The 129088-nt window shown below is 42.2% G+C and overlaps 2 protein-coding genes across 3 annotated transcripts; one reads left to right on the top strand and one right to left on the bottom strand.

Annotated features, from left to right (window-relative positions):
• Positions 1-10190: 10190 nt before the first annotated feature.
• Positions 10191-31142, top strand: slc39a5 (solute carrier family 39 member 5). The gene is made up of 11 exons (XM_008103997.3): positions 10191-10425; positions 13541-13954; positions 16325-16541; positions 17756-17930; positions 19549-19718; positions 21813-21971; positions 23109-23184; positions 25543-25797; positions 27219-27299; positions 28051-28241; positions 30060-31142. Exons 2-11 carry the CDS (start codon positions 13551-13553, stop codon positions 30210-30212), a joined length of 1881 nt encoding a protein of 626 aa, XP_008102204.2. The 5' UTR covers positions 10191-10425; positions 13541-13550; the 3' UTR covers positions 30213-31142.
• Positions 31143-32645: 1503 nt separating this feature from the next.
• ankrd52 (ankyrin repeat domain 52) lies at positions 32646-115741 on the bottom strand. Of its 2 annotated transcripts, XM_062970933.1 has the most exons (29): positions 115558-115741; positions 107408-107491; positions 98842-98920; positions 97205-97275; positions 86486-86686; positions 85889-85976; positions 82600-82742; positions 72741-72953; positions 72520-72598; positions 71730-71844; positions 71286-71368; positions 70928-71045; positions 69945-70013; positions 69154-69294; positions 68499-68576; positions 67814-67925; positions 66032-66103; positions 65535-65736; positions 65288-65375; positions 64381-64464; positions 63836-63953; positions 63172-63391; positions 62066-62153; positions 58022-58105; positions 55603-55748; positions 54739-54821; positions 53947-54029; positions 50243-50334; positions 32646-49137 (listed from the first exon to the last, which is right to left on the bottom strand). In XM_062970933.1, exons 1-29 carry the CDS (start codon positions 115582-115584, stop codon positions 48893-48895), a joined length of 3306 nt encoding a protein of 1101 aa, XP_062827003.1. In that variant the 5' UTR covers positions 115585-115741; the 3' UTR covers positions 32646-48892. The 2 variants fall into 2 exon arrangements, with proteins under 2 accessions (XP_062827003.1, XP_062827004.1); XM_062970934.1 differs by lacking the exon at positions 64381-64464.
• Between the last annotated feature and the right edge of the window lie 13347 nt (positions 115742-129088).

Genomic DNA, 129088 nt, shown 5'->3' with positions numbered 1-129088 from the left:
GAAGTAAAAGAAATACATTCTGGATAGGAAAGTTCTTGCAGCTAACTAACTTTCTAAATCTCCTATTTTAAGGAAGGCAAAAGGTAAAGATATCAGTAATGTGCATGCAGCTACATCTTTCCTGGAGAATGGCAAGATGCGTCCTCACAGGAGGAGACAAAAGGCAGAAGAGAAAGAAAATTGAGGCCAACCATATGGTCAAAGCCTAGGCCACATCGTAATAATATAATAATATATAATAATAACTTTATTTTTATACCCCGCCTCCATCTCCCCGCAGGGACTCGGGGCGGCTAACATGGGGCCAAGCCCAAATTCCACAATGAACAAAGTCAAAGTACATTCACAATAAAAACAGACATCATCAACATTTAACATTACACATATTAAACTAACATTTAACAACAATATAATAGTAAATAAAACCGCCAAATAAGAGCAATACAGCAAATTAAAATATAAGGCTGGGCAGTGGTCCAAAGAACATGCAGACGGCCAATTCTCTCACTCCAGAAGTAACTCCGGTTGCTCCTGACACACACACACACACACACACACACACACACACACAAAGTGGTAAAATGTACTGTAGTAAAAGGGGGAAAATTCGAGGTGGAATAAACGAGGATAAAGATTACGAGGTAAGGGCAGAAATAACAATGCATCAGGCCCGGTAATATCAGTACTGAGGAATTTATTCTTATTGAAAACACACTGGAAGAGCCAGGTTTTCAGATCTTTCTTAAAGGCTGCCAGGGTGCCTCCCTAATACCAATAGGGAGGAGGTTATCTCATACCTCAAAGAAATCACGTTGCTACATCAATCAAATCGGGGAGGAGATAGTAGCAAACAGGAAGAGAGGAGTAAAGACAGAAAGCCCCTTCTAGGAAGGCATGCATAGGAATAGAGAAAGGAATCCCTCATGCTAATCCTGTTTTCCTAGTCTAGCTACTCATTGGGGACTGGACACTTGTGGAGTCCGGAATGACACCCAACAAAAAGCCTCCAAAGAAGGAGCCTCTGGAGTTCCACTGCTGAACAGTTCTCACAGTGAGAAAGTTCTTCCTAATGTTCAAGTGGAATCTCCTTTCCTGTAGTTTGAAGCCATTGTTCTGTGTCCTAGTCCCCAGGGCAGCAGAAAACAAGCTTGCTCCCTCCTCCCTATGACATCCCCTCACATATTTATACATGGCCATCATGTTTCCTCTCAGCCTTCTCTTCTGTAGGCTAAACATGCCCAGCAATTTAAGCCGCTCCTCATAGGGCTTGTTCCCCAGACCCGTGATCATTTTAGTTGCCCTCCTCTGCACACATTCCAGTTTGTCAAAATCTCCCTTCACTTGCGGTGCCCAGGATTGGACACAGTGTGATTCCAGGTGTGATCTGACCAAGGCAGAATAGAGGGATGGCATGACTTCCCTGGATCTAGACAAGACATGGGCAAAGGCCCGGGAGCCGGATGCAGCCCTCGAGGCACTTACCTCAGGCTCTCTTCATTTACCCTGTCCTCTTGGCATAAGGACATGGTGGCCTGCAACAGCTGAGAACCATCTGGAGCTCTCTCAGCCACCATGTGTCTCACCCTCTTCCCAGCATAAGGATGGTGCAAGTGGCCCCATCCCTATACCTGGAGAGCAGCTCAAGGAAGGCAAGTGGTGGCTGGCAGCCCTCCGGAACACTCTCAGCTGCTGCCGGTCTCGCCTTCCTCCTGGCATAATGCCAAGAGGACAGCCCAAGGATCGTGAAGGAGGATTGGGGCAGTCGCTGTGTGTCCCTCCTTATGCTGTGAGGACAACCTGAGAATGACCGAGACCTTTCCCGGCCCCCTTCTGGCCCTGCCCTCTCCCGGGCCATTCCCCTCCCAGGCCCAGGCCCACCCAGAGAGTGAACAGACTCACTCCCTCCTAGCCAGGGACGCAATGTGGCCCTAAGGCAAAAAAGTGTGCCCATGCCTGATCTACACACTATACTCCTATTTATGCAGGCCAAAATCCCATTGGCTTTTTTAGCTGCCACATGACATTGTTGGCTCATGTTTAACTTGTTGTCCACGAGGACGCCAAGATCTTTTTCACATGTCCTGCTGTCGAGCTAGGTATTCCCCTTTCTCTTTCTGACTGTGCTGCTGTATTTTAAACAGCAACCTGGCACACAAAACAAAATAAGCAGGGGAAAGTATCACATCACTTTATCAATATACTAGGAAAAGTTTTATCTGTGTGCCAGGTTGCTCTTAGAGGGGGAAAAAGCATGAGAGTGGGGATACATGGGACCAGGCTGATTCATTATTTCATTAGTTGTTCCTTTGAGCTGTCACCCAGGCAGCTTCTTTGACATTCAGACTCCTCCCCAATGTTCAAGCGACAGAAAGCTTGCATTTGCCACTCCCAGGTCCATTGAGCAGGACTTGGGTAGAGCCCCATCGACCCTTGACCCTTCCAGGTGTTTAGACAGACAGGCACCTTCCGGCACCCAAAGAAGTCGGGACACCTGGAGTTCCCACCTACCAAAGAGACTGGGAAAAAGGCTAAGGTAACACTGTCTAATTTATATCCCTACAGATTGTGGATGCCATCTCATTCCTCCCAGAGTAAACAATAGAAAAAAAGACAGGCACATTTATGCAACCATACCATAATATGTTTGCATGTTTTCCACTGAAGAGGTACTTGTAAGCAGTGTCTTCCATTCTGCTCATAGTTCTTTGAGGAATTCTAGTAATTCTGCAAAGAAATTTTGTTCCGTTTACCTATAGTCTGTCTCAAAACTGTTCTTTCCTTGTGGAGCATGTAAATTTAGTCATACCAAAACAATAGTAGCATGAGTACCAATATTGGCTGTGTAAAAGAGACACAATTACATGGACATCATATTTGCACAATATTGAGTTCCCCAGAACAGATAGTGGCTTTTTGAGAAGCCCTCTATCCAGCCAGTGTTCACATAATAGACAGCCTCATCTATTATCTCATAGCGTCTTTTACATGTGCTGACTCCTGCAATGGAACTAGAGAGAGTCAATGCAGTGAGTAAGATTGTGTACTTTTCAACAGCAAAGATACTTATCATCAAATGCTGTTTCTCAGGTCATACTCCACGGGGCAACACTGCTAAACATGCTAGAATCCAGTTCGCCATTATATCTGTTCACATGTAAGTTTAGTTGAATTCAGACTTAGGGATTCAGTCGGAAATAAATGTTTGATGGAGTTGATCTTTCCCCAAATCAACATGCTCATCTTTTTTCTCTGCATGCGTGTATTTGGGTTTTAAACCAGGAAATATCTCCCACATTTCCTCCTAAATGTCTATGAGAAAGTTGTGCTAGAAAATAACTTGCTGCATGAATTTTCAGCTTTTGAGATGCAAAAAAGATGGTGTTGCATGACAAGCTGGGAGTTATACTGGTTTTGAATTTTCATAATTCTCAGATTTTCAGTCGCCATTGTACTTTTATAATCACTTTTGCAAAGGGAAAAATTAGTTGGTTATGGGCCCATATATTACCCCTGATAATATGTATCTTCCATGCTGATCTTGTTTAATATTCAAATCAAAGAAGTTGTGCCTGATTTTGCCATTTCACTATTCCTTCTGCACAACAACAGTATTCATGGGAGTTGTAGCTAATAAAGGGGTAAGTTGCTTTAAACCTATTCCTATGAACTCCTTGTCTTTCATGTCCGAGTCCTCCATCTTTGCAATTGTATGCACAAATACACATGCAATAGCTGAATTGCAAAAATAACATCACAGAGCAAATTACTGATTGATTATTGTGGGAAAGAGTGGTAGAAAAGTAGCATCTTTCCATATAGTTCCCTGGGTCAAAAATGTCTGCTAACTAATTGTGAGCTGGTATTGAATTGGGTTGCTATGAGTTTTCCGAGCTGTATGGCCATGCTACAGAAGCATTCTTCCCTGACATTTCACCCACATCTATGGCAGGCATCTTCAGACGTTGTGAGGTCTGTTGGAAACTAGGCAAGTGGGCTTTATATATCTGTGGAAAGTCCAGGGTGGGAGAAAGAACTCTTCTCTGTTGGAAGCAAATGTGAATGTTGTAGTTGGCCACCTTGATTATCATTGAATGGCCTTGGAACTTCAAAGCCTGGCTGTTTCCTGCCTGGAGGCATCCTTTGTTGAGAGGTATTAGCTGGCCCTGATAGTTTCTTCTCTACGTCAGGAGATAATGCTTTTGGAACATGGCCATACAGTTTGGAAAACTCATGGCAAGCCAGTGATTCTGGCCCTGAAAGCCTTCGACAGCACATTGGTATTGAATTTCTTACTTTCCCAGCTCTCAAATGTGGATGCCCCCAAATGTGTCAGCCACAAGGAAACAGTGATTAAGCTTTATTTTTTTCACACAATACTTTTAATTGTTTTTTCCTTTTCTGATTTGGTAGCTTCTCCCACCCTTCTTCTTTTGGCTTCTCCACCTGATCCTCGTGAATGGAAAAAGTTGGAGTGGTTAACCCATCGGTTTGATCCACTAGGATATTATAATATTATAATGTTCATAATATCTCAGAATTTTCCAGTTGAGCAATTTCATTTTTTCAGCTACAAGTTATTAAGTGTACGGTAATAAACAACTAAAATCATATCCATGCAGGTGCAGACTGGGTCTTGGTGACCAGCAGCTGAATGGGTGTACTATTTCATTTGAACACATTGCATTTGCAAGCTGATAAAACATTGCTTTTGCACTTCATAGATGCCTGAAGCAGGATTTAAGGGCTAAATCTAGGGACCCTTTCACTCTGCACAGCTATAGGACTATGATCCACTTTAACTGCCAAGGTTGTGCTCTATGGACTCCTTTGATTTGTAGTTTTGAAACAAGACACCAGAAGGGCTCCCTGGTTAAAGATTCTAATACTCCTTTTCTCCACTAATAATCCCGGGATTTTGTGGGATGATGTTATGAAGATTAAAGTGGAATCATAGTGCTATAGGCCATATAGTATGAAAGGGTCTTGGGTTTTTGGCACCTCAAAAGACTGTGGAGGGAAGGGAAGGGCAGGGAAGGGAAGGCAAGGAAAGAGAAGGAAAGACAACAGGGTCTTGGCCTTGGCTTCAGTCCTTATTCTTTATACAAAACAATGCCATGAGAGAGATACGTTCTTATAGTGGTTACATAACTTTGTCATGAGATCTGTGTCAAAAGCTGTAGCAATATTTTCTAAGTGACTTCAGAATCACTCGTGATGATTAGGTGGCATTCGCCAACCCACCAGCTGTTCAATATAGCACTTAAAAGACTAGCTTCCAACATTATTTTACCATTGGATTGTTTCAATTCAGCTCCATGAACTATTATACATTATTTTCCAGCAACTATTGCACTCCAGTATAAACCAGCTTCAGCCAATATGGGGTTGTATTAGGTTGGCTGCTTTATTTTGAGTACATTCACCTTTACATTTCTCTGGAATTAAATTGTTTGGAACAAGCACCCCCAAAATGAGATTTGCCAAACCAATTGTATCCCAAGAATCATGTGTCATGACTGGTCAGAGGCAGCAGCAATCTGATGTCAAAGTTATTTAGATTAATTCATTTCAAGAAACAACACAACAGTGAAATCTCATAAAAATTCAAATCTTTAAAACATAATTTTACACCTGAATGCTAATTTTGGAGTGGGGGGAAGTGTGCTTGACAATGCAAGATTGCATTTTGGCTTGAAGTTCCTCTTCATACTCATCCATACCTAAGACGCCTGCTCTTGGTTATTCTTTGACAATGTGGGGTTGTGATGTTTTGCCTCAGAAGTTGTGTAAAGCTATTTTCCACAGCATGGGAGCAATGATACTTCCAGTTAGTCACACTGTTGGAGAGGTACAAGTAAACAAGTAGTCATCTTGTAGAATATGTACATATACTACCACACACTTCTGGGGAACCAACTCACTTTTCTCCCTGTTTCCAAGTTCTTTTCATCCTTTCTTCTGGAACTGTGGGCTCATCAACAGGCACCAGATCTGGAGTTGGTCCAGAGCATTTCTGCTTCGGACCAGCCCCAGCTCAAAGCAGCAATTCAGTGGAGGTGTTTACACACTTCACTCTCAAACTACAGCAGTGGTGGAAGCAGAAATTAGTCCGTCCAGTGGGACCAAACCTAGTTTGACTTCACCGGACAGTCACTCTTATCTTTGCTTTGCAGGATGGTGGCACTGAACAATGTGGATAGCTCGACTGGTTCAAATCTGAACCAATCCAGCTGTCTATATGAATCCTGAAGTGTGGGGCTATTCCAGAGCTTCGGGAGACTCTAGATCACCCCAAATGGGGTCCCCTTAGCTTAATGTGGGGGTCCTGAAAAATTTGGCAACAGTAACACACAACTGCTGTGCAGTGTTTACAATGGACTCTATTGTAAACACTATCTTCTGCAAAGATGGAGTAAAATTGGGTTAACTGGTTTTACTCTGCATTAGAGGCTGGAAGTCCCTGAACGTTGGGAGCATGTCCAGGAGCAACTTCTGACCACATTTGGGGTTTGTGGTCCATGTAAATGTCTTAGGCATTCTCCTATTTGTTATTGTTATTTGCCATTAAGCTATTCCAACATAAGTAAAGGTAAAGGTAAAGGTTTCCCCTGACATTAAGTCCAGTCGTAACCAACTCTGGGGGTTGGTACTCATCTCCATTTCTAAGCATTGTCCATAGACACCTCCAAGGTCATGTGGCCAGCATGACTGCATGGAGCGCCGTTACCTTCCCGACAAAGCGGTATCTATTGATCTACTCACATTTGCATGTTTTTGAACTGCTAGGTTGGCAGGAGCTGGGGCTAACAGTGGGCACTCATTCCGCTCCTGGGATTTGAACCTGGGACCTTTTGGTCCGCAAGTTCAGCAGCTCAGCGCTTTAACACACTGTGCCACCAGGGGCACATAATAGCATAAGGTGGCATAATAAAGTTTTCCATGAGTCCCAACCATCAGTAGCTTGTAAACTGAGAGCCATGGCTCCCATCATTAAGTCACCTTGCCTGTAATATGGTCTTCTACCTCTGCTTCTGCTTTTCCCTTCATTGAGCACCATTATCTTTTTCTGCGTTCACCTTTAAAAGAATCACAACAAGGTGCTGCCTTAAGAGATATAGCTATGGAGATGTCGTTACATCTCCTGGTGTGACCTCCTCAAACTGACCTCTTAAGTAGTACAGCCCTCCTGCAACTTTGCCGCATCCATATTGCTAGAGGCAAGAGGGGTAAGCAAGGAGTTGTCCAGTTCTTTCCCAATAGCTAGATGCACCATAACAAACATCTGAGATGGAACACATCCTGCTATACAGAGAGTTGAATGCATCCCAATTCATTCTCTGCTCCTAAACAACATGGAAATTATTGTGATGTGATTGCTTAAAGGTAAAATTGGCAAGAGGACTTTTAGTTTCTTCTGTCATGGAAAAATTGGACCCAAATTGTAAATTATGGACCCTGTGTGCCCTTCCACCTTCCCCCATCACTTGGTGGGGACAGTACAAGGCACAATGGCACCCTGCCCCCATCAGATGGGTGAAAGGCAGCAACGCACATTGCTGCATTGCCATTTCTCCCATCAGATGGGTGAAAGGGTAAAAAAATCAAGTAGCTTTGTCAGAGCTACCCAAATACACCTTCCTCTTCATCATGGCAGAGGAAGCATCTTGAGATGTTTCCCCTCCACTTCAGGAGGAATTGGGGCAGAGCCAAGCCAGCGTTGTTCGATGGTGCTCAGCAACCCCAGTTCAAAAGAGAGAAAGGGGGCCATAAAATCCCAATGTGATGAGTTCATGATAGCTCCATTGAGACATACAGTAAGCCCATGTTGCTTTCGTCCTGTAGTAACCCTTCATGAATTACCTTGGAATGTTGCCCAACACTTCCTGGACTATGTCTTGTCGAAGGCTTTCATGGCCGGGATCACATGGTGGTTGTATGTTTTCCGGGCTGTATGGCTATGTTCCAGAAGTATTCTCTCCTGATGTTTCGCCCACATCTATGTCAGGCATCCTCACAAACTCTGAGGATGCCTGCCATAGATGTGGGCGAAATGTCAGGAGAGAATACTTCTGGAACATGGTCATACAGCCCGAAAAACATACAACAACACTTCCTGGACTCCAGGAAACAATCCCTCAAATTACCAAACCCCTTTCACAATGAACTGGGAGGCTAAACACACAATGGGTTTGCATCAGATCCCCTAGGTCCCTTTTTCTGTTTCACCTGATATGATCTGGGTTATCTTTGTGAATATTTCCTCAAGCCAGACCAATACTTGAAATACCCATTGAGATGGCAATCATCCTAAAGCATCCATTGGTTATCTGGACTAACACCATTGTATCCACTACAGCTAGGATATTATGCCCATTATCTAATGCCACACCACATTCCTTTTCAATCGTGCCCCTCTCAGGGGCAGATCAATAAATGGACATAACTTCAAAATAATATAACAACAACCACAGAGTGAATCCTAGTTGGACACTTGCTAGACCGGTGGTTCTCAACCTGTGGGCCCGCAGGTGTTTTGGCCTACAACTCCCAGAAATCCCACTCAGTTTACCAGTTGTTAGGATTTCTAGGAGTTGAAGGCCAAAACATCTGGAGACCCACAGGTTGAGAACCACTGTTCTAGACCAATCAGGAGCTAGCACAAGAATCTTGAATAGCTGTCAAATATAATAAATAAACTCTATATTCACAATTGCAGTATGTCAGTTTTTTAGAATGCTTTCTCTACTAACATCCTCTCTAACCATTCAGAATAAACCTCTGGTTTTTCCTGCGACTTATCGGTGTCTCTGCTGGCTTTATGGAAAGCATGATATGCCGGGCTGCAAATCTGTGGGTTCTTGCGGAAGCTGATTGGATCAGACTTCTGACCTCTCAACAGCCATAAAAGTGAATTGCAATGGTATGAGTTAGAATTACACCAGATAATTCATAATAATTCATAACCAGATAATTCATAAACAGAATGCCAGCCTATGTTTTAAATCTCAAATGCAAAAAATGGGCAGAGAAGCGAAAAAAAGAGATCAGTTTAAAGGATACAGTCATATACTAGATATATGGGAAAAAATAAAGCATCAAATCTGCAGTATACATATCTTGGCTGAATTAGGAGCACATGGATTTCCAACCACATGGATCATCAGTTAATTCCAAGATACCAGAATCTAATTTAAATGCACACAAGTATCCACAAGTTTTTTTTCTAATGCAAAAGCAATGCAGCACAAAACCCCGCTTTTGACATCTTACTGCAATCAAAAATTGACCTTTCATACATCCTGTTTGGCAGGAGAAAGAGATCCCTCAGTTTCTGAGTGGCTGAGTGAACCATTAACTTCCCCAAATAAAGCAACTTGACTTGCGAGATTGCCTATCAAGAACACATTGTACTACTGCCTCTCTAACACCTGGCATCTTTTCCCAAAAATTAGGAAATGTGACCAACTTCATGGAGGTTGGATCTACATTGTATAATTAATAAAGCGTTACCTACCATGGTTCAGTGCTATGAAATTCTGGGATTTGTAGTTTGGTGAGGAATCTCCACTCTTTGGCAGATTCCTCACTACAGCTGCCAGGATTCCATAGCACTTTAGTCATCTGCTGCCCTTTTACTAGAAGTCCTTTGATAAACTCATTTTACCTCAGTCCTCTCATCTATAGCCTGGGGGATAGAAATGCTAAAATCACATTGAAGGACCTTCTGTTTCCTTAGTTGGACCAGAAAGCACACCAATACAAGCAACATTTCCCAAGATGTATTATATCCCAGTTTGGGAATTATATTGGCTCCTGAATTGGAAAATGTGACAAGCATCACTTCAGTTTTGGGCACTAAAATATTTTAAAAATAAACTTTAAAATTAACAATTGCATACCCTTTAATGATAAAAACATTCCCAACTCAGTTTGGGACATTCAGTACCTGGGACACTCAAATGTGCTATGCAAATATATATGAAGACTTCATTGCATAATCCTTCCCCACGCTTGCCTCACACCAGGAACAAGCTGTTGCTTCCCACATACCTAGGTGGGAAGCAACATTTTTGGGAAATGTCTCAAAATCCTGTCCTATTCCCTGGTTTCCACCTGTTGTTTTGGGAGAGGAGGTGCCTGCGTAAGGCCCTCCTACGTTCCTGCCACACAATCCACCCACCACTGAAACTGCTCAAAAACCCCGGAGAGAGCAAAAACATTCTCCTCAAAAAGCCTGTAAACGGCACTTCTCTTCCATAATTAGAAATGACGGGACTGAGAACCTATTATTTTTAATTAGGGGTCAGCATGACTGGAAAACTGGGAATAAGCAGATGACCACAACCCTCACATTGCATTACCCAGAAATTCAGAAGGTTTGACCGCAGCAAGGCAGTTCCAGAGTTTTGTTTGGACAGCGTCACTGTAAGTGGGAATTGATTTTCTTTTAATATAATTTTAATATATGCTTTCTTTATTTCTTCATTTGCTTACTTTTCCAGCTGTCATCTCAGGCCCACTATAGTTCTGTTAATGAGAGCCCTAAGTAAAAAAAACTGAATTAAGAAAGGTCCTGGTTAAAACCAACAGCTCTTTCCCATTGAATCATGATTGTTTTTATCTGTACATCGCTTTTAATTTATGATGTGAATTATCTTAGGTGCCATATTGGTAATAAGACTAGGATATACATTAATTGGGAGCCTCTGGTGGCTGAGTGTGTTAAAGCGCTGAGCTGCTGAACTTGCAGACCAAAAGGTCCCAGGTTCGAATCTGGGGGAGCGGAGTGAGTGCCCACTGTTAGCTCCAGCTTCTGCCAACCTAGCAGTTCGAAAACATGCAAATGTGAGTAGATCAATAGGTACTGCTTTGGTGGGAAGGTAACAGTGTTCCATGCAGTCATGCCAGCCACATGACCTTGGAGGTGTCTACGGACAATGTCAGCTCTTTGGCTTAGAAATGGAGATGAGCACCAACCCCCAGAGTCGGACACGACTGGACTTAACGTCAGGGGAAACCTTTACCTATACATTAATTGAAGACATGGAATGTGAAACCAAAATAGCAGAGTCTTGTTAATACCTTGAAAACTGTATTGTATTGTATTATTTTTAGTCCTAGCCATATTGAGTTTCTTTTTAGAGAGATAAAGTGGAAGATAAATCAATGTAAAAAAGATTGTGGACTCTGTCCTGCTTCATCATTTGCCCAATAAAACATATTAGTTCTTTTTTTCCCCCTTCTCTTGCCCTTTTTCCTTTTATCCTACTGTGTATAAAACCCTCAATAAAAATTATTTTTTTAAAAAAACAACATATTAGTTCTTAAAGTGCCACAAGGCATTTGTTTTTGTGTCAGGAGGCATCCCACCTCTGCCTCTCAAACATTAACATGAGGACCTGGACTGAGGGGCCAAGTGAAAATTGCACACAAGTGATTTGTGTCTCAAATTGTTGGAAATTGTTAAGCATGATTCAAAATCACCTCCTTCCTTTAGATGCCTTTTTCTAAATTGTGGGGTTTGTAATGCACATCATGTGACGTGCACTTACACTCTAGGTCAGTGGTTCTCAACTTGTGGGTCCCCAGATGTTTTGGCCTTCAACTCCCAAAAGTCCTAACAGCTGGTAAACTGGATGGGATTTCTGACAGTTGTAGGCCAAAACACCTGGGGACTCACAGGTTGAGAACCACTAGTCTAGACCATAAAGATGATTGCAGTGGTTGATCAAGATCAAAACATAGTCTACAATGAGGGCCCTCTCCAACTGTCTTGATTTGGCATAGACAGTCCTGATCAATCCCGTGTCACTTCAGTGTTTCAGCTCAGACAAAGGTAAACTGCTGCAGCCTTTTCTTAGCTTATGTTTTTCTTTGCTGTTAGTAACTTTTGCCATCTTGATTACAATCTGATGTTGCTTGGTGACCTCTCTCCTGGGTTCTGTCTGTGAAATGTTGGAGAATATGCCATGGTAATTCTGAAAAAAATCACCTAAAGTGAACCCTAGGAAAAATGAAAAGAGCAGTCTACAACTTGTGGAGTGACACTCTCCTTGTTCTCCTACAGCAGGACATCTTAAACTTTTTCCACTCGCAACCCATTTTCGAATGAATTTTTTTAATGTGACCTCAGTATATATAGGTATATAAAATAGGTGTAAAAATCAAATACTTGCTGATAATAAATCATAAAGGAATTTATTTTAAAACAATTATTTGCTATACATATAATTTTACCATTTAATGAAAGCAAATTTGCATACTAATGGGATGCATATGCTTGCTTATTTTTACATTAAGGTCTAAATTTTGGCTGAATATTTGATGCTGCAGGATAAATAATAGTAATAATAATAACAATAACAACAACAGCAACAACAACAATAATAACAACAACAAACTTTATTTATATCCTGCCACCATCTCCCTGAAGGGACTCGGGGCGGCTTACAAAGGCACCATAAGGGGCGGCATACAATATAAATATAAAACAATATCATATAAAAATTATAACAACAACCAGGATATATTTTCATGCCATGCTGACATGTTTGGTTTGCTGCCTCAAGTGGCAAAGTATTCTTTGTTAACTCTCCTTTTTTCTCCAGGGTTCATGTAAATGTCAGCAGCCACTACGTAGCAAATTAGACAATTTGTTTGCAACCTCAAGATTTAGTTAAGGGACCCCAAATGGGGTTGCGACCCACAGTTTAAGAAGCTTTGTTTCTAGAGATGAAACAAAGTAGTGACATTTTCACATGATCTCTAGGCCCTGTCAAAATAAGACTTTATTTGTATATGCTCACACCCAGCACAAATTTACATTTCTCCAGAGGTTATAAGTAGGGATGGGGAATATCACTTCTTAGATCATTCCCGGAATCACCCAGCCATGTTGGTTGAAGGGATTACAACACATGTGTCAGGCTCAAGATCCATGGGCTGAATCCAGCCGACAATCTCAGTTTCAGTTACTCTCCAGATGCTGGATCACAACTCCTGTATTCTTCATCATTAGACTTGATGGGAGCTGTGATAAAGTAACTTCTAGAAGTATACAGTTTATTCTGTTTAGATGGGAGCATGGGGTTTAGGTACAAAGCTTGTGGATATAATACCTGACTTTTATCCTTTCTCCAACCTCAGAGCCACAAGTGCTGTTGGGTTGTAATTCCCATTATCATTACTCCACATGAAAGATAATTAAAGGTGGCGGAAGTTGTCACTCAGTGATATCTGGAGACTCAAATTTGGTAAAAACTAAATATCACCAACTACTATGTAAAATAAAAAAGGTGGTCTTCTGAATCCAGAGATTCTCTGTCCATGGATTCAAAGGCCTTTTGAAGGCAACCATAAGGTGGATGTGACCCCGATGAAATGAGTTTGACACCCCTGGATTAGGGAAACGGTCACCCCCAAAGCGTCTTTCTTAAACTCTTTTGGAAGGCACTTCTTTTGCTTTGAGAACCACAGTGTGGATGAGTGCTAATGCGTACAAGACAGTGTGGCTGACAGTCGACTTTTCTTTGCCTTTTAGTTCTCCATTAATGGACCAGAGGACGTCAAGTTTCCATTTGGCTGGATCCTGGGTGGTCCTGATCTACCTGCTGAGCGCCTGTCACTTTGCTTTAGCTGATCCTGCAGAACTGCTGGCTCATGGAGCTGCCTGGACTCTGCCTGAAGATGCCACTCAGGAGCAAGGCTACTACTTGCAGCAACTCTTTGGGCAGTATGGGGAGAACGGCACATTGTCCTTTGAGGGCCTGACACGCCTGCTGCTGAGCCTTGGGCTGGGGAAGGTCCAAGTGGTGGAGATCGAGCATGAGGAGCTAGGCCATGGCCATGTATCTCACCTGGACATCTTGGAGGTCCAAGAAAACAAGCACCTGCACTCGCACTCCGCACTGGACCACAGAACCAAGGGGCAAGCAGAGATGATTCATCCCACCAGGTAATAATTCTCATTTAATGGAGGAGAAAATGCTGCAAGAAGTACACGAGGTGTTATTTTGGTACCTTAGAGAGTTTCTCAAATTAAGTTAGTAGCAGAAGCTTATGTTCTGTATCAGAAACTAGAGCTGATGTGGCCTAACCAATGCAATTTTTTGAATCAGCACCCCAATTAACCAAACCGAATCTAAAGTTGACCAAAAACTGATTTGTAACCCTTTTGGTACTAATGTTGGAGAGTGGACCCTGGTAAAATGGTACCTGGACTAAAAAAAAGTTGTGAACTACTGGTCTAGTGGGAGCTAGTATTGCACACTTACATGGACTCTTTAAAGCAGAGGTACCCAAACTAAGGCCTGTTGGCCGGATCTGGACCCAACGTTGTTTACCCAGCGCGAGCTCTAAACATTAGACTACCGCTGCCACCAATCACACCCTGCTGCTGTTACCCTCTTCCAGCTCCTTAACTCTTTTTTTCATACCTTTCCATTCCTCTCTCTATCTCTCTCCAAAATGAAGGGAATCTTCTCCAACCTACTCTTACTTCTTATATCTCCTTTCCTCTCCTCTCCTCTTTCCCTCCAAAACAGGGGGATCCTGTCCGCCCCCATCTTGCCTCTTGAATCTCCTTTCCTTTCTTTATTTTCCTCTGTAATAAATGGAATCCTTTCCACTCCTTTCTTGCTTCCTCCAAAACAGAGGGAGTATGGAGGAGAGAAAGAAAGAAAAAGAAAAATTAAGTAAGTAAATAAGTAAGAAAGAAAGAAGATAAAAAACAGAGAGGGAAGGAGAAAAGGAAAAAAAGAAAGGTGGGTAGGGAAAAGAGAGGAAAGGAATCCATAAAGTGTGGTGTAGTGGTTTGAACTTTATACTGCAGCTCTGAACTCACACTCTCAGTCTCAGGTGAAGACAAAGGCAACTTTCCTTTGAATAAATCTGGACAAGAAAACTCTGTGACAGAGTTGCCTTAGTGTTGCTCTAAGCCTGAAACAACATGAAGGCATACAACAACAAACTATAATTCCCCCCAACAATCTGAGGGCAGTTCCAGACAGCACTTAAATGCAAGTCCAATCGGGTTTTTAAAAACCCGATTGGACTCGTATTGAAGTCTGCATACACCCCAGAAATTTCATGCTTTACCGGGACACAAAACAACCCCACCCCCCAAGAAAAGCCTTAAAAAGGGAAAAAATTACCAGGCCGCCATTCCCGCATCTTTGGAGCTCTCCTGTCACATCATTTCTATGCAACAGGAGAGCTCCAGAGAAGGGGGAATGAAAGCCGGGTAAGTTATTTTCCTTTTCAAAGCCTTTTTAAAGGGGTTTTTGGAAGGGTGTGGGGCTGTCTTGGGATTTTTGGGTTTCTTGGGTTCCAGGAGCCCAAGAAACCTGAGACAGATGTGTGGATGGGCACCTTAAGTTGCGCAATGTGATCCCTGGTCCCCATCCACACAGCGCCTGCAGCTGAAAAGACCTGGGTCTTTCCAGCTGACAAATTTCTTTGGCACAAAGCAGGGTTTTCCTGCTTTGTGCTGAAGGAATTCATGTTTACCAGAGGTATCGTTTGGACACCCCAGGGAAAAACGTGAGAGGGCATGCACTTAGGTGCTGTCTGGATGTGGCCTGAGGGACTGTTAAAAAAGTTTGAGGACCCCTGCTTAAGAGTAAATAGAAATAGAAAAGTTTTCATCTAGTGTTGCCACTCATGCATTCATGTCTTCCTTATTTTACTTGCATGCTACCAAGATGATATTTTTCCGGAAGATATACTATTGTTGCTTAATGTTGTCAAATTATTTAATGCGGAGTTTGGGAATATTTCTGCTTGTCGGTGCTGAGAACTTGGCAGTCATTTGGCTACTGGCTCAAAATACTTTAGTGTTTTTTCAAGTTGATGAAGCTAAATTACACAGCCCAACAAAAAAAATCTTTGTAGCTTGGTTTTTAGGCCTATTCCTGAGTTTTTTCAGGGTACTGATTCAGAAAATTGCATTTGATAAATCGCATAAGCTCTAGTTGCCATGGTTGTCTATAGACAAGCAGATGGCAACTGGTAGATGGCATATGTTCTGTATCTCTGTATTTCCCTGTAAGGGAAAACTAGTGCCATTTTTGGAATCAACAAGTCAAATATATCCAGAAACCGGACTAAAACTTGAGGCACTAAAATGTGTGTAAGCCAGAGTTTACATTTGAAGTGAGTTTCAAAAGTGAAATTGAAATCGATAAACTTTTATACTGGTATAACAAGTATTCTGCACTGCTGTCTTTGTTTAAAATATACTGGGAAGTAATGCCTCAGGGCTGTCACTCAAAACATAAGTGAATTATGTTCCTCTTTGCTGATGGTTCCTTTTTGCTTTCTGCAGGCCAGGAATCCCTCAGCTGGGCCATGCTACCCTGAATCCGCCTGTATCTCCTACACTTCATGGGAGAAAGGTCACCAAGCCAAGCTTCGGCAGAGCACCAGAGAAGACTGGGAAGAATGAAGACCTTTTCAAGCCCTCCCAAGGACCTTCTGGGCTCAATTTTTTAGAGGGCGTGATTGCGTTAGACCACTCTGTCTACAATCACCTGCATGAGGATGTAAGTGTGAGACAAGCAGGGAGTTGACTATTGCCTAGATTTATGATTGTTACTATACAGCAGGAATCAGACTTGATGAATTAAACAGGAATGAAGGTTGTCTATTTTCTATAACTTGGGAGAAGCTGGGGAGGGCTAGGGCTCAAGGCTGCTGGGGATATGTGTGTTCACCAATCCTAAAGGTGTGAGGACTAGATTCTTTTTAAAGAGTTCTTAGTACTGAAATTTGCCTTGCTGAGTTCATTGTAATAGAGCAGTGGTTCTCAATCTGTGGGTTCCCAGGTGTTTTGACCTACAACTCCCAGAAATCCCAGCCAGTTTACCAGCTGTTAGGATTTCTGGGAGTTGAAGGCCAAAACATCTGGGGACCCACAGGTTGAAAACTACTGTAATAGAGGACGTGGGACTGTGCTGCAATTCTTTTTTTTTTTTTTCGTGTCAGGAGCAACCGAAGTTGCTTCTGGAGTGAGAAAATTGGCCGTCTGCAAGGATGTTGCCCAGGGGACGCCCGGATGTTTTTTGATGTTTTACCATCCTTGTGGGAGGCTTCTCTCATGTCCCCGCATGGAGCTGGAGCTGATAGAGGGAGCTCATCCACGCTCTCCCCAGGTGGGATTCGAACCTGGCAGCTTTCAGGTCAGCAACCCAACCTTCATGTCACAAGGATTTTATCCCCTAGGCCACCGGAGGCTCCTATTCTGCAATTCTGAAGTGGTGAGACAGTAACTCTAATCAGATCTAGACAGCTTAGGGATTCTGGAAGCTGAAGTCCAAAAATGTTTGGAGGGGCTGCATAATTCCTGCCGTTGGTGTATTCAAACCTTATATTTCTGTATTCGTTTTGGTTTTAGGCATGCATGGTTTATGAAACAGAGTTATATTTGGGCTTGCTTACCTTTTAATGCCGCACTAACAGACTGAAGGAAGCATATCTCTGGACCTGTATACAGTTTCTTATTGCATTCCCCAACCCTACTGTTCATACTAAAAATTCTGAATTCCATTCTCCTACTAAACTAGTGACCCTTTTCCCCTTATTTAAAATTCTCCTTGCTACATAGTTTTAAATAGAAAAGCAACTTTGATCAAACCCTTGGATGGCCAATTTTTCTGGCACTCAATTAAGCATCGTTTAGAGGTCTGGCACAATTACTCCTTGTTGCAATAAACCCCTTCTGCGTTTTCTTGTTTCCTTTTTGTGTTTTGGTCTCCAGTGTCTCAATGTATCCCAGCTGCTGGTCAACTTTGGGCTGAACTCGGTCTCCAAGATCACGCCTGAACAGTTCACCCTGCTTTGCCCAGCTTTACTCTATCAGATTGACAGCCGTGTTTGCATCCAGCACTATGACGAAGTGGCCCTTGGCATGGCGGGGAATAATCTCTGGGCTGGTAACTCATGCTGCCTTTCTCAAAGTTTGACCCAGCAAAAGCCCCAAATCCCAGCACTGCAACCCCCCCCCCCAAAGCCCAGCCCCCAAATCAGCTCTGAATCCAATGCAGGGCTATGCACATTCCTTTATGTTGCAGGATGACCTTGTAAACATGGGATCTGTAGACTTTGGCACCCAAAGATTTAGTTTTAACTTTAGGGGAAAAGAAAAGAATAAAACTCTGAGTTAAACCATGGGAATCAGGAGGAAGTGCTGCCTGACACCTACTGTTGAAATAATGGGGGGTTTTCTATGCTGTGCAATCTTATTTATTTATTGTCCTATTGTCTACAGACCTTGCCCTACAACCCTGTTATCTTTGCTTGCCCTTCAGTTTCTAGCCCTTCTCCTCTTTCATTCACATTTCCTTCTCCTTATTAAAGAGTCCTACGTGCTTTGCAAACTCACATCTTGTACATATTGAAAAATACGTTAAACAACATGAGTACATTTATGTTTTCCCCTTAAAACAAGCAAAATGCTTTTTTTTTGCAAAGATACACAAATTGAGTACACAATGTGAATTTCTTCTGAATGAATTTTGAGACCAAATGTTCAAAGAAGACCAATTGCTAATAAGCTTTACAAAAATGTGTTGTGCCCCTGCTCTTTTAGTGAGAAGGGTTTACTGTAGGGATATTAAATATATAAAATTGTCTAATACAATGCAATCTTATGGCAGATAAAAGAACAATTATTGTAATTTAGATGATCTAGTGAGGTTAAAAACACTTTATTGTAATGGAACCCACCTGAAGATAGAAAAAGATACAATTAAAAAAGAGTTAAGCTATATTTGGTTTAGGTAAAGGTTTTTCCTGACATTAAGTCTAGTCGTGTCCGACTCTGGGGATTGGTGCTCATCTTCATTTCTAAGCCGAAGAGCCAGTGTTGTCTGTAGACACCTCCATGGTCATGAGGCCAGCATGGCTTCACAGAGCACTGTTACCTTCCCGCTGGAGCAATACCTATTGATCTACTCACATTTGCATGCTTTCAAACTGCTAGGTTGGCAGAAGCTGGGGCTAACAGTGGGAGCTCACCCCACTCCCCAGATTTGAACTGCTGACCTTTCAGTCAGCAAGTTCAGCAGTTAAGCGGTTTACAAGTGCCCAATAACTTGTCTCTGATGGGCTAGGCCAGCAACCATTATGGGGATTAGTTCAGACTGAAGGAATCAGGAAACCGTTTTCTTTGAAGAAAGAGGAAGAAAAGGACCAGATCTAAGAAAAATTAGACAATCCCTGATATTTTCCTTCTATCCACCCATTACCCGTATCCCAGGGATTTCTTGATATACAGAAATGCAGACTTGGAAGAGACCCCAAGGGCCATCTAGTTCAATCCCCTGCACGTTAGGAATAAAGATTAAAACACTTTTGGGGTGTGTATTGATGCCTTTATTTCCTTCCAGTCACTACATGTCAGAATCTATAGAAAGGAATGCTACTGACCATACAATGTGGAAATGGGAGGTGAGGAGGTGAATATTGGGATCCCATAGTACAATCCTACTGCATGTTTTAAAGCTCTCGTTCCTAACTCCCGCCTTGCTTCCACTCTCTCCTTTCCTACAGGCCTGGGCTGGGGATTTGTGGCCATCACCTTGACCAGCTTGCCCTCCGCACTGGCCATTGTCTTGGTCCCTCTGCTCAACCACAAGCTCTTCCGCTTCCTGCTGGCTTTTCTGGTGGCATTGGCTGTGGGGACCTTGTGTGGGGACGCACTGCTGCACCTGTGGCCACACGTATGTAACCAACGATCACTCCCTTCCCCATGTACATTTTAAAGTGTAACTCCATCCAAATAACACACACATGCACACACACGTGTGTACACACACGCACACACACACAGCTTTGAAAAGCATAGGAAAATGTTAATAACCCTATGGTGTTTGTTTTGCTGTATGTTCCCCCTGTTCAGAAGATTTTACCTCACTTTCTGTCTCTGTGATAATTGGATTTTGAAAAAATTGGCCTGTTGTGGAAACAAGGATTGGTGAAAAAGCTTAAGTGGAGACACCTTTCCCCCATAATAACTCTTTCAGGAGTGAATTTCCCTTCTGAGGGGTAGATTTCTCTCACTTCTTGTTGTCTCACTCCCATTCTTAACTGTCTTTTGTAAGTCAGATGTTTGTAATTTGGGTTTGTAATACTGCCTATATGTTCAGACAGGATCATAGAATCATAGAATCATAGAGTTGGAAGAGACCTCATGGGCCATCCAGTCCAATCCCCTGCCAAGAAGCAGGAAATCGCATTCAAAGCACCCCCGACAGATGGCCATCCAGCCTCTGCTTAAAAGCCTCCAAAGAAGGAGCCTCCACCACAGTCCGGGGCAGAGAGTTCCACTGCTGAACAGCTCTCACAGTCAGGAAGTTCTTTCAGATGTTCAGGTGGAATCTCCTTTCCTGTAGTTTGAAGCCATTGTTCCGTGTCCTAGTCTGCAGGGCAGCAGAAAACAAGCTTGCTCCCTCCTCCCTATGACTTCCCTTCACGTATTTGTACATGGCTGTCATGTTTCCTCTCAGCCTTCTCTTCTGCAGGCTAAACATGTCCAGCTCTTTTAGCCTCTCTTCATACGACTTGTTCTCCATACCCTTGATCATTTTAGTTGCCTTCCTCTGGACACATTCCAGCTTGTCAACATCTCCCTTCAACTACGGTGCCCAGAGGCTGATATTGCCTTTGAATTAACTTGACAACTTTTCTGTAGGCATTTGTAATAATACTCACAAAAGAAGTACATGTCATGTGAATATGCTTTCTAACCAGCATTCTTTTTAGACATTTGTTTTTAAAACCCAGTTGAAATGTGAACTGTTTGAAGCTTTGTATATGAAAACCACCTTTCAGGGCCTCTTATTAACAACTGAACAATGAACCTGCAATTGGAATTAGTAGAGCCGGTGCATACAATCCTTATTAATCCTCTTGAACAATAGTTCTCAACCTGTGTGTCACCAGGTGTTTTGGCCTACAACTCCCAGAAATCCCAGCCAGTTTACCAGCTGTTACGATTTCTGGGAGTTGAAGGCCTGAACATCTGGGCACCCACAGGTTAAGAACCACTGCTCTTGAGTCATGTAGAGGTTCCTCTATAGAGCTGTGAACTGCACATCAAAGATAGCTTTGATAAAGTTTAATATCAGGGGTGAACAGGTATCAAAGACTGTCTTTCAGTTTTCTCCAGTTCACCACATACCTACCAACATTTTACCGGTGGAACATAGAAGGCATAGGGATTAAGTAACCTCAGTGTTTGACCCTGATAGTTACAGTTATTAATGAGGAAACTCATACAAGCTAGGAGAGCTTCATCACTTAGCTTTTCCTTGAATCTACTGGGAAGGGTAAGATTTCCCCCTCTCTTCTCCCAATTGCCAAGTTTAACAACTTTTGTACTTTTAGATCAATTTGCATCAATTGAAGTAAATAGTAACTGTAGTCTTCACATCTACGGACCCTGATGAAAGTTTTGGCTTACAACACCCAGCATAGTAAATGGCGAGGGCTCATGGATCTTGTAACTCCTGTTGTAATGTTTAGATCTGAAGATAGCAGTCTTCTATTGACTATTATGCCTCTCAGCTTCTGGGTGACGCATTGGAGCAGTATCTACCCAAGCCACTGGGTACTCCTTGGTCTTCAGCCATACACAATGGCTCTTGTTTAGCAGATTGTGTTGCTGCCAAACCCCCCTACTCTGCATATATGTGGTAGGAACAGGAGGGAAACTTTGGTCTAATCTAACAGGCCTCTTCTTAAATTTGTCTTCATGTATCTATTTATTTTCTGAATTCTCCCTTTCTCTGCTCAAAGGAATTGTTTTCATTTAGGCACAGGCCAGAGCCCACGGACTCCTGTCACCGAAACACCAGCCGAGCACCACGGCCGAGGATGCTGTATTGAAGGGCCTGTGTGTGTTTGGGGGGATTTACTTCCTGTTCCTCATTGAAAATCTGATGGGGACGCTGAAGCGTCTTTGCGCAAAGGGGGTAAGGATTGCACGGTTTTGTTCACCCTCCTTCCCCCCAACTATCCAAATGTTCTGGGCTATTCATGGGGTGGCAAAGAGGTTGCAGCAAATTTATTTTTGCATCCAAGGCAGTCGTTCTTCTCAGTCCACTCCCCTATTCTCCAGATGGAGAATTCAATTACAAATGAGGGAAAGGCCATAGACAGACATGTGAACTAGTCTGTGTCTAGTGGTGGTTGTTGGCTTCCATGATAGCAAGGCAGTGAATACACTCTAGGAATTTATCTGAACATTGAATTTATCTGAACATTAAAGGAACTAACTAAGATAGTAGCCCCCAGTGGCACAGCGGATTAAACCCCTGAACTGGTGAACTTGCTAACTGAAAAGTCAGCGGTTCGAATCCAGGGAGCGGGGTGAGCTCCCACTATTAGTCCCAGCTTCTGCCAACCTAGCAGTTCGAAAATATGCAAATGTGAGTAGATCAGTAGGGACCGCTCTAGCAGGAAGGTAACGGTGCTCCATGCAGTCATGCAGGCCACATGACCTTGGAGGTGTCTACGGACAACGCTGGCTCTTCTGTTTAGAAATGGAGATGAGAACCAGCCCCCAGAATCAGACACAACTAGACTTAATGTCAGGGGAAAACCTTTACTTTACCTAAGATAGTAAGTCTATTTTCAGACTAGGGTTCAGCACCTTGATAGATTCTTTAAAGTTCAGGCTAAAATCCAAAGCAGATTTACTAAACCACCCGCCCATCTCACTGCTATCTGTGTCCACCCTTTTGGGAGTTCCTTCCAAACATTGAATCAGGAGCAAAGATTCGAAGTCACCTAATGTTGTGTGCAGTCACATTACAGTCCATATTGTGGAATGAACCACTCATTCTTCCAGCAGTCAGTAGTCATTACGTCATTGTGAACATCAAAATGTGTCTTGATAATGCCAGGTTTGTGCCGATTATTAAGCATAGCTGATAGAAAACCCCATCTCATTGAGACATCAGAGTCTGCTTCTGAGAATAGTGTGTTTTATGCAGTGGCTGTGGTTGCTGCAACCCTCAGGAGAGACAGGACACATCTACATTAAGGGCAGTATTCCCATTCCAATCTCAATGTTACACGGCTTACCAGTTTTGCTTTTATTTTTGCAGAAGGCCAGCAAAACCCCTGAGGAGGCTGCAGTTAAGATGGATGAGAGAAGTGCTGTCAGTTCAAGGACATCCCAAGGTGAATCAGTTATGGATTGCCTCTCCTTTAAATTATTTTTAATACCGAGTGGACTGGCTGGCTGCTCAAGATGGCAGATGTCTAGAGTTTAAGTGATGTGAGATCTTATTTAATATAACAGATTTGGAGCAAAATAATAAATAGCGATATTACAGCCAAACACCTCTCCTGATGCGAAGAAAAAAGGACTTGTGGATCAGCCAATTTCAGACTTTTACACACCAGAGAATGAGCTGAAAGCACCACTGGGCGAGACAAACTCCATGGGCGAAACAAATAAGACACTGCCTAAAATAAGGGTGCAAAGGAGGGAGAAACGAGCAACACCTGCTAGCAGAATCCCTAGTGAAGCTGTGTTAGTATTTGGTGAGAGATCTACAGAAATATTGGGCTTTAGCTGTTGAACTGATATATTCTAAACTTTCATCCCTCACTAAACATTTTCATGACACAGAGGATACTGCAAAAGCAGCCTTTCAGCAAGGAACATTGCACAAAGCCAGAATACAAAATGTGCAGCAGTCTCAAGAACTCCTTCTCAGTAGGGTTGAGGGGCTTCACAATTGGCAATGATGTTTGGATATGCATTTGAGGGGAATCCCAAATGATACAAAGCATAGTGATACACACTACAGAACTATTATTCATAGTTAGCTGGATCAAAAGCATCTGCCCGGACCTGGACTTTAAAAGCGAGTAAACCACTCTGTCATCTTAATCCTAAAATTTGTTTTTCAGCATAGAAACATGATTCTTAGATTCACCCACTATCTGAAGAAGCTCAAATCTTAACAAAGCTCTACAATATTCAAAATCGAACATAAACATCACAATACTTTCAAGGTCTATTTTGAGACTAAGAAAAAAACCCACAGTTTTATGTCTTTTACAGTAGTTGAGATAAAGCTTTTCCCCTGACGTTAAGTTTAGTCATGTCTGACTCTGAGGGTTGGTGCTCATCTCCATTTCTAAGCCGAAGAGCCGGCGTTGTCCGTAGACACCTCCTCCATTACCTTCCTGCTGGAGCAGTGCCTATTGATCTATTCATATTTGCATGTTTTCAAACTGTTAGGTTGGCAGAAGCTGGGGTTAACAGCGGGAGCTCACCCCGCTCCCCGGATTCAAACTGCCGACCTTTCAGCAGGTCAGCAGTTTCACCCGCTGTACCATTGGGGGCTCCTGTCTTTAACTTTTCCTAAAAGTGGAGTAAAATATACAGTATGTGGAGATTCCCTTTCAAGTTAATAATCACACGTGGAATATCTGTTATAGTTACAAGGACCAAATTACACATGCTGGATATTTGTGAAACCATGGACTTTTAAGTTCCCTGGAATTAGAGTATAAAGTGCAAATGCGTCTCTGGAGCAGAACAGTAACAATTAAAGGATCTACAGCTGGAATAGGATTAAACAGAGGAAAAATGAGAAGCTCAAGAAACAAGTGATACCAAAACTTTGAAGATGCAAATTGTCATTATTACAAGTGCATTCAGATTGATATGGACAATAGGCTTCATTTATTTTTGGAACCCTTTCCCTAGAGAGGATGAGATGTGCTGTATGTTGGTGACCCTCTTCTCTTTCTACTGTGAGCCCTTGGTACCTGCTGGGGTTTTGTTCCAGGACACACACGCACCCCATGGATACCAAAATCTGTGGATGAGAGAGTCCCATTATGTACAATGACATAGTGAAATGGTGTCTGATATTTAAGAGTTTGATTTTTAGATTGTTTTTTTAAAAATACGTTAAGCTGTAGATTAATAAATCGATGGATGCAGAATCTATGAATAGGGAGGGCCATCTATCATTCCGCCATAATTCATAAAATACAGATTAACCTTGAAAATCCACTCTTGTGTTCTTAGGGAACCACTAAAAGTTGAAACACACTTATGACTATTATTTCTCTGCTGCTACCGTGCTTGAGAAATTTAAATATATATGCTCCGATGTCTACTCTTCGAATAGCATTAGAGTATTTTAATGTTAGTTTTATAACTACATGCTTGTTCCTTTAGTTGTGGAGATCAGTCGTTGCCAACCTGATTGAGATCCAGGATACTTCCTTGATTCTGTCCTTTTTGGGTATCCATTATTTAACAATAATGGATATATATATGAAATTACAGTAAAAAAAATCTTATTCGCATCATGACCTTACTGCTGTTTTTGTTCTTGTTCATCACACACCTTTACTGGGAACATTTTTATGTTTGCCACCAATTTCAGGAATCAGGTTAATTTATATGCCACAGCTATACACCATCATATACCAATATGCTGGAGTGTGTGTGCTGGTGGTGAAGGGCACATTTTGAACAGATTTTCCCCCTTACTGGTCCCTGAACTCCAGGTGCTGAATCTCAGGGTCTGACTTCTGTGCCAGAAGGAGAAGCTGGGAATCTCTACAGCGAACCCCAAGACTGCTCCATCCAGATCCGCAGCTCAGAGGATTGTGAGACCAGCGCCGAGAGGCAAGACGAACAGCTCCATCCCCACGGCCATTCCCACGGCCCAGCAGATGCTCTCAATGCTGGAATAGCAGACATAGCTTGGATGGTTATTTTGGGAGATGGGATACACAATTTCACTGATGGATTGGCCATAGGTAAGTGATTTTGTACCAAGGTTGAGTTCAGTCTTGTGCTAGGGGATAAAAAATACACCCCAACAATACAGGTTTTCACAGAGAAATGGAATTGTTGTGCACACAATGGAACAATAGCTGAAGATAGGCTGTTATTTTGCAGACTTGAGACAGGTGTCATTTTCCCTGACAAATTCTCTCACTCACCTCTCACTTTTTCTTTCTGTGCTTTTTCCTCACAGTGATCTAGGCTCAAAGGGATCAAGGGCTTTTTTGAAGCAAAAAAAGGGGGGCTGCAACTGAGAACTGCATTTAATGTATAGCTCTTTGGAAACATTTTTTTTTTACTGATTGTTGTTTAGTTCATGATTTTTGTTTCTCCTTAAAATGCTATATCGAAAAGCAAGTTCTAAATGTTCTAGGAGAAAATTGACAAATTATCTAATATATCTAAGATATATTGAAATGGTGATGGATTTTGATATTATCCTACCTGTGTTTACAATAAAAAAATATTAGAAAAAAATCAAGGTAGATTACAGGAGCAGCAGGATTTTTTTCAAATTAATTCCTGCACCATGGAAAGCTACCAACCAGCTATCTGTATTCTTTGCTGGAACTAAGTTTGGTGAAAAGTGATTTAATATTGAACACAGGTTTGAACCAGGTCATCCTGCTCCGGGTTGGGAGTCCTCTGAGGGATGCTGGGAAATGTGGTCCAACAATATCTGGACCAACTGTACTCAATCTTACTGCTAGAAAACCATGATTTTTTTCGTGTCAGAAGCGACTTAAAACTGCAAGTCACTTCTGATGTGAGAAAATTGGCCGTCTTCAAGGATGTTGCCCAGGAGACACCTGGATGTTTTGATGTTTTTACCATCCTTGTGGGAGGGTTCTCTCATGTCCCCGCATGGAGCTGGAGCTGATAGAGGGAGCTCAACCTTCAAGTCATCACTCCTGCCAACACAAGGGTTTATTCCACGGCAGTAATGAGTAATAATTGTTCTACCCATTTTGATAAAGACTTGTCTCTCAATAAAATCTCTGTATTCTTAAACTCAAAATACACTTGTACCTTCACACGTCAGCCTTAGAAAATGTCAGTGACTAAATTAATGCAGCAGAATGGGCCAGTCTTTCCAAGTTCAATCTGAACCTGCATGGTCCAGCTATAACGCATCGGAAAGTTCAAGATTCCGAAATGTATGTTTATTGGCAGAGTTAGAACTAGGAAGCATCCCAAAGTAAAATCTTGAATTCAAGATTTCTTCATACAATATTGAAGCCCCTGTGCCACAGACGGATTGAAGAAGACAGAGTAGTGCTGATGACATGAAACAACTCAGCTAGCCAAAACCAATGTGTGTGTGTGGGGGGGGGGGGGGGGGATGTCACTTTCATGTTATTAGCCTTTGTAAAATAAACTTCTTATCCCTTAGGAGCTGCCTTCTCGGATGGAATCTCTAGTGGTTTAAGTACAACTGTGGCCGTATTCTGCCATGAACTGCCCCATGAGCTTGGTAGGTAAAAGGAAGAGATGCTTCAATCGGCACCTATGCTTTGGACCTCTTGAACTATTTTTTATACACATTTGCTTCTGCCTGTTATTTCTTCACATGGAGAGGGGGGTGTCTGCTCTTTGGATGTTGTTGGACTGTAGTCTCTATTAACCAGTCAGCATAGTCAGTGTGGAGGAATGCTAGGATTTGCAGTCCAGCAATATCTGGCAGGCTGCATGATTCCCACCCCTTTTGAAGACCAACGAGGAACCACCATAAAAATGTTGCCTCAGCAACCAACTCTTGCTGGGGAAATGGATTTATGTCTAGAGAATCCAAAGCACTGCTTGTTTTTGTGGGAAAGGGGCCTCTGGTGGCACAGTGTGCTAAAATGCTGAGCTGCTGAACTTGCGGACCAAAAGGTCCCAGGTTTAAATCCCGGGAGTGGAATGAGTGCCCACTGTTAGCCCCAGCTCCTGCCAACCTAGCAGTTTGAAAACATGCAAATGTGAGTAGATCAATAGGTACCACTCCAGTGGGAAGGTAACGGCGCTCCATGCAGTCATGCCAGCCACAAGACCTTGGAGGTGTCTATGGACAATGCCAGCTCTTCGGCTTAGAAATGGAGATGAGCACCAACCCCTAGAGTCAGAAATGACTGGACTTAACGTCAGGGGAAACCTTTACCTTAACCATTTTTTTGTGCTCACAAGTGGTTCTTCTTGCAAATCGTGGGCCATTGTAGCCTTAACTTTCCTCTTTTCCTCCCCAGGAGACTGTGCAGTGCTACTGCAGGCTGGCATGCCCCTCCGGCGAGTGCTGATCTTTAACCTGCTCTCTGCTTTCCTGGCTTACTGGGGCACAGTGCTGGGGACAGTAGTCAGCCGGAGCAGCTCTCAAGTCACTCCCTGGGTTTTTGCCATCACAGCTGGCATCTTTCTCTACGTGGCACTGGTGGACATGGTAAAGGCAGCTGCTTCTACTTCCTCTTAGCTGGCACCACACTTGAGGCTTTTACGGTTACCAAGTTTAAATATTCCTTATTGGTTTGTGACTTTTTTGTTCCTTATATGGGAGGGGGTTTAGTTAGTTTACTGATCCACATGTTTCCTATCCTAGAGATAAAAAAGCTATTTTCCTGCTTATTTTCCTTATGTTCTTGGCACAGCAGGCAGAGGCAGCTGAATGGAGGAAACTTTGACTTATGTAGTTTAGCGTCTGTCCTCCACTTCCCTTGAGGGAGATTTTTATCTTTCCAAGAGAGGGAATGTGCAACTTTCCGTAACAGTTATGTGATGAATAGTAGTTAGCACTTCTTGTTGTGGTGGTGTGCCTTTAAGTCATTTCCAACTATGTTGACCCTAACACTAACCTATCATGGGGTTTGCTTGACATGGTTTCTTCATGGGGTTTGTCATTGCTTCTGAGGCTAAGAGAATGGAACTTGCCCAAAGTCAACCAGTAAGTTTCCATGGACAAGCAGAGAGTCAAACTCTGGTCTCCCAGAGTCTTTGTCTAACAGGCAAATCACTACACCACACTGGCTCTTAAGTTGTAGTGAGCTGGCTCTACTTCTACACAAAATGAGACAACCTCTTCACATAATGTCTATTGGGAGGGGACAGAGAACAACAGCAAATTGGTGTTGTACAAATTGTGTGTGGCCATCCTGCACCCTCTGGGAAGCAAGCCCGACACCCTATCACCACCAGAGCTCTTCTGCATTTCAGTGGACTTCTCTGTATGGAATAGTGTTGGAGGATGAGAAGCATTGTCTTTTACCCCAGGGAAGCCAAGTGTCTTGAGCATTGCTCTGCTAAGCAGAGGTGAGGAAGAAGTGGAACTGTTGCTTCTGACACAACTGAGTGGCCTCCCTTTCCCTCAGGGCTGTGCCATTGGACCTGTAAATTTCAAAAGAGATGGCAGACTAACAGGATGTGTGCATATGTAGCATACTTCAAACAGCCCTGCTCAATTTTAAGTACTGTTTGGAGCATGCCTGAAAAAAAACACCTGAAACCAAAGACTGGGACAAATGTACACAAGGCCCGCTTGCATGTGTATGTTTGGGAGCCAAGCTTCCCTCTGACAGTGTACAGTGCTCCCTCGCTAATCCACAGTTCGGGTTCCGCGGATTTGCTGTATCGCGGATTTTTCCATCCGGCCCGCCCTCCCTTTGCAGGCACAAAAGGGCCCAGTTTGAGTCACGTGACCCGGCCCACGCTTCCTCCTCAGCCGCCTGCAGGCAGCGCCAGTAGGCCCTGCCTGCACCTCATCGCCCCAGGAACAACAAGGAAGACAGAACAGTATGTTTAAAGAGGAAATAAATTGAAATAAATATACTGCCGCTATATCGCAGTTTTCCACTTTTCACGGGCAGGCCTGGAACCTAACCCCCATGAAAAGTGAGGGGACACTGTAGTGAAAACTGTTGCCAGACTGGCGAGAGCTCCTATAGCTTTAATGGTTACATAGAAGAGAGGATTTTAGCAGCCCTTGCTTGTCACTCAGCCGTTTAACAAGAATGCATTTCAGCTGGTGAAATGCCCGCTTCTATGTGGTCTTTAAAACTGCAGGAGGCTGTTCTAGGTTCAATCTGGCAATTCTATGATCAAGCCTGTCAGGAACCCTCTTTCAGTTCAGTGACTCAGGTAGGCAAAGGTGAGATGACTTCTACAGTTGTCATTTCCTTAAGAACAAGGGCTCTATCTGTATTGTGTGACTGGCTTTTGTCAATGACTGCTGCCAAGGCGATAACAAGTTATGTTTGTTTTCCTCTAGCTGCCTGAAATGCTGCAGAGGAGTTCTCCCAAGGGCAGAAAGGGCTCCCTTGTGCATTTTCTTCTCCAGAACTTGGGCTTCCTCAGTGGAGGAGTCCTCATGCTCTGTATCGCTCTCTTTGAAGACCACATCAGCTTCCATGTGGATGGGTGATTCTACTCTTCAGTAAGAAAACCCACCCGGAAAACATGACAGATTGAGGTCATGCTCCATTATGGCAGTGACTGCTCCCTTCCTTACCTGGGCTCTAGGAAGACCTACAGAATTGTTCCACGTTCTTCTTCAAGGTAGCTGTGGACAAAACTCAATTATGAGAATCAGAAGATACAGCAATTCCTGTGAACCTCCAACTTTGTGTTTTTGGGCAGCATAAATGTCTCCACCACTCTGTTAGCTTCTGTAAGAGGATGCTAGTTGCCACTCCAGTTGTCAAAATCGAATTGCTAAAAACAACAAATGGTTTGCATTTTATAAAATGGGATGGAGCACCAGTCTACAGAAGACAGCTGATTCCGTATCTCCTCAGAATAGAATTAGGGATGGGGGTTATTTTAAGGAACTGTAGCAATCGTGACATGGCAGATTGCTTTTGGTACTAGTTGGAAAGTTTCCACAGCACTTCAGTTAAGAGGATTTTCCAACAGACAAAAATGATTCAAGATTGGTGCACAAAGGTGGAAAGCAAAGGGTGCAAATACGACCCCATATGTGGTTGACATATAGCCAGCTCATACAAGCTCTTGCCATTGGATGAAATTCAAGAGGTTTCAGGCAACCCAACATTTATTTCAAGTAGATGGCGAAGTTGACTCAGGTGAAGCTGCTGCAAGCTTTGATCCTGTTAAGACATACTGGGATAAGGATGTGCATGGCAGCGCATGAGAAATGGGTTTGCCTTCATAGAACATGGAAAAGGGAAGAATTACCCCAGGCACCAGGTCCCACTATAACCTCTCAAATGAAGGACTGCACAAGGGATTGCTCCTGACTTGCATGAAAGCAGCACACAATTCACCATTGCACCCTCTTACTGCTCATGGTGTTTCTAAAAAGTCCATGCATAATAAAAGCTTCTCCACTGACTGCCTGTCTGTACAGCTGCTTGGTTCTTGAACAGGGCAGGCATTGATTCATGCTATTTCTGCTTTGGAGATTTTTAAATAGTCTGGTTGGTAATCAGTCGGGACTGCTTTGTGTATTCCTGCATGGCACAAGCTTGGACAGGATGTCCCTTGTGATCTCTTCCAAATCTTAAAGTCTCTCCCTTCACCCTTGAAAACCGAGGCAACTTACCATATATAGCGTACAAATTGGCCTCATGTATAAATGGAGGGTAGGTTTGGGGCCAAATCTGCGGATTTTGATATGACCTGTGGATAAGTTGCCAGCCATTCTATGGAAAGGGGAAGCACGGATGCTTTTTGGAGGGGCCAACCTCCCTTGGCCGTTGCTGCCATTTTCCCCCTCCCAGGCATTCAAAAAGGCCAGAAGCAATGCTAAATCAGAGAGAGGAAAGGGGTTAGATGTTTCTTTTAGGTTTTCCTAGGACAGGATAAGCCACTCTACTCAAAGAAAGGGATGACTCCTGTTTGACTCAGTCCATTCACATTTCTCCATGGATAAGCTGGCCCGGGTTTTTTAGTTGATTTTTTGACTAAAATTTCTACATTTATATACTTGAGTATATGGGGTAGTTTTGAACAGGGATCGCGTGTTGAATGAGCAAAGGCAGAGGTACAGTGCGATACTGAACTGCCCCCAAGAATATAGAGGGAAGCTTTTTAAAATTGGATTGCTGTGAGTTTTCCGGGCTGTATGGCCATGTTCTAGAAACATTCTCTTCTGATGTTTCGCCCACATCTATGGCAGGCATTGTCTGAGGTTTTGAGGTATATTGGAAACTAGGTCAGTGAGGTTTATGTATCTGTAGAATGTTCAGGGTGGGAGAAATAACTCTTGTCTGTCGGAGGCAAGTATGAATGTTGCAATTAATCACCTTGATTAGCATTGAAATGCCTTGCAGCTTCAAAGCCTGGCTGATTCTGTCTTTAATTGCTCATCCTTCCCAGTTTGAAAAAGGAAAACACACACACAAACACTCATCCTTCAGCTGCATTACAGTATCTGCCTTATGGTTTGACTTGTACAGACCAAAAACAGTTGAGGAAAAAACATTTGTAGTGCATCTGTGGTTGTTCACATGAAGTTAGTGGAGAAGGTATACATTGCACTTGGGGTTAGACTGAGCAGCAGAATAAAGGCAGGACCTTATTGCTATCCACAATAGAAGCAACACAATGTCTGCATCTCCGTTGCCTGGAAGAACTCAGTAAAGTCCAAAACATGAATAACTCCAGCTCAATCAAGAAAGTTTGTTTCACAGCAGCTAAACTCACAGCAGATGGAATGGAGGAAGAGTTGGGTTCTCTTATCAAAACAACACAATATTAAAATAGTTAATTGTGCTTTAAGTACTCGGTCACATTTGAGGGCTAGGATTAAAAGTTAAATCGGTCTACTATTTTCCCAGGCACTTTGTCACTTCCATGCCACATTTGGAGAAAGAAGAAACAAGGCAGAAGCATGTAGAAGCAACAGCATTTTAATAAACATAATTGATTCAAAGCCACAATATGAATAACAGGACCTGGTCGCAGCATACATTGTAGAAAATAGATCAAGTCTGAATGTTTTTTTTTAATTTAGCTTTTAAGTTCCTGTTTGATCCCTCCCCTCCCTTCCCAAACTCCCAAAAGGTGATGCAGAAATTCTGAAAATGCATATATAACATCTGAGACAAAAAAGGTAACAATTCACTGGGTTCACATAAAGAGGCTTGTACAAGGTGGCTTCCACACTATGCAGGAGTGGGGTGCAGCGTGTGGAAAAGAGGAATGGATGGCTTGTGACACTTGTCTGTTTTCTTTATTATTCTCCGATATAGATTATACCGATTTTTATTTCATGGAACAACCAGGCGGGGAGAAGAGTTGGTGGTATATTTGATGCAACTGCATTTCTTTCCAAAACCAGAACATAGGTTTGGCGGTTTCTAACAGTGAGACAAGTGCTTCATTTTGTCAAGAAACCCCCAACAGAAGAGGAAGAGGGATGAGGGAGATTGCCAACAAAGGCACCTGTACTTCAAGCCTCTAGGCTGCATGGTGGGACGTAGAAAAGAGTTACACTCTGATTGCACATTTGAACACTAAAGAGGGACTCTCTACAGCATTGGGGTTAGAACTGGAATCTGGGGGGTTTCAACTGGCCTTGGAAGCTCCCTCCCCACAACCAACCCCCCAAAATACCCCCCGTGAGCATTCTGGGATTTGAGTCTTTTGTGCTTTAAACCAGTGTTTGAAGGAAGATCTTTAAGTCTGTGAGCAGGAACACAGGCATGTGAGCTGATCTGAACGTGCATTTCAAATTTCTTCTAAACATTGGTCCAAGATTTCCAACACTAACAAGACAATGGCTCTCCACAGTGACCATGGGTCAACAATAGGCATGGGGTGGTGGGGTGTAAAGGGAGTGCTTAGTAGGTAGTGCTTCCATTTTTACTCCCATGCCCATCCTCACACAGGGCACCACTGCACAAACAACACTCCCTTCTCCACCCACTCTTTCAACTTGCCCAAATTATATATTCTATATAACAAAGGCATCTCGTTTTTGTTTCTAAAAAATCCTGCTTAGCCAAACCACCCCAATTAAGGCCGCTGCCTCAAAGGAGGACAACATGACTGCATGCTGCTTTTGATCAGCAGGTTGTAGGTTTAGTGCTCTGAAGAAGTAAATACAACTACTCTTCTTTCCCCACCCCACCTTAATTACACAAAAAAGACCAAACACAAAGCAGATCTGTTAAGTACGAGGCGTTGATCTAAGAACTAGTGTACATTCCTCCTACCAGATTTATGCTGACTAGATTGTATCACTGGACAAAGAGGAAACCAACTCATATAGAGCAAAAAGCATGCTTCCAGTGCAGACATCCTACTCAAGTAGGAGTTTCTTGTATGGACTATGTGCTTGCCCTTATTTTTTTCAGATGAAGAGCAAGAGAGGGTTCAATAGTGCCCTGATCCACTCCATTTTTATTGCAAGAGGTAGGTATGAAGACCTGCTCTCCCTTCATCCCTGCCCCCAAAGGAACTTTTGAAGGGATCAAAGTATACATTTAGAGACACCCACCATTTCCTGGAGAGGCATCGAAATCCTTTCAGTCCTACAAAGCTCTTCTGCACTGGACAGGGACAGAGAGATTCCAAAAAATATACTTAGATTTGTATTTTAATGGACCAACAGGCAAAAACATAGGGTGAGCTCACAGGTAAATCCATCACAGAGGTTGCTTGTAGGAACTGGCCATTCAGCAAAAATAATTCTGACACAAGTGGAGAAAGAGCAGGTCTCTTTCACCTCCTGGAACTCTCCTGGAGGTCAGTTGAGACATTATACTTGTCATGGGGGTAGATACAACTAAATAATGCAACCAAGGCATAGTGGTAGTAGAGAAACTGGCAGAAGACAGACCACAGTGTCTGTCAACCCCTATGATAAGTATAATAGGTCAGTTTATGAAATATCTGGAGGAGAGATATGCAACCTCCTGATTTGCCTAGAATAGCAGTAGAGATTTCATATACAAGGGATAGGGAAAAGAGTATTTTCTTTAAAAAAAAAACACTACCATAGTGATTTTATGCACCTCTGTCCTTAAAACTCCTTGCAACTAATACATGTGAAAACTGTACATCTCAGCACATGCGTGTGCACACACACACACACACACACACAGAGTAAAGTGCTTGCACGTGGGGAAGGCAATGAAAGAGAGACAATGAGGTGTATGGAAAATATCATTCCTCCTCCCCAAGCCCACGCCTTTATATGGGTGACACCATAAATGCTGGTCTTCAGTATTTGGGATCTCTGTGGCTATGACCCAGGATGAGAAAAAATAGTAAGGGCAGGGAATGAAAGCAAAGGCAACGACAGAATATCAAAGTCCACTGCCAATTCTACTGTATTGCTGATTGAGTGTTCATTAAGCAGTGCTGCATCCCTGGGAAAGTCAGGGCACACAGGTGCCAGGTGAATGCCACCATAAAAGAGAAAAGGTGGGGAAGGCAGTTACTAAAGCTTTCTAAAGTGGTGTGCATCTCTACTTCTCAGCTACCTAAAGGGCACATATAGAAGCAAAAGACAACGCTCTACGATTTTGATCTTTAAAACATAACTGGCCATGATACAAACTACAACAAATACTGAGTGCTGATGAAGAATTAAACCTCGACTATGTGACTAAAACAGAATGCCACTCTGATATAATACCAGCAAACATTCACTTCTCTGAATACCCCTCAGACCAAAAAGGGTTTGACCTGAATGACAAGCAGTACCATTCTACTACACAAACATCATGTGGCTACGCTTTACTGATCCTCTCTTATTTTAAGTGGAAATAGGTCAGGTTTGTGATCTATTGTGATTCTGTGATTTGCTGGGATTCTCTTTCTCTTCAAGACTGACAGTAAAAGGATCAGCAACCAATGTTTTTTACTGCTTTTTTGTCCCAGACTAAAATGAAAGAACCATGAAATATTCAACAGCCAAGGAAAAAAAGATCAAGAGTATTTGTATGTACAGTAGAGTCTCACTTATCCAACATAAACGGGCCGGCAGAACGTTGGATAAGCAAATATGTTGGATAATAAGGAGGGATTAAGGAAAAGCCTATTAAACATCAAATTAGGTTATGATTTTACAAATTACACCAAAACATCATGTTATACAACAAATTTGACAGAAAAAGTAGTTCAATACGCAGTAGTGTTATGTAGTAATTACTATATTTACGAATTTAGCCCCAAAATATCATGATGTATTGAAAACATTGACTACAAAAATGCGTTGGATAATCCAGAATGTTGGATAAGTGAGTGTTGGATAAGTGAGACTCTACTATACTTAGTTTCCTTTGCTTTGGTGCCTAAAGCTTTCCAGCCACAACATTACAGCAAGTACAGACAAGGTCTTCATATTAAAACCGCTCCAGCAGGTGCAATCTCAAATATACCACCATGGAGGGATTCTGGAAGGCCACGCTCCAAAGGGACTTTCAAACTCTTAAAGATAGTTTTTGAATTATATTTTTGCATTATTTCTACCATGGCAGAAATAACATCATCCTTTATGTATGCTAATTATGAATAATCACAAGTAATTCCATCTGTCCATGTACTCCATGTAAAGGTAGACTGCAAGTTACGGTCAAGAACTTGACACCTGAGAAACTTTAGGAAACAAAGTGGAAATGACCTACAGAAAAAGGGTCTTCAACTCAGTCCTGATTTAGGAAACAAGATAGAAACTATCAACAGAAAAAAAGGGCTTCAACTAAGTCCTGGTGTGCCAGAGAGAATGGCTGAGAAGACGAAGCCAGAAAGAACTGTTACCATCTTATGCTGACTGAATAAGTGAACAATGAACAATGAAAGTGAATAATGAACACTAAAAGCGCTGCCGGTGCTTCTCTCATGCGAACAACACAAACACAATTAGAGTGCCCCTTGAGTGACACACATCATTTGTATGTCCAAGTGCAAAGTAACCAGAGTGTGAGTATGTTTATGAACAATCCAAGCAAAGAGAAGAAAACAACATAACTGGCAGGGAGGACAAAGACAGTAAGAAACAACTTGGGAATAACCAGCAGTTCCAAGAATGAACCCTCCGCTACGGGTAAAGTTAGTCCTCACACAATTCTGAACACATTTCTTCCAAATCCTTCGATATACAGCAAAAAATGCTAGAAAAGAAGAAAAATAAAAGCAAGCAAGCCACACTCCCTTGAACAAATAAAACAGAACAAAACTCCCAATAGTGCAAGGTATGTAACAGACTAAAAACTTTCAACGTAACCATGGGTCTCTCTCACCCTTTCCTACCCTACCCCTTTATTGCTGCTCCCAAGTAAGAAATGTGTTTGGAGCACAGGTAGTTTTTGAAGTGCCTGCAAGGTCAGAGCCAACGAGTATTGCTATAAGACAAGAACACACCCAGCAAAACAGCAGGATGGCCACTATTGGAGGCATGCTGTAATGAACAGAATACAAGGAAACAAAAGCAATCCCTGCTGTTCTTCAAAAGAATTACCACCATACCCTCCAAGCCAACAACATTCATGACTTCAAGCTGCAGCCACAGCATGGCCAGGCAATTGGAAAAACACAACATGCAACAAGAACATTAACAATCATTTTGAAACATTCTGACAGCTCCACCTCAAGAAACCTAAGAAGCAAATGCAGTTTACGAAAGGGGTTTCATATTATTAGGACATTACATATAATAAACACTGAAGTCAGATTGTCAAAATGGCGCCCCAATGTCGATTTCAAAGCAAACTACTTACTAGAACTGACAAGATTGAAAGGGTTTTCTTAGTCTGCCAAGGTACAATAGTACTTTAGCTATCTTGGTGTAACTTTCTCTTTGAGCAATATACAGTGAAAAATCTTGCTTATTCTGTCACCTTGCTTTTCTCCCCTTTTAAAAGGTATTTGAAAATTTTGTAACTCACATTTAAGGCAATCAGCACTCATGACCTTGAGCAGTTGTTTATCTCCATTTCTTATGCCATCTCTACTCCCCATGCTGGAGCCGGAGCTTAGGCCTGAAATTCAAGAGGATATGGACCAAATCTTCCTCTATCCTGTACACTTTTCTTTAGGAACTAATGAAGAGTTTCCAAACCACACAGCCTGCTTTTCTAACTTCTTCCATTGGATCACCAGGACAAACACACATCAAATAAATAATATTCTTGTAGATGGGATACACCTCCACAGATGGAAATATGTCTTTTTGCTTCTAGTTTTCATGTTTCTCTACTAAGTTAGCAACTTGAGTTCTTAGTTTTACTGTCACGTTCTTATGCTAGCTGACATTAGGGAAAAGTCCCGCATTTGTGCTTAATTTTTTTTTTTTTGGGGGGGGGGGGGGATATTGTGCCAATTATTCAAAGCAGGAGAAACAACTGATACCTTGATAATAGAGCTACACTACACAATTATCCTCAAGATAGTACTCAACTACAAGGGCCAAGAGGAAACCAAGTGCAGACTACAGAAGCTCCAACCCAGAAGAACACTGGATCAAGAAATTACCAAAAAATTGAACTTTTTGTCCAGATTTATCAAAAATTTGGTATTTTTCCCATACTTCACAACAGGTCTATTGTTGTGATTAGTGAGCAATCAGGTTGTGAAAGAATCTCACAATGGTTTCTCTCAACACCTCAGAGGTGCTCTCAAGGACTGGACTACACAGCTCTCACTTCAAATGGTGAAAAGACCATTTGAGAAGGAAGACCATTAAGAAGGTCTTATCTTGCACCTCCCTTAGGATCTTATCTTGTCAGTTACCTACATATGTGTCCTCATTCAAGTGGAAACAATAAACAACAAATTGTTTGGGGCCTGGGATCAAATTGCTTTGAAACTGAGATCATAATCTAGACCAGTGATTCCCAAAGTGGGTGCTACCGCCCCCTGGTGGGCACTGCAGCAATCCAGGGGAGCGGTGATGGCCACAGGTGCATTTGCCATATGCATTAATACATATATCTTTCTGTTTAATTGCTATTAAAATTTTAAAAAAATATCCAGTGGGTGCTGAGTAATATTTTTTCTGGAAAGGGGGTGGTAAGCCAAATAAGTTTGTGAACCACTGATCTAGGACTCAGTTCTACTGTCAGCCCCACAGAGCCATCATGTCCACTAACCAGTCAATAGTTGATGTAATAAGCCTACTCTGGTTGGAATCAAACAACAGGATTCTAGTCTCTGAAGGATCATGCCTATGTTTTAAGACACCTACAAATATTAACAGTGCAAAACAGAAACCATTCACACTGAGGTGATAAAGTGAAGCGACAAGGTTCTGAAATTGGAAAAAAATATCCAGATTTTTATCACTTTGCTGAGTACTATTTCTAGGTAAAAGGAGGAGAGCAGTTAATGAACAGAAAAGATTCCACCACTATACTTGTCACATCCTCCAGTAATGGAAGATACTGGTTTTTTTGGTTTGAAAGAAGGATAAAGACCCCCCCCCCCCCCCAAAAAAAAAGGAAACACCACTAAGTGGCACCTAACTATACTTAGTGCAATTTTAAAAATCTGAGACTATGCAGCACACCCATCAAATTACTGCAGGGTGGGTTTGAAAGAACCAAACTAGCTAAGTAAGAAATAACAGATGGTTGGAACATAGCCACGGAGCCCTATTTACACAATGACACCCCCCCCCCCAAAAAAAAAAAGATGTGAAGTTCAGAGTTTGCAAGGCAAGAAGGTAACAGAGTTCCTCAGGTAATGAGTAAAGGAAATAGAATGATTTTAAAAAGGAGGTCTCCAAAATATCAGAAACCAACATGATTAGATTCTTAGCACAATGCAAAGCACACAGCATACTCTTTCTACTGCCGGTGTGTGTGTGTGTCTGGAACCTCGGGTTTCCTTGGGATTTCAGAAGGAAAATCCATATGCTGTAGATATTCCAAATTTTAATGTTATTTAAATCCACATGCAAAACAACTGTGCACCAATTCTACTTACAATGGTCCCCAAGGAGAAATAACAGCCAAGTATTTCTATCTACAATAAAGGCAGGTAAGACAAAAGGGTGGTGCCAAGAGCCACATTGGTCAACATTTTTGAACTGGCACTAGTGAGAAAGGAAAGCTAAAACAAGCGGGGAAAGCTTTGACGACCACAGTGAGTTTTCTAAATGCTGGGGTAGTATGTATGGGTTCTGGGGACAGAAAGGAGGGTGGTTTAGAACAGAAGAGACCAGATATTTAGCTGTATCTCTCCATTACACCTGAGATGCAACACACTGAAATAATTATGTTGATTGCAATCATACATACTTTATAAGGCTTTACATCTAAGGATAGTTCACTTTAGGAAGGTTGTGTAAGTTAGTCACCTTCTGTGCAAGACAGAGAACTTTATGTATACCAATATGTGTGTATATGAGGGGGAAGCACCCTAATTCCCAACCCTATCTTGGGGGCTGGAGCAAACATTTTTAAAGCTTCAGGAGAAGGGAAGGAGAAAGGCTCATTTCTTTTGACCCAGAGCCTGTGAGAAGGGACGATGCACATCTCTTTTGAGAAGCAAGACAGGTTATGCTGAGTGAATACTGGATAATACACTTCTTTTCTAATACAGATGCATCTACCACCTATCCTTAGGAAAGGGCCAACACCCAATTTTATAATAAGACTTTATTTGTATTCCGTCCTATCTCTCCAGGGGGACTCAGGATGGATAATTTTTAACCCTTTTTATTCCATTTGTTTTATCACCCCACATGATGTTTTTTGGACATAATGCATGATATATATCTAAAGCTTCTGGAATGTTTAACATTGTTTGTTTTTTTAAAAAGAACAAGCTTTCAACACAAGATCCATGTTTTATCTTAAGCCTGTGAAATGACACTTTAGAGATCTGAAGTAAGGGGAAACCAATGGATAGTAACAATGGACAAAGTTGTTGAACAGAGAAGAGGGGGAGATAAAGAAAAGCAAGTTGGAGAAATACTAACATAACTCCTATAAACACATTTCATCTGTAAACTAGATAAAAGTTGAAAAGCCATAGATGCCAGCACAACCTGGGATCAACAGCAACTCATCAAACATATCACAGGAAGCTTTTAGCTACAATTGTCAAGAAAGCTCAAGTTCAACATGCAAATACAGAAATATGAGCAGCTAATTTGGAAAGTATCTTCAAGTGGACCTGTAGAAAATGCCTTTCAAAATACTAACAGCTGGAAACTAACACACTGGTTGTCATAATGCCCAATTTTCTCTTCATTTTTTTCTGCTTCTCTTTCATTTTCATACAGGCTGAGGTTTTTGGGCTCTTATAATTTTGAAAACTAGCTCCACTCAAGGATGCCGGTAAATTATATTTGTCCCTGCTAGCAACAAAAAAGTTTTTTGGTTGCATTTTTTCAAAAAATGCACCCAAACCACTGCAATGTTCCAAAAGACCTCAGGTAGTGTCTCAAATACACAAGCATGCTGCTCACTCAACAGACCAAAGGGAAATTGTTTGCACTTGCCACCTGAGGTTGAGTACAAGGCTATGTGTGTTCAGTGCTACCACAAACAGAAACATGATTTTGGTCACTTGACAACATTTGCAACTCCCCCCACCCCACCCCCCCACTTCAGAGCATGCAAGATTCATTCTTTCATTTTCCCATCTCAACATCCACTTCCAATTTGCTTAAGAGTTCTCCCAACTGGCCAGACAACTTATAAGTGCAAAATTTAGGAATTAAGGCAATGCCCAGAGAATGAGAGCCGAAATGTCCTTCCTGACGTAACTTAAAATCTTGCTCTCAAAGCTGCCAAATCTGCTTTTTGGAGGGCACCTCCTTACATCTACTCTCCTCCCTTGGCACACTGGCTCTGTGTAAATCCATGGGAAAGGACTGATTTAATGTATTTAATGTTAAAATACTTCAAGAACATGATAGCTTGGCAGGCTACAAATACAGATGCATTTGTGTTGTGTGTACAAAACACACATGCATATCTCATGAGAGTAGGTTTCCTCATCCCCATGATTAAGCTGACCCAGTGTGGACATAGTAGGCTGTGACCTGGGCCAAATAGATAGCTACGCATGCCAGTCCACGACCCACACCAAAAAAGCAAGGTCACGGACCACTTCTAGAGCTCAGGTCAATTAACTTTCTCCCGAGGTAGTCTGTTCTGCCAACAGAACACTAAAATAAGGGGGAATGATCTGCAGGTCTATCCAATATGCAATTACTCACTTCAAGATCAAATGACATTAAACACTCAGAACTATCAGAAGTTACCACAGAAGAGATCTGAACTGAACTATACCACCTCTTGACATTTTGCAAAAATGTTTGGACTTCACAAGTCCTTGGCGCAAAGGATATCCTTCTTCTTTCCAGTGATCACTAAAAAGGTCTTTGTTCTGATCAATGTATTGGGGGGGGGGGGGGGGGAAGAGACCCACTTCCCAATGTTTTGAGAAGGCAAGGTAGGCACAAGCTGGCATAGTCAACCCACCCTGCACCATTCTTTAAAGAAAACAAAGCAGGACTTTTGGAACGAGCCAAATTGAACCAGCTGAAATTGCATACTATTTCTTTTGTTTAGAAAAAAGTTTACTTCATTCCACTGTGCACTCAAGGCTCAGCTAGTTTCAAAGTCTTTCATGCAATTTTGCTTCATTATATTCAAGTTGACAAATTCATAAGACGAGGTTGGACTTAAAAATAAGGCTATTTTCTTCTCTTTTTAAATCCCTTTTGTTTTTGCACTGAAAGTGAATTTGAAAGATGTGCATTGCACACAGATAAACACACACACTCTCTCTCTCACACACACACACACACACACGAAAACTGACACACAGAAGAATAGTTATTATACCTGACTGGTGATGAGGTCTGTCCTATCTTATTCCGAAGAAATGTTTATGTGCATAATATACATAGGTGCAGCATTTACACATAAGATACTGTAGGAAAGACACCAAGAACTTGCTACAGATGCCTTAAAATAGTCCTTAAAAGATTCAACCCCCCTCCCACCCACCCTGGTTTATTTTCTACCTAATGTTACTTTGAGGACTTTTCATTGACTCAATATTAATTATTCAAGTGAAGCACAAACCCCTTAATTCTCTATGAGCAGCAATGTCCTCATTTCTTCAGATGGGAAATTTCAACATATCTCTAACCTTTTTCCATGGACATGGAAGTAAATGGCGCTGAAGACAAATTTGCTTCGACAATGCTCCATGTTCATTGTTGAATCCCTCAGACGAATTCAACCCAGAAAAGAGACTTTAGTTAAATCCAAGGTTTTCACAACTCCAGAGAGATTTCTCCCCTCCTGTTTTTGGGAGCCTGAATTGGACTGTGAAGGAAATCTGTATTGGGGACCAACAGATTGCCCCTTCTTTTCCTTGAATTTGTGATTCCTTTGGCACGAAGGGGGGAGAATATCTGATCCAATTTGAATTACACAAAATGTCAGTATGGAAGTATTTTATTTGGGGGGAAAGGGGTCAGGGAGAGACAAAGGAAGAAACTATGGAAATACATTTTCCAGTATTTATTAGATGTAACGGGAGGGTGTTTGTTTCTGTTAAAAGCTGAACAGAACCACACACACACCAAGGCTTTCAATTGCTCTGGAGTATCTCAAACCAGATGGGGATTCAATAGTCCTACCCTCACGAGGAATTGTTTCACATCAGTTTGTCTGCCAAGAATGCCTTGGCTCATTGGCCACAGAACAACTGCACATGTCAAGGTTTACGTCCTTAAATTTACTCTTGGCTCATGCTAGGAGTCAGCCAGGTTTGTTGGGCCTACCTTTTGTCGGGCACAAACTGAGGGCTGGCTCCAAGAGGAACCCAGCCCTTCTTTAAAACTGGGCAATGCAGGAGACGCTTGACAAGGATAGCCAATGCTGCCTTGTATACCATCTTGGCACCCACTAAAAGACCTTTTCCTCAAAAAGCCTTGATAAAGATTAACCTATGATGCCACAGAACCCAGCTTGAAAACAACTGCCCTGAACAAACAACACGGCTATAATGGACAGCATGCAGGTATTCTGGAGGCTAATTTACATTGCGCTTTTCTAGGTATGTAATACCTCATTCATCTCTTACCTCAGAGCTATGTGTGTAAAGCAGGGGAGAGGGAGATATTTCATGATTTCCCACTCCTTGGGGGCAAAGGAAGTTTTAAAATGATAGCAATCGTAATAGTAATACAACAAAAGATTTTTTCCTTAATCTCCAGCAACTTTGGGAACAAAAAACAAAACAAAACAAAAAGTAAGAAAAGAGAGAACAGCATCATCTTAACAGGACTGGTTATTTCAAATTTGCTGAAGTGCCCATTCAGTTATATAAGATCAATTTATCGCTTCCCAGTACTTGCCCTCTACAAGGACATTTACATTCAGTGTTTGTCAATAGTTATATGGCTCAGCTGGGCTCCCGGTGGGAGGCCCATTTATCTAACAATGGCAGTGCAAATACACTTGTCAAGCTGAAATGTATTTGTGCTGTTTTTAAAAACACAACTTCCCTTTGTTCATTAATTCTCTAAAGACATGAAGTTAATTAAAAGAATTCCCCCTCCCACCCACTAAAAACAAACAAAACAAAAAGAGGGAGGGGGGGAACCAAAACAAAATTTCTCCTGATCCCATTTCCCCTTGCTGGCCTTTCTCCTATGGGTTGCTATAAAAAGGGGGAACTAGACCCTCATGCTTTTAAACAAAAGTGCTTATTTTACTTGTAAAACAAGTGCTTTGGAGAAAGATGGTTGGAGAGAAACTTCCTTATTTGGTTAAGGAGGGAAGCTCAATGATTGCTTTTAACACAGATTGTTTAGGGGAGAGGACAGAAACATCTGAATGTGTCTGCTGAGGTCCAGAGAAAGATGTTCAAAATCTATGCCATTCTAAGGAGGGTGGCAATAGGGACAAACCAAAAGCAAGATATCTGCAAAGGAAAACAACATTCCACTTCCCCAACCCTGCAAAAAGAAAAAAAAAAAGGAAATACTGCACATCTTTCATCAAATTGCGCTTGCACAATACTGGGCAGAATGGCAGGGGAAGAGAAGAGAGAAGACAGGAAGTAAAAAAGGAAGTTTGCCTCCAGCCCTCTTTTACAATGCACTAGGGAAATCAACTCTCATCTTAGCACAATAATGCAAGTTATTACCACCAGACACTTTGATTATTACTTAAATTGTCAAGCTGTGCTGTCAAAATGTACATGTTAACAACAATAAAAGAGAACAAGACTGGCAACTACAACACAACTAACCACATTTCTTCACCACCCACCTACCACCGGCTCTTTATTTATTTAGTTTTTTTTAAAAAAAAAATAATAATTCAGGTATGCGCTGCTGGAATTTTTTCCACTCTATTTTCTTCTTCATCATCATTATTTCAAAAAAGAAAAGGGAAAAATAAGGGAAAAACTAAAGCATAAAAATATTAATGCATGATGCTACAGAGCTAAGAACACTGAAGCCCTTAAAGAGATCACATTGATTGTCATATATTGAATTTTATGTTTATACATGAGAAAAGGAACATATTACTAGCAAGAATGCATTTAAGAAATGATCAAGTGTTAGATTATTATTTTTCTTCAGTTAATAAAAAGTAAAACATGCATTATAACCCGCTACAATCCTAATAAAAGAAAAGGAAATGCAAGCACAACCCATGTCTTTAAGGGCTAGGAAATTCCCTTGTTTTGAAATGATCTTGGAAAACCTATCTCTATTTCAACACCCCCACCCCATTCCCCCAATGCCTTTGCGCTTTTAAAGCCATATCAGCTGTTCAAAAATTATGCTACTGAGGAAGCTTGATCTCCTTAGCTCTACACCTTTGTAACACTCCACAACCAACAACAGTGGATCTCCAACACAGAAAGCTGCTATAAATGAGGTGCACAAATCTCCATTGAAAACATAGGAGCACAAATGTTTCCACTCTGAGGTATAGCCATACCTCTGCTATGCTTTTTCAACAGAAATACACATGCCACTGGGTAACAAAAATGGTTTCTGTTGTTTGGTACAGGTGAGAGTGCAAAGTCAACAGCAACATCCAAGGAATGACACAAAGGACCTGAAGATTTCTCAGTTGATCCAAATCGTAGCACAACAATTAGCACAGAGTCTCGCCTTCTTTTGCCACTTTCTTCTAAATATCTCAGTCCCAAAGACTTTCCATAGAGGTTTTGGCCCTTAGAAAAGGATTAAATTGTAGCCCTTAAAGGGGAATTGGGGGGACAAAAAGATAAGATGTGGCTTCTGACTCAGTTCCCAACAATCTACCCTCCCTCCCCCTTTTGTGTGGCAGGGCAAGAGGAATGCGCTTAGAAGGCAAAACTAAAATTAGGCAATTTGTTAAGTTTCAAATTGCTAGTACCTTTTTAAAAACAATGTAAACAAGGTTTTAAATTATTTTCAGCTCTCTCACTAAAGAGTGCCCCCAAAAAGGACCTTTCTGTATTAAAATGTGGGTAATGGTGAGGAGAGGGGATGTTTAATTCAAGTTTTGTTCATTTCTATTTCAACGTGAGGTATTTAATGTAGAAAGGTTAATACTTTCTTTCAAGGTAGAAAACTTGAAGCAACTGAGGGCAGAGAAAACTAACCTGATCATAGTGCAGCAAGGAAACTCATGGCCAACTTGAAATAGGCTGTTGCTGTGCTTTTTGGCAAGTGCGTTAAACCTTGGTATGCACATGTCTAGCAGTCGCGAAGGGAAAAGATATCTCGAGATCCCTTGGGCATCAAAGAAAGAAAAACAGCTAAACTAGTAGCACCCTAGTCTTTGTGGAAGGCTTAGTTGAAGGAAATGGCTGGGCTTGTTAGAAGACTAGAACTTGCTACCTTAAGGCCCCCAGTTTTTGCAATCCAATATACAGCAAAACCAACAAAACGTTCAGCTAATGCTTAAACAGCTGATTCAGAACGATATGCAAGGGTCTGTGGGGAAGACAGAGTCCATTTGGTTGGGAGTAAACAAAAGGAAAATAAAATGAAGATAGGAAAACTTTATTTAAAATCCACTGTTAGCCAAAGGTCAAGATTACAGCTTCAATATTTGGCTCTAGGAGTTTGGCTTTGGTAAATTAAACAGTGCCAAAAGGAATGGAAACCTCATTTTACATTTGTCATTTGTGCATCTGGATTAAGCTCCTTTAAAAATAAGGCCCACTCCACCAGCCACACACCCAAAAGCTCAATAGTCTCTTATTTTCTGAGAAAAAAGCTAGGCAATGCCCATGGCTATGGAAATAGCAGTTGTGTTCACCCCACTTTACAAAACCAGTGTGAAACTAGGGGAAGGGAGGAACTGGCTTTCTATGTAAGTTTTTGGTTAAAGAAACTGTAATTCATAAATATATATATATTTACATTTTAAAGTGTAGAAATGCACCATGAAGCAGGATGGTTCCAAGCATAAAGCTGGCTCATATTTTCTCCTTTAACAGTCTTACTGATTCCATAAGGGGAGGTGGCTGAGGAATATAAAAACTAGTTGTTTCAAATAGTTACTTAGCCCTAACAGCTTACTGGTCTAGGCATCCAACATCCAGAAATAATTCATTTTGCAAATCCCCTACACTTTGCCAACTACTGGTCCAAGAACCAGCACAATACTGCAGAACTGGGAAAGAGAAAGGAAAAGATTGCTGGATCAAAAATGCTTGCCCTGGCAGCCCTCAACCAACTGCTACATCCCAATCTTTGGCTTTGAATGTACTTCTGATATGATTTTTTAAAATAAGATTCTACGCATAATACAATTTACAGTACAAAAAGGAAAAAAAACAGTGCATACACTTAAATGTGTAATAAATATAAATTTTAAAATAAAAACAAATACACTAACCCAATTCATAGATGTATCTACATACATAAAACAGACAAGCCCAAATGAAACCTGCTAGATTGCATTCTAGTGGGACAAATTATAAATACAAATGGAGGATTGTTAAGGTTCTGAAGTGCATTTTTTCCTTGCAAAAAAGTTCTTTTTTGCTGTTTTTAAAGGATAAATGCATTTTCTTTATAAATAATTTCTTTTCTTTTTTAAAAAGCAACACTGATCTGTCTAAAGTGGAAACACTGCACAACACAGAGAAGGAAAGGAGCCACAAAGGAAATTCTCTTTGGAGATCCAATAGTGTGTAATTCCCCCCCCCCCCCCCCCCGCCCCGCAAAAAACACAAAAATCAGCCTCCAAAAAGAGAAAATCCCTAAAGTGCCTGATATGGTGGTGGGGATAATTCTGGCAGCGCATACATAAATTATCAGACAGGACCGCAGTCAGTCAGGCAACAGCACCCATTTTGCATACAAGGGAATACGAGCTGCCTAAGGTATCCTAGTGTCCCAGGTACAGTAGTTCTCAATTCAAGTGTTTTCACTGGAATCAAAAAGGGCAAGCACAACAAACGAACAACACACAAACAAAATTACTAGAAAGGAAGGAGCAGTTATAGTGGCACTTTGCCAGGAGCTGCTGCCTTTCTTTGCGGCCCCTTGTTTACCAAAACTCTAATGCCAAATGAAAATAAGGAGAAAATCAGGCTTCTGTTCCCATCTAGACCTCATGGCCAACAGAAAAACTGTTCTCAGTGTAAGGCATGGAGAAATGTATTGCAGAGTGACCGGGGACCAGAATGATGCCTGGGATGGGTCACTTTTGAGAGGTTCCAAATTTCAATTTCAGGCTCCATCCAATTAAAAATTGAGCTCTGTAATACAGCAAATGCTAAGCAAAATGAGTTTAGGTTTGTCTTCTGTTCAGTTCTTAAATGCATCACAGCCAAAGGATTTGGGATTTCAAAAGCTGGCCATTTTCAAGTTAATCAAGCCACAGGCTCATAACCAATAGATAAAATGGCTGGATGAAGGACAGAGGAAAGCAGAAATCAAGTGGATTGTTTCCCAGAAAATTTTAAAGCCAAGATTAATAAAGCAGAAACAACTATCAATTAAATTTTTGAGTCACACAGTTGACTCTTAATTTCAGCGCAATGGTTGAAGCAGTCTTGATGGGAAGCAGAAGCTGAGATCCTCCACCCACATTCCTTTGGATAGCCTATCCCAGTCTTGTTCTCCTTTAAAGTGTCCTATATTTATAGAATTCCTAAATAAATAGAAGATATTAGATCACCCATCATGGTTTCTTTAAGCTACTCAGAGTAACAGCCATCTAAGCCGATGGCATTGTGCCTATCCTTGGTGTAGGGGCAGCTGTTGCCGTTGGGCAGGGCACTGCAGGCTGCTGTCTTGGCAGCAATGCCGCAGTTCTTGAGGAGGTTGAAGCTGAAAGGGCTGATGGCGTCTTTAGGTGGAAAAGGCTTCATGGTGGAAAGGATAAGTGCCAGGCAGTCGGCAACATCTTTGTTGGGGGCGCAAGCCAAGGCTGGGGTATGGCCTGTAAAAACAAACAAACAAACAGTCAGACAAACTCAATCCTAATCCCACACATGGTTAAGCTTCTATCCCCAAGAGAAGTACTCCAAGAGCTGGACCAAGTATTGAGCACACCTTTAAAAACACTTTAACTGTACCATGACTAGAGATTCATGTTTTTCCCCCCGTCCCAATACAAACCAGCAGGAAATAATTAGTCAATGGGCAGTCTGAGTTTCCTAATATCATCCCTGTACCCATCTTCCTTGTTCCCATCTCTTCATCGAACGTTGTGTTTGTGGCATATAGACTAAGAAGACTGTAAGAAAGACTTAAACCTTTCCTTTTCTCAAAATAAGGTTGTGAATTAAAAGCAAATAGTAGATTCTATTACTAACACTACTGACTTGGTCATAAGGACAAGATAGTCTACACCCTTTCTTCTTGGGAGGTGAATTTACTGCCCAGGTACCTGCACATGAGTATCACCTCCTCTCACATACTGAAGGAAAGCATCATCCATAGTTTATCTTTACAGTCCCTGCTCCATCACCCACTTTCGAAATAGATCAGAAGTGTGGAGAGATTCTTTTGGTCTTCAGAAACAATAAATGCAGGCATGAAAGCCAGCAGATGTCATGCCCCATCCACCTGTAAGCAACAGTGCCTCCTTATTCACTTAGATTCTTCACATAATTAGAGTCACATGGACAGGAGAAGCCCTTTGGTCCTGTCTTCTCAATCAGTTTCCTGTCCTTTCTGCCAGAAATGGAGAATTATGGGATTTTCCAAATCTTATTAGATTGCAACCACCTTCAGCCAGTGTTATTCATGGTGGCAGATGATAAGGAGTTGCTAACCAACATTTGTTCCCCATTCCTGTTTCTGCTTGCTGGGGCTGAAGGTATGCAGTCAGAAGTTTCCAGAGACCTATCCTGAGCTGAAGTGTAGGATGAGCAAAGCATCACTAATACTACTCCAAAAATTGCTGCCATGTGAACCTTTCATTATTTTTTGATCAAAGGACTTAGATCCATCCCATTGAATACCTCTTTCCTGCCAGCCAGGAAAATATGGCATTGTACCTGACCCTATTCCAGAAGTCTCCTGGCATGAAAAATACACACCTTCTTCATCAACAGCAAGCACAGTGGCACCTCTGCTCAGCAGAGCTTGAACGACAGAGGCCAGTCCATTTCGAGCTGCAATATGGAGCGGCCTGTGTATTGCAGGAAGAGAAAAGGAGGTTACTGGACAAACCTTGGAAGAGGGAACAGAACCTATCTATTGATAGCAGTAATAGATCATAAGACTCATATTCCAAGAGAGGAAGATCACACAGCCATTTAATCTATGAGTCGAAAAAGACTGAGTCTTTCCTCCAATGAATATTGTAAAATTTGGAAAGGATACTTAGCTTCCTTTCCACAAGAATTTTTCACTTTGTCTTTTCAAAAGAAAATGGCAAATATTTTTAAATTTTTAAGAGAATGAATTAGCTAAAGGCTGCTGTACAAGAAGAGCTAGAAGAGCTGATTCTATAAGACAATTTTTTTTATAAGCCCCCCATCCTTATAAATGTACTGTCACTGGTATTGACTTTGTTGTAGCAAATGTTTTTGGCTGTAATATACAGCTCTAGTGACCAAGGGCATTTCCTCAAGATCTAGTTGAAATATGAGACACAATAGAAGAAACCCTGGCAAGCTTCACAATAATTCAACAACCTTAAACTTTGAGGACATAAAACATGTGCTTTGCATGCAAAATGTACTATGTTAAATGCCCAGTTTTTTTTAAATAACCTAAGAAAGATCTTCATTTGTGACTTCAAAGGTCTGAAAAAAGTCATAACTGTTGATACTAGGATGGATTAGACTGCAAAAAGCAATTTCCAACGAAAAGCTAGATAGGAAAGGAAGATTAAATATGGACAGGTTGCTTACCTGTAACCATGTTTATTCGAGTGTACTCTGTGAATTCACTCCACAGTAGTGGAGATGACTGAACCTGCGCAGGCTCCAACGGAAACTCTTCCAAGCTAAAAGTTTGAATTTTGGCGGTAACCCCGCCCCTCACCCCGCAGGGCATATAAGGCAGCCCTGGGCGCTCACTCCCCAGTTCCTGCGCCGCAAAGGCGACGAGAAAGGGAAAGGTTTACCAGAGGGGAAGGAAGGGCGGGTTTGTGTGAATTCACAGGGTACACTCGAAGAAACATGGTTACAGATAAGCAACCTGTCCTTTTCCTTCGTGTACCAAGCTTAGGTACAGGATGGTGGGACAGAGAAAACCCGACAAATGAGTTTAGTGCCCAAATCCAATACAGTAGAGTCTCACTTATCCAAGCTAAACGGGCCAGCAGAACCTTGGATAAGTGAATATGTTGGATAATAAGGAGGGATTAAGGAAAAGCCTATTAAACATCAAATTAGGTTATGATTTTACAAATTAAGCACCAAAACATCATGTTATACAACAAATTTGACAGAAAAAGCAGTTCAATACGCATCGAACGGAAGATCCTCTATGACCTGTCTGGAAGAGGATGAAAGTCCCAAGGATCTTAGTCACGAGTGGCGTTGAATGGCGACTGCGTGGGCGATCATCTTGCTGGCAGTATCGCCGGTGTGTTTGGCCATTTGGATTTGGGTGTGAGCCAGAAAATCGGCCTCCTGCTGCAGCATCATGAGGACCAAGCGGTCTTCATCGGAAAGCTTTGCGAAGAAAGGCTGGGCCTTTTCCCAAAGTATCTGTTGGTAGGCCCCCATGCACGCTCCATAGTTAGCCATTCTGCAGAGGAGAAGGGCCCCGGAGTAAAGCTTTCAACCCACTGCATTGAATCTTTTTCCCTCTCTGTCATTCGGTGTGTTCGACTGGCGACTGGAGGATTGGGCCGCTTTGACCATCACCGAGTTCGGGTCCGGGTGGTGTTTGAGCCATTCGAGGGCGTCATCATCCGTACGATACCATGCCTTGATCCTCTTTGAGGTTGGCGGTATCGAAGAGGTGGTCTTCCAGGATGCCTGGATAACATCCAGCAGGTATGGAAGGAAAGACAACAAGGTGGCTGGAGGGGCCTCTGCTTGGACCTTTTTGAAAACAGGGTCTATCACTGCCTTAGAAGTTTGCTTGATCTCGAGGTCCAGGGTGTCTGCCATTCTAACCATCTGATCAGAGAAAGCCCGAACATTGTCCGTTGGAGAGGGCGGGTTGACATCGCAAGCATCATGGGGAGGCAAGAGATCTAAGCCTAAGGACAAGACTGAGGCCGAGAGTACTGACTCTGGGTGGTCATTTTCCTGCTTATCGTCTTCAGTACCTTGAGGGGACCGAGGAGGAGAGAAAACCATAGTCTCTGGAGGTGGCGGAGTCTCAATAGCAGCAACGGTAGATGGTCGAAGGTCCTTAGAGGCCGAGGCCTGGGCAGCTTGAGCCAATCAAGTAGTCTGTCTTCCTTGCTCTGGGGTAGGCACCAGAGGAAACAACTATTGACGAGCCTGGAGGTGCTGCGGAGGGCCCTCCGGCACAGATACCCTGACCACCATTTGAGTCAAGTGGTGGGGTGTGTCCTGGATTTCACCTTCAGACAACTGCTGAGGTGGAGACTGGGAAGCCGATCGAACTGGTTGCGCCGGTTGGATGGGAGACGACCTTCTCGATGAGGTGGCCGAGGAGGAAGGAACATCTCTCTTTGAAGCGGCCGAAGAAGAGTGTTCAGTCATGCGCTTCTTTGCGGAGGGCTGTTTGGAAGGAGCCCCCATGGGTCTTCCCAGTGTAGGCAGGATCGGGCAAGCAGACGCCGAGTCTGACTGTGCACATCATGACTCCTCACCAAGGTTGAAGGCGGCAAGGCCACGTGGGACCGTGCCGACATCACCGATACCAGAGAACTTGAGGTCGAGGAAGGGCCAACCTTGCCTGACCAAGTCAATACTGTAGCGGTAGTCACCGTAGAGGCCAGTTTCGAGGGCTTAGTGGCCTTCGAAGCCCTGGAAGTCTTCAAAGAGACAGAGGGTGCCTTTTGAGGAGCTGAGGCCGACGTCGACGCAGAGGCTGAAGTAGCAGGTTCAGGCGCGAGCGTCTTCTGGTAAAGAAGCACCTTAACTCTGTCCACCCTGTTCTTTCTGGCTTGAGCCGTGAAGGCTAAGCAGTGGCAGCAGGAGCCGACAACGTGGCCCTCGCCAAGACAAAGGAGGCACTTGGTGTGGCCATCGGAGTCTGGAATCTTAGCTGCACACTCGGTGCAGTGCTTGAAGCGTGTGGTAGACATCAGAGAACAAAGAGTCCGAAGTGAGCTTTGCGGTGGAATAAAAGCAACTGGGGAGCAAGCGCCCAGGGCTGCTTTATATGCCCTGCAGGGAGAGGGGCAGGGTTACCGCCAAAATTCAAACTTTTAGCTTGGAAGAGTTTCTGTTGGAGCCTGCGCAGGCACAGTCATCTCCACTAGTGTGCATTCACAGAGTACACGAAGGAAAAATATTATGTCTGTGAGACATTTCATTTAAACAGATTCTGCTTATCTGAAACATCGTCCCATAGAATCTAATTTTAACGCCTTGAAGCACAAGGGATGTCATTTCTTCCACAATTTCAGGGCTCCCAAACGTTCCTTTGTTTTTGAAATTCTCAACTGGTAGCCCTACTCCTAGTTAGTCAAAATGTACTTGATTTCTAAAAGTAGGAGATATGCTTTTCAAAAAGTGTTGCATGATAAGAGATTTCACCTTGAATTATTTCTTGACATGTACAATGCTGTTTTATAGACATAAATCTGAAGAAAGTGAGAAGTGTAGAATCAAAACTCATTTCCACCAGCTGCACAAATACTCACATCTGCAGAGCACTGTTAGTTGCATTGATAAGGCCAAGGTCTTGGGTTTCCCCCAGAATCAACAAGGCACACTTTTCATGACCCTGGACAGAAAAGATTAAATTATTAAAAGGTAAGTTTTATTTTGAAAACAGGTGCTTTTATTAAGTTGCACTCATCCCACTCACACATTAGTTTTCTCCAAGTAGGGTTGGGCATATTGGGCAACTAGGGTTGTGATGATGAATTATAGCAAGAGAAAACTGGGAAATAGAGGAGGGAACTGACCATGAGAGCGAGGAACACATATCTTTTCCTTGAAAATAGCGCGGCTACACAAGAACATACGTTTGACAAGGAATGCTTCTGTTTCAAATTGTATTACATTGTCTCCCTGTGGTTGAAACAGAGATTACATTTTCCTGAGCAGGAGCATTTCAAAAAACTTTTACTTGAATGGAACAACCAGAGATATATCAGCTGACATTAACACCTTTGCATTCTTCTGTATCTTACACACTTTCATATAGTTAAATTTATGAAGCTTGCTGTCTAGGCTTTTAACAAATTCTTCTCTACCTAGCTTTTTTCATTTGCCATAAAGTGAGAGCAGTGCATGTTTAACCCTTGTGTTAAGGGGGGGAGGGGGGGAACAGCTATGAACTGATTCAGTCCTCTGCAAAACTAAGGAAAGACAGAAAATCTCAAAGCAAATAAAAAATAGCAGGACAGGAAAGGCTCATAAACCTAAAAGGTAAACCAAAAGGAAGTCAGTGGAAGCATCTCCTGCATGTCCACCCATGGGCACGATACCTTACTGCAGGCCAGGTGAAGAGCTGTGTTCTTGTTGACATCCAGCACAGTTAGGTCAGCTTTTGCTCTATACAGCAGAAACTCTGAAAATGAGTGGAGAAGCAAAGTAAGGGGCAATAAAATCCTATAAGTACTTTATTTATCTTTAATCATTAAATCCTGCCTTTTGTTATTGGAGGAAGTTGAGGAAATAATAAAATAGACACTTGGAAACTGTCCACAATAACAGAAAAGAGAAAACACCCCCTCTCTGTGCGCATGCCCACACACACGCATACATGAGAAATAGGATCCAAATACATTCTTTTAAAATAACATAATTTTTCCTTTTATTAAAAGACCAAAAGCAAATTAATGAAAATTTTAGAATTCTAACACCATAGCAGAATAGGTCCTACTTAGACTGGCAGGGTAATGTAAGTGTTTTAGATACTTTCTTTATATTTTCATTAAGTGACTTTCTTCCAAGAACACAAGATGCCACTACCTTCTAATAAGTCTTTTTTGCCTATTTCTTTAAATCAAAAACACATTCACATGGGAAGAAACTTAGCCAGAAGATGGAATAATGGGAATTTCTTTTACAATGTCTTTAGCCTTCTCTATCAAAGAGTGGTGGTGCCTCACTAGACGAGTTCTATAGTACTATAGTAAAAGTGGTGTCAAACTGCATTACTTCTAGAGTTTAGATGCATCCCAAGGCTTCGGTTTGGCCCCTTGGAAATGCCTGCATTATGAATCTTATATTTCCCTGGCCTTTGAACTGTGCAACATCTTTCAAGACTGTTGTTCTACAGGCCAGACCTCAGGAAAGAATAGTATAGATGAGGAACAAGGAGGGAAGGCAGAAGATTCAGTACACACCAACTGCTGCTGTCTGACCATTCTCAGCAGCCATCATAAGAGCAGTCCTTCCCAGTTGGTCAGTTGCATCTACCTCAGCCTGGTGGCGCAAAAGCAGTTGTAAACCATGGATGTTGTCTGCAAAGGCAGCAGCGTGAAGGGGGGTCCTGGAATGACAAAAACAAGAAACTAAAACAGACCTGCCTTGTCCCTAATTTAATCAGCCACAATGGTTGCAAATGACAATCTTTAGGGATTACTGCCACTGTTTCAAAAGTGAAAGTGCAGGAGATCCTGCTATCTTTCCTCAAGGAAATCCCATCAAAGAGATGTCAAAATTTCTCATTTTCAAATTGCAACTCAGTGTCAGTGAGAAGGCTTAATTCCACACTCCCCTAAAATAATAAATCTATTACCATCTTGGTCTGTAAACTGTTGAGGCTTCTGAAGCCTCTGAGGATGAATGTTTTGGGTAGATCAGTTGTATGGGAAAACAGGTAGTGATTCTCATGGGAATCGGCCAGGGATTGACTCTGTAAGGAATGTGGAGAAGACAGGAGGGTTACAGAAAACCCAGCATTTACAGATCAGAAGGGATAGTGCAAAACAGAGACAAATCCAGTGTTCCCAGAGAAAGATAAACAAAGGTAACCCAGGTGTGAGAAAGGGTGATGTCATGGACAAGAGAGTATTCTAAAGGAATTGGAGACAATGTTCGGTGCGGAGATCAACATTGGATTTTCATGTGTCAAGTTGCCTGTCTTGGGAGCTCCAAGTTAAGAGTCCTGTTCTTGGGTCTGTATCTTGTTTTCCTGTTTAAGTTCCATGCCTCCTGTTTGGATGACAAATCGTGTTTCAAGTTTCAAGCCTTTGGATTATGATCATGTTCATGCTTTCAAGCTTTTGGATATAATTCTAGTTTAAGTGCAACAACCCTAGAATTACAGTTTTCTTGCTTTTGCCTTAAGTGATTTTTGGAATTCCTATTCAGAGTTGGTCATTGCTTTTTGTTAAGCTTCTGGAAATCTAGCACATTGATGTATTTTGAAACTGTTTTTATATCACATACTCTTTTCTTAATAAACTTACTATTTTTTTCATCTGTGTGGTGTTTGGGTGAAAAAGGGATCAAGTAGGCGGTTGGGCTACAACATAAACTGTCGCTGCAGAAACCCCATGAGCATGTTTAGTGAAGGTTCTGGGCCATTTTGTCTATCCCCCTCTCATGCAGGAAAAGCACAAAGTACACTTAATGGATGGCCATCCAGTCTCTGTTTAAAAACCTCCAAAGGAGGAGCCTCCATCAGAGTCCGAGGCAAAGAGTTCCACTGATGAACAGTTTTTATGGCCAAGAAGTTCTTCCTAGTGTTCAGGTGGAATTTCCTGTAATTTGAACCCATTGCTCCGAGCCCTAGTTTCTCTGTTAAATAAGCCTCCTTCATCAAATGGCAAACCTTTGATGGGAAAGACTGGAGGAATGTAGCCATGGATGTCTGCATAGTGATCACAACCCCCAAATTCTTTGTGCTACAATCAGCTAAATCTCAAACTGAATTTATCTGCTGGGCAGCAAGAGAAAAAGCCTCGATCTACAGGGATCCAGCGAGCCATTTATTTTATTTACCAAGTTTCAGGGAATGGTGGTGCCATTTTTTTCTCAAGGTCCCATGCAAGTTTCGTAAGCACCAAAGGTGGTGAAAGTCGTAAGACTTTCACCACTGACTAGCGAATATCCCGACTGAAACCGGGCAGAGTCAAGCAACCATCAAAATCACAGTCTGGTATTAATCCAAAAACAACAGAAAAGCCAGTAAGCAGAGACACAACTACCGAAGCCTATTCATAATCCAAAATCCAAGTTCAGAACAACAGACCAAAAGTCAGTAAGAAATTAGAGTTAAGTTCAGAACAACTGATATCATGCTGCTGCAGTGGTGGATGATAATAAACTAAGGATTTCAACAGGAAGCAATGGCATGAGGCACCAAGAATGGATTGAATCACCACCCAAAACTTATGCATTGCTCTAAAAAGTTCCAAGCAATGCAATGCACTGGTGCTGGTAACCCATTTGTGTGAGTCATAAGACACTAAAGAAAACTCACTGATACAACTATTTTCAGTTAAGCACTTTAACCCCTTTCTATAGCACCAATATATCTTGTGCTAGTTAATCCCACAGTTTAACTATAAACACTCTGCTTAAGCAACTTTTGCTTGTCCTGAATCCACCATTCCCCTTTCCAAGATGAGCTCAGGTTGTACCATTAGCATTCAAGTTCTATTCTCTATCCTGCTAAGCAAGTGCCCATATCACTTCTTGAGGGGAATCTTCCAATTAAGCAATGGCCTAGGCAGTGACAGCTGATGGGTGCCTGGAGGGATGATAAGAGCTCCCACGCCCATCAAAGGCAATCAAGAGGACAGCATCCTCACTCACCTTCCTTTGGCATCTCTGCTATTAACAATCTTGGCACCCAATGCTTCCACAAGCATTTCAGCAGTGCCATCCTGGTTGTTAATTCTGTAGAAGGAAGAAAGTGTGGGAAGCAACTGAGTTATCCTGGTTTTATTTCACTTGCAGTGTATCGAAAAGAGAGGAAAATAGTGAGTGAAACAAATCATATAAACAGTATGCATGGCTCAGTGTCAGAGTACAAAGTAATCTACATGCAGAAGTCTCAAGGTTAAGTCACTAGGTTTATACGGCTCTCCTCCAAATGCAAACTCTATCTCCCCCGCATCCCCACATCCCCAGGCATCAAAAATGTGGAAGGCCTTCCCACAAATAAATACTAGTCAGAACAGTTATAAAAGTCTGGAATTGTCTCAAGATAAGGCAGATTCAAAAAGCGAACCTTAGAAATCCATGGTGCAAGGTTCACTTCGGGAAAAAAAACACGAGAGTGGCTTCTCAAACAGGCAGGGGGAAATCTCTCTTTCAAGATCCCAACCACTGCCACCATTAAATGTGGGACACCCTGCCCAAAGCCCCTTTACATTTAGGCTAAGGGAATCTTTTTCTTAATATCCCACACCTTTGCCACACCTTTTTAATATGGGATCTCTCAAATCCCACTATGACAGGGGGCAATCCTTCTTTCAGGATCCCAGCCACTGCCAGCTATAAAACTTAAGTCTGTGTGTGTGCATGTATGAGAGGATGTGACACTGAGGGGAAGTATATGAGACAAATCTTCCACTGACTCTAAGTAGAGCAATTCACCACTCAGGAATACTGTCTTTATTAAAAACAAAAAATTATTTATTTATGGTTTCTCTAGTCCAAAAAGCATAACTTGTTGCAAAGGTTTACTTCTTCAGTTTTATTTGTACATAATATAGACAATATCTTTCATTCTTTGACATTAACAACTTGACTGAAACTTTGTCTCAGCAGTATTCCTTTTCCTCAGCTCTTTCTCACTGGAAACCTAAACCTAACTGGCTTCAAACATCTTCTTGCTAGCTCACCGGCTAGAGAACTACAATAACTGACTTTCAGACTTCTTTCTAGCTCACCGGCCAGAGAACTTCACTAACTGAACCCCAGACACACACAAGTCTTTCCTCTAGCTTGCCTCACTAGAAACATGAACATAACTGAACTCTTTTTAAAACATTCCCTCCTTTTTCATCCAGCTAGCTCCGCCCCTTTCGTGCTAGCTTCGAAATGGTTACATTTCTATAGAAGCAGCTACGTTACCATGGTGACTTACATCCAATCAGCAGTAGCTAACTCCTACCCACCTTTATCACTGAATCAACATTAAATAACATAGACAAAAATCACCAATAAAATAAGGCTTTCCGTTACACATGGTATTGAAAGATAATAATAAAATAATAAACTTTATTTATACCCCGCCACCATCTCCCCAACAGGGACTCGGGACGGCTTACATGGGGCCATGCCCAGAACAATACAATATAAACAAAATATAATAGAACAACAAATCATAGCACATAAAACAACACAATAAAAGAAAATATACACTACATTAAAGAAGATCAAAAGAACAATAAAACCAAGGGCGGGCCACATGAACACTAGGTTAAAACTCAGGGTGAGAAAGGAGGTAGGAGTAAAAACCATAGAGGACAGGGTCATAAAGTGGCGGTGCAATCTGGAGGACAAATATTGAAAGAGAGCAGCAAAAGAGATTTATGTAGTGATTACTCTCCAAAGGCACAACGGAAGAGCCATGTTTTCAGGTCTTTCTTAAAGGCTGCTAATGTGGGGGCTTGCCTAATCTCACCGGGCAGTGAGTTCCACAATCGGGGGGCCACAGCAGAGAAGGCAAACTTCAAAAATATATACTCAAACAAATGAACAATATAGTTTGGGTGATTTCTCCTACTAGCCATTGACTTCCCTTTCCCTGGAAGTTCTTTTAATCTAAACTTGGAAACTCCTATGTAAGAGCTATTTTTAAGGGCAAGCTTAGGCCAGAAGAGAAAAGGACTTCAAATAGTATACTGATGTCAAATTCCATTCTTGATCATTCAAACGCAGGCTAGCAATACATTCAGAGACAATAAAATTGCTTCTTCCTTTGGGGGAGGAGGGGTTACACTTCCCCTGAAGACACAGGCTTGCAGTTTGGGGGTTCTTCTGAACTCTAAAACCTGTGCGCCAACTGCGCCCGTTCCTTGAGAAGCCAGATCTGTCCATGGTGGTCCAAGTCTGGCTTATTTAAGCGCTCCAAAGAGCTGCAGCCATGTTGCTCACTGGGACTGGTTACAGGAAGCAGACAATCCCACTGTTGCAGCAACTCCACTGCCTACCAGTCAGTTTCCGGGCACATTCCAAAGTGCTGGTTATGACCTTTAAAGCCCTATATGGCTCAGGTCCAGGCTATTTGGCTGACTTCACCTGCTTGTACAAACCTGCACGGGCCCTGAGATCTTCAGGAGAGGCCCTTCTCGGTTCCACCTCCATCTCAAGCACAGTTGGTGGGACCGAGGGGCTGCTGCCCCTTGACTCTGGAACTCTCTGCCCTGGGAAGCCAGAATGGCCCCTCCCTGATGTCCTTCCAGCAGCAGACTAAAACCTTTTTATTCGGACAGGCTTTTAAAGATGAAGGTTTTAAGATCAATTCAGGGAGTGCTGTGGTTTTTAACTTTGAATTTGTTTTAATGGATTTTAACTGTGAATTTTAAAATACTGTTTATATTTAATCCTGTTTTAATGTTCTTATATTTATAAATTTTGAATGGTTATGTTGATGCTTTTATATTAAGCCTCTTTGAGTCCCCTTTGGGAGAGATAAAGTGGGGTATAAATAACAACAACAAAATGTTTATCCCCTATCATAATCAAGGGTATCACTTTGGTATCCTGGCCCCAACTCAGGCAGTACTACCAAGACATATAAATTAGGTCTCTAGAGTAGCCTGTTATTCATTTCTGCTGTTTATACTATGCAGGCTTTTGAAAAACGATCCCCCATCACTGCCCATGCTGCCTAATATTGCAACTTTATACCAGATTGACCTGTGATTTCTGGGAACTGTAGTTAAAGGACTGTGGATCTCTATTTTTTGGCCTTTTTCAGTCTTTGGAATTGCAAAAGCTGTGCACTAAAGTATCCTCTTCTGATGTCTGTTTGAGTTTGTACTTAATGCTCTAAAAGGGCATTTCCTACTATTTTCTCTTTCATCACCTTTCAACACTCAGGAATTTTCCTAGCAATACCTCAGTCCTTTTCCATTTTCACATCCCTGCTTAAACTTTGGGAATTTCTGCAGTAGTGCCCTAGCTCTCTGAAATTTCCATACTTTTTATTACTGCCTTAGGGAATCTTGTCCTGTTTTCTAGCTTTAAAAAATATCTTGATGAGCTATTGTAAGTCACTTTTTCCCCTAGTAAATATCCATTTGGAATCCCAACTTAAGTCTGGCCTTTGCAACTTCTGTGACATCAAAACTCCTGTCAAATTTTGAAAAAAAAATCACATGATGTCTCAATGTATAATGGCAGACCATTGTTTTGATTCTAGGAATTTCCTTACTGGAAATACTGACTTCAAATGCAATACTGTAAATTGGAAAACAAAAACACATTGTCAAATTTTGAGATGTCTACCACAACATCCTTATGAGGCTTATCTCAATTTTTGCTTATTGTGTAGAATTTTGAGTTGAGAAGCAGCACTGCAACTTGGATGACAACTAAAAACAGTCAAATTCTGAGGCATCCTATAGCTTCATCACACTAGACTTTGGATCCACTTTAAATCCACTTTAGGGTGGGGTCTTTAAACAGCTCAGTCAGACAGGTCCTGGGCCTTACCAAACTACAAACCCCAGAATTCTGCAGGAGAAAGAAATCGGATTTAACGTGGATAAATGCTCAAGTGAGATAAGGCCACAACATAATGTCCCAGTAAATTACATCTCCCACAGATATTCAGACATTCAGTGTTGCTACTACAGATTTGTACACATACACACCATAAAACAATGATTATGAGGGACTTACACTGCACAGTGCAATGGAGTAAAAGGGTTTCCTTCTAGGTATGCAAATGGATTGTGTTCAAGTAACAATTCAAGACAATCTTCATGCCCTAAAAAAGGAGGGAAAAGGGAAGGAGACATTATAGAATCCCCATGAAAATTGTATAATCACAATCAAGAGATCCTTTCACACAATCAGGTTTTTCAAATCCTTCAGGTTTAAGAACATTAAAAACACCGAGAACCAATGGTAAACAACTGCAATCTATGCCAATACATCCTACTCTTTGATTACTGGAGGATGTGCTCCAAAAGCTCCTGTCTACCTAGGAACAATCTCCCATAGTATGCTTTTAGCTCATTTTCTTGTGGGTAGGCCCAGACCAATGCGCTATAGATGAGGAAGAAATAAAAACCCTCAAAAGAAACAACAGCACATCAACCTAATCAGGACTGGTGTCTTTGGGGAAGCACACACCCTACATCAACTCTTATGATTTCTAAAACACTAATAAAACTATAGTCTAATATTATGGAATATACAGAACTCTATTTATATATTTGCCTTCTGTATTCTCATGGGCTGAAATGTGAGAATAGAAACTAAATCTAAATCTAGAGGGAGTTTCTGTTCTTATCTACCTTCCAATCTTAAAATGTTTTCACCTTTTAAGTTGTGCTTACAGGAGCTCTGCTGAGTTCCTCAGATAGTTATCATGTGATCCTTAGTGAGAAAATCAGTAATAGCTTTTATTGAAAAAACACATGTTCACCACAACAGACCTCTCTTTCAATATGAAGCAATAGGAAATAGCTGAGTTTAAATGAAGCTAAACAAGAACTGCAAAATAAGAGCCTAAGTATTGGGACAGTTTTAGAACACCTCTTCAAAGTGCTAGAAATCAGGGACAAATGAATCAATCTGAAAAAGCTTTCTTAAGGATAAAAAAATTGAAAACTGCTGTCCTACATGGCAAGTATATGTTTCCCATGCTGTAGGTGCCATCTCCTATTATAGCAAGGTTGTACTATTAGTTCCCTTATTGAACAAACATCTATTTAGACTGGCCCTCTTCTGCCACAGGAAAAAACACAATGGGACTTGTGCATAAATGACCAAATCCTTACCACTGTAAGAAGCCCAGTGCATTGGTGAATAGCCACTATAGTCCACCACAGAGTCCAGAGGGTCAGTAGAGAGCGCTGCCTGCAGCAAGGTCCTCAGGATTTCAGAATGCCCACACACCGAGGCAAAATGGATCGGGGTCCGGCCCTTGAAATCCCGACACAATACAAAGGCATCATGGTCCAGCAGTGCTGCAAGGCAGTCTTCACAGCCAGTCACAGCCTATGACCAAAGACCAGGAAGAAACAGTGGGAGAACGTATTAAACTCAAGCTTTGCAAAGTAACACACCAAGCCCAGCACAACAACAGGGATATTCACTTTTAGTAACACCTAAAGGTCCACAAAAGAGGTTCTAGCAATAATTCTCAATTCAAGCATACAGAAAAGATAGAAACAGTGGCTGTCAAATAAATCACACTTTCCAATATTAATTGGAGGGAGATGAGAAGATTCATATTTACCAATAACCCATATAAGCACATTAACAATAACTGGAATATATACTGATTGACCAACTGCATGCTCAGACTGACTGAAAATTTGGAATCCTTTAAGTACCTGATTTTTCTCTTGACAAACATAACTAAAAGACTACTTAGGACATATCTGACCACATTTGGATATATACCTGCCACATGTAAACATAGTGCATTCTCCCACTCACCCCCCGGTGCAGTGCAGTCCTGCCTCTCTTGTCTGCTGCATCTACTGTGGATCCCTTCTCCAGTAAGAGGTGGACACAGTCTACATGGCCATTTGTGATTGCCAACATCAACGGGGTCCTGCAAGGAAAGCAAAGACAGCTCAGGCAACATACAACTAACAAAAGTATCATTAAACCCACCCATTCCAATTTTAGAGAGCTTAAGAAGGATAAGAGGAAGAGATAGCATCCTGATGATTAAATAAGAAGAAAGAAGACTAGGATTCAATCTGGATTTATGCAGTGTTCTAGAAATAAAATAGTTGTTTTATGACCAGGATAGGAGTGGGTATTCAAGTAAGAATGAGGTAACAGGCCTAGCTCTAAGCACTGTCTAGAATACCTCTTATAACTCAAAGAAATATAGAAATATAGATCTTTAGCTGCCATCTTCACCCATAGGAGAGAAAGGAAAAGAATGGTGCATAGTTAATATGTGTCACGGTTTCGTATAAAGCAGAGATATGAATCATGCAGCAATCCAGATGTTCTGGACTGCAACTCACAGCATTCCTAACCACTGGCTATGCTGTCTAGGTCTGATGGAACTCCAGTTCAACAGTATCTTCATGGTAGACCGACACCCAAACCTGATATGTAGAAGAACAAGTCTCGCTCAGAATCATAGAATCACAGAGTCTTCTACGGATCTACATCACAGATTAGCTTTTCCCAGCCCAATGTTCCCAGCATCTGAATCCAAACTATAAGGCCAAACTAGACCAGAACCACCAAATCAACTGCTGAAACGTAAGTAAATGTTTGCGAAAACCAACTGATTCAATGGGTCATCTCTATATGGAACAAACAACAATACTGTTACCTCTCCCATCATTGTGCTGGCTTGAGATGATGGGAGTTGCAATCCTATGAATGTGGAGAGCATCATGTTATGGAAGGCTGTTACAACGGGTAAGGAAGGGTATGCACTCTTTTTTTTAAAGGAAGATGTACTAAATAGGCAAAATCCCACAAAGCATACAAATATGCAGATTAGGCAGGTGTGCATATTACTGACCCCCCCCCCCCAAAAAAAAACATACTTTACTGTTTTTGTTAGGTTCAGAGGGTGGGACAAAGAGCTATAATTCCCATCTACCCACAAGCTGAAAATCTGCTCAGTCACTGCTTTCTAAAACTTCAGGAAAAACTATGCACACTATCTCAAAACTCTATGTTTCTAATCATATGGATGAGGAAATGTGATCCTACTTTAAAGTTGAAGGAAAAATCTCAGGAAATTGACTTCTGGACTTCAGGTGGGGTTTTGGTATGTGTGACCTTTTATGACTTCATGGGACATACTCAGTTCTGGTTGTAATTATTGATATTGTAATGAGGGATCTCTCCTCAAAAGACTTCCAGCCCCAAACGAGCCAAATGGTTGGCTGATATCAGCCAATAGAAACTCACTGTCCATGGAGGTCCATGACATCGGTGATATCGACTCTCTCCCCACTGTCAATGAGAAGATGTAGGGAATCAGTGTTCCCATAGGCAGCTGAAACAAATTGAAGAAGAGAGAACAAAGGGGGTAGAGAAGAGTTTAGGCACAGGATTTCTATCTAGTAGTTTCTCAAATAGCCATTTAAATCCTCGACATTTATTTTCAAGAGAAGGAAAGCAAGCATCCCAAAAAGAAAACACCTCTCTCTCTCACCTGCAGCATGTAGGGGTGTCCACTTCTTCTTTTTCTCCTTCACCAGAGCAGAAGCACCATGGCTGGTAAGTACCTCCACACACTCTGTGGAGCCCCTCTCCGTGGCAAGATACAAAGCCGTTCGCCCTTTGTGGTCCCGCACATCCAGGTTCACCAAGGTTTCGGCAAGTGTCTTCAGGGCTTCACAGTGACCGTTATAGGCCTGGAAGAAACATCAACATTTAGTTCACTTTGCCTGTCTTGCCTTCTTTGGGCTCCAGTCCTAAACATGCTTACTCAAATGAGAAGCCTGCCATTTCAATTAACCTGCTCCTTATTATGGTGACCTAAAATGAAGATAACTTAATCTAAAAAGTAAAACAGGAGACTGTAATCTAAAATGAACAACAGAAAATTCCACAAATTGTCTTTGCCTTACATTCTTGAATATCCCCTAATCAAACATAAACACAACACTGCAAAGAAAATATATCCAGATTTATGACAGATATACTTACAGCTAAGTGCAAAGGGCTGACTGGAATGGTGCTTTCCACATCGTCCAGGCAGTTAAAAGACATTTCCAGGAGCTGTAATTAAGAGAAACAACCACAGAAATGCTTCAGCAATCCTAAGTTTCGGACTATTCACCAGCAAGAAATCTATATAGATTTTCTGTGTTTGAAAACAGTGTTTGCCAAATTACAAACGCATTATTAAAAGACCAAGATCAGGATAGTTCATAAGTCTGGAAGATTACCTTAGCATTTATCTCTATCATAACCTTGTGTTCACATGTAATACTAAATTCTTGACTGCTAGTGCATTTTTCCATTATATCTCAATGACTCCTCAGAAATGTATTACTTTGTCATCTCTCTAAAGGCATCTTTAAGCCCAAAGGAATTGCAGGAAGTGATTTCCCCCGTAAGCAATGAAACAGACAGCTTTTACATACTAGATTAATCTCCATGCAGCTCTTAAGATCATTGTTACAGCTGTATGTTCTCCACAACAAGGCATGTGTTAATTTCTTGCTCCCCCATTTGTTGCCCCTCTATTTGAATGTGTACATTGCTTCCCAATTTGTTATTATCTTTACTTTTACTTGGTAGCTTGTTTTAAACACAGCTGTATGACACCAAGAAGGATTTCTGCATTTAAAATGCTCAGAATACTGGAGAAGAGAATTAATTAATTTTAGCATGTTTTTAAAGTCCATTACAGCCATTAAAATGTTATGCAAATCCAAAAGTAAACACTGCACTCTTCTCCCATGCTGCTCAATGAGCAGATATGACTTTTCCTCAAAGCAGGCAAGGGAAGAAGAAATCATTCTGGCTTTTGGGGAAAATGCCTGTGGAACCCATAACATTTGTTATTGCCAAAATTTTGAGTTTAAAAAAATTACATTTTTCCTCAAAACACCCCAAAAACAGTGGGATGAGAGTAGATGGAACCTAACAGACCCACAAAATCAGCCACAGGGGAGGGAAGCATGGAGCTTATGTCCACACTTTCCTTGCCTATGATTCACCAATCAAATATCTAGTAAATTGTGGAAATTTTTCAGGATCTTCAGATCTTTTCATCAGGAAAGATTCTAGAAAAAAAGGGTTAGCGGAGAGAGGATGAGAGCAAAAAGGATGGCTTGATGCTAAAGGGCTGGTGTCTGCATGGTCACAGTCTATACCATCTTAACATCCTGACATCAAATCAAGCTTCTGATTTTTTCCCCTCCTTTCCTGACCACAAGTTTGTTTTTGTAACATATTCTTTGATAAAGAGATCTGGAGGTATCAAAAGCATGCCTGAGATTTTGTCTCTTATTAAAAGTAATTGCTTGACTATGCATTCAGGGGGGGATACTGAGAAATCAGAAGATGTTTGATAGAATCTGACAGCTGTCCAAGGTTTCTATTATGTTTGCTGGTCCTCAATGTTTGGTCCAGTTCTCCCTTCACCAGACACTGAAGTCTTTTTTGTATCACAGCCTAAATGAATTTACCTGGAAGATGATTTAAGAAAGCGGATTTTCTATAATCAGACTTCTAAGGACTTGTTTAGCCATTAACTTTCGGGTAATCGCACTGCAACTTGAGCATACCATGTCTTATCAGGACATTTCTTAGTGACATGCTAGGAGCACAAGGTAAAAAGTATGTTTTACTAAGCTGAAGAAGAAAAGAAATACAGGTTTAAGTTGGAGTTTCATCCTTTCAAAGACCTGCAGATTCTTTCACTGCTCAGTCTCACTTCCAAACCATGACCTAGTGATTCTGCATTCAGTTCAAGCTTACCAACTCAAGGTTCTGTCTGTTGCCATAGGCAGCTGCGTAATGGACAGCGGTGTATCCCTGCTTGTCCCGGAGAGATGGGTCAGCACCATTATCCAACAAGAACTCTAAACAACTGGAAGGATAGGATTGCATTAGGGCAGAATTCAATGTATGCAAGAAACCTAAATTAGTCTGTACAAATTCAGTCTTGTTATAAAAATGACCCACAAACATTAATTAGTGGATAAAGAAAGAAACCCTGGTGCAGCCACTATTCCATCACAAAACATATCCCCCTGACAGAGTAGGAACAGCTGTACTCCAAGGTTGACTCAAAATAAAACATTATTTTCTACCCAAAGTTGAGACTATATCTGCGAGAGAGAAATTGTTGTTTTACCCCTGCACCAACCACGTAAATCAGTGAAGGGATGGCACACATAAGAGGTAGATATTTAATTCCCCACTCCATGTCTGGACAAAAGGTGGGCCAAATGGTTGAAGACAATCCTTGAACAGCGGGTGCTATTCAAACACAAACACACACCAGACAGAAAAACATTCTTAAAGCAGATTCAACTTTAAAGGTACTAAAAACTAATTCTGTTATGATAAGTCTAACCTTGATAAAAAGAACAGTGTGTGTATGTGAAACAGCTGAGCCCCTGAAGAGAGAGGCCAGGGAGGATTGAGATGAGCTACTCACAAGATTGCCTCCTTCAGTCGTGACTCCTTCAGTGGCTCCTCATCAGTGTCATGGCTGTTTCCTGAATGAGTCTCAGCTCTGAAAAAGCAGAAACCATAAATCAGTTTTGCCAGGATGCAGTAGAAGAAAGGTTAAAGGCATAGAATATATCAAAATGCATAACTTCCAAAGAAGTCTTATACTAGGAAACCAAATACAATTCTATAGCCATTAAGATCGTTTTCTTAACTTAAACATGTATCACAATGCAAGTTAAACATCCACTTTTATTTTAGGGGGAAGGTTTCTAGTCCTCAGAAACAAGAGGAAAGTGAAATCAAAGGAACCTCAAACTGAATGTAATGTTCAGATCTGTTATATAATTTTAAAGCATTACTTTAGCTTGATTTGTGATTTCTAAACTTATGTTAGTAGTGCTATTACTTCAGACAATCTCAGAATACAACATATATTGTTAAGTAAGAACATGTAAATCAATTGCATCTCAATGAGAATATTAGTGCTGAACTGATTCTCTGTCCTCAAATTTAAATGACAGAAACTCAGTGAGATAGAGTGGAAATGAAAATGAGAGTGAAATCTGTAGTACTTCTGGAGAGAAAACAAGCCCTTGACTGCTGCCATGCCAGGCAAATCCTGGAGACCTTTCTCCTACCTCCTGTAAGTATCTGAAGCAGCAGCATAATGTAAGGGGGTGCAGCCTTTACAGTCAGCTTCATTAATACTGGCTCCGGCAGTGACTAGTGTCACCGTACACTGATAGCTGCCATTTGCAGCTGCGTAGTGCAAAGGAGTCCTGGTGGGAAAAAGAAGAAAAGGAGTCATGAGGGATTGCTGCTCACTGAACAGAACTCCACAAAAAGAGATGACAGTCCCAAATTACAAACTGATCTAACCAAAATAGTCAAAGCAGGGTTAAAGAAAGGAAGTCATCCAACGAAAGACAATTTCGGAATGTCAGTATGCAAAGCGATCTTGCAGTACCTTGTAGACTGAGAAAATGAAGTTGGTAGCATACATTTTCATAGTTTACAAAAGCTTATGCTACCAACTTCATTAATTCACTTAGTCTCGGTGCCATAATATCCTTTTGCCAGACTAACAGGCCTTTGCCTCTGAAGCGTGCTAGACTGAAGGAATCAAACTCAGAATAATATTTGTTGTTTATAAAGCAATGTAACAAAAAGTACATTTAGTTCTTATGCAGTTTAGCAACAAGGAAAAGAACACTGTATAAGCAATTTCCTTCTTAATTGCATAGCTCCAGAAGGAACAGCACATGTGTTTAATGGGGCAAAAACATATACTTAACTTTATAAACACACTCTTGAATCACAATCCTAATGTGAACACAGAATAAGACCTTCAGATCTGGATAATATGAATTACTAATTACAATTGCCTTCCATGCTCATAGAAAAAGAAAGTACAGCATTCCAAACTTACCTTCCAAACTTATCTCTCCTCCTCAAGTCAGCTCCACTGCTCAACAGCAAGTTAAGACATTCAACATTCCTACAGAAAAAAACAAAGGAAGCAGAGAATGCACTTGAACAATGCCAATGAAGAAGCAATGACCAACCAAGAACACCAGATCTGTTTGAAAGCCAATGCTGTTTTTGATTGACTGATATAATCAAAACAAAACAGCTGTTAAGAAAGCCAGCAGTATCTGTGAGACAAACTGAGAAAAATAGGTGTACACTTGCACAGATATTTCTGATGCATCTGAGGAAGTGGACTAGAGTCCACAAACATTTGTGGTTGAAATTTATTTTTGCCAGTTGATCTCAAAGGTACTACTGGATTTTTACTATGGCCCCTTCTACACTGCCATGTAATCCAGATTATCAAAGCAGAATCCACATTATCTGATTTTAACTGGATTATATGAGTCTACACTGCCATATAATCCAGTTCAAAGCAGATAATCTGGATTTTATACGGCCGTGTAGGAGGGGCCTATCTCTTTTTATTCTAGACTAAAAAAATAGACTAACAAGGCTGTTTCCTTGAATACTCAAAACAACACTACTTTTGTACTCCAAGAAACAGATACATTCTTAATCAGTATGGATCAGCTCTAAATTGAGCCAACAGAGAGGTAGCAGTTTGATTGTTGGATTAAGACATTGAGAGACAAGGATTCGATTCCCTGCTTAGCCACAGAAATCCACTGGGTGACCTTGGGCAAGTCACATCCTCTCAACCTCAGAGGAAGGCAAGGGGAAACCCACTCTAAACAAATTCTGCCAAATCCTTGTAATAGGATTGCTTTAGGATTGGCATATCAGAACTGATCTGCAAACACGCAACAATGACTGAAGAGAAACGCCTAACCTCTAACCTTTACTTCTTTACTTACCTAAAGGGAGCAGTTCAGTCCTGAGCAATACCTTGTAAAATAACATTCTGGACTTATTACTCACCCTCCGGAAGCAGCAGCATGGAGGCAGGTCCTCCCGAGGTTATCTGGCGTATTGATATCAAAGCCTGCAGACAGCACATGCTCATTGCTGAGTGAGGAGACAATGCTGTACAACTGACCTATGAATCAGGAGACAACAAAATGAGGGAGTAGTCAGAGCCCTGCCCACAGATCCCATGAGAAATCGGATTCTTGTAGCACAATTTGACTTCCTGAGAATCTCATTAAACTCTTAAGCAAAGATAACTGCTCTGGATGAAGGAATTCAGGAACATGAAAGTGCTGGTTTATTATGAGCCCCACACATGAAACAACTGATTTGACCAGGAGAGGCAAATTACAGTATACCCCCGACTTACCTGAGGAAAGTAGCTTACGACAACAGTCTGAGAATCCAAAGAGAACAGCTAAGTGCAAGGGGAACATGTCATGGATCCCACGCCTGCAAGGACAGAGGAACAGAATCATTGTAATGTTTTCCCCAAAAACATAGAACACACCAAAATACTAAACATGGCCAGGAACAAGGAGAGAACAGATTTCCTAACCCAGCTAGCTCAATAGCTCCCATTTACACCACTTCATGCTAACTGTAACAGTTCCAACCAACTATAAGCCCAAACAGTTTATCTTCATTATGTAATCAAGGTCAGTGTCCATTCCATTAAAAAAACCTGAAAGCTTAATGCTTCTACTCTTCATGCCAAATGTAGTGTCAAAAGATAGTGGAAGATTGCCTTAAAACAGGCAATCTTTATCATCTTACCTATCAAAAGATGCCACCAAAAGAGAAATGTCCTCACCTTGCAGTATCAGCACCATTCGTCATCAAAGTACTAATTAGCAGCTCGTGGCCGTATCTAGCAGCAACATGGAGGGGGGTATTGCCATATTTGTCAGCGCAGTCAATCTCACTGCCTATTTAAAAAAGCACAACTCAGTTTTTACTTGGCTTACCATTTACTTCAGGCTGACCAGAAGCAACAGGAAACTGTGGCTCAGAAGGAAGGAGTATAGCAAGTACTAAGCTATGAATTATTTTCAGTCCTTCTGGCTCTGTTAATAATTTCTTTAGTAACTTCTTTTATTTTTGTGCTTAGCCTTTAGAAAATGAGCTGCATACACCAGGCCAACTGATACTTCTGACTTTAAGTAATAAGACAATGAAACAAAATTCAGAAATCCAAAGAGTTAAATTTGTTCTTTATTGAATCATCTGTTTTGTCCAATTTTTTTAAAAAAAATATTCACAAAAATTGAGATTTGTCTTCAACTGGAAAAAAGAAGACTTCATGAGAATAACATAAAAGATTTAATAATAATAATAATAATAATAATAATAATAATAATAATAATAATAATAAAAACTTTATTTATACCCCGCCACCATCGGGGCGGCTTACATGGGGCAGAGGCCCAAACAACATAAGGACAAAATGTAAGCCACATAATACAACATACATAACAGGTACAAACATTAAAATATGTGTATCGGAATTATTTAAATGTTAAAGAATCACTGCAAGAAAAGAGCAAAGGAACAATATAAAGCACTGAATTTGAACAAAGGTTAGAGAACATCTGACTACTTACCATTTTGTATGAGAATCTGGGAGCGTGTAAACCGTCCATGAATGGCAGCCATGTGCAAAGGACTCTTCCCTTCTTTGCTCTGCAAACATTAAAACAAGTTAGCAAACGGTTCTATCCTGCTTCCTAGAATAAAAAACTGCCTTTAATCCTATGAAAGTAGTAGGAGTAGTCTTCATTTCCCACACACTCCAGCCAAAGCCTGGGTGAATCCAACTTAATACCTGGAAGTTCACGTCCGCTCCGTTATTGACGAGAAGTTCCAGGCACAGGGCTCCGTTGGTGGAGACGGCAGCAAAGTGCAGGGGGGTGAAGCCCTTCTCATTGGGCTGATTGACATTGGCGCCATAGTTGACCAGTTCATTGGCCACAGCATCCTGGCCCATGTAACAGGCAATGTGAAGTGCAGTGTTGCCAAAGGAATTTGGTTCATCGATCTAAGAACAAGCAAATGAAGATAGCATTTGAATGCACTGTATTTAATGCTGCACAGAGGGCTTGGTGAGAATAGGCAGCAGCAACTCCTAGGGCTTGCACTGCCTGTGGCCACAGACATTTTAACTACTGCTCTCTGAAAACTCAACTTCAATTTATATTCAAGTCTCTCCTCTCTCTAATAAATGCTCACATTTACCTATTTTATTTAGCAAATTCTTACAAGGCGGCCAACCTTCACTTATCCAACATTCTGTATTATCCAACGCAGTCTGCCTCCCATCCAAATCCACAGCTGTTTCTCTAGGCAGCAAGGACTGAAATTTTTACAGATTTAACTTCTGAAAATGTTGTTACTGTAAGTTCATTTTATGCAATTCTATCTTTATTTGTAGTCAATTTTTTTTAGTCAATGTTTTTGTAGTCAATGTTTTCAATACATTGCGATGTTTTGGTGCTGAATTTGTAAATACAGTAATTACTACATAATGTTATCATGTATTGAACTGCTTTTTCTGTTGATTTGTTGCAAAACATGATATTTTGGTGCTTAATTTGTAAAATCATAATGTAATTTGACATTTAATAGGCTTTTCCTTAATCCCTCCTTATTATCCAAACATTTCTGCCGGCCTGTTTATGTTGGATACGCGAGACTCTACTATATATACGAAATAACAAATACTAAAACAACAGCAGCTAACACAAAGCCAAACTTAAAGCAATGTGATTCAATTAAAAATATAGAAACACACAGTTTTATATCATTAGGTTTGGTAAAATCTGCAAGGAAAGGAAGGCCTCCAATACAACAAAATTCAGAAACAACAAACAAGTCTTTAAAAGGTCGGGGAACCTGTGCTCCTTACAATGTTCCTTGTCTACCAATATCCCTCAACATTGGTTATGTTGACTGCTGTGGGTTATGGGAGTTGGGGGATAGAAAAAGTGAGAGGAAAGGCATGCATTTTCTGGTTCAATTTGTGTTGTTTCCTACTGCTCCCTTGTGTCTCTTTCTCTCTTAGTTGTATCTTCAAGTGCTAGCATTTAGATGTAGAAATTGTTGGGGTACAGACCTATCTTTAAAAAAGATCAAAAAGCTTAAAAGAATTCATGCATGAACAGATTAAGGGCCTGAGAGCGGTGTTGAGTATACCACCCCTCTAACTCCATAGAGAGATTTGCAAGTCAAGGCTGGAAACATGTTAATGGCATGCAGCTGTGTGATCAAGAGGGTAGGGGATAGAAATGGAGGGACCGTAGGGAAGCTGGAAAAGGAAGAAAGGAATGGAGAAGTCTGTACACCTTTGCTGTGACAAGGATGTAATAAAAGAACTTTTGTAACTAGTGACAAACCTGATTACATTGTTGATGGACTATTTAACTGAGTTTTGCTGAACCATATAGCAAAAGGAGATGCTGTCAACATGGAAGTCACAACTTTTGCCACTCTTCTCTCAACAGAAGAGGAGTACCCTGTAACAGGGTCCATTTGCAATGTGACCATCAAAGCCACCAGGAAAGCCAAAGGGGCATGATGCCAGCAACCTTCTCTTATTGTTGATTCACAGGACCTGGTATAAGTGTCAAGACCCAGGCTGCAGAGCACCAATAACCATACACAGAGGCCAGAATCTATCTAATATCTTTATTGAAGTAGTATAAAAAGTTAATAAAAACAAGTGTAGAAAATAGTCCAGAAGCAGACCTTTCAGGAAAGGTCAAAATTAGTCCAAAGAAACAATGTCCAATATGAAATATTAAGGTCCAAAGTTGTAATCCAATAACCGAAACACCCACTTTGCCAAGCAAAGTGAGGGGAGATGACAAGGTCCTTTAGTCCATGGAACTTAAGCAAGGCTGGGAAGTAAACTTGATTCTTGGAACAATAGGCTTAATTCAAGGCAACAAGAAACGAGGAGCAAGAACAGGATCCGTGGTAAATTCGTGGCGAGGTCCGGAAAGCAAGGCAATGTCCGTGGAGCAAGGCAAGGTCCTGGGAAGCAAAGCAAGGCTGGAAACGGGAACGAGGGCTTGGAAGCGGGAGTAGCGTAGTCCACACACAACATACTCCCGAAGCTGACGAATTGACTCCGCAAGATTCCTACGTGGGCAAAACACCTAAATAGGGTCTCGTTTTCCCGCCAAAGAACAATTCTCTGGGGAACCAGAACCGAAAGCCATCCTCTGTGTCCAGATGCATGACTCCCTAAAGTTTCCCATGGGAAGCAGGCTTAATCAGCTGAATGCCTGGCAGCTATCCTAGCGCTCCTGCGAGAAGCCTCCTGAGCGCCTTTCTCTTGTTTATAATAATCGCGGCGAGAAAATGGGGGAGATTTTGGCTCAAGGCTTGTTTGGCAGACTTCTGGAAGGCAAGTCTCCTGCAGGTGCAAGGGCTCCAACTCTGGCTGAAAAAGCTCCAATTCTGGCTGAAACGGTGGGAAACCGAAGTTTTCCTCTTCATCTGTCACAACAGTGTTAGGAACGGGACTACAAGGCCCATGAGTCATCACACTATCCCCCTCCTCAAGGCCCCCCTCAAAAATGGGCTCCCTCCCCGAGGTGCGGGGCCGCGGCTTGGCGGGGTAGGCCTGGTGGAAGCGGTGGGCTAAATCGGAGGCATGGACTGTGGAAGCGTCTTCCCAAGAGCGTTCTTCGGGGCCAAAACCTACCCAGTCAATGAGATACTGTAGGCGGCGGCGATGAAAGCGAGAATCCAAAATGTCCTGAACCTCGAATTCCTCCTCCCCATCCACCAAAACAGGAGTGGGGGCCGGCCGGTCTGCATCAGGGAGCACACCATCCGCCGGAAGGAGCAGGGAGCGATGAAACACTGGATGAATGCGCATAGAGCGCGGAAGTTGAAGTTTGAAAGTCACGGGGCTAAGTTGCGCCACCACTGGATAGGGACCAATGAAACGGGCATCTAGCTTCCGGCAAGGGCGGTGGGAGGGCAAAAAGCGAGTGGACAGAAGAACCCGGTCTCCTACCTTGATTTCGGCGCCCGGCTGGCGCCCGGTTTGTCCTCCTTGGCTTGGTCTAGTTGCTGGAGCAAAAGTTGTTGCACCGCTGTGAGTTCTTGCAGCCAGTCCTCTGCTGCGGGAACTTCTGAGGTTTCAATGACAGAAGGAAAGAAACGTGGATGGAAGCCGTAGTTTGCAAAGAACGGGGTTTCTTTAGTTGAAGCCTGGACACCATTGTTGTAGGCAAACTCCGACAGTGGTAACAGGGAAGCCCAATTGTCCTGCTGATAGTTTACATAACAGCGAAGGTATTGTTCCAAAGTGGCATTGGTGCGCTCAGTTTGCCCATCCGTTTGGGGATGGTGAGCCGAAGATAAACGAGAGTCTATGCCCAATAGTTTTTGTAGTGCTTTCCAGAAACGAGAGGTGAATTGAGTCCCACGGTCTGTGACCAAACTCTTGGGCAAACCATGTAGTCTAAAAACATGCTGAAGGAATAAATCTGCAGTCTCTTTGGCCGTGGGGAGGCCATCGCAGGGAATGAAATGGGCTAACTTGGTAAAAAGGTCCACCACCACTAGGATCGTGGTGAATCCAAGGGAAGGTGGTAGGTCAGTGATAAAATCCGCAGAAATTATTTCCCATGGACGAGATGGAGTAGGAAGGGGATGCAGTAGCCCTGAGGGCTTTTCCCTTCTTGTCTTGGAGCGCTGGCATACCGGGCAGGTACTGACATATTTTTCCACATCCTTGCGGATCTTGGGCCACCAGAAATCTCTTAGGATCAAATGCATGGTTTTAAATAATCCGAAATGCCCTGCTGGCTTGCAGTCATGACATAGACGAAGTGCCTTTTCCCTGCTCGGTCCTGGAGGGATGTAGACATGATTTCTATAGCAAAGCAACCCATCCTTAAGCGAGAAAGGAAAATGTAGTCCTTGGCGAAGTTGATCTTGAGCCCAGGCATCCGCCTGTTGACTGGCCCTGATTTCCTGAGCACAAAGGGGCCCTGGAGTAGAGGACGTAGATTCAATTGGAGTGGTTTTGGTGTTCCCCACTGTGAGCGTGGCAAAGTTCTCGGGCTGCAGCAATTGGGATTCAAAGGTCTCTCTGCGCCCTGCAGCATATTCTGGTTTCCGTGATAGAGCATCTGCTTGCTTGGTCTGAGCTGGGGTTACATAATGGATCTGGAAGTCAAAACGCTCAAAGAATAAAGCCCAGCGCTGCTGCCTCTGATTTAACTTGCGGGCAGTTCTTAGATGTTCTAGATTCCGATGATCAGTATGGACTTCAATGGGAAATTTGGCCCCTTCTAACCAATGTCTCCAAGTTTCAAAGGCTGCCTTCATGGCCAAGAGTTCTTTTTCCCAAACATCACTGGGGAAGCGGCTGGGGATTGAGAGGGTCTGATGAACCCCTTGCGGAGGTTTGACTCTATGAACTCCCTGAGAGCTTCTTGCTCTGGTTCAGTCAGGGAGTAGAGGTGTCCTCGCGGGATCGGGGCCCCCTCCACCAAGTCAATGGCACAATCATAAGGCCTATGCGGGGGCAGTTTCTCGGCTTCCTTCTCATTGAAAACATCCCAAAAGTCTGAGTATTTCTTGGGCAAGGTGATGATGGATTCAGCGTCTGTGGCATGGCAGACCTTGGCTACAAGACAATGGTTTTGGCAATATTTAGAAGCAAACTGCAATTCTCTGTTGGTCCAAGAGATGCTGGGGTCGTGGAGTGTCAGCCATGGAATCCCTAGAATCACAGGAAAATGAGGAACCTCGGTAACAAAGAAGGAAATCTCTTCCATATGTTCCCTTATCCACATTCTGGTGGGTTCAGACCATTGGCTTACTGGACCTGTCTTTAGGGGACGGCCATCTATGGCTTGCACCACCCGGGCGTTCTTGAAATCGTGATATTGTAATCCCAGAGAGTCGGCATACTCTCTATCAATGAAATTGTTTGTTGCTCCTGAGTCTATCATGGCGTGGATCATGACGGGTCCTTTTTTCGCTGACCACAAAGTGACCACTAGGAGAAATAGGACCCCGGTTGGCGGCTCTTGAGTGGGGTTTCTGACCGGGTTGGCGAGCCTTTCTACGCCCGGTCGTTGGCTTCCCCCGCCGGCTTTGCGCCAGCCGCCTCGGCCGACTCCGACTCCATGGAGGACGCCGCCGCCAAACGAGCGGCGGGCTTTCTTTTGGCTGGGCACTCTCTGGCAAAGTGGCCCCCGTCTCCGCAGTACCAGCAGAGGTTTAAACGTTGGCGGCGGGCCTTCTCGGCAACGTCTAACCTGGGGCGCACATTGCCCAATTGCACTGGCACCTCCCCGCTTTCTCTGGGGTATGGGGCTGGTGGCGGGGGTCTCCACACTGGACGTGGTTGGACGCCGGCGGGAGCGGGAGGTTTTGCCCCAGCTCTCCCACTCTGGCCTCGGAGCCATTGTTTTCTGTTGGCAAGCATGACTTCGGCTCGTAAACATTGGTCAATAAGTCTTTCAAGAGAGTTCGGAGGATCCACCTTGGAGATTTCTTCCAACATCTCGATATTGAGTCCCTCCCGAAACTGTCCTCTGAGGGCTATGTCGTTCCAACCGGTGTTTTGAGCCAGCACTCGGAACTCGGCTATGTACTGGGACAAGGGCCTGTCCCCTTGGGAAAGGCGCCGGAGTTTGTGGCCGGCCGCCTCTAAATTGTCCTCGATTCCCCAAGTCGCCTTAAGGTGATTTAGGAAGTTTTGCGCGGAACTTAGGTGTGGGGAGGCTTCATCGAACAGCGCAGTGGCCCAGTTGGCCGCGGGGCCGTCCAGGAGACTGTAAATCCACGCCACCTTGATGTCTTCCTTGGGAAACTCGGCATCACGGGCTTCTAGGTATGCCTGGCATTGACGACGGAAAACGTGAACCTTGGAAGCTTCTCCAGAAAACTTGGTTGGCAATGCCAGGGCAGGGAGACGGATTCCGCGTTCCTTCAAGCCCCGTATTTCTCCCTCCTGCTCATGGATCATATCACGGATTCTGTCCACTTCATCCTTGGCGATGGTGTAGCTGAGTGGCTGGTCTCCCGGCCCGGCTCCGGTAGACATTCTGGCCTAGGTTGATTGGTGCTTAAGGGGGCGGAGTCAAACTGTCAAGACCCAGGCTGCAGAGCACCAATAACCATACACAGAGGCCAGAATCTATCTAATATCTTTATTGAAGGAGTATATAAAGTTAATAAAAACAAGTGTAGAAAATAGTCCAGAAGTAGACCTTTCAGGAAAGGTCAAAATTAGTCCAAAGAAACAATGTCCAATATGAAATATTAAGGTCCAAAGTTGTAATCCAATAACCGAAACACCCACTTTGCCAAGCAAAGTGAGGGGAGATGACAAGGTCCTTTAGTCCATGGAACTTAAGCAAGGCTGGGAAGTAAACTTGATTCTTGGAACAATAGGCTTAATTCAAGGCAACAAGAAACGAGGAGCAAGAACAGGATCCGTGGTAAATTCGTGGCGAGGTCCGGAAAGCAAGGCAATGTCCGTGGAGCAAGGCAAGGTCCTGGGAAGCAAAGCAAGGCTGGAAACGGGAACGAGGGCTTGGAAGCGGGAGTAGCGTAGTCCACACACAACCTACTCCCGAAGCTGACGAATTGACTCCGCAAGATTCCTACGTGGGCAAAACACCTAAATAGGGTCTCGTTTTCCCGCCAAAGAACAATTCTCTGGGGAACCAGAACCGAAAGCCATCCTCTGTGTCCAGATGCATGACTCCCTAAAGTTTCCCATGGGAAGCAGGCTTAATCAGCTGAATGCCTGGCAGCTATCCTAGCGCTCCTGCGAGAAGCCTCCTGAGCGCCTTTCTCTTGTTTATAATAATCGCGGCGAGAAAATGGGGGAGATTTTGGCTCAAGGCTTGTTTGGCAGACTTCTGGAAGGCAAGTCTCCTGCAGGTGCAAGGGCTCCAACTCTGGCTGAAAAAGCTCCAATTCTGGCTGAAACGGTGGGAAACCGAAGTTTTCCTCTTCATCTGTCACAACAGTGTTAGGAACGGGACTACAAGGCCCATGAGTCATCACAACAAGAGACATACTGCTTAAATGGTGGTGTTCCATTTTTGGCTATTACAGCCAACAGCTGGAAGATCTATCCTCCTCTATAGATCTGCTGCATCCTCTTTTTGAATCCTCCTAAGAGTATTCAACTCCATGCATATGAGAACCAGACTGGTTCAACATGCTACTGAAGGCCACAATAAATTGCAGTCCTTATTTTGGATATCTGGGATTTGTCTGGTCTGCATATTGAGAACAGTAGTGAGAATAGTCGACACATAGCTATTCAAAAGTAAGAGCAACTGAGTTCAATGACACAGACTCGAAGAACTGCAGTCTCAGCTCCCCAAGGCAGCAAAATAGTACCTGTCACACTGGTCCTCAGTACATCTACCAGATGATATCAAAGTAGCCTTCAATGGCTATGCTGTTCATGATTTTTCCTCAGTTTTCATTTTAAGACTGAGCATATGTATATAATAAGCATATACATGTGTGCTTACATACATACATTCATACACACATAACACTTGGAGGGTACATTTAACACTTTCTGCCTCCATTTGGAAACAGATACCTTCTAGTCTACAGGATTTCCTTCTGAACAGACACGTGTAACAGGGATCAAATGGTTTTCAGGTACAATACCCAGGATTCTTCATCACATAATTTGTGATGGGTGGGAGATTTAGCCCAATAGTATCTATAAACCCATACATTTCCCAATCCCATTGCACAGGTTTTCACTATAACAGTTCCTTGCTTAGAGCTGGCATTTCTTCCAGAGGATAGCAAGTATTTATAAACTGTACCTAAGATAATATATATCACTAGTTTCTAGTGTAAGTCAATCATTACCTTTTTGGTGAAACAGAACACTGCATTGTGTCCATACATATCTGGTGCATTATTTTGACTCCTCTCGCATGCAATCCAATAATTTTATCCACAAATAATTCAAAAAAACTGAAGGAGAGGGATCATAATTAATGTGATGACTCATGGGCCTTGTAGTCCTGTTCCTAGTACTATTGTGGCAGACGAAGAGGAAAACATGGGATTTTCGCCGGTTCAGCAAGAGCCGGAGCCTCTTCACCTGCAGGATGTTGATGTTTGTCCACAAGAATTCAGCCAAACAGGCCTTGGGCAGAACTCCCCCCTGTTTTCCAGGAGGGAAAATTATTCTAAAGATAGGGGAGCCAGGGAGGCTAATCGCAGAAGCCTGAGAATCGCTGCCAAACAAATGGCTGATTAGGTCTGCTTCCCTTGGGAAATTCTAAGGAGTCATGCATCTGGACAGAGTTGGGTTTCGCTTCTCGTTCTCTAGGGAAAGAGTTCTGTTGGCGGGAAAACGAGACCCAATATAGGTGTTTAGCGCGAGGGATACTTTGCGGAGTCAATTGAGGAGAGAGATCGTGTGTGGACTTCGTAATCCCAGTTCCTTGCTTCCCGGATCAAGCTTCAAGCCTAGCCTTGTCTTACGTTTTACCACGGACTCTGTTTCATGCTTCATGTTCGTCTTGCCTTCAGTCAAGGATCTAGTCGAGAATCAAGTTATTTTCCAGCCTTGTTGTCAAGCTTCATTGGACTTTAAAGACTCTGTTGTTTCCCCACACTATTGCTTGGCAAGGTGTGTGTTTCGGTCAAGTGGATTAAAACTTTGAACTCTAATATCTTATATTGGACAATACATTTCTGGACTATAATTGACCTTATCTGAAAGGTCTGCTTCTGAACTATATTCTTCACTTGTTTTTATTGATTTTATATATTTCTTTAATAAAGATATTAGATAGAGACTGGCCTCTGTGTAAGGTTATTGGTGCTTTGCAGCCAGGATCCTGACAATTAATGTGTAAACAGAGCTGAACCCCAGGAAAGTAAGTGTGTGCCCTAGGAGACAGGGATGTCTATGTTCTGAAAATCAAGGTGCCTAAATATTCAAAGGGGAAGGAAACTACCATATCTCATAAAAAAGGTTCTTGCTCAGATCAAGACCTTTTTCAGTCACTTCAGGTAGTGATTCTCTCAACAAAAACATTTCTGATTTCTGCTGCCGAATATTTTTTGATATGACAGCACCTATCAGATGATCACTCTACATCCTGACCACGTTACAAGCCAGTTAATATTTGTATGAAGTTACTTCCAACATTGATTTTTAAAAATACGCAGCTCATAGTGTGAGGTGTTCATAATCAACTGGAAGGGAGGAGACTGTTATTGTATGCCTTCTAGTCATTTCAAACTTATGGTGACCCTAAGGTGAATTATCACATGGATTTATTGATATGATTAATTCAGAGAGGTTTGCCTTACCCTTCCTTTAAGCGTGAGAATATAACTTGCCCAATGGGTTTCCATGGCGGAGGGAAAAATGAAACCCTGGTCTCCAGAGTTCATAGTGTAACATTTGGACCACAATATCATGCTAGCTCTTGGGGAAGAGTTACACATATCTATTTATTTATGAAGGTATACAAGACGAAATTGTTCCCATGTTTTGTTCTAATCTCACAATAAACCTGAACGCCTTGAAATTATCCCTGTAGGTGCTTTCAGATATGTGTCTGAAGATGGGATGCTCAAAAAGAAGGGGGATGCAACAAAGAAGAGTCCAGCTGTGCCACAATACCCACTTGGCCAATCGCAAGACTTGCCTCAACTCCAAGCCTCAGCAGGTGCTTCACCACTTCAATCTGGCCACTGGCTGCTGCAGTGTGCAGCAGGGTGTAACCCTTCTTGTCTTTGCAAGTGACATCAGCACCTCGAGCCACAAGCAGCTTCAAGACTTCTAAATGCCCTGAGAGGAGACAATGCATAAAAACACCAAAATGTAAATTTGTAAAAAAAACACACACTACAATTTCCCAAACAGCTCTGCAATCAGTTTCCATTGCTATGGCAGATGGGGTTTCTCCCAGTTTACATATTAGAAAGCCACCTCCAAAAAATTGCCCAAGCCACAATCTCTAAACACCACCCTTGCATTGTTAATCCTTACATGGGGATCCCTGCAACATTTTGCTACATTTATTTGCAAGGATCATGTTAAGATCCTATCTTAAGGCTTCCTTTTTCTCTGTGCTGCATGATGTGGGGGTGGGCCAGGGAATCAGATAGATATTTAAATTTTAACTCCCTAGTGCTCTTAGAGCTAGAGTAAACATAAGTAATTTAACTTTGGTTAGGAGAAAGTGGTTCATTTTCCCCAGAGCTTTTCTTTTGAGTAACTTCTTTCTATCTTCTTTTAAATGTTGCATCAACAACAGTATAAAATATTCCAAAGATCTGCTTAGACTTAATTGTAGCAATGTTTCTACCAATGCTATTACATAGTTGAGTCTGTGGGAAGAGGGTGGAATTCATGCTATAGAAAGGAGTCAGCATGTTATCTAGCAACTCACTATCACTCTTAACCATGTCAAAAAGATCAAGCATTTCTTTGTGTATCTGGGATGCGACCCTAAATTGTTTTAGCGTTTTGTGCAGCAGTCTTAATTTGTCTGCTTCTTCTTTTTGTCTTCTTCTGTAGCATATCAGTGAGAAAATAGGAAGAATTTAATTCCACTTTTAAACTAACTAGAATTCCCTTCATATCATACATAACTGAGAACTCTCTGGTTTATTGAGAAATGTAAGTGCATGCTTCCTATCTCCTCCATGATTCCTGAGCAGGAAGAAGAGCAAGAAAGCAAAAAATGCAAGGGTCTTAAATGTAACGTTAAACCACAGCTCAGCATTACAATCTAAAACCAGAACATTAGTTCCACCTTGGACTGAAAAAATAAACCCCCAATGACCAAGCAGATGACCACCCAAACTAGTAAAAGTTTATTATGTCTGATCCAAAGGGCTAACTATTATAAGACACCATTAATTGCTTCACTGCTGTGACATCATCAGTTCTGACTACCTAGAAAAATATACTTGTAAATACAATCTAATATGCTAAGGAAGTTCTGACAGTAAATAAGTTGGTACAACAGTATGGGTACCCATTTTACCATGGCTTTGTACCTTAGAAATATGCATGTTCTGCTCAAACCCCATGAGCCACTAGGTTCCACATACAAAGAGTAAGTTTCACATAACATTTTCTGAGTGTCTGCATTACAAATTATGTGATTTAGCCCCAGTAAGTGATTAAGTTTATTAGTATCTGTATTATAACATATATCTGTGCTTCAGATTACACTGCTTTCATCTTTTCTAAAAACTAAGAAGAAGCTGTCATTGAAGGAGGAGAGTTATTAAAATAATGGAAGGCTAAAGTAAATCAAGTGAATGGCTGAGAAGACGAACATAAGTCAAAACTTGGGAGAATGTACGTATTTGCACCAGATAGTATTTAATCTGAGACCCCTTTAAATTGTCAGGTTATTGTCTAATGAAACCATATTTCCAGCATCAAAGGTAGGAGTAAAAATCAGCAACAAAGCATATCTGGGAAGTTCAGTGTCACTATACCAAAAGGTACAACTTTCTAGATGAATCTAAATTCAATGTGGGAAATGCATTAGATTTGTAGGGAATTCTTCCACACATCATGAACACGTATTTGGCAAAAGAGGGATGTATGTGTGGTTTCCGGTCACATGCAAGCTTGGCAGATGTAATAAACCACACATCAGATCATTGACTTATTTGCTCCCAATCTTGCATTATGCAGGTGGTCGAGCACTTCATCAGTCTTGGTATGGAATATGTTTTGACCTTCGAATGGCTAATATTCAAGCTTAGACCTAGTGTCAGAGGATACAGTGATGGAGCAAAACCACATATGTTTGTGAAGAATAATGGAGGCAGACATTGTCTTTGAAGAGCAGTCAGCCACATCCCTAGCTGTGTGGATTTGTGTTATAGCCAGCTAATGTGTGTCTGCTTGGAGAATGTTGGCAACGTGTCTATGTTTTTGAGGTAAGTGTTGAAACAATGGTGTACTTTCCCTCAGATAAGTTGCTGATAGGCAGCTGTGCAAACTTGATTGCTAACATGCATCGCAAAAGCAGAAGAAGACTACAATCTTCTACCATTCAGTCTGATTTTTTCCCCTTTTTCTGGCAAATGGAGTAGAGTGAGATGATTTGCCACTTTCTGGCTGAGAAGCCTCAACAACGACAGAATTGGGAGCAGGGTGGTGAAATAGAAAAGCTGCATGTTCTTCTTGAATCTTGATGTGTAGAACTTAAAAAATACTGTCGAGGACAAACAAGAGGCCCCTGAGAGGGAAGAACACCTTGCATAGATGCTGAAGAATTCGCATTTCCTCCTTTTTTTGTTATTTTTTTTCTTTTTGCAATGGCCAAAAAGACAAAGTAAGAAATACAAAAAGAAATAGGTTTAAAGGGAAAGAAAAGAAACCCTGAGAACATTCCTAGAAGCGCTAATGTGGTGGACAAAAGGAACTGAAGAGATGTGGGGCAGGTGTACTGCAACATGTTCACTGAGGTTGGGGGGGGGGGGATGAGGCTGGTGCCACATTTTTTAACTCAAGAATGTTCCATAGATGTCACTGTGTAGGAGCCAAAACCCTTTTGTGTGATTTCACAGAAACCAGGAAGAAGAATTACACATTAAATGTTCCAATGCAGAAAGTCAGCCATTGCCAATTTCATCCATTTCTTTGCCTTATCCTGTGTTCTGCTCCTTTGCCTCCCTAGCTTTGCAGCACATTTAAATCCTGGCCAACTTGCCAAATGAGAAAGGGGCCAATGACAGGAGCAGGAAAAGACAAGTAGAATGAGTCTCTGCTGCTCTGCTGCTCATTGTCTATGCACTAGGGATATTCTGTCTCCCTGTTCATTCTCTTATGCACAATACTATAACAGGACAAAGATATTCCCTGCTCTTTGCTGTGTATGTGCCTAGAATATTCTATTCCTTTGCACAACATAAACAAATACGGACGCCAGCTAGGAGGATCATAAGAACAAAAAAAAGACCTACCAAGGAAGGCTGCCCAATGTATTGGTTGTCTCTCCTTCTTGTCACATGTATTCAGATTGGCCCCTTTATTTAAGAGGAGGTTAACCATCTAGAAAAAAGGGTGAGAACAAAGAGTCACAAAAGTTAAAAATCAAATGTTATATCAAGTCAAAATACAAGCTTATTTATTTGGTGCTCTCAGACCTCTCAAGTGTTGTAGAACTGGCTGTTCTACTTTTCTGGAATATAGCAACTCATGTCATACAGCATACTGGGCATACATGGGCAGATAGAGAGCCATCTTTAACTCCCTTTGACCCTGAACCCTTGGCCAGGGGCAGGAGGGGGACAGAACAGCAGCTTGTGTGGGTGAAGTGCAGTGAAAGAAAGAAAGAAAGAAAGAAAGAAAGAAAGAAAGAAAGAAAGAAAGAAAGAAAGAAAGAAAGAAAGAAAGACAGGATTAAGAATTGTCTTTTCCCTGATGCTTTCGCTGTCCAAATATTCCCCCACTACAAGCTGCTTTTCCCCTTAAGGAAAACAGCTGTCCTTTTACTATTCAGTAATGATAGACAGTGGCACAATGCACAGAGACCCCTGAAAGAGAACATCACAACTCACCTCGATGTGCCCACTGTGTACAGCATGGTGCAGTGCTGTGCGGCCAGTGCGGTCTGCCACATTAACGCTACTAAGCAGGGAGATGATGGCCTCAGCACACTTGGTGGCTCTGTTGGCAGCAGCAACGTGTAGTGGTGTTTGCCAATACTTGTCACGAGCGTTGACATCTGCCGAGTGCTTTAGGAGGAGGTTAAGTGCCTTCTGCCAGGGACAGAAGAGACACAGCTGAGCAGGACAAGGGATCTTTGTAGGGACAATGACACAATAAGGAGCAAGACAACAGTGTAATGCTGGGGGACAACAGAAGTGAGATTCTGAAAGATCCTCGTGGCCTGCAGAATTTGGAGAGAAATGCCAAGTGCCCAGCTACACAGATGTGGACTGAGTGAACCTTTGCAAGATAGAAGATACTAAAACATGCAGCAACCTAGCAACTATGAACAAATACATTGGAAAACTTACTGATAATCTAAACAATGATAAGAAATTTCAAACCCAGGAACTTGAATATGACTTTCTCCATATCCCAACCCGGCCCTCCGTGATTCCAAAGACTGTTACATCTCCATCCTGTGCCACTACTGTTTCAGGATTTCCAAATTTTGTATGGAGTTTCCCCAAATGTTGATATGCTTCTCTTAAAGCTTATTAATCACCATTAAGCACTTTAACATAAAAAAGGAAATCTATAGAGAAGGAAAAGTAATAGAGAGAGGAAATGAAGGAATCTTGGAGAAATTTCCAATACAAAGCGGGATTAGACAAGGTTGTCCGCTTTCACCATTACTATTTGTGCTAGGCATAGAAGTCTTAGTAGACAGAATCAGGAACAGCACAAAAATTGAAGGAAATGAGATAGGTAGAGAACATATTGAAACCAATCTCTTTACAGATGATACAATAATGATATTAACAAACCCTGTATCAGGGATGAGGGAATTGAAAATAATTCTAAAAGACTATGAAATTATCTATGGATTGAGAATTAACATAAAGAAATCTGAAATCATTACAGGAAAAAAAGGAATAGAATGACAGGAATAGTTATGGGCACAAATAAATTATATAGAGTGATGGAATCGCGGCGCCGAATAAAACAAAAAAACCTCAAAATTTGACAACACAACCCATCATCCACACCTCTAGGTTGATTCAACAAAACATCACATCAAGAACCTCCACGGGGCCTTAAAAACCCAGCCGTGAACCTGGTCGGAGCTGCGGGCCTCGTGGGAGGGAGGCCGGAAGGCCCCATGGTGGTCGGAGGAGGGGCCTCCATGCGGCGGGGCCTGTGACACCCGTCGAAGAGGAGGGCCGCGGGGTAAGAGTTGTCAGGCCGCAGCGGGGCCTGAGAAGGCGTGGAACAACACCACCCCCCCCCCCCCGAAGAGCCACTGCAGCCTCCTCCATGCGCCACAGGTCAAAGGGAGCCTCCCCCCCTGAAGAGCCACCTCAGCCTCCCGCCAGCCGGAGGGAGGCCGTGAGGCCCCAAGGTTCCCCCCCCCCCATGTTGAGGCCTGCAGAGGCAAAGGGGGGGCGTTCCAGAAAGACCCTCCCCCCCCCCGCGAAGACCACCGCAGCCTCCTCCGTGCCCCGCAGGCCTCAGGGCATCCCCTGCCACCAGAGAAGCAGTGCCCGAACCTTCCCCCCCGAAGAGCCACCTCCGACTCCCGCCAGGCCGGGGGGAGGCTGCAAGGCCGCAATGTTTATTTTGTTTTAACTATTTTCTTTTTGAGATAGCGGCCTGAAGGGGTGGCCTCAAGGCCGGGAAGCGCCGCGGCCCCAAGGAGGGAGGCCGCGGGGCCGCAATGGTGTTTTTTTTGTTTTGTTTTTGTTTTTTTGAGATGGAGGCCTGCGGAGGCAGGAGTGGCCGCAAGCAGCGCATCCTCATCGCGTCATCAGGGTAGGCCGAGGGAGGCCGCAGCAGCACCAGGAAGCCTGAAGGCTGGAGGAAGGCCGTGGAGGCCGCAACGGAAGGGCCTGGCTGAGGTCTACGTAGCCAGGGACACGGGAGGCCGCGAGATGAAAAAAGGCCAAGAACCAGGTAAGGACCCCCATTGAAAAAAAGGGGGGGTCCTGAAGGCCTTGAAGAGCCAGCGAGGGCCCAGGCCTGCCACATGGGCCAGGCCTGGAGAGTGAAACGGCGGCTGGAAGCCGTGAAGGCCTAAGCAGGGCCACCCGGGAGCAGGGCCTTGGCTCCTTGCAACCCCCACCTTCCCCTTTTTCCCTCTTCAGAGAAGGGCGCAACCTTCCCAGCCTCAGCTACCTGGGCCTCTGTCTCTCTTCCAGGGATTGGAAAGAGGGGCTGCCTACCTGTAGTCTCAGGCAACAAATATAATACCTAAAATTACTGCCGTGTAATAATACAGAACAATATAATCTCTAAAATCAGGACATTAAATAAGTATGGGTTGCTTACCTGTAACCATGTTTCTTCGAGTGGTAGTCTGTGAAATTCGTACATATGGGTTTCCCAATGCGCCTGCGCAGATTCCGGAACATTCTAGAAGCTTTGAAGCGTTAGAAATGGAGGAGGCCCCGCCCATTCTCCCCATATACTATATAAGCCCAAGGCGGGGGCTCCGCCTCAGTTCCCAGCCGCGAGACAGCAGCTGAGACACCGAGGCATGACATCAGCGGGGAGGACGGGCGGGGCTGTACGAATTTCACAGACTACCACTCGAAGAAACATGGTTACAGGTAAGCAACCCATACTTCTTCGTCGTGGAGTCTGTGAAATGCGTACATATGGGTGACTAGCAAGCTACTAACCTTGGAGGCGGGTCATGCCACGCAGGAAAACAAAACGGCTCTGCCGAAGGCGGCGTCCCTCTTCGCTTGGATGTCCAACTTGTAATGAGATACGAAGGTGGACGGTGCAGCCCAGTTGGCTGCCTTGCAGATGTCATCTAATGGAACACCTCTTAGGAAGGCTTGAGACGTTGATAGGGCCCTGGTGGAGTGAGCCACTAGGTGCAGTGGAGGTTCCTTCCCTGCCATCTGGTAGGTGAGGCGAATCATCGACGTTATCCAGGATGCCAGCCGCTGGGAGGATACCGGGAGCCCCATAGCATCCTTCCGGTACTTAACAAAAAGCCTTGGCGACTTCCTATGTGGGGCCGTCCTGTGGATGTAATACAGCAAGGCCCTCCTGACATCCAAAGAGTGTAGAGCTGCCTCCAGTGGAGAAGAAGGATTAGGAAAAAAGGAGGGCAGAACGATGTCCTGAGTCATGTGGAAGTGGGAGACCACTTTGGGGAGGAATGTAACATCTGTCCGAAGAACTACTTTGTCGTCGTGGAAGCGGATATACGGAGGGTCGGACCGCAGGGCCGTAATCTCACTGGCTCGCCTAGCAGAAGTTATTGCCACAAGAAATGCGGTCTTCCAGGAAAGATGGGATAAATCGTTCGACGCCATCGGCTCGAATGGAGGTTTTGACAGTTGCGAAAGGACCAGCTCCAGACTCCAAGCTGGCGCAGGGAGCGAGGAAGGCGGGTGTAGGTTCTAATAGCCTTTAAGAAACAGCTGGAGCAGCGGGTCCTGAAATAAGGAGGGTTGTCCGGCTTTCCTTCGGAACCAGGACAATGCCGCTACGTAGCACTTAATTGAAGACAGGGACATACCCTTGGATGACAGGTGAACTAAAAAGTCCAAAACAACAGAAACAGGGGCCGTAAGAGGATTAACATTCAAGGTGTCAACGTAGCTTTTGAAGCGAGCCCACTTATAGGTGTAAGCCCTCTTAGTCGAAACCTTTTGGGCCGCGAGGATTATTTGCCGGACGGCGTCGGACAGATGTGCTGTGGCCTGATCCTCCACGCTGTCAGGCGAAGAGTTGCAACGTCCGGGTGTCGGACGAGTCCATCCTGTGTCGTGAGCAGGTCCAGGGAGCACCGGAGGCGAACGTAGTCGTCCCTTGATGCGTTCAGTAGGGTTGCGAACCACGGCTGCCGGGGCCACCAGGGTGCTATAAGGATGCAATCCGCATTGTCCGCTACGATCTTGGCTATTACTCGAGAGAGTAGTGGAAGAGGCGGAAACGCGTAGAGTAGGCCTGGCACCCAGGAGAAAAGAAAGGTGTCTCCCAGGCAGCCTGGGGATGCGAGAGGGCGCAGACGTGCGCAGTATTGAGGACACTGGTTGTTGGTGGGCGAGGCGAAAAGGTCCAGCCGAGGAGTTCCCCAACGGCGTGTTAGGAACCGAAACTCTCTGCTGTGGAGACGCCATTCGTGGTTGGTAGCAGTGTCCCTGCTTAGGGCATCTGCTAGTGTGTTTTCCTCTCCCGGTAAGTATACTGCGATCAGATGAATGTGTCTTGCGATGCACCATTCCCATATTCGAGATACGATCAGCAGAAGAGTTCGCGAGCGGGTCCCCCCTTGTTTGTTGATATAAAATTGTACCGCCGTGTTGTCCGTGACCACTTGGATGACACGGCCCTTGATCAGGTGGGCGAAGGACCTGAGGGCTTTCTCCACTGCGAGTAGTTCCAACGCATTGATGTGATGAGCTTGTTCCTTCAGAGACCAGTGATTGTGGATTGTCAACCCTTGGATGTGCGCGCCCCATCCTAGGAGGGAGGCATCCGTGGTCAGCGATAAGGATGGACGAGGTTGGCTGAACGGCAGGCCAGATTGAACATTGCACCTCCTTGTCCACCAGGAGAGGGACTCTAGGACGGACTGCGGAAGATGAAGGATGACATTTTGACGGTCCCGGTGCGGGTTGAAGACGCGGATGAACCAGTTTTGAAGGGGCCTTAGTCGGAGGCGAGCGAACCCGGTGACAGCCGTGGTCGAGGCCATATGGCCCAAGACTGACTGGATAGACCACGCAGACGCCCGGCCAGAGGCCCGTAGTTCGTTGATCATAGACCTGAGGTTTCTGAACCTTTCCTCTGGCAGATAAGCCCTCTGAGTCCTGGTGTCTAGGACGGCTCCGATAAAAGTGATCTGTTGGGTAGGGGAGAGTTGGGATTTCTCCCGATTGATAAGAAGCCCAAGGTTCTGCAGAAGAGATAGGGTATACTGAATGTTGGACTGCAGCTGGCAATAAGAGTCAGCAGTCAGAAGCCAGTCGTCAATGTACGGAAATACCACTATGTGTCGCTGGCGGAGGTGAGCTGCCACCACCGCCATGCACTTCGTGAAGACACGTGGTGCTGTTGACAGGCCAAATGGTAGAACATTAAATGAAAAACAACGATCCCCAACTGCAAAACTAAGAAACCTTCGGTGGTCGCTCCTGATGGAGATGTGAAAGTACGCATCTCGGAGGTCCACCGTGGCCAACCACGCCCCTTTCCTGAGGAATGCCAAAATGGAAGGAAGGGTGACCATACGAAACTTTTTCGGCCTGATAAACTCGTTGACCCTACGGAGGTCGAGGATTGGGCGGAGTCCGCCCCCTCGTTTGGAAACTAGAAAGTAACGAGAAAAGAAACAAAACTGGGTTTGGTGATGTGGTACTGGCGAGATCGCACCTTTTTCGAGTAAGGAAGAGACCTCCTCGCACAAAGCGTTAGAGGGGGGCGTGGTGCAAATATGCCCAATCGGGGGGTAAGAACAAAATTCTATGGCATATCCTTCCTCTATAATGGTAAGGACCCAGGCATCGGTCGTGATTTGACGCCAGCTCTCAAGGAAAGGTAAGAGTCTGTTTAGGTACGTAGGGCCACTGGGGTCTGAATGGGCCAAACTAATGGGGCAACAAGTGGCCAACTGGGCCTTGAAACCAACTGGGGAAGGGGAAACGGGCGGGGATTGAGCAGGGCTAAAAGCGACGTTTCTTGTTGTCAGAGGATTTCGGTCCCCGGTACTGACCCCTAAGGGGCAGGGGTGGCTTCCGATTCCCAACTGAGGGGGGTTGCTGTCGTTGCTTACCTCGGAACGAGAAAGGACTATAGCGTCTACGCTGGTATTGTGAGTTAAAGCCCCAGCGGTGATGCTGCTGAAAAGAGTAGGGCTGGTAGGGTTGACCATATTTGCTGACAGTTTGTTTCATCTTATGAGAATGCTCGAGCTGGGAGTCAGTGTCTGGGTTAAACAACCCCGCCTCATCCATGGGGAGGTCTTCTATTAATGCCCGGGCCGAGGGTGACAACATAGAAGCTCGCAGCCAGGCATGCCTTCGGAGGGCAACAGCTCCAGCCAACAGCTTGCCAGAGGCATCAGCGGTATTCTTTGCCAAGTCCTTTTGTAATGATGTGAGTAGGAGCGCCTCTTGCTGGAAGGCCTTGGCGAGGGCTTGTTCGGCCAGGGGAAGAGAATCCAAGTAAGTGCCAAGCTTGGTCCACAGAAAGTTTTGGTAGACGCTCATGTATACCCCGTAATGGGCCATACGGGCGAAGAGACACGCCGATGAATAAAATTTTCTTGCCATGGTATCCAATTTCTTGCCCTCTCTATCAGAGGGGGTAGATTGGGCCTTCTGTGCTGGCCTGGGTTGAGCATCTGTCACTACCGAGTTAGCTTTGGGGAGTTTCGCTAGCCAGGAGGCAGTGGATAAGTCAATTTTATATAAATTCTCTGCCTTTTTAGGGGTAGCAGGGACAATTGATGGTGCCACCCCCACTGATTTGATGACTTGTAACAGATAAGGCAGGGTAGGGAGTGTTGTGGTCACCGGGGGTCGCTGTTCCGAGGAGGAGAAGCAGGGATCCTCCACCACATCGGTAGGCTTGGGAGTGGGAAGGTTAAGTGCTCTGGATAGACGAATGAGAAGGGCAGAGAAGTTTCTAAACTCCTCTGCCTGGACGGGGTCCGGATCCATATCTCCCGAAGTTGAAGCTGGTAGTGCTTCATCTCTGGCCTCAGGAGCGTCCTTATCGGTCTCCAGATTTGGTAAAATGAGAGGCGTTTGATGCTGGGCCTCATTCCCCTGTCGGCCTGATGTTGATGGCATCGGTGTCTGGGGTGGAGGAGGGGGGTCCGCGGGGGAGGCGGAAGCCCTGAATGGGGCCGAGATCGTGGCGGTCGCGGAGGGAGGCGCCTCCGAAAGTGGCCTCGGTACCGAGGGAGGCATTTCGCCCCGGTTCCAAGGATATCCGCATTGCTGGTAATAAGCCTCGAACCCTGGAAAGGGAGGAGGAGGCGGATAGGCGAAATAGGGAGGATCAGGGAATCTGTAATAAGGCCCCGGGGAACGGGAACGAGAATAAAAGGACGCCCTCGAGGGGCTCCTACCACGCGAGTCCCAGGAGTCTCGGGATGGAGAGCGTCCTCGATACCGAGGGGCCCTACTGCTGCTGCGGGAGGGCCGTCCCTCTCGGCTGCTTCTTGGGCCCGGATCCGGCCGAGATGGATGGGCCTGCATGGCTCTCGGAGAGTAGGGCAGCTTGTTCTCTGGAGGCTCCGACGCAGCCGCGTCCGCCATCTTGTCTTTCTCCCCTTGGGTCTCGGCGGGAGATAGGAGGGGAGGAGCCTCGTCAGCAGCGGGCGGAGTTAGGGAGGCTCGGTTCCCCAACTCTGTTTCGTCGGGCCCGCTGTATACCGGAGGGCTCAAGGGCCTTTGGCCAGAGAGTTGCCTCAACTTTTTGGGCTTTTTATGCCCTTCCTTCGGTTTCGCCCCTTTCTGGGGCTTGGAAGTTTTAGCCCTTTTAGTGGGCACTTCCTCCGAGGGCTCCTCAGCCTCACCAGCTTCCTCCCCAGCCGGGAGGGAATCAAGCGGCTCTACTGGGTGGAGAGACGGGGGCGACTCCGAGGAGGGGCGCTTATCCGCCCGCGCTGCTCCCGGGGCGGAGGCCTGATCAGGCGCGAGCGCTTGCTCGTACAAAACCGCTTTGAGGCGAGCCTCGCGGTTGCGCCGCGCCTGAGGGGTAAAACCCTTACAGATGGAGCAGGATTGGGGAATGTGGCTCTCCCCCAGGCACAAAAGGCACATATTGTGCCCATCTGAGTCGGGGAGCTTTCCCCCACAGGCCCCACATTTTTTGAAAAACAGAGTAGCCATGCCTGCCTGAACGGCGAACGGTCCGAGGTCTGGATAGGAGAGGTGCGGATGGTCGATAGGAGTCCGAGTCAGAGGGTAAGTCAAGCCAATAGGAGTAGACTATAGAACGGTCAAACAGTCCAAGGTCGAGCCGGGAAAACACGCTAGAAATCAGAAAGCTAGTAGAACGGTTCCTTCGATCTGCTGCCGCGCGGAAAGAAGAACTGAGGCGGAGCCCCCGCCTTGGGCTTATATAGTATATGGGGAGAATGGGCGGGGCCTCCGCCATTTCTAACGCTTCAAAGCTTCTAGAATGTTCCGGAATCTGCGCAGGCGCATTGGGAAACCCATATGTACGCATTTCACAGACTCCACGACGAAGAAAGAACAACACTCTGAAAATGGGAATTCCATAAAGGAAACAACCAGAGCCAGCTAATACCTCCCAACAAAGGATTCCCCCAGGCAGTAAGCAACCAGGCTTGCAAACAGCAAGGCTATTCAGTGCTGTTCAACCTAACCAAGCAAGATTTCCCCTTGATAGTACACCCTCAGTGTTTCAAGCCATGAGGCTACTCCGTCTCATTCAACCTGCCCAAGAAAGGATGCCCCTATGTAGAAAGCAGTCAGTCTTTGAAACAGCGAGGCTATTCAGTGCAATTCAAATTGGCTAAAAAACCATTTCCCTACAACGCAAGTACCCAGCCTTCCAAGCAGCAAACCTATTCCATTGTATCCCAGCTCACCAAACAAGGATTCGTGTAAGGAGAAAACACCCAGACTTTAAGGTTGCAAGGCTATTCACTGCTATTCCACCTTGTCAACAAATGATTCTCATCAGCCACAGCAACGCGTGGCCAGGCACAGCTAGTAACCTATAAAATCAGACAAGAAGTGAATTTCAATTATTTCATTTGAGATCCAAACGAATACTCTTTTCTCTATCTTTTTAAGTGCTGGGGGAGAGGGGTGTCATCACCCTCAAACTATAGTGAAGATTTAGGAAGTTTAGGAAATACACACAGAAGCACCACGAAGAGGAAATACACTGGGGTAAGTTGTGTTGCCAATAACTGCACAATATTTTGGTAGTCTTAACTTTGTAAGCATGGAGAAGTGCTACCCACAAAGGATTAAGGAAAGCACTGAACTGGCATAGCAACTATACAGTAACAATCAAGAAGACTCCGTAAGTCCAGATTTCCAATATGTCACATATGTTGGGGATTCTTAGCTTCAAAAAGTCAAGGCTCTGTATTAATGAGATTAGTCTAGGGAAGATCGCTCTCTCAAAGCAGCTTACTGTCAGGTGAAAGCTTCAAGATCCAGACATCAAGAGTAAGAATACTGGAGAATACCATGAAAGGCAACAGGGGCAGCAACAAGGTTTGGCAACACCCTAATGAGACAGGTGCAGAAAATGTGAGTAGCCAATGCCTTTATAATTCCAAGGCTCTATAAATATGTGATCAAAAGTGATTTCAGTTACATGAACACACAGCTAATTTATAGTTTACCAAAGCCAGCATAAAATTTGGGTCAGGATGACTGGGTAAAGAGGAAATAATGCAAAGGAAGCTATCATAATCTGTCTGGGGAATTCAGATGCTGCCGCCACAGCTAATGAATGCTCTTTGGTGACTCGTGAGGCATAAGAACCTTGGCACGAGGCAAAAGTGGCCTAGTGCCCTACATTTTGACATTGTTCTCTACCCCTGCTGCTAAAGAAAGATAGTATACCACAGTCCCTCCACTCTCCCACAAATTCTGCCTGAGAAGCCCCTACTTACTGATGGAAGCCAGCCATCAGTAAAACCGCTGACACTGTTTTAAAGCAAAGAGCTGAATTAATCGAGCCAGCTTAAGTGGTGCTTCTCAGATGTTGGAAATGGCCTAAAGCTGTGAGGCCGACAGGAAAAAGCAATTATACAAGTTAACTGAATTGGGTGAAGAAGAACGGAAGCTTTTCCAGGAGGATACTCTCTAGGGAACGCAGTCTTTGTGCAATTAATGGCATAAACTTACTCCATAATCTTCTTTACAAGAAACGTACTTGCTGCTTTGACAGAAAACTCCAGCAAGATATTAGAACAACATATTTACAATCCAGATATCCTATATTATCAGTTTATAGATGTTATCCTATTAATTGCATCACAAGTTTCTCATTCACTGAATCAATACAGGAGCACTGAAGGTCAGTGTCAAACAAGTCATGTTCTACAATTCTATGCCAAGGACAGTCTATATCAGAAAATAACTGCAATTTAATGTGATCCCGACCATGAAAGCCTTCGACAACTATCTGCAATTTACTGAATTATTTTTTAATCATGTGTGTAAAAAAAAGAATCAGAATGAAGATATGCACAGAACTTCACCAACTTGTGATTTGACATTGTAGTCCCACCAATTAGATTTGAATGTGAGCATCCATTAAGACTGACAGGCACAGAGCTTAGCCCATGCTTGACTTTAACTATAAACTTCATCACTGGTGGCAAGCACGAATAGCATGTACAAGCATTGAACTTTATTAAACATTCTTTTTCTCTGTCTCCTTCTGTAAATGGAGTCCACAGAGAATTCTTTCAGTACCATCCTACTCTCCCCATTCTGGACTGCTTTGATAGTTTCTCAAGCCCCACGGTTTTTAGCATGATTCATGGTGAAACTGAGTACATGGAACAAATAAACTTCTTTCAAATGCTGCTGTAGGAGAATTCAGAGGACCAAGCCTTGTCTGTTGTGTTAATGATGGACCAAAGCCGAGAGTATGGCACCTACCTCATTGCGAGAAGCTGCAGCTCGGTGTAACGGGGTTAGCCAAAGGGTATCCTTTGCATTAACGTTAGCACCTAAGGGATAAAACAAGTACAGACCATTGGACAACAGAAAGTAAGCACTACTTGTCCTTGCATTTTTAAAGCCAGGATTGCTTGATCCTCTTAATGACGGTGCATATCTTGAGAGTTGGTGCTTGCTTTTTTTATAGCACACAAATTACAAGGTAGGGAACATCAACACTAAATTCTGAAAATTATCTGTCAATCAAAACACCTTGCAGAGAAGTGAAATTATGGCTTTATTGATAGCATTATTCCCCCAACCAATAGGCATAATATGTTATTATCATATGCATGTCAAGGTTACTATTATTTAGGCTTCTGGAAGTGGAAAAGTTTAGCTTCATTCCAGTAACAATAACTAGACCTTGTTTTTTGGATGCTGCATCTTAACATTGGATTGTATTTAAATATGTTTTTATGTATGCTTATTTTAATTTTCATGTCACTTTCTCATGTTTTATGCTGTAGGCACTATGCAGTGCCACTTGTAAGCCGCCTTGAGTCCCCCCAGGGGTTGAGAAAGGCGGGATATAAATATGGTAAATAAATAAATAAATATTCAATTGTCAAAAACAACCCAATTGATTAGCTGAATAGAAAATGTGATATTATCTCAAAGATAAAAAAGCAAAATACTTCAACAAAATTAATTGCAACAGAAGACACCATTAGTGATACATCGAAGAATAATGCTTACAAAAACACTTTTAAAGGGGGGGAAGAAATACAGATTTTATCCGGCATTAAGAATTAGGTTTAACAGCCATTATGATCTTTATATGTGAAAAAAAAAGATTTAAGATAGAACCAGTAGCCTTCAAAAATTAAAACTAGCTTTAAAGTTATATACCAGCAGTAACCAACACATGCCATTTCAGTTAATTTGTGGAAACTCAGCACATGCATTAAGAACCATTTCTGCTGGTTCCATAGTCCAGAAAAGCTAACTCTGTCCTGCAATGTACATCAGAAGAATTACAGTAGATGGAGTTTTCAGTTTCAAAATAGACTCACTATACTGAATCAGAAAATTTCCATAAATCTGTGGTGTTCTAAAATCATGCTAGCATTAATAGTATTACTATCAACGGTCTGCTAATTGTAGTGTTTTCCCCACTGAAGTGCCAAAGCACTTTATTGTTTCTCATTCATCAGACTGCAAATTCCTTTCTAAAGAATATGGCATGATGAACCATTACAACTTAATGGGAGTTTGAGTCTGGTGTTTGAACCAGAAGCCAACTGTAAAACTACACAAACTCTTTATCACAATTTTTTCCAGCCACCTCTGACAATTTAGTCAGTTATATTAAAATATGTCCAAAAATACATCTTGTTATCACAGGATAAAAAATCCAATCTTTCCTCTTCCATTCTAGTAAAAGCCGAGAAACTCCTCACTTTGACCTGAGGTCATTACCTAGTGGCATTAACCTTGAACTGCAGACTACTATTTCTTATATGAGAATTAAAGGTATGCTTCTTCCCCCCCCCCCCTCTCAATTTACAGCTTTCTGCTTTCAAAACACTTAAGATATCTTGACAACTTGAAGTCAATACACAAATAATACTCACCTGATAGAATAAGGAGTTCAACAATAGGGGCATCCCCCAAATATGCAGCTGCATGCAAAGGGGTTCGTCTCTCTTGGTCCTGATTTTGGGAAACAAAACAAGGATAATCAGAATGTACTTCAGCAGAATCCCAAAGACAAGCTTTTCGTAATCTAGATCACCTTCCATGTAAAAATTACAACCTTGCTGTGCTTTTCTACAGTGAAATCTTTCAGTTTATGGCAAGGGAAAACTATACTGTGACCTAAGACTTTTACAGCCTGAATCAATAACTGCATTTAAACAGAAAGTAGCATAAATTTAAACCTGTGCCTATACAGAGCTGCCTCATCTCATTGCACATAAAGAATTTATCTGCTGTAAGCCAAGAGAGTTTTGTTAGAAAATGAATTTTCTTCAAGACTCATTTCCTCCCCAAAAAATCCACATGAATTTAACCCTTAAAATGCTTACGTCTTGAACTATATCATAAGATCTCAAGGTCATATATAAACGAAATCAATTTATTTGATTTTAAGGAATCATTTAAGCAGTGGAAACGCCCACTCACCCTTTTAAAACATAACCATTTAAAGGCATGTGCCTATATAAATCTGGGCAAAGTCATAAAGCCCCAATGATTCTGATAAAAGGTGAAACAGATGGAGTCAGGATTTTTTTTTTTTTAAAAAGTATATATATTCTGTTCTTTTAACAATATTTCCAGTAAAACACAAACGATAGACAGCCTGCTTGATTTCATTACTTGGTCATACTGGCATATCATTTTGACCCATATATGACACTGGCTCACAAGGTTTACATCACATCATAATCCAATTGACTTCACTTCACTACATTCAGGTTTAATTAACTCTTTAAACTCAGAAGAATAATATGTTAGAGAGGATGTGATCATTTTCCATCCTGACATGCAGTCTTATTTTTACTTTGATGCTGTTCTTTCCAATTAATCTTGGGGATACAAAGATCATCTACAAAGGACTACGAATACTAAACCAAAAGGCATTTTAAACTGTGTTTCTGTGACATATTATGGGGTTCCTTAGAAGCTTGTCAGTGGTTCATCAATGGAAAGATCTACAATGGCATATAGACTTTCCTGAACAGTTCAGTTAAACCACTGACATTGCTGTGCAATTACTGGTATATTGGGTATGATGTAGGAGATGACATTCAGATGGGGCAAAGAGGTGAAGCCATGGCCCCGCATTAAGCATGTATGTGTCCCATCATTCTTTGCAACTCAGTGACACTTGACGGAGGAGTTTGAGTTCCTTAGCTGAATGAGTTCACAAAAAAAGGCTAACCTAAAGGTAAAAGCACTTGTACAGAAAGTCTGTAGCAAACAAGTTAATCTGGCACGTCCTCCATGAAGCTACTAGAATAGCTATTAGGTCGTAGAAAGACTGACATGACACAGACACTCCAGATCAGTCAACACACAATAATCTTAATGGCTGAATAAAAATTCAGAACTCTGCCTCCATACATATTTGAGACTTGATTTTATCAGAAGCGCATGCCTATCAGAGAATACACTCAAAGCCTGCAAACACAACAACATGATGCAAACTCAAAGTACCAGATGTTTCCAGTAAAGATTCTGTCGGTTGGGGATCTATGCCTCAGGTGTCCCAGTACTGTCCAACTCTAGATACTCTTCAGAAACCGAAGGGAATATGGATGTGCCACATCTGCCCTGTGATTGCATGGACTTCTGGATTCCCAGATTCCAATATTAGAGTTTGGGAATGTTGCTTTCATGATTACAATTCTCAAAATCCTCCAGTCAGTAAAAGAAGGCTAGAGAAGTGCACTTACAAGTTATCTAATTTTTCTAGAGGACTGATTTAATTTTGAATTGATCAATTTAATTTAAACTAAGTTACATTTTGCTATGTTGAACTCCTGCAATAATATCTCCACTACACAGTTTTGCAGTCAACAGTTTTATTCCTGAGAAAAGCAGTCTGAGAAGCAGAGAAAGAGGGAATAGGTAGATTCCTCCCAACAGGGTTGTACCATGGTAATGAATTTTCCTAACAACTACAGTTTTATTATTATTACATGTGATGGAATGGGCTGATCCTTCCCTTCAGGGGCTACAGGGCTACAACATGGTAGTGAACTTTCCTAACCACAACACAAGTTTATTATTACAGAAGATAGACAACTGAAGCTGTCTGCCTGGAACAACAGGTGTATTTTGGGTATGGGTGCAATGGTAGTGTATTAGAAGCAATACAGGCCAGTGATGTGGATGTGTTTGCTTTGTATGTCCTTCACTAGAGTGAGTGTGGGGTGATTGCGACAGATACATGGATTCCTAACTGGCATTGAGTGTGGGATGCCTGAGTTTCTTCCAGGAATTACTATGTATTCCTCTCTATAGGTGCACCATGGCTGGGAGTGTGTAACTGAGATTTTACTAAGCCAAAGCAGACACAATTCATTCAGTTTTGACAGCTGTCTACCATTACTTGTAGGTGGAAGCATATCATATCAAAGTTCGATCCAACTCATTCAGTTTTTGAATAAAGCCAACTTAAAATCAAATTCAGCAAATTCAGCAAAAGCTTAGAATAATATCAATAAAGAAGTAAAACACCATTGTCACCAAGAAAAGGGTTAGAACTGTAACAGATATATGATTCCTCTGGTTAGTATCTATTATATCCTTATATCTAGAATCAACCCAATTAACTGATCTGTGAAGAAGATGAAAAGCCAAGAAACACAATCAAGCAGTTGGACAATTAGTTCGACAGCAAGAAAACAATGCAAATACAGCATATGGAGAGACCTGTGCCTACTTCATCTGCATAATTTGATGTAAACAATTACCTTAATCTGAATATAACATGACTGAATGTAACTTATGCTGAGAAAAATAAATGGGAATGATATGATTTTTCCTGGAATATTTTTGCCATGAAATTGTCTGTTCTGAATGAGAAAAACCTCCGCTCAGCCACTCAAAATGTTGCTATGGACTTTGAAATCCTAAAATTAATTAAAATGGTGTCTATGGATCAATTGTTGCCACAAAGGTTTCAAGTGCAAGTCAACAAGAACGAATAGGGATGTGGAAGGTCAAGGAGAAAGAAGAGTGCTGATGATGATGACAACAATAATGTATAATAATAGTGTAATACATTAAAAATTCAGAAACTTTGTAAAAAAATTTTAAAAAACCAAAATTCCTCTCTTCCTTCAGAGATTTGGAATACAAAGAAAATGTTAGGCAAAATCCTCTTACAGAGTATCTTTTTTTCAGAATGATCAAACACAATGTTTTAAATGCTAAATAGTAAATTTACTTGGCTGCAAATACTAAAGTTCCAAAATTTAAAGGTTGAGAACACACTATGCAGCTAATCACGCTGAAGTTAAAGCAAATTTAGGATGGGGGACCACAGCATTGCAGAAACAAACAAAAAAAATGCTTGCATTTGAAAAGTATACCAATCTTCTTACACCTGCATAATAATAATAATAATAATAATAATAATAATAATAATAATAATAACAACAACAACAACAACAACAACAACAATAATAACAATTTTATTTTTTGCCTGCCTCTCCTTGTGGCCTGAGGCAGGTCAAAACACACAAACATTGCAAAAATTCTATGAACACACATATTAAAATATAGTTCTAATGCATCTTTTCATATCTCTAGCGAAAAATCAAGATCTTTATGGAGGCAGAGTGTGCCTTATCTGAAAAGCTTGGGACCAGAAATGTTTTGGATTTTGGGACCCAAGTCTAAACACAAAAATATTTAAGTGTCATAGACACCTCATACACATAGCCTGAATATTTTTAATAATTTCCTGCATGCAACAAAGTCAGAAAGCAAAAGTGTCACTATCTCAGCTACTCATGTTTTGGGAGTTGAAAGATTTGGGAATTCCTGATAAGAAATATTCAAGTTGTAGCATACTTTTCTGCAGTTCTACTCAAAAGCAATCTTTGTTATTTTTAGTGGGACTTGTTCCCAGGTAAAAAACCATAATTCTACATACATACATCAGAAAGTATTCGTCCCTAGACACATACACACACACACACACATACGGTTGTCAGCTAAGACCCTGCTCTGCACTTTATCCACTTCCTGGCCCTATGATATTCTGATGCACTAGTCTTTGCCTAGCCCTTATAGTTGACCATGTCCATTTTGAAGTTCTGGTCATTGACACTTTGAACCCATTGATGGAGTATATTGAAATGGATTTTAATTTTTGTTATTTTTTTTGTATAATTGCTTGTTCTTGTTTTATGATGTTTAATATGTTTATTATGTTTAACTTTGTTGTATGGTTTCCTTTTGACAATTGAATGTTTTGCTTTATTTTGGAAACCAACCTGAGTCCTCTCGAAGAGATGGAGCAGTATATAAATAAAGTTTTATTATTACATTATTATTAAAGTATGCCCTGCTAGTAACAATGGGAGCAATGAACAAATTTGTGAATTGTTGAGGATGCTGCAACTTACTGCAACTGACATTTTTTGTTGAATTGAATCTAAGTTGTTCCTATATTAGCCACTTTATTGACTTAAATTGTATTGGTTAGTCCCCATGAGAACAGACCCATTGAATCAACTGATGATGCATGGTGAATCAAGATAATAGGTAAATCCCATTAACTCAACTGGTTTACTCTAAACAAAACAATACAAATTAGGCCACTGAGGAAAAAAATTATCCAGAACTCGATCACTTCCAGGAATATTACACTGAATGTGGGCTGCAAACACAGGCATTTTCAACAACAACAAAATTAACACTTGATTTCTAAGTGAGTGCCCACTCGTTATCCCAAATTATCCCGAAAACCCTTACTCTTCAGAGACAGAAGTGTTTACAGCACTGTAGATGAGAATAAAAAACAGGCTGAAAGGTCAAATAAACATTGACAAAGCATTCAAGACCCCTGAATGCAAGACATCCTCACAAACAAATGCTGTGCGATTTTGATTTAGAAGCATTATATGGATCTTGCAATTCAACTTGCTGTTCAATTTCATGCCAATAATGATCAAAATCTAAGAGCAATATAAGTAACTAAGATAAGGCATGAAACCTAAATCATTGCTGAAGGCTATCAAGAGGCAGAAAGCATCAATTAGAACCCAAATAAAATTAACCAGTATTTTGCCTTTGATGCCAAGTTTGGGCACGAAGATAACAAAATTGGCAAAATGATAAGAGAAATGGGCCAAAACTGACTGAGACATGGATCGACATGTTGAACTGTTAAAAAGAACCAGAAAGTTTGAATCAAACCAACAAGTTCGAACTTTGTGTAGTTTCATTTTTCAGCCTCAGTCATAAGATGATTCAGCACAGATGAATCAATCAATTTTAGCCATTTACTTTGCTAATTATTTTCTTACGCACTAGTTTTTCTCCAATACATATAAACTAAAGATGTACAAAAATTATTTTTCCATATATAAAGTATGAGACAGTATCCCTTACATCAGATTTTAATTTTTTCTCATTTTTTTCTGTTTCTTCCTAAATTGAATTATCATCAGCGGTCATTCGTGTCCGAGTGTGATTGCTTTCAAAGTGCAGGGTCTTGGCAGTCAGTCCATAGGTGAATGCAAGGACCTATTCTTGACCTGCATGTTCTTGCACAGTGAAGGACATCAGTTTTCAGGTGGTCTTCGGTCAGGGTTGGCTTGATGCGCCTTCCTCTTGACACATGTTTCCCTTTCACCCTCCATTTGTGCCTCTTCAAATTCCACAGCACTGTTGGTCACAGCTGACCTCCAGTTTGAATGCTCAAGGGCCAGGGCTTCCTAGTTCTCAGTGCCTATCCCACAATTTTTAAGGTTAGCTTTAAGCCCTTTTAAATCTCTTTTCCTGTCCACCAACATTCCGTTTTCCATTCTTAAGTTGGTAGTAAACTGCTGTGGGAGATGGTGATCAGGTATTCGGACAACGTAGCCAGTTCAGTAAAGTTGATGGCGAAGGAGCATCACTCCAATGCTGGTGGTCTTCGCTTTTTCCAGCACACTGATATTTACCCACCTGTCTTCCCAATAAATTTGCAGGATTTTTCAGAAACAACAGCAATGGAATCATTTCAGAAGTTGAGTGTGATGTCTGTAGATGGTCCATGTTTTGCAGGTGTATAACAAGGTTGGAAAGACAATAGCTTTATAAACATCTTGGTATCCCTACAAATGTCCTGATCCTCAATACTCTCTGCATCATTCGGAAAAATGCTGCACTCACAGAGCTCAGGTGGTGTTGTAATTCAGTGTCAATGGAGGTGGCTGCCAAGGTATCAGAAATGGTCAATGTTTTCTAACGTTACACCATTAAGTTGTATTTCCAGCATTGCAGAGGGATTGGCTGGTGCCTGCTGAAAGGGCACTTTGGTTTTCTCAATGCGGGGAAAGCCAAGCTTTTTGTATGCTTCTGCAAATGTGTTCAGAGTGGTTTCTAAATGACTACATTATCATCAGCATACTGGAGTTCTATAACAAATGTTGTTGTGACCTTGGTTTTGGTTTTCAGTCCGTGGAGGTTAAACAGCTTGCCATCTGTCCAATATATGATGGGTAACTTTGGGAGACATTGCTGTCCAAGACTGTTGCCATCATGTCATCAGAGGTAAATGCGCTCTGAACACATCTTCACAAGAAAGCTTCTCAGAAACAGCCTGAAGGCACACATCAATCTACCCACTCACTGCACTGCTATTCAACACTCTTATTCCCACTCAATCTCAGGTTCCTCATAACACCCAACTGCCTTACTGTAGTATTTCAGTTGCCCATCCCAATCCCTAAGTAACTCCAACCTGTTCTGTTACAGACGAGTGCGCCTCTGAAATTCTATTATTTCATTATACCAGGATAGAAGCACTGTAGAAACTTAAAAGTTTGGCTTTACTTTCCATCAAATCTAACAAAAAATATTATGTTATACAAAATTGATAAAACATTTTACTTTCCATGCGAGTTTATTTCTCTGCTTACATGTTTATTATCTGAATGTATCTGTTTGCTAACAATGTCCTCCAGTGAACTTGCTATCTGAATGTGAGGCTGATTTGCCCCTTTACAATCAAGAAGTGGACTAGATATTCTTATCCTTGTGAATCACTGGCTTCCTATTTTAATAAGCAGCCAACTGCATCCTGACTATTAGAGAGCTGCCTTGAAACAGGTTGTTCTTATTATCCCACTAGATTTAACAGCTGCCAGTCTTTTCACTTGATTGCTTACATGTCATCAGTTTAACCCTATCATTCTTAGTGCAACCAACATACTTTATAAAATTTGTTTTACATTCATTTGCTAATATATTTACATAATAAAAGAAAATTATATAGCTAAAAAACTATGCATCAATTCTTCTAAACCACATTTATCACAAAACCATACTTTACGAAGTATTTTGATCAATTTAGTAAAATACCCAAACATCTTTTCTACAGTGATTCTTTCTAAATCCAAATGCTAGATTGTTTTGAAACAATGGAGTCCAAAACAGAAAAAATAAATGCAAATGAGGTTTTACTGATGATTTCTACAAAGACATTAATCACGTCCATACTCTATTTGAAATATTCTCCAAATATGTATATGTCAGTATGAGTACTGCTCATATAGTCAAACCCACAAAGACTTTAGATTAGCCACTTTTCTACTACCAACAAATTCACATGCCAGGAAGACAAACTCATATTCTTAAATGTCAAACCTCCTGAATTGAGGCAGGCATTGAGAGATTCTCCTTGTTCTTGCTCCTCCCCAATTTTCATATCAAATGAATTCATAATAATATAAGCCTTGTCACTAACTGTGCTACTTAGGAATAGTGCAAGGTATATACTATATGTGCCGATGTTGAATGAGCCAAAGTGATACAAAGAGCCAATTACTAACTTGTGGACTATACAAGAAAGGTTTTTTTTAAGCCATTGTTAACACATGCTGTTCTCACTCAGAGACCACAAGACTAATCCAGAACACATTCAGTTCCAAAGACAACAGCTGATGCAATGCCACCCACTGCTCCGTAGTTATACCACTACATATGTTACAGGCAATTCCCAATGAAGTCAACGTTTACTAATGATATGCAAGGTTTTCTGTTGTGTGCATAAATTCTGAACAGGCAAAGTATTTCATTAACCTAATTACACTCCTAGAACAACCTTGCATCCACAATTATTCCTATTTCATAAATGGGGAGCAGAATGACAAAATAAATCACTGAAAGAGGCTGATTTTTTCATGACTGAACAGAATTCTAAAGCGAGGGCTCTCTAAGACCAATAAGCAAGCTCTGCACCAAAATGGCCATATACAAAAATAGTTAAGTATTTGAATATGCACTTTTTGAGAAGACATTAAAAACAAAACATTTCAATTGGATGTTGGCCAGTAACAAGTTTATGTCAAAGGAACAACCTTTCCTTCTCTGTTCACACTGTGGACAGAAGGCATTCCACATGGTTACAAGTGAGGTAAGTAGCAAAGAAGCAGAATCAGCAGGAGGAAGAAAAATTATTGCTCCAATACTTACCAACACATTGATATTCTCCTTCTGACTCAGCAGTGACCGCACCTCCTCTATATCACGGTTAAAGATGGCTTGGACCAGAGGAGGCTATAGAGGGGGGGAAAATACTGTTAATAAGCAAAAAGGATATACCATAATGCACTATGCTTTCTCCTACATCACCATAATCTGCGGCCACTGATCCCACTGACTGTGTCTCATGGCAGTTGTAGTCCAAAACATAATGGCTTATGTTTTGTCATTATGAATTGCTGGAATTCATCCTTCCTCCTCATGAACCCCTCTCTCTGGCATGCAAATGATGGTCAAAAAGAATAGATTAGTTACCTGAATGCATATTTTATTTCACTTATAGTAGTTCAGGTGCGGGAAACCTTTGGACTGCCAGAAGTTCTGGACTACACTCTTATAATGAACTGCCATTAGTCATGTTGGGTGGATGTACTGGGAACTACAGGGCAAGGCATCTGACCGGACCAAAGATTTTCACCCCTGATTTAACTGCTAGTGTGCACAATCTTTCTCCTTTGCTTCTTCTGGCTCCATTCGATTATTTTCATATATATGTATACAGTGTCCCCTCACTGCTTCGCGGTTCACTTTTTGCAAATTCGCTGTTTCGCGGTTTTTCAATAAACTCTAAAATACTATTATAAATCACAAAAAATTACAATTTATAGTCTAAGGAAGGGAGGAAGGAGAAGCCAAAGGGAGAGAAAAGGAGCTCAACTGGCAACAGGAGGAGAAGGAGGCGATTTATCAACACACAATTAGTTGATAAAGACTTAAAATAGTGTATAACTACTACAATAATGTATAAATCCAAGCTGGGCAAATACCTGTATATTTTTATTTTATTTTAAGTGTACCAGATGTATGTTGTATTTCATGTTTGTATTGTCTGTGCTTGATAAGGCCAACTGGCTAATCAATAAATTGTTGTTGTATAAATATTTAAATAAATATAATATCCCTACTTCGCGGATTTTCACTTATTGCGGGTGGTCCTGGAACCTAACTCCAGCAATAAGTAAGGGAACACTGTGTGTGTGTGTGTGTGTGTGTGTGTGTGTGTGTACATACATACACACACAAGTTTTTAAAAAATCGTTTTCCAAGGAGCAGGCAGCCTATGCTTTCCAATCCTTCCCCAGTATTGCTAGACACCCACCCATTTCACACACAAAGTGGCTAGTTTAGCTCTTCCAAGAGTTCAGTGTGTGTGTGTGTGTGTGTGTGTATGTGTGTGCCTTCAAATCATTTGTCACCTAATATGGACCCTATGAATTTCATAGGGTTTCCTTAGGCAAGTAATATTCAGAGATGGTTTTGCCAGTTACTTCCTCTATGAGGGATACCCCTAGATAACACAGTGAGGTTTGTTTCCAGGAACCCCAGCCTCACCCCCCCCCCACCCATGGATACCAAAATCTGTACATGCGCAAGTTTCATTATATACCCCTTATATAAAATGATGACATTAAGGGTTGATTTTTTAAGCATTCCCAAGCCATGGTTGGTTGAATCAGTAGATCAGGCCTTAAAAGCCTGTGGCCATCCAAGTGTATTGGAAGCCAGTTCCCAGAATTTCTCACTGGACAAGCTGGCTAGGGCTTCTTGGAATTACAAGTCCCAAACACCTGGAGAGCCACATGTTGTGCACTACTGCAGTAGATAAAGAGCCCACTGATATGGATGTAATATGTTTAGTAATGGTAATAGTCTCCCAATTTCGATATAAGGATTAATCAAATGTAGGGGTGCCTCCCTTACATTAGGGAGATAAAGCACTGGTGGATTAACACCATCTGCTTCAGTTGCAGCTTTATATGTTCCCCTTTGTCACCCCCAAAGAATCATTAAAATGTCAATGGTCTGCTAAATGTCCAAGAAATCTCCCCCACTGCATGACCCTGGTGCTAGAGTTTTGGGCATGCTTCTGACAGCCAGGGCTTCAGGACCAGATTCCACCGTCCATCATAGAGGTTCTGCTGCACAAGTGGTCCACTTATTGTTCACCAGAAGACTATAATAATAATAATAATAATAATAATAATAATAATAATAATAATAATAACAACTTTATTCTTATACCCTGACTCCATATCCCTGAAGGGACTCGGGGCGGCTTACATGGGGCCAAGCACAAATAGTTTACAGACTAGACACCTTTGCCTTAACAACCAGCTTTACAGAAGCTTCCACAAGAGCTCTTGCATGCACAGAATTACTTCAGCTCATCCCATTCAGATTGTCTATATGATGAAAATGTGAAAATGGCACCCACCAGCCTCAGGCCCAAGTTAACTCTCAGTTTTTTCTCCGAAACTAGGGAGAATGTTTTAAAAGGTCCATGTATCAGATGGTTATGGATAAGAAAAGGTACCTATTACAGAGAGTATGTAGTTTAAATATAGCTTGAACAATCAAGAAATTTCACCAACACATTCACATTTAAACATGTTGCATTCAAGATCATGACCCAAATATGTTATATCACATTTAAACTGTTTTTACACTAATTAGATTTCATTGACATACTCAAAAAAGGAAAGCCTCTGTATTCTGTATTTTATATAATTGTTTTAATTTCATTCATTTAGATTACCACCTATTATATGCCAGAAACAAACAAGGTAAGGTAGTAAATGACTTCCCTTTTCTCTTGAAAATGCAGCAAGGTAGGCAGCTAATTTGTATTCTGACTTTACAGAGGTGTAAAAAATGCTGGAATCAAGTCTGATTTAAGTTTACATAGGGATCCTATTGCTGAGACACAGCTTGATCCCATACCTCAATCTCATGCACCAGGGTAAGACTACCCACTTGCACCCAAACAAAAGAGCATCAGTACACTAACCACTAAAATCCAAAATCTGCCACTGTAGTATTTCTTCAAGGTATCCTCTTCTTTATAGCTAAGCCTAGAAATACTCAAACTTAAAAATACTCAATTTATCTGAGAAGAAAGTACATTGACTCAGGAATGTCAATGTACTTAACTCATCAGCAGCTATACCTCTTTTCACTACCCAGTAACATACCAACACACTTCAAAATCCTGCTGCTTATTTCTCCGTATGCTGATCAAAATGTACATTCATTTTGACTGCATAATTGGACCAAGCCTTTCTTAATGGAGGCACAATACATAGCACACAAGATCTGAAAGACTTAAGAGTCATTGTTGGGAGCTCTAAAGTGCAAAGCATACATCTAACAGGAATACACGAGCAAAACAGTTCCTTTATCCTCTTGGCACAGTTCAAAACTGCAGTCGCAATAAGAGAAAGGAAAATCGTGCACAGAGTGGTACCCAGTACCCTCACAGGCCTTCTTACGTACATGAATACAGGCTAGTACAAGGCAGTACTAAGGCCTATCTCATCTGCTCAGCTCATCTTCCACCGGAAAACCTTCAATCTTTGTTCTTTCTTCCACAGAAGCCTTTCGGTCCAGCTAACCTCTGGTTTGGAGCCAGCATGATGTAATGGTCTTAGTATTGGGGTCTGGACAAGGGTTCAAATCCCTACCCAGCCATAGGAACCCCTTGAAAAATTTAGGAATTTTTCCTTAGGAAAATTATACTCTCTTGCCCTCAGAGGAAGGCAATGGCAAACTTTCTCAGATCAATTTTTCCAAGAGTCAGAAATGAAAGTCAGAATCATGTAGCAACAAGAAATAACCACTGGTTTACTCAATTCTTGGATAAAGCAGCAAAAGGGGGGAGACATCAAAGGAAGAGATGCATCATCCTAATGGAATGCAGGGAACGTAGCATCCCTTCTTAGAAAGAGTACTTTCCTTAAAGATCATCATGCCCCTGCAATTTGGTGTTGCTCCTTGAACAACTAAGGACACACCCACACAATGTTCATAAGATGCTTTAATTACAAAAGCCCACATCAAATCTGTGTGTCTAATGAATGTTCAAGTACTGGACATGGAAAGTCTAATGACAGCATTCCCTGCAGATGAACAGGCATATTAAAGGATCTTAGAAAAATGCTTCAAGTTCTAAGGAGTCAATTTTAAATATTTTCAACCAGCCAGAATCCATTCAGACGGGAAAAAATAATTCCAATTATATAAAATTTCTAACACAGACTTTTAAAACTTGGAAATTTTTCAGCCCTGAGCAATTATTTATCCTACAGAGCTGACATAAAGATAAATGAGATTTATTCCAGAGTATTCAGCAATTAAATATACTATAGTGCTGATTATTAATCTCTCTCAAACACATTCCAATTATTTGTTTCCATCTTTCAGAAATGGAAGTAACAATGCACCAGTTTGTGTATCTACACTGGTCCCAGACAACTATTTTATAAAACATAGCAGTATGAAGAAAAGGGCCATCTCTGTAAACCACCCTTCAGGCTAACACTGTCAAAAATAAGCCTGGGACTATCTGAATGAAAATGCCACTTTACCCACTATTCCAAGAGACACTGCACCATCAAAAGTAATGTAATTTAATTTAAATGAACAGAGTTTAAATTCAAACACTGCAAGGAAAATGTATTGTCCATGTGCCAATAACCTACAAACAAATAAGTGAAGAGAATACTTCCAGGTGGGTGTGATGTTAAAAGAATGGGTATTTGCATGGTGCTTGGAAGAATGGAAACTAGGCATTCATCCATGGGTTTATTTACTCAGACTCCAACTACTTTCTACAATAAGGAAAACAAGCTATGTTACAGAAACATCCAGCCACAACCTAAGAGTATTACTTACATCCTATAAGTTACACAATATATTGTATGTAATGATGAACAGAGGTTTTGATTCCCTCAGTTTTGACAGTACTTTATCATTACTTTTAAAAAAATCTTCTCAAAAAAAGGATTTTGTTTGTTTCTTATTGTGTCAGTAAGTTGCTTCTGGTGTGGGAGCATTAGCCGTCTACAGAGATGTTGCCCAGGGGACACCCAGATGTGTTAGATGGGAGGTTTCTCTCATGTCCTCCCAAGCTAGAGCTGACAGATGGGAGCTCACGCTGTCTTGCAGTTTCGAACCGGCAACGTTCAGGTCAGCAGCTCAACCTTCAGGTTAGCAGTTCAGCCGACACAGAGGTTTAACCCATTGCGCCACCGCGGCTCATAAAAGGATGCAAGATAAACTCAAAAAATAACTCCCAATAAGTGCACAGACTAAGGAAGTTGAAATAGATTCCTCTTGTCCATTCGGTGGCAGGCAAAAACCTTTCTATTCAGGCAGGCTTTTAAACAAGATGGTTTTAAGACCAAGCCAGGGGGTGCTGTGTTTTATTTATTTTAATAAATTTGTTTAATGGTTTAATTGCTTTTAACTATATCTTTTAAATATTTCTATGTTTAATTCTGTTTTAATGTTTGTACATTTTTAGGTATGAAATTATACATTGCATTGCTTTTATTGTTAGTTGTGTTGGATCTCCTTTTAAACAGATAAAGTGGGGATAGAAAATAATAAGTAAAAACAGTAACAATTTAAAAAAAACACTGCCTGTCCCCATATTACATAGCTTGAGACAAACCCATAAATGTGTACACAAAGAGGTTACAGACAGGGCAAGATGTAAGCCTTGCAAATGTAAAATGCACCAGTATCCAAAATTTGACTTGTTCATCTGCAGAAATGCAACCTAATATGTTGCATATACATCATGGAAAAATGATTTGCCTATAAAAAGGACTCTTATATAAAAGGAGGTTTTTGGGGAAATGACAGGCTTGGTTCATTTAAGCATGTTTAAATAAGGAAGTGAAAAAGAGGAAACCCCTCAATCTGGGGGGAGTGGCAAAGCGAGGTGCAGTACTAGATGCAGCACTAGACTATTCCTAAGAAATAATGTTGCCACCTGGATCCCAAGCCTGCCTTTAAGACAGATGGAAGAATTGTACAAAATTTTCTTTTGACAACAGAGGAGCGGAGAGGAGAAACCACCTCTAGCGAAATCCCCTTCCGTGTTCCGCTTCCAGAAGAGAGAGTGCATCTATATTGCAGAATTTATGCCATTTGACACCACTTGAACTGCCTTGACTCAATGCTATGGAAGGATATTAGATTGAGGAGGGGGCAAGCTTGTTTTCTGCTGGTCTGGAGACTAGGACACAGAGCAGTGGATACAAATTGCAGGAAAATTTATTTCACCTGAACATTTGGAAGAACTTCCTGAACATAAGTGCAGTGGAATGTGCAATCTCAGAGTGTGGTGGGGTTTCCTTCTCTATAGGTTTTTAAGCAGAGGCTGGATGGCCATCTGTTGGGGGTGATTCGACTGTGTATATGGCAGGATGGGATTGGATTGGATGACGGGTTGTTGTGAGTTTTTTGGACTGTGTGGTCATGTTAACTTCAAGATTGGTGCAATGTCCAATGTTTTAGGTTGTCTATGTTTGATGTTTTATAGATTACTGGTTTTAATCTATTGTTATATGCTATTTTAATTATGTGTTCTCTTTTATATTTTGTGAGGCATTGAATTTTGCCATTACTTTGTTGTGAACAACCCCTGGGAGGACACAAAGCAGTGAGTTTTCCGGATTGTATGGCCATGTTCCAGGAGCATTCCCTCCTGACATTTCGCCCACATCTATGGCAGGCATCCCCAGAGGTTGTGAGGTCTCTTGAAAATTAGGCAAGGGGGCGTATATATCTGTGGAAAGTCCAGGATGGGAGAAAGACCACCTTAATTAGTATTGAAAAGCTTTGTAGATTCCTCAGCCTGGCTGAGGAATCCTTTGCTGGGAGGTATTAGCTGGCAGGAAGCAGCAAGGCTTTGAAGCTGCAAGGCTTTTCAATGCTAACTGCCCCACCAGCACAATAGACATCTTGAGCAATGATCAAGGAACTGGAACTGCTTCTCTTCAATGTTTGATGTTTTGTTTGATGATTAATATAACAGGTTGCATTTTTAATTAAATTTTAGTCGTTAAGTCATAATTTGTTTTTATATATTGTTTGTCAATTTTTGCTATTATAGGTTTATTGTTGTTGTGTTCGGGCACTGAATGTTTGCCTTTTATGTTTGGAATCCGCCCTGAGTCCTTCTGGGAAGATAGAGTGGAATATATATAAAGTTTATTATTATTATTAGTAGTATTAATTAATTAATCAAGGTGATCAATTGCAACATTCACACTTGCCTAAAGCAGACAATAGGCCTTTCTCCCACCCCGGACATTCCACAGATATATAAATCCCTCTTGCCTAGTTTCCAACAGACCTCTCAACCTATGGGGTCCCTTCCACACAGCTGAATAAAATCTCACATTTTCTGCTTTGAACTGGAATATATGGCAGTGTGGACTCAGATATCCCAGTTCAAAGCAGATATTCTGGATTATATGGCTGTGTGGAAAGGCTCTGAGAATGCCTGCCATAGATGCGGAGGAAACGTCAGGAGAGAATGCTTCTGGAACATGGCCATACAGCCCGGAAAACTCAGTGACTCCGGCCATGAAACCCTTCGACAAAGCATTGATACTGGCGCCTTTCCAAACTACAACCCCCAGAATGACATAGCATGGAGCCACTGAAGTGGTGTCCAACTGCGTTAATTCTACCGTGCAGACGCGCCCTAAGGCGGCGAATCTCCCCATGATGCTCTCAGGCATCATGGACGGGGGAGGGGCGCCCTGGAAGGAAACTGGTGCGACAGAAAGGAAGGCCAAGGAGAGAAACGAGGCGGGCAGGAGCGCTGGAGAGGGGACGCAGCTTGGCACTCAATGCTAGGGAACCCTGGGAGTTGTGGCTTTTTGTTGACGCGCCACCAGCACTCTTCGGCTGAAGGCCTTGCAAGCTGCAGTTCCCCAGGGCTCCCTACCATCGAGCCATGGCCATAAGAGCGGGGCCAAACTGCGTTCATCCCACGGTGAGAGGAGGAGGAGGGAGGCCTGCCGCGCTGCTGCGCCTCCTTGGGCGGGAAAGGCGGGCGTTGCCGAGGCCCGCCTTCCTCCTCCTCCTCCTCCCCTCGCTTCCCAAACTGAGGAGGGGGTTTCTCTGGGGCAGCGAGGCCTAGAAGGCTGTGGGGAGCGAAGGGGGGTGTTTCCCGCCAAGCGAGGAAGGGGCGGCTCCGCACTAGGCCGCGCATCCCCAGGCTCGCGTGACGGGCGCGGCCGGGAGGGAGGTTTGGAGGAGGCCTGGTCTTTCCCGCGGGGTACCTGGTCCGTGATGCTGAGGATCCCCATCTCCGGGCGGGGCCGCCCCCACCTCGCTCAGCAGCAGCAGGAGCGCCGCCACCGCCGCCTCCGCGCTCCCGGCATCGATGGCGTTTCAGCGGCCGCCGCGGCACGCAAGCAGGCAGGCAGGCACCCGGAGAGGCAGCAGCGCCGAGGGAGGAGGAGGAGGAGGGACTGAGCCCGCCCTCTCTCCGCAGGAAGACAGGCGGGCGAGAAAGAGAGCGGGCCCCGCCGGAAGAGCGCCCCGAGCGGGCCGGCCCCGCCACTGCAGGCCCCCGAGCAGAAGGGGGCAGGCGCGCCTGAGCGAGCTCACCACCAGCCTCGCAGAACAGCCATTGTGCGCATGCGCTGCCCCAGCAAATTGTGTACAGTACTGGACTACACCTTTCAGGAGCCCCAGTGGGGCAGCGGGTTAAACAGCTGAGCTGCTGAACTTGCTGACCGAAAGGTTGACAGTTCGAATCCAGGAAATGGAGTGAGCTCCCGCTGTTAGCCCTAGCTTCTGCCAATCTAACAGTTCGAACACATGCAAATGTGAATAGATCAATAGGTACTGCCCTGGCGAGAAAGTAATGGCAGTCCATGCAGTCATGCCGGCCACGTGACCTTGGAGGTGTCTATGGACAACGCCGGCTCTTCGGCAAGGAAATGGAGATGAGCACCAACCCCCCAGGGTCAGACGCAACTAGACAATGTCAGGGGAAAACATTTACCTTTACCTACTACACCAGGGGTCCCCAAACTTTTTAAACAGCGGGCCAGTTCACAATCCTTTGGACTGTTGGAGGGCCAGACTATAGTTGGCCACCGAGCAATAATTAATAATAATGATAATAATTAATAATAGTAACAGCAATAATAATAAAAAGAGGGTTGGAAGAGACCCTTTGGGCCATTGAGTCCAATCCTCTTTTGCCTTTATGCACCGAAAACACAAGCAAAGCACCCCTGACAGATGGCCACCCAGCCTCAATGTTAATAATAATAATAATAATAGCAATAATAATAAAAAGGGTTGGAAGAGACCCCTTGGGCCATTGAGTCCAATCCCCTTTTGTCTTTGTGCACCGAAAACACAAGCAAAGCACCCTTGACAGATGGCCACCCAGCCTTAATGTTAATAATAATAATAATAACCCAAAATGCAGACTGTGCAAGGAAACCGATGAAACCATTGATCATATCCTCAGCTGCTGTAAGAAAATTGCACAGACAGACTACAAACAGAGGCACAACTATGTGGCCCAAATGATTCATTGGAACTTATGCCTCAAGTACCACCTGCCAGCAGCAAAGAACTGGTGGGATCACAAACCTGCAAAAGTATTGGAAAATGAGCACGCAAAGATACTGTGGGACTTCCGAATCCAGACTGACAAAGTTCTGGAACACAATACACCAGACATCACAGTTGTGGAAAAGAACAAGGTTTGGATCATTGATCCTGCCATCCCAGGTGACAGTCGCATTGACGAAAAACAACAGGAAAAACTCAGCCGCTATCAGGACCTCAAGATTGAACTGCAAAGACTCTGGCAGAAACCAGTGCAGGTGGTCCCGGTGGTGATGGGCACACTGGGTGCCGTGCCGAAAGATCTCAGCCAGCATTTGGAAACAATAGACATTGACAAAATCACGATCTGCCAACTGCAAAAAGCCACCCTGCTGGGATCTGCACGCATCATCCGAAAATACATCACACAGTCCTAGACACTTGGGAAGTGTTCGACTTGTGATTTTGTGAAACGAAATCCAGCATATCTATCTTGTTTGCTGTGTCATACAACGTCGTTGTGTCAATAATAATAATAATAATAATAGGGGTTGTAAGAGAAAAAGAGACCCCTTGGGTCATTTAGCCCAACCCCCTTATGCCCTTGTGCCATGGGGTCCGGATAAATGGCTTCGATGGGCTGCATCCGGCCCCCGGGCCTTAGTTTGGGGACCCCTGTACTACACCTTTCACAGTCTGTCGCTCTGGACTTTATTCATTTATTTATGTATTTATTTGCAGTTCCAACCCCCTTGCCCCCCAAAAGGATATACCTTTACAGCATGTGGAAATACCTTTACCATCCTTGTGATATCCGGCAAGCTCCGTCCCTTCTGAGTTTTAGGAAAAAAGTGAAGACTTGGCTTTGTGAGCAAGCGTTTGATGAGTGAATGCTGTTGGCTTCGACTCAGTCCGGATTATGGTTCATGTACAAGGTTTTGCGGATGAATGGTTCAAGCATTTTATATTCTATTGTTTTAAATGTATTTATTGTATTTGTTAAATTATCCAATTGTTTTAATTGCTTATGTTTTATCTTTTTGTATTGTATATTGGCATTGAATTTTTGCCAGACTGTGAGCCGCCCTGAGTCCCTTCGGGTGAGAAGGGCGGGATAGAAATGAGGGAAATAAATAAATAAATAATTGTGGGAGGCTTCTTTCATGTCCCCTGCACAGGTAGCTGGAGCTGACAGAGAGAGCTCATCCATGCTTTCCCTGGATTCGAACCTTCAGGTCAGCAGCCCAACCTTCAAGTCAGCAGTCCTGCGCCACCGCCAGATCCTTAGTGAATTGGTGGCAATTAACAACAGCAGCAGCAGATGTATTCTTTCAGTCCGGGCTCAAGCTTTCAAAAACTTACATGTGTATATTTCACCTTTCTATAATGTAGCAACAAAGCACCCATCAAAAACTCCCTCTCGAATGCATGTCGGCTTTACAAAATTAAAAAGCCAGCATTCCTGAAGTTAACTTTGTTGCAGAGACCCAGTAGAGGGTGCTATACCTCTCCATTGGCATTCTCAGCTCCCCAATGAGAACTCCACTGTACTGCAAACAATAGATTGAAGGTTGTCAGCTTTCACTTTCATATTATCCAGATATTATCAGTAGTGTTTACCTTTATGCTGTGAAAAGCTTCGTATGTCTCTTTTTTGTGGGAGGGGGCAGGGATTAAGGCACTATTCAATTAATATGGGAATGCCAAGTTTTCAATTGTAAGCTCTAGCATTAAATTATACTAGAGAAGGCCTTTTTGAAGAAAGAAAAAAAAACTGAAGCGCAGTTGACCGAGCAATTTCACCATATCCTTGTGAGATGGGGATGAGGCCTGCTTTGTGAGATGGTAACAAGACTAACTCCAGCATTAGTCACAAAGAGGCAAACCTTACATAGCATATGCTATGAATCCCTATTGTCAAGGGAAAAGCAGGATAAAGAATAAATTAATAAAGATATGGGTAATCTCAGCACTATCCTCCATTGCAGGGCAAATCCCATATTCCTTCGGTGCTATAGAGAACAAAATTATTTTTGTCCAATATTGAAGCAGAGTGGTCCCTCTGTATTTGTTCCAATTTATTTCCAGGACCCCGGTGAATACTAAAATCCATGGATACTCAAGAGTCCTTATATACAGATGAAATGGTAGGAAACAATAGCAGGCTATGTCTACATATCAGGAGGCAGCAAACTTGCTAGCTTTTCAATCACAAATTTAAATTTTTTTGTGGAGCCAGGCCTTCCCAGATGAATGACAATAGACATTGCCAGATAACTGCTGGTAATATTCACCACTGAATACTTTGTTTGCCCTGGCAATTGTAATATTACCTTAAAAATTGATGTCTTCCGAGCTGTGTAATTTTATTTTTACAAATAAACCCAGTGGCCTGAGGTTAAGGAAACTTTTACTGGTACTGTTGTAAGTATTAACTGTTTTATATGATGTGTTTAATTGGGTTATTTTAAATCAGTATATGATGTTTTAGTTATGTGTTTGTGTATCAATGTACAGTAGAGTCTCACTTATCCAACATAAACGGGCCAGCAGAACGTTGGATAAGCAAATATGTTGGATAATAAGGAGGGATTAAAGAAAAGCCTATTAAACATCAAATTAGGTTATGATTTTACAAATTAAGCACCAAAACATCATGTTATACAAAAAATTTGACAGAAAAAGTAGTTCAGTACACAGTAATGCTATGTAGTAATTACTGTATTTACGAATTCAGCACCAAAATATCACGATGTATTGAAAACATTGACTACAAAAACACGTTGGATAATCCAGAACGTTGGATAAGCAAGTGTTAGATAAGTGAGATTCTACTGTATATGTATTGGTGTTTAGAAACTTTGTACGCCACTTTGAATCCCACCCATGGGAGAAAAGCGGATATGAATAAATAAATAATATCAAAGTTTATTTTTGGAATTTCCTCCCAACTACAGTAGAGTCTCACTTATCCAACATAAACAGGCCGGCGGAACATTGGATAAGTTAAAATGTTGGATAATGAAGGATTAAGGAAAAGCCTATTAAACATCAAATTATGTTATGATTTTCCAAATTAAGCACCAAAACATCATGTTATACAACAAATTGACAGAAAAGGCAGTTCAATACATGGTAACGTTATATAATAATTACTATATTTATGAATTTAGCACCAAAATTTCACAATTTATTGAAAATTTGACTACAAAAACATTGACTACTAAAAGGCAAACTGCGTTGGATAATACAGAACCTTGGATAAGTGGAGCTTGGATAAGCGAGACTCTACTGTATATGGAAACCTGGCTGTACATGTCAACTGTCAGTCCGCTTTTTCATGTGAAATGAGGTCACCTATTCATCTTTGCCTCAGAAAATGAAGTAAATGGGTATTTCAGAAGCACAAAAGTTTGATGTTAAGACATTTCATTGTAGTGCTGCCCTATATATATTTTAAGAAAGCATTGACCACTGCCTTTCAATAAGAACAAAACCCTTTCTATAATATAAGCATCTTAAAACCAGACATAAAGTATCTAGAATATGAAAATGAGCCAGGTCACAGAGCAAAGGGTATTTGCCTAAAGATTATGTCATTAGATGACTCTAAATCTGGCTTAGGTTGTCATACTGTCTGAGAGTTTTTGAGAGCATTAATACAAAAAGTATTTCTAAGCTTACAGGAACAGTAAGACTGTGAGGCTTGGATAAGTTACATTTACACAGCAGAAGATATACATTCTTCACAATGCAGAAATGTGCAATCACTATTATTGTTGTATTTGAGGTAAAGCATAAGTGAGTCTTGTATTCCCTTCAGCTGTTCCAGTTTGGCAGAGAAAGAGTCTCAGGCCTCTTCTACACTGCCATATAATCCAGTTTAAAGTAGATAATCTGGATTTCATATGGTAGTGTAGAAGGGGTCTCAATTAATCTACTTCCATCCCATTTCTTCAGGTGATTTATAAAATAATTTAGTTTCCCTCTCCTCCTACTTTCCCTCTTTGTCTCCGCTTGTTTCCATTGGTACAGACTGAGTTTAATTTTTTTTAAAATATTTGCACTTAGTTAACACAGCCAAGAGAGAGAAGAGGAATTGCAGCATCTTATCCTTCTGGGAAGGATCTGGCAAAAGAGAACTGCTGCAGCCCTCCCCTCCAGCTTGTGTGTCCTTCCGCATTACTACCTCCTGACATAATGACCTCACTTTGATGGTGCTTGACCTTACAGGTCCTGGTTTATATTTATGAAGGTTGGAGGATAAGCAGATAAGCTTTTCAATGCTAATTTAGGTGATTAACTACAACATTCACACTGACCTCTCTCACCCTAGACTTTCCACAGATACATATTTACCTCTTTGCTTAGTTTTCTCCATACCTCACTACCTCTGAGGATGCCTGCCATAGATGTGGGCGAAACGTCAGGAGAGAATACTTCTAAAACATGGCCATACAGCCCGAAAAACATACAACAACCCCTTGGAGGATATGGTCCCAACTCTTTTTTAGCCATACTTTTTTTGCCATACGCTTCCCATCAATTATGGTACCTCTCCTTCACTATATGGATATCTGAGAAACTATAGACAAAGGAATCATAAGTGTCAAAGGAATCCACAAGGGCCATTGAGTGCAACCCCTTTCTTCCATGCAGGAACACACAATCAAAACACTCCTGACAGATGGCCATCCAGCCTCTGCTTAAAAACCTCCAGAGAAGGAGATTCCACCATGCTCCAGCATAGTGCTTTCCACTGCCAGACAGTTCTTACCGTCTGGAAGTTCATTCTAATATTTAGGTGGGATGTCTTGTCCTGCAATTTGAATCAATTGCTCTGTGTTCTAGTTTCCAGATCAGCAGAAATAAAGGTTGTCCCCTCCTCCATGTGACATCCTTTTGAATATTTAAACATGATTAGCATGTCCCCTCTCAGCCTTCTTTTCTCCAAGCTAAACTAGCTCCCTAAACTAGGGCTTGGGCTTAGCTTTGACCACTTTGGTTGCTCTTCTCCGGATACATTCCAGCTTGTCAATATCCTTCTTGAATAGCGGTGCCCAGAGCTGGACACAGTATTCCAGGTGAGGTCTGACCAAAGCAGAATGGAGTGAGACTATGTCTTCCCTTGATTTAGACACTACACTCCTCTTGATGCAATCTAAAATCACATTGTTTTTTTAGCTGCCACCTCACACTATTGACTCATGTTCAGATTATGGTCTACTAAGAAATTGAGTACTTTCACTGGTGAGCACTAGACTTTCTCTTTTGCAACTATTTGGTAAGAGCGCTGACTTCTTTCCCCATTCTCTGGCAGAATATTACTATTTAAGTAGTATGTAACACCAATACTATCTTTTGAACTGGGAAATAAATGCCTTTAATTGCTTTTTATGGTTGCAAATTACACTGTAACATTTGGTCTCCATTTAATAATACCACTGGAATGTTTCTGCCAGAAAAGGACATGTTAAAAGAAATCACATCAGCTATGCATTTTATTGTGTTTCCTGTTGTGCATTTATGTCATTTGATTTAATCCACGGTTGGGGAATCTGTGGATTTCCAGATGTTATTGGACTTCAGAACCCACCAGCCACAGTGACTAGTGAGGATTTATGAGAGTTACAGTCCAGCATCCCATAGTATTTATATATACACACAAGTTTGTATTATAGATGCACGTTTAGAACCTGATGGCTATGACATCTAGCAGTTGTGTGCATATCTATCCACCATAGATAAAACACCAAAAATGCACATCATTCTCACATGCAGTGTTCTTCAATTAATGTTTCTCAGGGGCAATATGAGATTTAGGAGAAATCCTGTTTTCTGTCAGAGAGGCAATGAAGCAAATATATTACATTAGTGATGTTACCTTGTCACCAGTTTTCTATTGCCATGTGTAGATAACATTGATAGAATTTGATGCTTATTTGTAATTTATAATTTGACACTTGTTTGTAACTTATTTTATGCTGATTCAAATGACAGGAAAAATATTGAGTACATTTTTTTTAGTTTTCAACATTTACTGAATAAAAACATGTTTAACAGAAAATATGTTAACATTTGGATTAAAAGACATTTTTTGTTGTCTTTTAATATTGTCTATTAATATTGTCATTCCCTTTATAAAGCAAGTAAAGTAAATTATAGTTTCCACTTGGACATATCATGATCCATTAGATACAGTAAAGGTAAAGGTTTTTCCCTGACATGAAGTCTAGTCGTGTCTGACTCTGAGGGTTGGTGCTCATCTCCATTTCTAAGCCGAAGAGCCGGCGTTGTCCGTCTCTTCGGCAGTCATGTGGCCAGCATGACTGCATGGAACACCATTAGATATAGCTATGTAAATTCAATAGAGACTAATACTATGGTGAAATATGGAAAATTATAAGAGTATGTTTCATTACAATTGGAGCACCTGTATTGATGACTTGCCCAAGGCATTTTGTCAGACAAATTATTTTGTGACATGGATCAAAATATCCAAAAAGTATCCCTCACCCTTTCAGCCAGTAAAAATCACATGAAATTAAAGAACTTACAAAAAGAAAATCTAAAAATAACAATAACAAACAATAATCCAACCAATTCCTTTAGCCTCGTGGTAGAGCCATCCCTTGGTGCTCCTTCATGTGTGGTCACATACTCAGATATGAGAGAAGAAAATTAAATCAATGAGCAAGAGGTGGGATGTTGACCTGGAAGAACACAGGTTTATTTAAAATAAATAAATAAATAAATAGAACGCTCATTATAACAAATGAATTCAGGGTGCTCTCTGCAGCTGATAAGGAATCACAAAGAGGGACTCTACACACTCAGAAGTAGTAGCGCATAGAGATGATCTCAATATTAGAAGCCCCCAGTGGCGCAAAGCCCTTGTGTCGGCAGGATTGCTGACCTGAAGGTTGCCGGTTCGAATCCGGGGAGAACAGGTGAGCTCCCTCTGTCAGCTCCAGCTCCCCATGTGGGGGCATGAGAGAAGCCACCCACAAGGATGGTCAAAACATCAGGGCATCCCCTGGATTTGAAGTTTTGGACTTCAACTCCCACACTTCCTAACAGCCTACCAGCTGTTAGGGATTGTGGGAGTTGAAGTCCAAAACACCTGGAGGGCCAACGTTTGTCCATGCCTGATCTAAGAGGCATGTCAAGTGCATCATAGACAGACATTCAAGAAGTAGCACTTTGGGCCCCTATCACACTGCAGAGTTAAAGCACTCAGATTCCACTTTTAAGTGTAAAAATTCCATCCAATGGGATTTTGAGATTTGCACTTTAGGGAGGAATATTTATAATGTTCAAACTACCAAGCCCAGTTTTTTATGGGATGCAACCATGGCAGTCAAAGTAGGTAACAGTATAATTATACTGTATCAGAAGGAGCTTTGTCTACCATACAAGAATAGAAGCCTATGATGACATTACTGATGAAGTGATTGCGTGCTGCTGTGAGGCAAAGGGTTATGTTGACAATAATGGCACCATAGTGAACATTTGTTAGTACTGTGCAGAAGAGGACAATGGTAAACCCGTCACCCCACGCCAGGATGAACAGTTTCAGAAGCTTCAAGGATAGATAAAAATACCAGAGGTTTCTTGGAGCAAGAGTATGTTTTATTTTAGGCTAACAGAAAAGCAAAACAAACGGAAAAACAAAATGCATGCATATGGGTACCAACCTATTTGTATAGGAGGGACAAATTTTAGAACAATGGTTTCATAGTTCACCTTATCTCTACCAACTAACATCATCATTGCATGACCCTTCTAGCCAACTAAAAGTGTATTATTTGTTCCTTTCTGACTTTTCCGATCAGGAGGGCATGGCTTTGCTTGATCACACTATTTCCTGTTCTCTAAATATGGTCATGTGGGCATTTCAGGCAAAAGGTAAGGTAAAGGTAAAGGTAGTTGTGTCCAACTCTGGGGGTTGGTGCTCATCTCCATTTCTAAGCCAAAGAGCTGGGATTGTCCGTGGACATCTCCAAGGTCACGTGGCTGGCATGATTGCATAGAATGCTGTTACCTTCCCTCCAGAGCAGTACCTATTGATCTACTCACATTTGCATATTTTCAAACTGCGAGGTTGGCAAAAGTTGGAGCTAACAGCGGGAGCTCACCCTGCTCCCTGGATTTGAACCGCCAATCTTTCAGTCAGCAAGATTAGCAGCTCAGCGGTTTAACCTGCTGCACCACCGGGACTCCAGGGATTTCAGGCAAAAAGCAGCTATCAATCATGCATTGGCCACTATTTGGGACATCCAATTATAAAGCAGAAAGAAGGAGGACAGAAGCCTGAAAAGTCTTTGCATGGCTCAGCAATTTCTTCACAATGGTGATTTATTTTTATTTATTTTTTTGGGGGGGGGGGTTAAATTTCTGTCTCCCAAACCACTCCTGAAGCCCTCTATCTTGGAAACCCTATGGTGAGACAGGCAAAAAGGAAACGAGATAGTGCCAGAAGATGAGACTCCGAGGTAAAAAGGTATTAACTGAACTACCGGAGAAGAGTAGAGAACAAGTATGCGTAATGCTGTGTCGAATGACACAACTGGACTCAAGCCAAAAGAAGATTCAGTTGTGGATATGTTCAAAGGTGAAAGGAACACTGGAAAATGTACAATATGCAGGAAAATGGAATGTGGGACACATGAGTCACAGACACAGTAAAACAAGAAACCAAATGTGTAAACATTGCAATACTTAGTGAGTTAAAATTGATAAGAAATAAACTCAAAAAATAAAATCTAATTTTTGTGACAATATTAATGTGGTAGGAGATACAGCAAAAGAGGTCAAAGGATATAATGCAAAGTCTGACAGAATATAATGTGACCCCCCATAGCCATGAGGGAAACATTCCTGAACTTTGCATGGATACGTGCAACTATATATAATAGCAAACCTGTTGAAAATAAGGATTTCCTGACCAATCATACCATATAGTTTCACTGGAGGACCTAGAAAATGCCTGCAGCAGACTTATTTTGTCAGATGTGAATAAATGAAACCATAATATTGGTCTTGTGGATGGAGGTCATTCTGTAGTACAGTATCAAGAAGACTTTGGTGAAAACTATCAATATAACCATAATCCAGATCCATAGAAACAGAAAAGGATGACATTGCAAGATTCCATACTGAAGTCTAGGAGGAAACTGATCATACATCAAAACAGGACATGTTGGTAACCATAGGCAATTAGCACACAAAAGAAGGAAGAAGATCAGAACCAAACATTATAGAAGAATTTGGTCTAAGATCAAAACATTAAACAAAAGCGTGACTAATTTAATTTTGTAAAGCCACCAGCTTGTTCATTGCAAATACATTATTTAGGCAACTAAAGAGGCAGCTATATGCTGTTGGAACTCAACCACATCCTGCACAAATTTATAGTCCTCATTTATGCTTTGAATGTGATTTTCCTGCTTCTTGTCAGGGGGTTGGACTGGATGGCTCACATGGTCTCTTCCAACTCTAGGATTCTATCTACATATATAAAAGAGTGATGGCATCAGGGCAGCGGACAAAACAACAAAACTACAGGCCCCCCTAACCTCAAAATTTGACAACACAACCCATCATTCACGGCTCTAGGTTGATACAACAAAAAGAAAATAAAAATAAAGTCCTAATTACAGGGAGAGGAATAATAGTTTTTATCCAATTGCTGCCAGTTTGAAGGCTAAGCTCCGCCCACTTGGTCTCCTAGCAACCTACTCAGCCCAGGGGACAGGCACAGATAGGCCTCACTTAGGCCTCTTCCATAGATTATCAGATTTCAACTGGATTATATGGCAGTGTAGACTCAAGGCCCTTCCACACAGCTATATAACCCATTTAGAATCTTATATTATCTGCTTTGAACTGGATTATCTTGAGTCCACACTGCCATATAATACACTTCAGTGTGCATACTAAACAATTTCTCACCAACGCCACCAGACAACGCCACAGCAACGCGTGGCCGGGCACAGATAGTGACTCTATAAATAGATAGGCAGAAAAATTAGCTGGCAGGGAAAGCCCTTTCCCCATTACCTTCTTTGTCTGCCTGGCTCTCTATTCTCTCCTATTTCTGTTTGCTAGACGGATACCTCTTTTTTTATTCAAAGATTGCAGACTGCATGGCAAGCCTCTGTGTCTTCCATCTTGCTCTTCCTCTGTAAGCATGAAGGCCCCTTCCACAAAGCTGTATAAAATCCACATTGAACTGTATTATATGGCAGTGTGGACTCCGATAATCCAGTTCGAAGCAGATATTGTGGTTTATCTGCCTTGATATTCTGGGTTATATGGCTGTGTGGAAGGGTCCATAGATAGTTAGGCCTTAGGTAAAGGTTTTCCCCTTACATTAAGTCCAGTCGTGTCCATCTCTGGGGGTTGGTGCTCATCTTCATTTCTAAGCCGAAGAGCCGGAGTTGTCCATACACATGTGGCTGGCATGACTGCATGGAGCACTGTTACCTTCCTGCTAGAGCAGTACCTATTGATCTACTCATATTTGCATGTTTTCAAACTGCTAGGTTGGCAGGAGCAGATGGTAACAGTGGGAGATCACCCCGCTGAAACTCATTCACTCCACTACTATGCTCAATAAGTTTTGATCTGCTAAAATGTTTACTGTTGTTATGCTTTACATTTCTAAATGCTTTTTCCTTTTTGAAATTACCCAGCATATACATGGACAGTTTCTGATGGCTAAAATATAAGCCTGGTAGACTATATGTGAGCAGAAGAAGGAGAAGTTCTATTTTTTCTGTAAAAACTGAGTTGTTAATATCAAAAATTAGAGTAAAACCAAAACAACAACAACAAATAATACAGTACAAAACCAGTGTCCACAAAACATAGGCCCCCATGCACACTGCAATGCACATTTTAGTCCAAAACAGCACATGAAAGAAACTCACCAGAAAGTCTGGGATTAATCAGAAAACATGCTGTAGCCAATCAGAGTACAGTAGAGTCTCACTTATCCAACATAAATGGGCCGGCAGAATGTTGGATAAGTGAATATGTTGGATAATAAGGAGGCATTAAGGAAAAGTCTATTAAACATCAAATTAGGTTATGATTTTACAAATTAAGCAGCAAAACATCATGTTATACAACAAATTTGACAGAAAAAGTAGTTCAATATGCAGTAATGCTATGTAGTAATTACTGTATTTACAAATTTAGCACCAAAATATCACGATGTATTGAAAACACTAAAAAATGCATTGGATAATCCAGAACATTGGATAAGCGAGTGTTGGATAAGTGAGACTCTACTGTATATCTTATTCAGAGCTTGAAACCAGGATAGAAAAAAAAGTGGTGTGTTTGTCAGGGCACTGCTAGTGCTGACACACTTTAAGAAACAATAAAGCATAGCTGGGAGGAAAGTAAAACACATCCTGTGAGGGAAAACACATAATTTCCATGGGGATTCTCACTTTCTGCCCCTTTGTTCTCATTTCCTGTGTTATGCCATGGTCCAGCACTGATCCTGAATGGATATGGCAGTGCGCATCAACGCATCTCAGCAGATTGATTATGGGAGAAAAAATCAGCAGATACTGTGGTTACCATCCCAGCCTTAGTCAGTTCTTTCAATGTTTGTGTAACCATTCCACAATACAGTAGTACTGTTATCGAGCAATTTAGAGTAGCATTGGATAGTGAGATCCAAGCAGCTGTGGGTTAAGCCTGGTGACAAAAAGAAGCCAGTAATTTCCAGAATATATCTCACCAAGTTGAAGCAGAAGCCACTGAGATATTTTATTTAATTTCATCATAAAGTGATGCCAGCTTGTGATAGTTTGCCAAAAAGAGACAAAGATACATAACATAGCAAGGCATGCACTTTTATACAGTTTTTTAAGTTCAAAATTCCCACCACCCCTGAATGGACCCAGCTTTGCTGTGATTGGCAGGGGCTCCCTGGAGAGGTGGGAGTTTGGCGCGCCTCGGCCAATGAGAGAGTGCCGCCTGCCTTCGATGCAAATTCTCCCTCTGTCCAATGATGAAAGAGGGGCTGGCAGGTCTCTGAACAATGGGTGAGGCAATGACTGATGATGGGATTAAGTATCCCTGCTGAGGGAAACAATAACCCTGATGAGTCTGTTGAAACTCTTATTGTTCTTTTGCATGTACAGTCTCTGATGAAGCCCTGTCTCCCAAATACTAAAACTCCCAGATAAGTCCAACCAGAGGCGGTTCAACCACCAGGCC

This window comes from Anolis carolinensis, chromosome 2, assembly GCF_035594765.1.
Source record: "Anolis carolinensis isolate JA03-04 chromosome 2, rAnoCar3.1.pri, whole genome shotgun sequence".
Classification (NCBI taxonomy): domain Eukaryota; kingdom Metazoa; phylum Chordata; class Lepidosauria; order Squamata; family Dactyloidae; genus Anolis; species Anolis carolinensis.
Note: the sequence above shows the minus strand (reverse complement) of the source record. Positions and strands in the feature narration are given on the sequence as shown.

What these genes read in the sequence shown, in the direction of transcription:
- slc39a5 (XM_008103997.3), top strand. Translation starts at nt 13,551, where the DNA reads ATGGACCAGAGGACGTCAAGTTTCCATTTGGCTGGATCCTGGGTGGTC. An exon ending in GGGGAATAATCTCTGGGCTG is followed by an intron (nt 17,931 to 19,548) that starts GTAACTCATGCT and finishes CCTTTCCTACAG; the next exon opens with GCCTGGGCTGGGGATTTGTG. An exon ending in TGCTGCACCTGTGGCCACAC is followed by an intron (nt 19,719 to 21,812) that starts GTATGTAACCAA and finishes GTTTTCATTTAG; the next exon opens with GCACAGGCCAGAGCCCACGG.
- ankrd52 (XM_062970933.1), bottom strand. Translation starts at nt 115,584, where the DNA reads ATGGGGATCCTCAGCATCACGGACCAG. An exon ending in AGGAGAATATCAATGTGTTG is followed by an intron (nt 98,921 to 107,407) that starts GTAAGTATTGGA and finishes TCCCAAAATCAG; the next exon opens with GACCAAGAGAGACGAACCCC. An exon ending in GCTTGCTGTTGATGAAGAAG is followed by an intron (nt 49,138 to 50,242) that starts GTGTGTATTTTT and finishes TTGTTTTTACAG; the next exon opens with GCCATACCCCAGCCTTGGCT.